The following is a 144179-nucleotide window of genomic DNA, read 5'->3' as shown; positions in this document are numbered from 1 at the left end:
CTTGACAGTTAAGTAAAGAGCACTATATTTTAAAAGTCAGTCAAGGTGGTGATAAGACTGTAATTGTCAGATTCTAAGACCAGAAAATGATGAGATATGGGAAGAATTAATGCATCCATCTGACTTCTGACTGCCCTATCCCCTCCATTATCCAATGCTCTGAAGGCAGAGTTCGAACAACTGTATGAAAAGCCACTGAGCTTTCTATTTAATCCTATATTTCTGGCATCACAACAAAACAGAGACTTTTAAAATTACTGATTCATATTAAAATGATAAGTTCTATTTCCATTCCCCAAAAGACTAAAATATGCTTAAATTCCAGGGTGAGGAACAAGGAGAAAACTGAATCTATAGTGATAATATATAGATGCTGTGATAGTACAGTGGGTAGGGCGTTTGCCTTGACCTGGGCTTGATTCCTCCATCCCTCTAGGAGAGACCGGCAAGCTACCGAGAGTATCCCGCCTGTAAGGCAGAGCCTGACAATCTACCCATGGTGTATTCGATATGCCAAAAATAGTAACAACAAGTCTCACAACTGAGATGTTACTGGTGCCTGCTTGAGCAAAATCAATGAACAATGGGATGGCAGTGCTACAGTGCTACAATATATAGATGCTAATATGTGACTGCAACAACAGTTGAAATCATCTAGTCTAGTTCTTTTACACCCTCTCTTAGTGAAAAAGTATTTCCAATACTGAAAAATAACAAAACCATGTCAGTACATAAAATGTACTGTGTGTAAGCTATAAGGTGCTGAAAATAGTTTTTCTTCAGGTTGTCTTTCTGAGGCAATAAAATGAAGGGACAGAAGACAGAGAATCAAAAGATGTACTTTTTTTCAGGAGCATTTAGGAAAAGTTCCCACTGTGAAACTGATGTTGGGGGGAGGTAGGGGCTCGATGAAAACATTTATGCAAGGAAATGTTCAGGGGGAATTTCATTATGCTGAGGTCATTTAAAATAATAAGTTGCTAGAAGAGAAAACTCAGCATTTTAAACTCTATTTCAGTGTGAGTGAGATGAAGGAGCAACAATACTCAGATGGAGAATACATACACGCACATATGACAAGCCTGTACAAGTACATATGTATAAAGATGAAGAGATAATAGGAAGATAAGAAATCATACAATATTTCTTTTCATGCAAATAATTTTTAGCAATATTATAAATCAGACATGAACTGAATGTTGAGTTTTAGAGAATTTCAATAACAACTGAGTTCGTTCTTTTGAGTGATCACAAGATTAAAATGCCATTTGCTATCAATTTTTATTGTCTTTTCAATACAGTTTTCAGCCAGTATTTGTGTTAATGGTGGAAATTTTAAAAGTTTTGCTCTTAAATTGCCAAGTTGAATGTTTATATTTCCACAAGGTTTTTAACTTTTATTTCAACAGATTGACCTTTAATCCATTTAAATATTCTCAAAGGAAAAATCTAAGATAGCATAAAAAAACTACACTGCTAAAAATCTACATTTTGTCTGGTTTTGTTTTGGTTTTGTTTTGAAGCCACACCCAGTATTGCTTAGTATTTATTCTTGGTGCTGTACTTAGAATTCACTCCTAGTGGGCTGAGGGGTTTATCATATACCGACTTCGGCCTAAAGACTTTGATTCCAGAGATCTAACACATTCGGGCATCCAGCGCAGCATCCGATAGCAATGCACTGGGACTGCGAACTGGGCTACAACTCTGTGCTGCCGGGGGTGGATTTTTTTCCTCCCCACCCTGTCTTCCTGCACGGAAAGCAGAGGGCTGGCGGCACCCATGTGGCAGGCGCCATCTTCTAGACTCCAAACCCAGAGGTATTCGGTTTTTACTTTTGGGGCTCCCAGGAACTCATGGGAAGGGGGTGTAACCGGCACGCCCTCGGCCCAGATAAATCCGGAGCCGCTGAGTGCGAATCGGACCCTCTGCGCCTAAAGACTTTGAATTCAGAGACTTCTTACAGCAATGCACTGGGACTGTGAGCTGGGGTATGTAATTTCTGGCAGAATTTTCCCTGGACTTTATACAGAAGTCCAAAACCGCGCGGACGCGGTAGCGTCCACGCGACTTAATATTTATAATTGTCAGCAATGTGAAAGGGTTCCTTTTAAACAGGTCTGACTTGGGGGGGAAACTCCAAATAATAACAGTAAGTTTTTGTTGAAATATTGAAGGTTTAATGTAGCAGCCACCTCTCTGGACTGTGAACTAAGCAAAAGCCCCACGCTGGCCGACGCGGCGTGGCGTACACCATACTATGAGGCACTGGAAGGGGGATGAGGGGGAAAAAGAAAAAAAAAAGGGAAAAGGAAAAAGGAAAAAAAAAGAGAGAGAGAGAGTTATGTACTTGTAGCAGTGGGGCTACATATCTCTTCATTTCCAGCAATGAAAAACTAATTATCAAATGTAGTAGGTCTGTCTCTCTTGGGTGGAAACTCCAACAACTATAGTGAGTTTTGTGTTGAATTATGGAATGTAATCAAGGTAAAGAAAAAATGAAGTAAAATTCATTAGTTATACAGTAGGGGGTAGGGGGTGGGGGCGGGGGGTATACTGGGGGTTTTGGTGGTGGAATATGGGCACTGGTGAAGGGATGGGTGTTTGAATATTGTATAACTGACATATAAACCTGAGAACTTTGTAACTTTCCACATGGTGATTTAATAAAAAGTTAAAAAAAATATATCATATACCGACTTCATGTATTAAAAGAATATTTATCTTTCTCTCTTGTTTTCAAAAAGCCCTCAGTCTTAGTTTCCTAAAATTTTAAGTGGATTTATAATAGCTAAAGAATAAGTTTGCAACCTTAAGACATATTTTCACTCACCCATATTCTCAATTTCTCAATAAATTCAAATCCAACATTTTTTCTGAATGGTGGACATCGAATAGTGGACTGCATTGATTTTCTAAAAAGAAGAGTTTCCCTGTGTTTATCTTTTTAATTAAAGAGTTATTTCTTTGTAATAATGGTAAAGAGGTAGGCAGTTTCCCTCAAGGAATTTTCCTTAGTCTTGCATCTTTAAATAGTACTTAACATTTAAATAGCTATTGTACTATAAATCTAAAGCATGTGTGAATATAGAGCAATTCACCTCGGCTTGTTACATCTGTACTTTAACAGCTTTTGCAGAGCCAAATACCAACATGACTGAGTTATATGTCTGCCCTCTGTGAATATTTGTCTTCTTTCATTTTTATTTGAGTTAGTCCTTTTAATTTTTTTAGGAAAACAGTATGTTTGCATTTGGCCTAGTTCAGCTATAACAAATTCTTGCTCTATCCCATGACACATTTTCTTAGGCTGGCATATAAGTGTCCTGGATTCTGCCAATTTTGATATTTTAATACTGGGAATTTTCTTCTTACTTTCGACTGATTTTTCTTCTTCACTTTGGTGTCAATAGTGACCTAAGCATCAAAGTTACTGATTTGCAAACTCTAGTAACTAATTTATAGTAGCTGCTAAACTAGGCCCACAACAGTGCTTACAGACTTTAAAATAGTTCCCTATAGAAAAACATATCCATAGACATTTTTAAGCAGGCTAAGTCAAAATATTTAAAGATCCTGGTTTAGAAAGAGCCTGTATCATTTATAGAGTAGAATATAAATACTGCTACCTGATGCATCTGCTTGGGCTGGAGCGATAGCACAGCGGTTGGGCGTTCACCTTTCATATGGCCCAACCCGAGTTCGATTCCTCTGCCCCTCTTGAAGATCCCGGCAAGCTACCAAGAGTATTGAGCCCGCATGGCAGAGCCTGGCAAGCTACCCGTGCATATTGCATATGCCAAAAACAGTAACAATATGTCTCTTAATGAGAGACGTCACTGGTGCCCGCTTGAACAAATCGATGAGCAACAGGATGACAGTGACAGTGACAGTGATGCATTTGCTCATCCCTCTGAAACTATCCTGTGACTTCAATTTCAGTGACTTGGCTTTGTCGGGGAAGAAATCCAGCAAGAGTAAATAAATTTTTAGGTATTCTTCTGGAACTATAATCTATTTCTTTTCTAACATTACATGAGTACGGGCTGGAGAGATAGCATAGCGGGTAGGGCACATGGCCGAACTGGGTTTGATTCCTCTGTTCCTCTCAGAGAGCTCGACAAGCTACCGAGAGTATCTCGCCTGCTCCCTGTGGCATATTCGATATACTAAAAACAGTATCAATAAGTCTCACTATGGAGACGTCACTGGTGCCCGCTCAAACAAATCGATGAACAGCGGGATGACACTGCTACAGTGCTACACTGCTATATTAGTAAGTTATCTCTGTGTCTGACAGTGTTCATATAAAAAATAAAGATCAGGATAGCTACTTCCTCCATGAAGCTGTTGGGACAATTTAATACACTTACATGTGAAAATTGTTGAGAATAGTTCTAGTTCTTGGTAGAGACTCCGTGTTATAATTTTTGTTGTTGTTGAGGGCCACACTGAATGATTCTCAGGGCTTACTCCTGTCTGTAAGCTCAGGGATCAGTCTGTTGGTACTAGAAGACCAGAGTTGGTACCAGGGATTGCATCTAGGTTGATCTCATGGAAGGTAAATACCTTACACACTATTATTTCTTCAGCTCCAACTGCTATAATTTTTACTCCTACATCTTTGGTGCCTTCCTCATGACCTCCCCAACCCAAATGTGGCAAATAAGACTGAGACCATAGTCAAGGATGGGAGGTCAGTCCTATTCTGGGCTCATTCATTTCAGATCTAGTGTCATGGATCTTGGATTCCAGTCCAATGTTTTCCACACATTGTTGCTCATTTCTTCCTTCCTGTCCCCTGCCTGCTACCTCATTGGCATCTCACATTTCCTCACCATTTATTTAGTGAAAAAAAACCACAAATGAGACATTCTCGTTTCACTTCAATTTGCTGTCTCTGGCGCAAAGAACAAGCAACAAATTAGGAGGAATAAGAACCAAAAGTAAGTAAGCTGTGAACATGTAGGGAAAATAAGCAGCTTCTGGTACCAAACATTTCTCAACCTTCCAACGTCCACTGTCCTGTTGTCGTTCTGTTGGATACAACCATGAGAAATACTAAGAAGCCTAGTAGAAAGCCAAAAGGACATTGTGATTCCATAGAAGAGTTTATTTTCTTTTCATTATAACAGCATGCTATTTCCGTTGTTACTAATATAAGTTGTAAAAAAAAATTCCTTACATAAAACCATGCAATAAACATATATGAATATATATTGAATATCTACTATGTGCACTGAGGTACAAAATGATAAACAAAATACAGTAATTTTCTTCAAGTAGCTCATGATTTAGAAGTGGAAATAAACTTAGTATTGAAAAACTTTAAAATGAGGCAGAAAATATAAGCTACTATAGGCAACACATAAATAATGATCTCTCAGGCAAAAATTGCAAAGTGTCATCCATTCCTGTGAAGTTGCCATAAAATTTATTTTTCTTGCATCAGAATGTCTACTGAAATAGCCATTTTCATTCAAATAAAAGTTGACTAAGTGCCTGGTTAGAGAAAGGCCCTAAAATAATTTTATAGTTGATGCAAAGGTTAACAGGGAAACCTATAATCTTGTCAGTGATGCAAGACATAGAGAAGCACATAAAAGGTTGAATGTGAAAAGAAATAGGGGACACAAAGCAGAAAGTATGTTTAATTGGATGCAGATGGGAGACATGGGCAGAGATACCTCCCGAGTCCGGGGCTCACATATGACCCTACTGAACTCACTTTGCTACAGTTCCTCTGCTCTTTCCCGTGATAGCCTCTCCCACCTCATACAGTGGCCAGGATGATTTTATAATGTCAAAATAAGGCTCTCCTACTCTGTGGCCTTTCAAAAGCCTCACACATCCCTGGAGTCAAACCTGAAACAGTTTGTCATGTTTACAAAACTCTGGGGGTCTGAGCTCTGCCTAGTTCAATATGCTCGACTCACATCACTTGTTTACTACACCATATTGACTCCATGCAATTCTTTGATCTTTGTGTACCCTTCTCAACATCTTTTTACCAGTTCTTTCCACTCTCAAGAGCTCTCATTTCTATAGTCTCATCATTGGGCATACGTGACTTTAGTTTTTTAGATCTTGGCCTCTCCTCCCTAAGTGACAATGCTATTTCCTATAGCTGAGTCATTGGCTTGATAATCTGCCTGTTTCTTAGGAGAAGTGGGACTGACAACTTTTACTATTTCTAAAATATATATTAGAGCAAGCTTCTTAAACATCTCATGGAGGAGGGATAGGGGTGAAGGAGCAGTAAGGGGTTAAGAGGAACAGTGTCAAAGTAGCCCCAAATGCCACGACTAGTACAGAAAACTATTTATCTTGTTCAAACTGTAGAGGCATAAACACAACGTATGAAATTCATGCTCAATTTTTTATTACCTTTGTAGCCTCAACAAAGTTATGTCTTCTCTGTGTTTTGTTTCACCATATGGAAAGCTCTCTAATGTTTCTTATAGGTCAACCTTCTTTCCTTTATTAACGTCTTTATCTCACATATACTTTATAAACGCCTAGTTTATGAATGGTACTGTGCTAATTCTAAAGGTTAGGCTGTGATGAGACAGAAACCATTTATGCCTTTAGGAGTTTAAATTTGAGAATAGGATATAAACATTAAGCATTTTTATCCCATGTGATGATGGAGCAACAGCCTGTCTCCAAGACCCCTGATTGGGGGTATGTTCCAGATGTAGAAGAAGATAAGTACTTGGATTTCCCCAAATCCTATTACAGACACTAGTGGAAATAAGCATCTCCTCAGGAATTTAAATTGGCTCAAATTACAGAGAAAACTGTCATTTCAAAATTCCCTTTAGTTAGTCATTTTGTTTGTTTTCCCTAAAGAGCACATGGGTTTTAGGTATAAAGGTATAATAACAGTTCTTACTTCTTAGGGATTGTTAATCTTCTTAGCTTGGCCTAAAAGCAGGAAAGTAAACAAAAAAAAGGTGTCATTTTCATTTGCATGAACTATCAACTCCATTAAAGAGTGGGTAAACTATACAGATTAAGTTAGATTTAGGAAAAAAGATTTTTACTTATTAATATGGATCTAAGTTAATACTGAAAAAATTACTGTTTTCCCTGGCGGCTATGTGTGCTTATATATGTATGCAAGCATATATGTGTTTCAGGAGTTCTATTGAGATATTTAAAAAAGAAACGTCCTAATTTCATAGGAGTAGAAAGCATGCCTGAATTTGCTACTTTGAAATTTAAAAAATAAATAAATCATTTCAGGTAGTCTCACAGAATGATTCATGGTTTTATTTTATGCACAACTCAGATTTTAAGATACATTTCACTGTGGTTAAAACTGTACGCCTTAACTAAACTTGGATAGAGAGAGTCAAGAATTATTAAAAAAAAAAAAAAAAAAAAGAATGGCATGTCTGACTAGGGAGCAGAACAAGTTAATCAAAATGTACCCAAGAATTGTCTGAAGAGAAGATTTAATTCTCCAGGGTGTGAATTCAAACTCAGGAGAGCATAGCCCCAAGGCTAGGGAGAGGGTTTAGGTATTAAGATATCTCTTAATACCTTAAAGAAAACCTTTGTAAAATTTTTTCCCTTGATTTTTGGAATAGTGATGTTCTGCCTACAGGTTCAAGAAATCTTTTTCTGTACTAGAATTTCCTCTAGGAATCTTTTACTCTTCATTAAAGTAGCTACACATGAACAGCCTTTTGTTAGTAGAATTGCGGGTAATTAGGTTAAAGGACAGTAAAGAGAATTATGGCCTTCACATCACTTCCTGCCAACAGGGGTAACATAAAGTGTTGAAGGAGACACAGATCCCAGCATTTCACAGGAGGAGGCAAAGCAGATAATAAGCAAGACATTGCTGAGAGTATAAGAAATAAACCCTTCTTGCAGCAGTAATGCCAAGTATGCAGATTTCAAATGGCCAGAAGCCAAACACTCCTTTTCCCCAAATATATCAGAGGAAGGCAATTCTCAAAGGGATGAAACTGACATTCTGAATACAGGCACATATCACACTTACAATTGTGGTGGGTATTCCCAAGGAAAACTCGGGATACTAAGAGAGGAGCGAATGGAGACACTAACTTAATTCTCAAAGGTCTGGAGACTGAATAACATTTATCAAGGTGAAATGGAGCACACCAAGAAGAGCATGTTGGCAAAGAAAAAGCAGGGTGAATGCTTTGAGGTGTGCAAACAAATGAGAAAAGGCCCAAGTGACCAACTACTCATGCTGAGACAGAATAATGCAGGTAAAACTGGCCAGGGGGCAGGAATTTGTGTCTACAGGGAGTTATATGCTTGTACAGCAGTTTAAATATATTGAATGTCATCCTAATACAAGAAAGGTGGACATTATCCTCTGTTTGAAATTGCCATTTACTACAGGAAATATAATAGTCCCCCCTCCTCTGTGTGGGTTGTGTTCCAAGAACCCCAGAGGATGACTGAAACCCAGGAGAATTTCAGACCCTGTATAGGCTGTTTTTAACTATACATGCATACTTTTAATAATGGTTAATTTGTAAATTCAACACTGTTAAGAGTTCAGGTAAAAAATAATAAAATATAGAAGAATGATAACAACACATTATAATAAGACTTGTGTGAATGAGTTCTCTCTTGCTCGGTATGTTATTATGCTAAAACCACAGAAATTGAAACAGGATGAAGAGGGGATCTTGCAGTGAACTAATACTCTAGTCTGGAAGAAAAGGAAAGTGTAGTCCTTTGAGTGACCAGAGTATACAAGCCCTAGAGGTGACTGAGAATAACTGATAAAAGTTATTAGCCAGAGAACATAATAGTGTTGCTGGAAAAGAAAAGATTAATCACTCAAAGTCCAGAATATGAGACTGAGAGTTATTTTTTTAACAGGGAGTAGCCAAATTTATCCAGGAGGGAATCTTAATCTTTTTCTCTCCCATAGACATAACACTTTTTATTTGCAAAATACCTCAATTCTGATTTGTTCTCTTGTCAATGAAATATGCAATTACATAGTTTCAAGATAAAATGAGTTTTGATGTTCTTTGACAAACACACTGCAAGATATCTATTGTTATCATTTAACTACTGAATTCCTTCAGAGTAAAGATTTATTCACCAGTATAATTTTGTAAGAAACTAGGATTACTTCTTGACTATGCCATCTGAATGAAACAAAATTAAAGACCAAACTATAATAATTTCCAGCGCAACCCTTCTATATTAATTACCTATAACTTTTTCAGAATGATTTAAAAGTGATATTTGTCAAATCAAACTTTTGTCTTGGTCACAAAAAATAATTATCTTTATAATTGTAAAATTCAGTTACAAAAATAATTATCTTAAAAGAGATGCCCTGAATAGTAAGTGACAAATATTAACTCTAAGTCATTCAATCGAAACAATGCACAACTATGCATAACAAACATGTGAGTTAGATTTAGAACAGAAAGTGTACAGTTATAATGATATTAACAAGGTCCTGTGTGATCTATTTTATCCTGCTAGGTCAAATACTATCTGTTTCTATTGTAAATCTAGAGATTTCCCTGGAGCTTAGTAGATGGTAATAACAGTTCTCAGTATCACACACAAACACATCAACATCCATTCTAGAAGAATTTTGTAAAGTTCCTTTTATTACTGATATGGAAGAGTCTGCTTAAAATTCTTCAGTGGAAGTCTTTCCCTCAGCCTCATTAGCCACATCTAGATAACAGAAACCAATATAAAGCAATCTCTGGGACGATGAGTTGAATTAAGTGGTTCCAAGGTTAGTGTCCACAGCAACAGGAGAGACTGGGATAATACGAGAGAATACCTAGGGAAAATGAAAAGGAAGGAGATTGGGTTCAAGGAAGCAGTTCAGAGAATAATTTTGAAATTATAGAAACTATTAAAAGGCATAGTGAGGCGTATGGGATACAGCTCAAGGGGATAAGCACAAACCTTGTTTTTAAGAGGCCCTGGCTTCTATCCTGGGCACCATTGGGTACCTAACCCAAGCTCTACTGGATTTGGCCTTGCACTGCCAGCTCTGAGCACCAAGTGTATGCCCATCCCCTAAAAGAACTTTTAAAAATAAAGATACCGAGAAAATAAATCATTTTTAAAAAACTTTTATTAAGGACTGGAGTGATAGCACAGCAGGTAGGGCATTTACCTTGCACGCAGCTGAACCAGGTTTGATTCCTCCATCCCTCTCGGAGAGCCCGGAAAACTACCAAGAGTATCTCAGCTGCATGGCAGAGCCTGGCAAGCTACATGTGGTATATTCGATATGCCAAAAAATGTAACAAGTGTCACAATGGAGACATTACTGGTGCTCACTCGAACAAATCAATGAGCAACAAGATGACAGTGATACAGTGACAGTGATAAACTTTCATTATATATATAATGTATTATTATTATTATTATTTGCTCGAGCAGGCACCAATAACATCTCCATTTTGAGACTTGTTGTTACTGTTTTGGGCATATCAAATTCGCCAGGGGTAGCTTGCCAGGCTCTACCATGCGGGCAAGATACTCTCGGTAGCTTGCTGGGCTCTCTGAGAGGGGCAGAGGCCCAACCCAGGTTGGCCGCGTGCAAGGCAAATGCCCTGCCGCTGTGCTACTGCTTCAGCCCATGTAATGTATAATGTACAATATAATGTATAATGTATAATAAATATTTTTAATTTTCATATAACAAATTTAATACTTTAAAAACTAAAGAGATCTTGGAAAAACAAAAATAGATGCTTTATATAGAATGAAAGAACTAGCACAGTGATTACCCAAACTTTTATAAGACTAGCCTAAGGCAGCCAAAATGGAATCAGAAGACTCTCCCGTTGAGGTTCCGGGTTGGCCAAACCCACTTCAATGCACAGGGTAAATAGTTCACATAGAACTATTCTCCCATGTCAGGGCAGGATGGACATGTAGGAAGAAGTTATTTGTAGGAGTGAATGTAGCATAATCAATATAAGCAGTTATTAAAGTGACTCCAGCTGTTGCTGCAAATAAAAATCACAATGCACATTCATCTTCAAGTGAAAAGTCTAAAATTACCTAAATCACCTGAAAAGTTATTTTCTTTCCCTTACTCTTCTTCATCTGAATGAATAACTACAACATTGGTTGTTTCCTTTAGTTAGTAATTTTTTTTTAATCCTGATAACTAACAATTTATTAGCAACCTTTGAAAGGATTTACGCACACAGGTACTACTAAGAAAGGAGGCCCAGCAATTCTACTGCACATGCTGAAAGAGAGCATTCATAGAGTGTAAAAAACCTTATGAGATAAGCCACGTGAGAGACAGTTTCATTAAGTTGTTGCAGAGTTTACATTTTGAAATGACTTGCAAAGTCTTTTTTTTAAAAAGTCAAATAATTTCAATTTATACAGAACTGTGCTAGTTTAACATCTGGATTTCTCCCAGAAGTCTTTGCAATATCCTCTAGTTTTCTGAACGTTAGTTCACATTTTTCAGTACTCTAATTTCTAAGAACCAGGAAAAAAACAGGAAGGTATATGAAAACAATAGATATGAAGAATAACAACAATAAGGAATGTTTTAAGTTCCATATTTTCAGTTCCTTACCTTAATCTATATCAGATGAGGACAGTTGAGGACCTCCAGAACCCAGCCAGGCCATGCTCAGGGCCACTAGGACGAGCCTCACAAATGGGGGAGCCAGCAGAGGAACCCAGGTGTGCGGGACCAGGGGCCGAGACCTCGAAGGCTGTTCAGATCAGGACTGGGCCTCTTCCACCCAGATTCCCCATTTCCCGTTTCCAGTAGTTAGGCAGTCACACCCAGAGACTGCCCCCTGGCGCTGTGTAATCCCATCAACAGCCAACATCCAGAGACTATAAAACCAAGCTCTCGGAAGTACAACATCTAATAGCCTAGTTTTCCCTCTTGGAGTATCTGACAAGCTATCGAGAGTCTATTGCCCACTTAGAGAGCCTGGCAAGCTCTCCGTGGTGTATTCATATCCAAAATACAGTAACAGATGTATACAAACCTCTCAGAGACCCCGGCAAGCTACTGAGAGTATCCTGTCCACACGGCAGAGCCTGGCAAGCTACCCATGGTATATTCGATATGCCAAAAACAGTAACAATAGTTATCATTCCCCTGACCCTGAAAGACCTCCAATCATTGGGAAAGATGAGTAAGGAGAGGCTGATAAAATCTCAGGGCTGAGTGTAATAGAGACATTATGGTAACATAAACAAGAAAATTGATGAACAATGGGATGACAGTGATACAGTGATATCCATAAACTTTCCCTTCTGCCCTCTGCTGCTTTGATGATAGAACAATAAACTCCAAATAAATGTCACAGGTTCTCTATCTGAGGTCTATCAACTATGCACTTAACTTTCAAGCACAGAATTTTGTCTTATTTCTGGTTTAACACATTCCAATGTGCTGCTAATATTAAGGTGCATGTACCATGCTTAATCAATTGACTCCATACTTTAAAACATGGTGGTTTCAAATGAAAGATTCAGAAAATGAATAAAATAGTTATGCAGGCCCCATTATATGGTACTAATTGATTTTTAGTACCTCTTCAAAGCTAAAGAAATTTAAACAGGTTAATTTGGAATAGCTGTTAGCAACACTAAATCTTTTCATGCTTTAAATGTGTACTTTATCTGTGGTAAAAATTAGGAAATCTCTTTTAAATGCTTGATATCAAGAAAAACGGAAAAGATAATCTGGGTTTTGTTTTAAATAGCTAATTATCAAATAGAGATTTGAATCTTTTTGCCAATAGAAAGGCAAGATAATTAGTCCACAAGTGAGAGATTCACAAGAATAGATATTTTTATCTGCTGTGTTCACTAATGTGCTTTCAGTTCTGAAAACTGTCCAATCATTGGTACTGATTAAAGTGTTGAATAATGAAGAGTTAAAGCACAAAGTAAGACTCAAATAATTTAAGTATCAAAATAGAGTTAAGATATTCCAGGTCATAAATGCTAAAATAAAATCACTGGTAATACCATTAACCTTTTAAATAGTATTTACTGGCCTAGTTTAGTGTTTGACTTATAATTCCTCATTGAATTCTTACAAAGGATTCAGTTATACCATAAAATAGCTATTAAAAATCCCATTTGAGACTCAGGAGACTGCTTAGAGGGCTAAAATGCATGCCTGGCATGCAGAGGCCCTGAGTTCAACGCTCAGCATTGCATGGCCTCTCTAGACTCTCTTGGAGTGATTAGGGGAGTCCCAGCATCACATGCCTGAGTATTTAGCAATACTATATAGCCGAGTATCATAGGAGTAGCCCCCAAGAAGGCTGCATATGGGGAGACTTCCCCAGAAAGATCAATCAGGCAGAGAAAGAGAAAGAAGAGAAAATGCATCTCAGTCTTTACTTGAAAATGCTGAGAATTTCTAAAAGCTATTATTTAATTAGGCCAAATAGCCAAATTCACATACATTCATCTGTCTATCACCAAAGTCCAACCTCTTAAGCACAAAGTTTGTATCACAAAGTATAACAATCCTAATCTGAAGTCAAGATTTACACTGGAATCAGAAAATCAACTCTTTCAGCTTTCCTCAGGCCATTGTATATTTGAATGCTGAGGAACTCATTTTCTTCTGTGTCTGTATAAATTATTCCATTTCCCTGAGCCTTAATTTACACCAAAGATATGTTTGATTTACTAAATTCATGAATAGAATGGAATATTCCTTACATATATGCATATATAATATATATATACTCAATGCTTATTTCAGAAGGAAAAGGACAGATACAGAACAATATTTTTTATATACAGGATAAACATATACACAGTAAGGAAGTAACAAATGGTGAAAGGCAATAAAACTGAAGAGTTGATCCACAAGACTTAGAGAGAGGGAGGGAGGCTGGATGGCAGGGGCCTTTGTGATACTTGTTGAGGGAGCCACCACTCTGGTGGGGATGTGGTTGTTTACATGAAATGATCATTCACAGTAGTGTAAATCACAGTAATTCAGTAGAGATGGAGGGAATAAAGCCAACAACAAACCAAACTTTTTAAATGGCTGATGTTCACAGAATGAACTTCTGTCAAGCCAGACTCACTGAGAAAAACATGTTTACTACCTCAGAGTCGTTTTGAAAATGACACAGCAAAGAGCAGGTTTTGAACCAAGAAACTGTCCACTGGTTTAGAAGAAGTAGGTGGGCAACAAAAATACGTAAGTAACTAACGATGATATGGCAAGAAGAGTAAATGCTTGAGACAAGAAAGCATAAACTGAGGTGATTAGCAAAAAAAAAAAAAAGACAAATGGTCAATTAAAAAGTTGTAGAAACCTCAGAAAAAGAAGGTATTTTCCACTCAGGTTTTATATACAAATGGGCTTCACTGAGACCATCTCTCTCAGTCCAGAGCAGGGTTTAGCACTCCTTCTAACAGTCAGCAATCCTGCCCGTCCGTGCCACTGCTGACTGAGATAACAAGATACAGGTCCACTATTTACCAGAGTTGTCACTGTGGCCGGTGCCTTCAAAAGGACACCTCTTCTGTGCTGACTTCAGGCTGATAACTCAACAGCTTTGCTCACGCACCTGCTTGACATTCACCTGGCTAAGTACTTTAAAAAGACATTATAATTTTTTTACTGTTTCTTATTGAATGTCATTTTATTTATGAAAGGAATGATGATTTTGTGTGCACTACCACATAAGAATCGTCAGTTTACCTATGAGTGAAACACTGACTCTGTGTGAAGGATTTCACCGCCTCCTGGAATAACAAGTCTGCATCTTACCTAACTAGCTTGCATAAAAGTGGCTCTGTCTTTGAGAAGTAGGGGCTCGATGCTTAGTTGAAAGGTTTCTTTTTAAAATTTTTTAATAAAAAGCTAACATTGTTTGGAGGAACTTTCCTCAAGATAGTCGAAGCCATCTATCACAAGCCTACGGCAAGCATTATCCTCAACGGGGAAAAACTAAGGGCCTTTCCTCTGAGATCGGGCACAAGACAAGGATGCCCACTCTCACCACTCCTCTTCAATATAGTACTGGAAGTACTTGCAATAGCTATTAGACAAGAAAAAGAGATTAAGGGCATCCAGATAGGAAGGGAAGAAATCAAACTCTCACTATTTGCAGACGACATGATACTATATCTAGAGAAGCCTAAAACCTCTACTAAGAAACTCTTAGAAACAATAGACTTATACAGTAAAGTTGCAGGCTACAAAATCAATACCCAAAAATCCATGGCCTTCATATATGCAAACAATGAGGCAGAAGAAAGGGACATGAAAAAAGCAATTCCATTCACAATCGTGCCCCAGAAAATCAAGTACCTCGGAATCAGCTTAACCAAGGAAGTAAAAGACCTTTAAAGAAAACTACAAAACGCTACTCCATGAAATCAAAGAGGACATGAGGAAATGGAAACATATACCCTGCTCGTGGATAGGGAGAATCAATGTTTTCAAAATGGCAATACTCCCTAAAGCATTATACAGATTCAATGCGATCCCTATAAGTATACCCATGACATTCTTCAAAGAAATGGATCAAGCAATCCTAAAATTCATATGGAATAACAAATGTCCAAGGATAGCTAAAACAATTCTTGGGAAAAAGATGATGGGAGGCATCACCCTCCCCAACCTCAATCTTTACTACAAAGCAGTAACAATTAAAACAGCATGGTACTGGAACAAAGGCAGAGCCGTAGACCAATGGAACAGGGTGGAATATCCCTACACACAACCCCAAATGTATGATCATCTAATCTTTGATAAGGGAGCAAGAGATGTGAAGTGGAGCAAGGAAAGCCTCTTTAACAAATGGTGCTGGCACAACTGGACAACCACATGCAAAAAAATGGGTTTAGACCTTGATCTGACACCATTCACAAAAGTCAGATCAAAATGGATTAAAGACCTCAACATTAGACCACAAACCATAAGGTACATTGAAGACAAGGTCGGCGAAACCCTCCACGATATTGAAGATAAAGGTATCTTCAAAGGTGACACGGAACTAAGCAATCTAGTAAAAACAGAGATCAACAAATGGGACTACATTAAACTAAAAAGCTTCTGCACCGCAAGAGATACAGTGACCAGAATCCAAAGACTATCCACAGAATGGGAAAGGATATTTACACAATACCCATCAGATAAGGGGTTGATATCAATGGTATATAAAGCACTGGTTGAACTCTACAAGAAGAAAACATCCAACCCCATCAAAAAATGGGGCGAAGAAATGAACAGAAACTTTACCAAGGAAGAAATACGAATGGCCAAAAGGCACATGAAAAAGTGCTCTGCATCACTAATCATCAGAGAGATGCAGATCAAAACAACCATGAGATACCACCTCACACCACAGAGACTGGCACACATCCAAAAGAACAAAAGCAACCGCTGTTGGAGAGGATGTGGGGAGAAAGGGACCCTTCTACACTGCTGGTGGGAATGCCGGCTAGTTCAGCCCTTTTGGAAAACAGTATGGACGATTCTCAGAAAACTAGAGGTTGAGCTCCCATTTGACCCAGCAATACCACTGCTGAGAATATATCCCAGAGAGGCAAAAAAGTACAATCGAAACAACATCTGCACATGTATGTTCATCGCAGCACTGTTTACAATAGCCAGAATCTGGAAAAAACCCGAATGCCCTAGAACGGATGACTGGTTGAGGAAACTTTGGTACATCTATACAATGGAATACTATGCAGCTGTTAGAAAAAAGGAAGTCAAGAATTTTGTAGTTAAGTGGATGGGCATGAAAAGTTTCATGCTGAGTGAAATGAGTCAGAAAGAGAGAGACAGACATAGAAAGACTGCACTCATCTATGGTATATAGAATATCAGAGTGGGAGACTAATACGCAAGAACCGTAGAAATAAGTACCAGGAGGTTGACCCCATGGCTTCGCGGCTGGCCTCACGTTCCGGGGAAAGGGCAACTCAGAGAAGCGATCACCAACTACATTGTAGTCGAAGGCCATGTGGGGGAAGGGAGTTGCGGGCTGAATGAGGGCTAGAGACTGAGCACAGCGGCCACTCAACACCTTTATTGCAAACCACAACAGCTAATTAGAGAGAGAGAACAGAAGGGAATGCCCTGCCACAGTGGCAGGGCGGGGTGGGGGGAGATGGGATCGGGGAGGGTGGGAGGGATGCTGGGTTTACTGGTGGTGGAGAATGGGCACTGGTGAAGGGATGGGTTCCCGAACTTTGTATGAGGGAAGTATAAGCACAAAAGTGTATAAATCTGTAACTGTACCCTCACGGTGATTCTCTAATTAAAAATAAATAAATTATAAAAAAAATAAAATAAATAAAAATAAAAACAAAAAATAAAAAGCTAACATTGTCTGGCCAGAGCAATAATACAGCAGGTAGGGCAATTGCCTTACATGCAGCTATCCTGGGTTTGATCTCAGAAACCACATCGGTCCCCTGAGCCCATTGGGAGTGATTCCTGAGTATAGTGGCAGGAGTAAGCCCTGCACGCCACTGGATATGACCACAAAACAAAACAACAAAAAAGCTGGCATTGTGGAAAGACACAATATTAAGTATGTTTCATAATGACCATGACATTAAGAATATCACCTAACACAACTCTCGAAATCAGTATGTTTCTAATTACTCTTTTTATTCCTCTCCCCCCTCACCCCCCCCCCGCCGCCTTTGGGCCACACTCAGCAGTACTGAGGGCTTTCTCCTGGCTCTGCATTCAGGGATCTTTCCTGGAAGGTTTGGAGGGTCCATATGGGACACCAAGAATCAAACCTGTTAACTGCATGCAAGGCAAGCAACTTACATACTTTACTATTACTCTGGCCCCTGAGTTCCTCCTTTTCTTAAAGTCTTCCATAGAAAGGAGGGTCAGACAGGATGGGGGAAGGAAAGAGAAGATGAAGAGAAAGAAGAAAAAGGCTCATAGTTGTAAAGCACTTTTCTTGCATATATGAGATCCTAGATCACCAGGACCACACATTTTTAAAAAAGCAAGAAAGAAAAATACTAAATTAGTGTACCCTCTTATTTGCCAATTTTATGAACTATTAGGTTCTTTAAAATACCTTGCAGTTGATGAGAAACAGATGATGTTTAGAAAACAAGGTACTAATGGGAAGAAGGGATAACATGGTAATAACTGCTAGTCAACCACTTTTTAAAGTGTTTAAGTACAAATAAAACAGATACAAAGTAATTCAGGTAAAACAAGGATGCTCTGGATGAAATGATAACAGCATTTTTACTTTTTTGAGAACAGTGTCAAGTCGATCATCTGAGAAACTATGGAATATCCTAATGCCTTAGCTTCCTGGAAGACCATTGGAATAAGAATTTTGAGACTAGAATCTGGACATCCACACTTTAAAAAATATATATATCTTGGTGATTCCCATGAAAAGCCAAGGCTAAAATCCAGTATGCCAAGCAGAGAGCTTTAGTATATGAGTCTTCCCACCACATTGAATTACACAGAAATCTTAGTAGGCAAAGTCGTTGTTTTTCAAAGAGACAGTAATAGGCAAAACACTTTTCCCTATGTGAATTCACTGACTGAGTTTCTTGACAACTTCTGTCCATTGTCAGTAGAACTGGTGACAAAGAACTGAGTTGCAGCTCTGATTGAGTCTCCTGAGTGGTCTTGGCTCAGTTGCTGACGATCTAGATCTCTGCAGCAGCTGTAGGTAAAGTCTGTCCCCAGGCATGGCAGGAAACACTTGCCACTCCCAGTCAGCAGCTGTCCCAAGATCTAACCTCTGTAAGGGACCAGAAACAACTGCTGAAATCAGCTGCTCATGCATGTTAAAGGACAAAATAAGGTGGGAAAAACTTCCTTAACCATTGTCAGTTTCTGTGGGGGAAACCCCTGTATTACTCCCACTGTTAATGTGGGTGGATAAAATATAAAAGGATGGAAACTTGTAAAACAATAGCTAAAAGATATATGCGAATAAAGTAACTAATCAAGGAGCACACACTGGTAAGAAGCTATTAATAACTATTTCAGAACCTTAAACATACAGCATTTTAAAGATTATTTTTAGATTATTATTTCTTGAGATACTAAAATATATTTCAAAATCACAAGACTAACTTAATTTTGGTCAGTTTTTTTCATTTTAAATCTAAGTATTAACAAATTTTCTTCCTTTTACATGTCAGGTTTTATAAGCATAAACTAAAGTCTTTTTTAAAGCTACTTTTAATGAATGAAATTATCCTTCATGCCAAACTGTAGCAGGTTGCATATTTTTAGAATGCATTTTTAGTGACTTGCAAAGTACATTTAAAAGTGTTAACAAATTCTGGAGCTAAGGACATATATTTACATTTCTCTGGCACCTGGCAAATGTTGCTAAGCAGTGGGAGTAAATTAAAACTCACAGTCCAGAGTGCATCAAGGTCCCCAGCCTCTGTTAACACTTAATTTTTACCTGTTATCCCAGAATAATGTTCTTCTTTTACTCTCCTGTTCTCTTAGTCTCTAGATCTCAAACATATAATCACCTGAGTTTTTCACATTTTTAGTTTATAATCTTTCAAGTTCAAGGTTAAGCACAAAAACTGTAGTAAAGTGTATTAACAAAGAATATGTTTGAAGCAATTCCATATAATATCATGTACTCTTAAGGCTAGGGTCAAGGTCTGTAGATTTAAAATGACACTGATTGAATCTTTTCTGTCTTAAAGCTTCAGATGTATCAGCAAGGTTGCAAATATGTATTTTACCTCTATTACTGAGTCTTTGTAAGGCCATTTCTTTCTTCTGGGTAAAACATTTTCGATATACTTTTATAAGAGTGTTTCAGGGAAGAATATATACATAAAATGTAACTGGAGCAAATTTCACAAGATTATGGAAAATTAGAGTTCAGAGAAGCATTGTAGAGATAGTCAAAGATGGTTATTGAAACATATCTGGAACAAGTGAGGGATAAGAAATATGATAAAACAGTATCTGCTATAAATTTTAGACCTCCATTCAAAAATGGTTTATGCAAAATAAATATTACTTAATGTAACCATTTTCAGTTGAATCTGTGATTTTAAAAGATATCATTAAGAAACGATTTTTGCATTTTTATCTCCATTTTCCTTCTCAGAATTTCATTGCTGGGCAAGATCTCTAAAGTGATGATAAAGATTATGGGCAGATCCATGCTTCCATGATACCCACTCAGCAATCACAAAGGAAAGAGAACCCCTCTTTTCAATATATTTAGGTTAAGATTTGCACCAAACTAATTTCACTGAACCAAATGAGAACAAGTATCCTTCTCTCAGCTGAACTGTGACCACAGAATATATTAACATAAAAGTTAATTTGCCCATACCTGGATCTGGAACAGGATATTCGTATCTACCTGAATCACATATCACATGCACTGTAATCCTAAGGATGGTTATAACCCAAAAGTAAATGGACACACACACACACACATACACACACACCTTGTATCATTCAGCATCTCAAGTGGTATCCTTAAAATAGGATATTGAAGGAAGGTTTGATAAATAATCATTTACTTCAGAGAGTATTAGAAACACACACACACTTGAATAGGAACAAAAGAGGACAAGAGTCACCATAATCTAAAAGAATAGTTTTTGGAAACAGTCAATCAAAATGTAAACAGTCAGTCAAAACAGTCAATAAAAATCATGAAATAAACAATGACCAGAATAAAAAGATACGCCACAGGAGAGAATATTTTCCCACCACTTATGTGACAAAGGGGTAATATCTGAGATACATAAAGCACTGGTAGAACTTTATGAGAAGGGAAAAAGAAATCCTATCTAAAATTTGGAATATAGATGAACAGAAACTTCTCCCCAAAACACATACATATGGCCAAAAGGTATATGAAGCACTAGGTATCCCTTATCATCAGAGAAATGAAAATCAAACAGTGATTCTGGTACATGTCACAGAAAACAAAATCAACTATTATTGGGGAAAATGTGGGGAGAAAAGGATTCTCAAACATTGCTTGTGAGAATGTCAAACGTCTAGCCATTTTAGAGAAAAATATGAACACTTCTCACTTCTCAAAATCTAGGAATTAAGTTTCTACGTGACTCAGCAATTCTACTTCTTGGTATCTGTCTCCAAAGACCCAGAAACCAAATTCAGACAAGATATTTGCATTTTTTGTTCATTGCAGCCCTATTCACAATAGCTAAAATCTAGAAACTCAGTGATTAAGAATAGATTATTGGGCAAAGAACTAATGGTTCACATGCTCAATGGAATTCCACTTGGCTACAAGAAAAGATGAAATACTGCAATTTACTGCACTCTGGATAGATTTGGACACTAACATGATAAATGAAGTTAGGAGTTGAAGGGCATATATAGAATGATTGCTATCATGTGTGGCATATAAAGAATCAGAGTAGGGAAATAACAAATGCCAAAGGCAACAGAAACTGAGAACTGGTCTTCAGTAGGAAGCTTAACATGGAAAGGGTGAGAAAGAGAAAGGAAAATGGGAGTATAAGATTTGGACAAAGCGGGGATACTTCTCCATGGTGGAGGAAAGTGACATTGGTGGGGTGTGACACCGGTGGAGTGTGTAGTGCAGAATGATTTATGTAAGAAACCCTACTACTAATAGTACTGCAAACTACAATGCCTAAAATAAATTAAGACTTTTTCAAAAAAATTGAATGGTAGGGCCGGAGCGATAGCACAATGGGTAGGGCGTTTGCCTTGCATGCGGCCAACCTGGGTTCGATCCCCGGCATCCCATATGGTCCCCTAAGCACCGCCAGGAGTAATTCCTGAGTGCAAAGCCGGGAGTAACCCCTGAGCATCGCTGGGTGTGACCCAAAAAGCAAAAAAAAAAAAAAAAAAAAAAATTAAATGGCCACTTTGAGTCTACCAGAAATCTAGATCATCTGGGAACGTCCAGAGCATGGTAAAAATTGGAGAGAATGGATCTAGTGGAGCAAACAGAAGATAATGAGCACATGCAATCTCTCTGAAAAGAGTTTAGGGTATTATTCACTTGTAAGTGTGTGCCAGACCAGCTCCATGAATCCTTTTCTGTTCTTATTATTCTTAGTCTTGACTTGATTATTTGTAGCATCTCTTTGGCAGAGAAAATTAGCCCCTCTGTCCTCCAAACATTTTGTTTCAGGTCACAAAAGAATATTTGAGACCTTGACTAAAAGATGTATTTGCAAAAGTAAAGAGGAAAAAGAGACTCAGAAATAATAAGATATAAATCTACAGCAACAATGATTGATCAGATGTCTGAGACTGGAGGAAAATTGATGTCTGTATTTTTTGTAAAATTAGTGGTATGCTTTTTTAAGAGAGAATATAAGGAACAACAATTTTTTTAAGAATTAATGAGTGGAAGTTTTGTAAATGACCACAAACCAATATGAATATCAAATTACAAACTAATGTGAATTCTTTGTTTCATTTATTTAAAATCATTTGCTCCATCCATTTGAAATCATAAATATCATTTTATGATTTAAAGTAGATATGCTTATACTGACTACTTATATTTGATACTGAATCTTTATTTTTTATACCCATTCCAACTGCTTCGAGTGTCATTTCCCCTCTTTTGACAGATTTTCATTCTTAGAAACTCATTTTAACCATTCTTTATTGTAATTAGATTTTCCCTTGTTTTTCCTCTAAATCCATAGTATATGTATATCCATTAACTTGTCTACCTATGTATCTATTTATTTATTCAATGTCAGTTAAGTACTCAAAAATATGCTAAATAATATTAATTACTTACCAAGTGACATACACCATCATTGCTCTGTGTTTCCTAATTTAAAGATAATATTTAATGTAATTGATCATGGCATTTGATTAGATATGTATTTTACATACACAATAAATTCTTTAAATATAGGTATACTACACTATCTGACTTAATTTTTCTAACATCCAATTTTACTTTCATGGTGGTTGCTTACAAAAAATTGTAAAGGAATTAAGGAAAGAAAATAATGCTAGTGACAGATGTTAAATATGGGAAATATTGCCTTGAAAATATGATTCCTGAAGAGTCGACCCAGAGAAATACAAGAAAACATATATATTATGATGTCAATTGACAGAAATCAAATTTTGTGGCAAGTAGAATGAAGTAGCATTAGTGGAACTGCTACATTATCAAGGCTAGAAATAAACAAAGGAAAAGCGTTAGCAGCAAGGTTTCTTTCAACCAAATTCATAAATGCTAGATAATTGCCTAGAGTGCCTTTTATAAGTCAAGATCAACTGTGTGTGTCTATGTTGGATTCATAATGTAATAGAACTCAATGAAATATTGCTAGTATTATCATTAGTAGGTCTTTAATGGATAGTGAATGAATTTTCCATTATCTTAAGATATATCACAACTTTATTATAACTACAATATCATCACTTTATCTGACTCTTGAATATTACAATGTCTGAAAAATTCACATAGAGCTGCTATTTCAAAATCAAGTTATAATTTTGCTCATATTCTCCAAATATAAATAAATAAGAATCATAGAAGTTGCCATTTGATTTTATTGCTATACTTAATAAGTTGTCTGAAAATGGTCAACAAGATTAATATAATTTCATTTTATTAGTTACATGTGCTTAAACTTTTAATATTTTCTCTTAATAGATAAGCAATCATTTGTTATCATTTTTTATTGTAAGTATTATTAAAATCTGTCTTGGGGCTGGAGCAATAATATAACAGATAGGATGCTTGCCTTACATGCCACTGAATTGGGTTTAATGCATTGTAACATTGCCACAGGAAGTTTAGGTTTATTTGGGTTATTCCCATCACATCACAGTGAGCATCACAGTGCTCCCATTCCTCTGTGTTTATTTGTAACTTCTTTCTTTGTGCTCTGTTGACTTGTAAATATTGTTTGTCTCTTTTCCTTTGCATAGTTTATTCAGAGCCATGCCCTTTTGTATGGAAAGACAGTAGTAAATGCTATGCTTTTATAACCTGGGAGTCATTTGACTCTAAATGATATTTTCCTCCTGGGCATCTGTACTCTCAACCTAAGCCTCAGCTGCCCTTACTTCCTAGCACCCCCAAGGCAGGGTCCCAACAAGGGACCGGATGGACCCAGTGTAAGTGGTGAGGTATGTGTTACCCTAGATCTAGATAGGCCTGGCCAAAGTGCCTAATGCTTAACTATAAGTTAAGAGCTTGGTTGTGGAAATATGCTGTCATGATCCAAAAAGTAATAACTATATTTGGACCCTGCTAGGGTTAGGAATGATTAATCTGGCCTGAGCAGTGCTATAATCTGAGTCTGTGGCAAAATGTTGCCAGGAGAGCTGCCTTCCAAGCATCATTGTATCTCTTACTGTGCCCATACAAATATAACTAATATTAAGATGTTAATTAAGATGCAAGGAGGAGAGGAATGCCCCTAGGTAGTGTTTGTGCCCCTGAGCCTGATGGGCAGTCAGGAAAGGCTTTGGAATACCCCTAGGTGGTGCTTCTTCCCTGGAGCCTGATGGGCAGTCAGGAAGAACTTTCTTATGTTGATTTTGCAGTCTCTTGGCCCCCCACCCCTCTCCTGGCTGTCTTCACAGGGGGCCCCTTGGACTGGGTGAGTTGAGTTTACCTCCCTGCCCGGAGCAGAGCCCCAGTAGCCAAAGATCTCTGGAACCCAGCAACAGCCATGCTCAAGGCCCCTCTCCAGTCATTCAGATGAGCCTCACGCATGAAGGAACTGGCAGAGGAACCCAGGTGTGCAGGACCCCAGGCTGAGTTCTCCAAGCCTGCTCAGATTGGGACTGGGCCTCTTCCACCCAGATCCCCCATTTTGAGTAGCTTAGACAGTCACACCCAAAAACTGTCTCTGGCACCATATAATCCAATCAACGGCCAATATCCAGAGACCATAAAACCAAGCTCCCGGAAGCAACATCTTATAGCCTAGTTTTCCCTCTCAGAGAACCTGGCAAGCTACCAAGAGTTTCCTGCCCGAATAGGAGAGCCTGGCAAGTTCCCCGTGGCGTGTTCATATGCCAAAACCAGTAACAATGATGGGTCTCGTTCCCCTGACCCTGAAAGAGCCTCCAATGTGGCATTGTTGGGAAGGACGAGTAAAGAGAGGCTTCTAAAATCTCAGGGCTAGGACGAATGGAGACACTACTGAGACCACTCGAGAAAATAGATGATCAACAGGATGATGATGATGATGATGATGATGATGATGATGATGATGATGATGATGATGATGATGCTTGGGCCCAGAGGGCAAGGGGTGGAAAGACAATTAGAAGAGTGAGGGAGTCCTTGAGGAGAAGCAGTCAGAGTCAGAATCCAGAGAGAAAGAGGGAGCCCAGGCTGCAAGATGGAGCATGGAGAAATAAACTGGAGAGACAGGAGGAGACCTGAATGAGGGGCAGTGTGAGACTAGAATGGGGAGCAGTGTGTGGAGAGATTGGAATAAACAGCAACTGATCAACCAACCGTCAGGCCCTCATTTCCTCTTCTGACTGCCCCATGGCCTTGGCTATCCCTGGTGGGGAAGCAACCTGAGACTACCCCCGAACCCAGGTGCCAATGGGGAGAGCCTCCACTTTGGGAGTGTTTTACAATCCATGGAACCACATATGGTCCTCCAAGCCTTCCAGAAAGTATCCCTCAGTACAGAGCCAGGATAGGCCCTGAACACTACTTGGTTAAAACTGAAATAATAAAATACAAAATAAATAAATAAAATTGGTCTTGTTGAAGCACGCAAGACAGTATAGGAATTTAGACATATGCTTCGTTTGTGCCTTACCATAGTTTGGTCCCTCACACCACATGATCCTCATGCATCACTGGTACAACCCTAGATGCCCCAGAACACTATTGGGTTTGGTGACCCAGTAGAACTTGGCAATACTTAGGTAATGCCCAATACTGCAGGGTGAAAGCAGCAACACATCCTTGAGCCCTTGCATTGAACCTCTGGTCCAGTGAATAGCAGAAAAAAATTTCCTAGTTTCATGAGCACTGCTTGGGAACACTTTTCCCCACTTCCACCCTTTAAAAAAGGTTGTTTTATTTCCATATATTTAGAAATTAAACATACTGAGGAAAGATGCCAAACAGATAAAATTCCAGTACAAAAGTAGTAAAATTTAGCTTTAAACATAAATTTAATCTTGATTAATATCACATTAAAACTGTGCAGATTTATAGATCAAAAAATTAATTGATAATTTTTCTCTTAGTGGTCAGATGGATATCATAAGGTAAAGGCACTGGTGGAGGGATGGGTACTTGATCATTGTATGACTGAAAGGTAAGCATGAAAGTTTGTAAGTCTATAACTGTACCTCATGGTGATTCATTAAAAAATAAAAATTAAATTAAAAAATAATAAATAAAAGACATTTTATAGAATGTAACTGGCTAGGAGAAATCAAGAAAGGCTTCTAGCACCATTAAGTAATCAATAAAATTATTGACAAGAAAATCAAAATTTTGAATAAGTAAAATATGATGAGTTTGGGCCAGAACAATAACACAGTGGGTTAGGAGCTTGCCTTGCATGTGGCTGATCCAGGTTCAATCCCTAGCACTCCATATGGTCTTCTATGCTCCACAAGGAGTAATCCCTGAGCACAGATGCAGTAGTAAGCCTTGTGAAATAATTAATTAAATCAATAAGTTTGATGTTAAAGCTATTGAATAGAATAGTGTGGTTAAACATAAGAATGATAATAATATTTTAAAATACTTAATGAAAATAGAATTTTTAAAAAAGATGACTGATATTAAAAGCATATTAGTGTCTCTTGCATGGGATAAGATATATAACATGGTTAAGAACAAAGAGTATAAATTTAGTACAAAACAGCACAATCAATCAATATACCAAGTGAATAAGAAATAAACAGAAGAAACATGAAGTAATGGAATATTGCTAACACAGCACTAAAGAGTGCCAGGTTTACTCAACTGAGGTTAGAAGTCATCCTAAACTTGGATAGCACTGGAATTTCTCATCTGGGGCATGGCTGTTCTAGACCACTTCCCTCTCTAGAGTAAAAATGGCAATAAATAAGTGATACCTTTACTTGATGATCAAAGAAGTGCTAAAGTACTACCCACTGCCTAATACATTGTACTCCTATTCCATTGACTACAGGGAAACCATTTCTTCCAGAGAGTCTTTCTAGTTAAGGGCCATATTGAAAACGTAGGGGCTCTTAACATTGCTAAAGAGAAGCCTTCATTAACCTCTTAGTATGACCTTGCTAAACTGTGCTAGCTTAAAGAAAGAGGACATTCGGGGCTGGAGCGATAGCACAGCGGGTAGGGCATTTGCCTTGCACACGGCCAACATAGGTTCAATTCCCAGCATCCCGTATGGTCCCCTGAGCACCGCCAGGAGTAATTCTTGAGTGCAAAGCCAGGAGTAACCCCTGAGCATCACTGGGTGTGATGCAAAAAGAAAGGAAGGAAGGAAGGAAGGAAGGAAGGAAGGAAGGAAGGAAGGAAGGAAGGAAGGAAGGAAGGAAGGAAGGAAGGAAGGAAGGAAGGAAGGAAGGAAGGAAGGAAGGAAGGAAGGAAGGAGGGAAGGAAGGAAGGAAGGAAGGAGGGAAGGAAGGAAGGAAGGGAGGGAGGGAGGGAGGGAGGGAGGGAGGGAGGGAGGGAGGGAGGGAGAAAGAAAGAGAAAGAAAGAAAGAAAGAAAGAAAGAAAGAAAGAAAGAAAGAAAGAAAGAAAGAAAGAAAGAAAGAAAGAAAGAAAGAGAGAGAGAGAGAGAGAGAGAGAGAGAAAGAAGAAAGAAAGAAAGAAAGAAAGAAAGAAAGAAAGAAAGAAAGAAAGAAAGAAAGAAAGAAAGAAAGAAAGAAAGAAAGAAAGAAAGAAAGAAAGAAAGAAAGAAAGAAAGAGAGAAAGAAAGAAAGAAAGAAAGAAAGAAAGGAAGGAAGGAAGGAAGGAAGGAAGGAAGGAAGGAAGGAAGGAAGGAAGGAAGGAAGGAAGGAAGGAAGGAAGAAAGAGAGAAAGAGGGAAAGAAAGAAAGAAAATTTTAAAAAGAAAGTCTTTTTATCAGATTTGACCAGGTGACTTTAATAACCTCAAAACCTAAACAGATTAACAAATTTTTATTTTCCTTCTCCCACAAGAAAGTTTGGGTAATTCTCTATAGAAAATTACTGAGGGGCTGAGTCTTATATCCTTATAATAAAAAAATAGCACTGTAGCACTGTTGTCCTGGTTGTTCATCAATTTGTTCAAGTGGGCACCAGTAACATCTCCATTGTGAGATTTATTGCTACTGTTTTCGGTATATCAAATACACCACGGGTAGATTACCAGGCTTCAAAGAACCATAACTACCAATGACACAATATAGTCAGAACCTGAGGACTGGTTCCACTTACCAGTCAAGAGACTTTTGTTCAGTCAAGGGCTTCTTGAAGACAAAGGAAACATGGAGTAGATCCTAAAGCAAGTTATAGCACCAATTCATTTTTCTTCAAATTTATTTTTCTTTGAACTCAATCTATTTGTGCATCCGTATATATAAGTAGATAATACCTGTTAGATTAATAGTTTTATTCATTTTCTTCTCTCCATAACCCATTTAAGACATCTTAAACATAATGAATAGTAATTAAACAATTATATAAATTTTTCACTCAGAAGAATCAAAAAACAGTTATAAAAGGAAATAAACATTCATTTATTTTATTGGATCACCAAAAGACAAAGGAAATAATTGTGGGATTTTATCGCTTCTTTGGGAAAAGGATAAACTACTATACATTTTATTTACATAAGATAAATGTATCATTTTTAGGTGTGATCACAATTTGTGGCTAGGTATGTAGTTTCAAATAGTCTAAATGGATACCAGTAGGCCAAGAGCTGCCAGTCTGGCTAATCCGGAACCGTGTCTTTTTATTTTGGAATCTTCTTCCTGGGTTGATCTTCAGTTAAAAAAAAAAAAAAGTAGCTCTAGGAGAAATCAATGTGATTTGGAAAGTAGAAGTGAAGCATCAGGCTCACTCTTTGAAGGCCACCATGGTCAAAGATGACGAAAAACACAGACCTTTGGATGTCTTTAATATTAATGTGAGAGACATCTACTGGCAGATAGCAGTAGATATTATAGATTACTTTCTCTTTTTTAAACCCTGCATTCATTTTCACTTTCATGCTGATTACTCTGCTGCTAGAAGCCCACATCATCATCAGAAATAGCACCACTAACATTTCACAGGCCTCCCAGCCATACATCTTCTCTATGTTTCTACTCTAGCAATTGGCATGTGTCTTCGAAAATTCCCTGGTTCATACAAGCCAGTACCTGGAAGGGACAGGTGGACCTTTTTTTCTCCGGCTTTTCCCACAGTTATGCAAGATCTTTGTCCTATAATAAAAGCATCTTCCATACTGCCTGCTCCCTGGATTACACTGATTGATATCAGAGGCTTCTTATCCTTAAACACAAAGGAAAAATCAGAGAACCACAGTAAAACTACAGTTGCCTGCAAAGAGACTGATAAACAGTGGAGAACCAACAAGAAATCATGGTGCAAACAATTTCTCATCTATACATTTAATTTGTTATTTGAAAACAAATCCTTGTGTTATTTCAAAACAACTGGAAAAATAAAAGCTATATCTTACGAAATTTAAGATAGTCCCGGGGCTGGAGAGATAGCACAGCGGGTAGGGCGTTTGCCTTGCACGCGGCCGACCCGGGTTCAAATCCCAGCATCCCATATGGTCCCCTGAGCATGGCCAGGGGTAATTCCTGAGTGCAGAGCCAGGAGTAACCCCTGTGCATCGCCAGGTGTGACCCAAAAAAAGAAAAAAAAAAGATAGTCCCTCCATCACCCTCTCCAACCATCCTACTGCAAAGGAGCCCTTTCTTTTATGCAATGTGCAGGACAAAAGGTTAAGCTTGAAGTTATATTCTATTTCTCTGCAGAAATCATTTTCTTTCTACTCTAACTCCTGGTAAGAGGAGAACTCAAATGGAAAAGGTGTGAATGGACCATCAAACACCTTTTAAAAGAATAAGCTCAGCATCCATTTAAGAAAATAAAAAGGTATAAATCAGAACCAGGTGGTGATGAAACATCAAAAAGTATTCTCTTGAAAACTCAACACTAGATGCAAGGAAGCTAGAGAATATCCACCTGAGGGAGTAATAAAGTCCTCCAAGGATATTTCTGAGATTAAAAAGATTTGGAAATGTTAACAGAGTGAAAAAGAAAGCATGATGGTAAGAATTCTGGCAAAACTCAACTAAAAGAACTAAAGAACTGAAATTTTAACAGTCAGAAAAATATAGAAAACCTAGAGTAAAGAGTATAAATCAGAGAGTACCTTAAAGTACATTCCTCTGGCACCTGGGAAAAAGAATAAGAACAAAAGCAGGGATTCCCTAAATGCTCACCCAAACTTTCTGACTATTCTTCACCTTCTTTCCCAGACTTGCATGCAAGTATGTTCTGACTATATCTAAATTAACATAAGAACTGTGGCGTACAAAGATAATCTCTGCCATTATTGTTCCTTTAGAGAGAGAGAGAGAGAGAGAGAGAGAGAGAGAGAGAGAGAGAGAGCACGAAAGAGAGAAGGTGAGAGAAGAGAGAGAGAGGGAGGGAGAGAGAAAGGGAGAGAAAAAGAGACCTCTACACCTGGATAATTTTCTTGAAAAGAAAACTATAGAGGAATTTGGGAAACAAAGAAAATATATGGCATAAAAGCTTGAGCAGGCACCACTAACGTCTCCATTGTGAGACTTGTTACTGTTTTTGGCAGACCACTGGTAGCTTGCCAGGCTCTGCCGTGTGGGTGGGATACTCTTGGCAGCTTGCCAGGTTCTCCCAGAGGGACGGAGGAATGGACCCGAATTGGCTGAGTACAAGGCAAACGCCCTACCCATCTTGCTATCGCTCCAGTCCTAAAAGCACAGTATCTTAATAAATTATTAGAAATTAAAGCACTGTATCTTAATAAATTATTAGGAAATTATCTAAACCTATAGTTACTTTCATCTGATGTAATGAAATCCATGAAAGTATGATTTTTTTCATGTGAGAAAACATAATTAGAGGAAAATAATGCATAATCCTTAGCAGTCATGCTAGAACAGGATTCAACCTTTTTCACTTGCCATCCCTTTTCGTTTAATAATACAGCACTGGTGAGAACTGTCAGAAATGCCTCAAATTTATTGCATGTTTAATTTTGAATTAATTTTGTCCTTCTTTGTTAAAAATTCTTTTGCTAGTGCCATCATTTTTTGGGAGGGGTACACCATTCTGTTATGCAACCTCACAGTTTAAGAGCTAGGCTCCAGAGGGCCTATAGATGGACCACTGACAAGCTTCTAGCTTTGAAGAAAATGATAAAGCTCAGGTTACATCTAATGCTGTATGAAAACTGAATTATGAAACACAGAAAATTAATTTAACTTTTGTTTTTAACATATTATTTCCTAGAAATGATAACAATAACAATAATGATAATACTAGTAATTGTGATATGACTGAGAGCTTACAGTATGTTGACACTTTTCTAATGTTACACTCATCTCCTTTAATCTTCATATCTCAGAAGAATCACTAAATCACTGTCATCCCGTTGCTCATCGATTTGTTCGAGCAGGCACCAGTAACGTCTTTCATTGAGAGATTTATTGTTACTGTTTTTGACATATCCAATACGCACGGGTAGCTTATTGGATAAGGCTCTGCCACTCAGGCTCCATATTCTCGGTAGCTTGCCGGGCTCTCTGAGAGGGCCGGAGGAATCGAGCTCAGGTCGGCCGCATGAAAGGCTAACGCCCAACCGCTGTGCTATCACTCCAGCCCATCTCAGAAGAGAAGTGCTATTATTTCCATTTAGCATATATAAAAATTAGATCTGATACAAAATTATTTACATAAGGCCACACAATAAGAAAGAAATCTTTGTACTTAAACGCATGGTTCTCTGATAGGCAATCCAGTATTCTCCACAACAAATCTTAGTCATATACTCAGAGTACTCCAGAAAAGCTCACCTAACTATAAAGACTGGATTTACCAGCCAAAATCAAATTATTTCCTCAACTTTTATTTTTATACATGCAATTTTTGTGAATCTCTACATTTAAGAAATTATTGAATGATTACTTCTACAGCTATGTTGTCTTTTAATAAGATAGTCTATATGACACATAGGTTTAATTTAAACTCCACCCAAACTGGAAAAAGTTTGCCACTCTCCTGAGTACTACCATTTCTGATGTGGAATTGCTGAACTAGTTCTAAATGCAGCCTTTAGGGAAAAAGTTGAGTTATTGTTCATGTCCCATTTATACAGAATGCTGACCTTTCAAAATGAGCCATTTCTTTTGTAAAAGTTTAAAGAGTAAAAATAATCATGCTCATACTTTAGCAAAATGATCTATACTACTCAGCCTTGGTTTCTTTTATTTTATAGTCAGAATATTCCACTTGGGTTCAATTTTAGAAATTATGTGAATATTTTATACTCAGTAAAGTAAAATATCACATATTTAAATGGACATACCTTTAACTTAAAAGGTAAAATGGATTGGTATAAAATAGCTGTCTATATTAAATTTAATTTTGAGAATGGAAAAGGCATTAATTAACTATGTGAAGAGAATCAACAGATTTTACTATTTATTGATAGTATATGCATATTGTTTTTGGATCATGCTATGAAGTTTCAGTAATACTAAAAATAATTGTTGATTAGTGGTATCAAAATTGTAATTTGTGACACTAACAGGATTTAGAATCAGAAAATACCTCCATGGCTTCATATCACTTTATAGTATTTATTTTTTTAATTAAAGGAATGCTATAAAATTTAGATGTTGTTATGAAACATGGAGTAAAACTCTAAAAGATAAGTAACAAATATAGAATGTGATCAGAGGTTATTTGTATACAAATTTAAGGTAAATTAAATTAAAATAATGACACCCAATGTAATTAGAGATCTAAGTTAAATGAAAGAATAGATTGTGCTGGGATGTGGTTCAAGGTACATGCCTCATATATCTGATGCTTTGGGTTCGATCCCCAGCACTGCAAATAAGTTACATTAAATCAAATTAAGGCAGAAAAAAATAAAACTGCCAAAATGGTGACATTATTGATTTTTTAATCTTTATTGGGTGCTATGATTTACAATACTATTAATTATGGTTTTGTCAATGCACAGAACTCGAGCAATAGCACAGCGGGTAGGGCATTTGCCTTGCATGTGGCAGACCAGGGTTCGATTCCTCCATCCCTCTTGGAGATCCAGCAAGCTACTGAGAGTATCCCGTCTGCAAGGCAGAGCTTGGCAAACTACCTGTGGTGCATTCAATATTCCAAAAACAGTAACAACAAGTCTCACAATGGAGATGTTACTGGTGCCCGCTCAAGCAAATCGATGAACAACAGGATGACAGTGCTATGACAATGCACAACATGAATACACATTTTCAACACCACTCCCTCTCACCAGTATACCCAAACGCCTCCAACAAAAGTCACCAAAGGCCCTGTAACTCAGTTCTGTAACTAAGCTCTAGTCTGTTGTCTTTGACCATTGTTGCACCCTTTTTGTGTATCTTTAATTTTCACATATGACCAAGAATATTGTGCTTCTATCCCTTTCCTTATGATTCACTGCACTTAGCATGATACCCTCGAAATCATTCATATATTCATAAATTGCATGATTTTTATGAGTAAGTTTTATCAATTTTATAAACTTCATAATATTCCATTGAATATATGTATATGTATATACCCACATATATTTACATATACATATAGGTACTACAACTTCTAGATCCATTCATCAATATTTGGGCACTTTAGTTGTTTCCATATTTTGGCTATAATAATAAGTGCTGTGATGAACATAGATGTGCATGTATCCTTTAGAATTAATTTTTGGTTTTTCATGGGGTAGTTACCAAGAAGTGGTATCCTGGATCATATGGGAGCTCTATTCTTACTTTTCTCAGAAATATCCATATTGCTTTCCATGGGGGCCAAAACAGAAAATATTCCCACAAACAGTGATTGAGTTTCTTTTCCCCTACATCTCTACCAACACTGGCTATTTTGTAATATACCATTCTCACTCATGTAAAACGATATTTCATTGTTATTTTGATTTGCATTTCCTTAGTCATAAATGACACTGAGCACTTTTTCATGAGGTATTATTATTTTTCATCCATGATAGAAACACTTTAAAAAATAGGTGGTTGGGGGCCGGAGCGATAGCACAGCGGATAGGGTGTTTGCCTTGCACACGGCCGACCCGGGGTTCAATCCCTGGCATCCCATATGGTCCACCAAGCATGCCAGGAGTAATTCCTGACTGCAAAGCCAGGAGTAACTCCTGAGCATCTCTGGGTGTGACCCAAAAAAAGCAAAACAAAAAAAAAAAATAGGTGGTTGGTGCGCATATGCTGCCTGAGCCCATGTGCTACTTGTGCCCACGTGGCCGAGCACATGTGGTGCCCGAGCATGTGTCGCCCGCATCTCCCCCCCCTTGAGATGTGTACTTTCATGCTTTGGTGTCCAGTGCTAGCATGTGTGTAGAGCTTCCTCCACCCTTGGAGAAGCCCGCGTTCTCTCTTGAGCGTGTTACTCCTACTGCTTTTTCTTTTCCACTTATCCCTTCCTCCTTCCCTCAGAAACCTCTAAACAAAATCCTTTTACTTCAAAGAAACAACAACAAAAAATAGGTAGTTGGGGCTGGAGCAATAGCACAGCGGGTAGGGTGTTTTTCTTGCACACGCCCAACCCGGGTTCAAATCCCAGCATCCTGAGCACCGCCAGGGGTAATTAACCTCATGTTAGAAAAATAGGTTGTTGGGTTCATTTTGCCTAAAATCTATAAGTTGCTATTTTCTGTAAAATTCTTAGATACATACTTTCCAAAAAAGAAGTCACTTTAAATTCACTGATTTTAACTAGCTTTGCTTTGTCTTTTCTTTATCTATAATTTCTTAAGTGTTATTAACTGCCCACTTTAAAAAATACTGTGCCTCTTGATGCAATTAGGTTTTCGATAGGCATTAATCAATGATTTAACTTACTTTTTACTTTCCTTTTCTAGGATTCCAAACAGATGAAAAAACACTTTTCCAAACTGGTATATACTTAGATAATTGAGGATTGATTGCATTTCATAATAATTTACCTGCTCTAATTGGTTCTTCTTTTCTTCTATGTTCATTTCATTGCACAATTCTTCCTGCAGCAACCTCTTTGCACAACTTGAGTGACAAGCTAACATTAGTCAAGAGGAAAAAACTGACATTTTTTGCATGTAATTAATCACGAGAGTAATTTTAAATTAATAATCTTTCTTTAAATGGTGTTAGTTATAGAAATTTGGATTTTCTATTTTCAATTTTTTTGAAGCTGAATATACTGCTAATTTTGTTAAGATTGTTTCTGTGAGTATGGAGAGAGTACACGCAATGAGGCACTTATCTTGTATGTGGCAGTTCCACTGTAGCTATTGTTGGATCTTCCACACTGAATGTAGTTTCCTGAGCACTGCTAAGGGTCACTTCTGAGCACAGAACCAATAGCCTCTAACCTCCATTTGTTATGCCCCAAAGAAACAAAACAGCAATAACAAAAAAATACTTCTGTGAATGGAAAAATAGCAAACAATATTAAGCAATATAATGAGCAATTTGTGTTTCTTTAATTGTGTACATGATAATTCTATGTATATTATAAAAGGTTTTACAAGAGCTACCAAAAAAAAAAAAAGCTACCTCTCTGGAATTTGTGCCTCAGATTTTTTCCAAGTCGTTATTTGTGCTTGTAATACCTCCATTTTTCCTTTTAAAATATTAAAAGGTAATGTTCACTAACCACATCTTGAATTGTCACAATAATAATTATGAAAAGAAGGCCAACTATAGGACACTAATTAAAAGAACACAGTCAACCTTGAGATGGAAGAGCAAAACGATGAGGAGTGGTGAGTTACAAGCAAGGAATATGCCCAACCAGGAAGTCTATGGACTAAAACTCTAGATTAATCTGACTCAGGGATGGTAGAAGATAAACCAGTTGGTAGGGCCAAATTGACAGCCAAGCATTTCAGTTGAGGTGTGAGAAATTTGAGACAAGTTTTCACTTATAAATCAAAAAGGCAAGGCTCAGGGTCAGATGTTAATTCTTGGCAAAGTTTGACCACAATTCTTCAAAATTGAGGTTGATGGCACAACCAGAAACAAAAATGAAAAAAAATAGGACAAGTATTCAAGGCCAAATAAGCAATAATATTAGAAATACTGCACACCACTCCCCTGCCCCCCCCTTTAATAAAAACCGCAATAATCTAGAAAATAAAGAGAATAGGAAGTCACGGGAATATGCTATATCAGAAGTATTCAGATTACGGATCTGATGATCTTGCTCTTTGCAGGTATGAGGGATTTACTTTGAACCTAAGAGTAGGAGCAAATGTCTGAACTCGAAGTAAGAGTGATAGCACACTGTAGGTTGAGTAAAGAGGGAGTATAAGCTTGCCTGCATAAAACATTTATATTTAATATGACACTGAATTCAAATACTATGAAGATTGCAGGGAATATTAGGTGTAATAACTAGCCTGAATCTTCTAAAACAGCACATAAAACATAGCTTACATTCAATAAGTACGAGTTTAATGTCAAACCATGGCTGATCAGTCTGGAATGGACTTGTTCTAAAAATATCAGTATGAAATATCTATCTGCTATGTATTTCTGAGTCTTCTCTAAAGAATAAAAAATGTTAGATAATACATCACAGTTTAGCTATCAAAAGTAACCATCAGAAGCACATACTTCTGCTTCCAAAAACTTGAAACAAATTTTTTTCCTATTCTGCATTGACCTGAGAACAGAGATCCTCTGCCTGCTTCCCCCAATCTCCAGCGACCACCCTGCCAGCACCAGATAAATTCCTTATCAGCCGACCTCCACTATCCAATTGCCGCCACACTCCAGGCCGCTTTCTGGACATATCATAAACGCTTCCTACAAATTTTCCATAACTACCACACCATATTTGATGGGGTTAAAATATGGTGTGACACATAGAAACACCTATAATGGCGATTAGAGGCTGCCCTAAAAGCCTCCATCCCTCTCCGAGAGCCCGGTAAGCTACCAAGAGTATCCCGCCTGCATGGCAGAGCCTGGCAAGCTACCCGTGGCATATTCAATATGCCCCAAAACAGTAACAACAATGGGCCTCATTCCCCTGACCCTGAAATAGCCCCCACTACAGAAGTGTTAAGAAGGATGAACAAGGAGAGGCTGATAAACTCTCAGGGCCAAACTATGCTGCCAAAACGAAGAAGGGCTAAAGTAACTGTTTGCACTTTTAAAACGCATGTGCTGGCATCGAAAGCATCCATCAAGGACCTGATGTTGCAAGCCCAGAAGATCAAGTGCAACCTCATTGGATTGACCGAGATGAGAAGGCATTGAACACATCACACCATTTTCGACACTGGAGAACTGTTTCTCAGAAAATGTGACAGTAGAGGCGTCAGTGATGTCAATGTGCTTGTCAATACAAGCTTGGCCATGAGCATTGATTTGTTCAAATGCCTAACAACCCAAATTGGATGCTTACGTTTGAATAGATGTGGCTCATTGCCGGCAGTTTCTATCTTGTTGTCTATGCACCAACATCCAACTACGACGAAGAGGAAATTAAGAAGTTCTACATGGAGCTGAAAAAGTTCTATAAAGAAGACCATACCTTCTACAAGGTCATTGTCAGTGATTTTAACACCAAGATAGGACCTAGAAGGTCACTCAAAGAACTCAGGACCCATGGTCTAGAATGCAACAAGCCGGGTGAGAGACTGTCTGAGTTCATCATGTTGACCAAGACCATACATGGTAAATCACAGTTCCAGAAGGCCAAATCTAAACATTGGACATAGGAGTCTCCCGGTGGACAGTTCCACAACGAAATTATTCAATAGACAATTTTGCCTGACCGATGTCACTATTCTCCCAAAATTCCAAATGGGATCTGGCCACCATCTCCTTCATGCAAAATTCTACTTCGTGGAGCAGGGAGAAAGGGCTGCAAAGTTTAAGAAGGGAACTCCCAGAACGATCACCAACTGGGAGCACTTTGGCACTATTGCAGCAATATGGAAAGATGCCATCGTTGACAACATCAATGAGGAATACGATCGACTGGTTCAGCACCTCCATGATTATGCGAGGAATGCAGAGAGAGAGAAAGTCACAAAAAGTCTCCTGTCTTCGGAAACTCTTGAGCTCATTCACCAATGTGGTCTGGCGCAAGCCTCCGGCAATCACAAGCTAATGTCTAATGTCCAAGCTCACAAAGCTGTGTAGAGAAGCGATAAAGGAAGACCTCAAAGAGAGAAGAGCAGCAGTATTCCCAACACCCAGCTGTCCTTCACCAACTATAAGACCAAGATGACTGCCCTCTGATGTCCTGATGGATCTATCACATCTTCCAGAAGGGCAATGGAAAAGGTTATCCACAACTTCTATTCGGAAGTTGATGGAACACAAGCTTTGCATGAGAAAGCCCACGTTCAATTCCCAGCACTACACAGTTCTAAGCACCACCAGGAGTGATTTCAGAACACCTAGTTAATAATAGAATCAATCACTACTAGGTTGCCATCACCCCCAAAAACCAAATTTTAAATAGATGGTCTTATTTCTATATCAAAAGCTAAAAAGTAGGGAATTTAGACTTTGACAAAGGTTGTGACAAGATATGCCCAAGCTCATTCCATAATATTGTCAGAGAATATCAAATAAAGAACATAGGTTTATCATCTCCATTAGCAGGCAATCATCCCATGGTGCAGGAAGCAACAACTAGGGAAGTCACATCTTCCATCTCCACCTGAGAGTAATGAGGCACTTCTCTCCATATCCCTGCAGAGTCATGTTTATGGAGTCCTTGAGGAGAGTTAGGATGTTCACCATTTCCCAGTGGTGCTGAGGTAATGCCTCAACGGGACCAGGACTCCAACCCTCATCTGAGGGTCAATGCAGACAAAATGCAGAAGTCAGAATTTTATATCCATCTAGCAGGAATGAAGCAGTGTCCTTTTTTCCCTTCCTATACCACAGCAATGTAAAAAGCCAGCTAAAATCAACTTAAATAAGATTTCATCTCATAGGATAAAAATACTTAACCACAAGCCAGCATATAGAGAAAAAGATAAAACACAAATTACTAGTATGAGGAACTAAACATGGATATGTCAGTACCTGCTCTGTAAACATCAATATGATAAAAGTATAGATAACACATTATGTAATTTGACCACTTAAATAAATAATACAGACCAATTCCTTGAAAAACCCAAACTACTATAAAGACAACCAATATGAAGTAGATCATTTAAATAGTCTTGTATTATTAAAGGACTTGAATTAAATAAATAAATAAATAAGCAAAAAAAAAAAAAAAAAAAAAACCTCAGACATTCCAAGCGCACTTCACCTTCACAGGGATCTTTGAAAAGTGGTCAGGTCTTGAAGGCATGATGTCTGGTTGAAATGGGTCCCAGCAGAGAGACTAGCTCCTGGAGACTAGCTCCTGCACTGCCTCAGGTACAGCAGAGACTATTGCAACTGCACAATAGTGAGAGTTGCAAGGGGAAGAGAGATAAGGGAGATAAGAGTATGAGGAGTTACTGGGAAACTCGGAAGTTTATCTTTTGGTTTAGTTTTGAAGCTATACATTGCAGTGTTGAGTCTACTTAGACTGGCGTGGGGGGGTGGCAGGGGATGGGGGTGGGGTCAGTGTCACTACCAGAGTTGCTCAGAAGCCCTGCAGTGCTTGGAGCAGAAATGGAGTCTTCTATACACAAAGCTATCTCCCGGATCTCTAAAGCTTGGGTTTTAATCCAGATAGACAGAAGTGTAACCATTTTTGAGTGGAGGTTCACCATTTGATGTGTTTTAGACTCACTCTCGTTTTTTTGGAGAGCAAATGGGAGGAAGTAGAAGAAGGAAGGGCAGAAGTTGGTGACCAGTTAAGAGGCCTGTCCCCTTAATTTAAGTAAACGAAATTTTCTGCCTTCTGGCTGTACATTAAAGGTGGGGTGTGGGGGTGGGGGCGGGGAGAGACGTTAAAAGCCACCCAGGAACACTATTGCTACTGCTTTTACTGAACTTACTGAACTTAGATCTAACACTCAAAGTCAGCAATGGAACTACGCTTTGAAAAAACGTATCTATTGTTTGCTAAACTTTGTTCTTCCTGGACTAAAAGGTGACACAAAATAGCAGAGAGTGAATGTCTTTTTTGTACTATTCTGTGGTTTTTGAGGATATAAGAAGACTGTTTTAATGTTGAGGCTTATGTACCATCGAACCCAGAATTCCAGTCAATTAATTTCAATATGGCTTGTGTCCTCAGAACTGATTTTTTTAAGCTAAAATTCCCAATAGACATGGATTTTTTGTTGTTGTTGTTCTTTAGTTCTTCCTAGGAAAAAACACATTCAGGAAGACAAGTAACAGTTACTAATTAGTGGAGAAGAAAAGAAGGGATATGTCATATTTGAGGCAACAGTGGGTCAAAGGAGTTCACAAAACTGTGAAGTCAGATGGAGGCCAATAAATAACTTCAAAGAAATGAATTCCTAGGAGGAAGGAAGGGCATGGATCAACTCATTCAAGAAACAATGAAATGTGAGCTGCTGTCTTGATAAGTCAGGAACCCTCCCTGGGGAAAGTTCCCAAGCACAAGAGTTTAACACCATTCACTGTTGGTAAACCCATCACATCTGAAAATGAGTTTGACTCTCAGGTTCACAGACTTCCTTTTTCTTTTTGTGGAACAGAAATGTTTCTTTTTGTTTTTGTTTTTGGGTCACACACAGTGATGCTCAGGGCTTATTCCTGGCTTTGCACTTAAGAACTACTTTTGGCAGGGCTCAGAGGACCGTATGGATGGCAGGGATTGAACTCAGGTTGGCCATGTGCAAGGCAAATGCCCTACTCTGTATTATTGCTCAGGCCCCAACTGAAAATCCTTAATAGTAGTTTTTGGAGTTTTGACTGCTTCAGTTATATAGGTAAATCTTAAAACTTGTAGGCTAATTGCTCTAATGTTATTCTCCTTTTACAAATTATTTTAGCATTCTAGTATTTTTGTCTATGTATAGAAATTTTAGAATTATTTTCAACATTATAACATTGAAATTTTTAGAATCATTGTCCAGGGGACAATGGACATCTTTACTACATTGAGTCTTCATGAATTTAGATCATTAAGCACTTTCATACAGCATTCATACTACATACATGTTTTGCAAACCTTAGACTTAAGTGTGTTATTGTTAATAATTATAATTTCAATTTTCTGATTTTCACTGTTAGCATATAAAAATACAATGTATTTTATGTTTATATTATTAAAACACTAATATTTGTATGAAATTTATTATATATTGAATGTACTTAGTTGTAAGAGCTTTTTGTTTTGTAGATCATTTGAAATTTTTCTATGAAATCAATCAAATAATTTACAAAGAGATTTTTATTTCTCCCTTTATATCTATGCTGTTTATTTCTTTCCTTACTTTAATATACTTGTGAGAACTTCCAACAATGTGTTGAATAAGAATTCTAGAAGCAGACATCCCTATTTCAAAATTGGAGAAACAGGATTTGTTCACAGCTGAATCTAATATTAGTTTTAGCATACTTTGAAACAGTTTCTCTCTATCGCTATTTTTCCTAATAGTTTCTAACATAAATGAGGTTGAATTTCAACAAATGCTTTTTCCTTTGTTATGATCATGTGATCTTAAATAATTCTTTAACATCTTAACATGTGGATTATATTAATATTTTTCATTTGAACCATTTTTGCAACCTTGGAAAAATCCTCACTTGTTCATCATGCTTAATTCTTTTAGTATGATGCTGAATTGTGCTTGCAAAAATTTCTGTCTATATTTATTCAAGCTCCAGTTTTTCCTTTCCTCCTTTTCTTTCTTCTGTGTTTTTTGTTCTTTTTAATATTTTGTTGCTCTGGAGCGATAGCACAGAGGGTAGGGCGTTTGCCTTGCACGCGGCCAACCAGAGTTCAATTCCTCTGTCCCTCTCAGAGAGCCAGGCAAGCTACTGAGAGTATCCTGCCCACACTGCAGAGCCTGGCAAGCTACCTGTGGCGTATCTGATATGCCAAAAACAGTAACAACAAGTCTCAGAAGGGAGACATTACTGGTGGCCGCTCGAGCAAATCGATGAACAACGGATGACAGTGCTAAAGTACTTTATATTTTGTATTATCTTTATTCTTCAAATTTGTCCACAAAATGAGTTTACTAACCTGAAAATGGATCAAAATCTTTTTTCTTCAATTTCTAATACACCTTCCAATTTATTAATTAAAATAGACCATTCACCTGTATTATTTATTATGCCATTTTAGGTACTGGTTGTTTATAATGAAGGTCAACAAACACAATGCACTCACCCATTGAACTTCATCATCTACACTGTTCTATCTTAAATATGTACTTCACAGACTTGCATTTAAGCCCATTTTCTCTCTTAAACATCTATTCCTCTATTTCTCAACCATAACCTCTGTCTCATTTCTTCAGTTACAGTACACAATTAAATTTAGTAAATAAGTTGATGGTTAATTTTTTAATATAATGTATTACACAGAAAGAAGAAGAAACATATATTGTAAATATAGGTAATATAATCTATTATACAGAAGAAGAAAATAGTTAATGTAATTATAATTGCTGAGTAATCATAAACTCTTTTCTGAATTCAAAATCATATGCTTTGGTTATTTTTCTAAAAAAAATATCAAATAAGACACCCAACAACAAGAGTAAAAAGAAAGCTGTAAAGTACAAGGGGGATTTAAGATTGGAAATAAATTGAGAATTTGGAGAGTATTCTTAAAACTGTTCCAATCTATGACAACATCACCACAGTTGTTCCCAGTTTCACTGTCTACCCTCTGCTGCAAAAACAAGGGAAGCAGGAATTTAGTGTGGTGTTAAAATGCTTTCCCAAAGAAAGGGCTGAAGTGGGTACAGAGGTAGGGTGCTTGTTTTGTACACAGCTGACCTGGGTTCAACCTCCAGAATGCTATATGGTCCCAGAGCATGGCGAGGAATGACTCCTTAGTTCAAAACCAGGAGTAACCTAGTTCGGAACCTTGAGCATTGCCAAATATGGCACAAAAACAATCCAGAAAAATGCTTTCCTGAAGCTTTGGCTGGATCTGGATAGTTCCCTTGTGTGACACTCCAGTCTGAGACCTGTAATGTATTACTGAATCAGACTTTCTGGCTTTCTAGTAATTTCTTGTTTCTTGGTGAGTCTTTTCCTAACAAAAACTCAACTGTTCAGACTCATGCCTTTAGCTTGTTCCACAAATTTTAACTGATTTTCCAAATGCTTATCTATGTTGAGAGATAGGGTCATATATCACCCATATTCCCAGTCTCAGAAAAGCTTGGCCAATCATGTATGGCAGTTGCTCAGCACACAGTCTATGACTGCCAGCCCATTAAGACATTTTCAGCTCCAAAACACTCCATAGACTCCCCCTTATCTTCTCCCTTGATGCACCATGGCGTAAGATAAATTCTTACTTTAGATGTTCCTTCAGGTTGATCAAGGCTTTATCTAACAAGTATCACTATGCAACTTCTTCCTCTGCCCAATAAGCTTCCTCATCTTTTATTGATATAACAGTAGATCTCAAAACACATCTCAATATCTGATTTTGGACAATCCACTTGGCAATAGCCTCCAATACTCCTAATTGAAATGTCAAATTGAGTGACTTGAAGAGTTAGAAAGGGAAGCAAAATATATGTGAGCAATACTCAGGGAACAACATATAATACATTTAAAACAATATCTTATCTAATACTAAAGCAATGGTACTAACAATATTGTTTTCTTGTTATTTTATGGATTCTTAACATCAGCTAATAATAAGAGAGTTTCTTTCCTCATTTGTCTTATTTGAGCCAAAATTGTCTTCCAGAGTCAGAGCAACAACAGTGGGTGGGGCACTTGCCTTGCACACAGTCAACCTGAGTTTGCTTTCCTGTGCTGCCTATGGTCACATGAACCTGCCAGGAGTGGTCCTTGAGCCAGAGGTAAGCACTAAGCACTACTGGGTGTAGCCCAAAAGCATTACCAAAAAATATAGTCTTACTCACCTTCTGGAAAATTCTCCTTTTTAAGTTGTTAATTCTTTTTTTTTATTTTTATTTTATTTATTTATTTTTTTAATTTAAATTTTATTGAATCACCATGTGGAGGGTTACATAGTTCTCAGGATTATGTCAGTTATACAATACTCAAACACCCTTCCCTTCACCTGTGCCCATATTCCATCACCAACCACCCCATTATACTTCCCGCCCCCTCCCGCCCCTCCCAGTCCCCGCCCTTGTAAGTGATAAATTTCACTTCGTTTATGCTTTATCTTGGTTACATTCCATGTTTCAACACATAACTCACTATTGTTGCTAGGGTTTCCCCCCAAAATAGAAAAGACAGTACCACTGTCAAGGAAGCCTTTGATGGCTCTCTATTGCTGAGAATGCAGAGATATTAAGTCCCGCTGTTTGTTACATAACTTTTCTATTTTTTCCCCCCTCGTTCCGCGCCACCAAGTTCACGCCTGTTTAGTAATCACCACGCTGCCTGACAAAGGGAAAACAAACCAAAAAAGATGGTTATTTCCCGTCATCAGCCGGCGTGGGGCTCTGGCTTAGTTGATAGTCTGGTAGAATGTCTGCAAGCAGTTTCTGGAACCAAAAGTAATACGCTGGTATCGGCCCCAGCTCGAGATTCCACCAGCGTCCCGCTGTTCCAAGTACATAATAATTTATTCCCTTGTATCCCATTCCCACGCCACCAGGTCCGTGTCAGCTTAATGGACATCATACTATGGTTAACACCACGCTGCGTTTCTTCCCGAGAAAGAAGGATATTTCTTCTCAGCCGGCGTGGGGATATGGCTTAGTTCAGTCTATAGAGATGGCTACCACTTTGGTAGCCTTCAATATTTCAGCAAAAGACTTACTATTCTTAGGATTTCCCACCAAAGTCCGACTTGTTAAAAAGGAACGGACTTTGGTGATGATTTCATATTGGTGATGATTGAATGACAATAGGTTGCGCGGCCATGGCAGCGGCCTCTCGGCTTTGAATTTCTGTATAAAGTCCAGGGAAAGTACAGCCAGAAATTACACGTCGCTACAAACTTTAACCCTATTATGGTCCAACCCATTACAACGGAACCATTTCATATTGCTGATGATTAGATGACATTAGGCTGCCGCAGCTGCGCGGTTTTGGGTTTCTATATAAAGTCCAGGGAAAATTCTGCCTAAAATTCTATCGCTACAATCTTTTACCCTTCAACAAAGAACTCAGTACTATTGTTTGGAGTTTCCCCTCACGGTAAGCCCTGGCAAAAAGGAACATTTACACGTTGCTGACAATCAAGAGATATTAAGTTGCGCGGCTGCAATAGCAGCCGCGCGGTTTTGGATTTCTATATGAAGTCCAGGGAAAATTCTTTTGGTAATTGCATCACTCGGTGGCAGTGCCTGGGCCAGAATCTTCGAGCACACAGTTTGGAGGCATTTTGGGGGCGCCGCTCGTGTCCAAAGTGGTTCAGTTGCCTCTGGGGTCGATCTCGCGCGGGGCCGCAAAGGAGGCTTAAGTTGTTAATTCTTTTATAAAAAAAAAAGTAAAAACATCATCAGTTCTGGAGATAATCAGAATGTGGTACAGGCTCTGAAAGAACTTAGGGTCTAGGAGAAATGGGCTTTCAATATTTTATAAGAATTTCAATCTGAAATTGATATATTAACATATTAACACACCTTTGTCTGAAAGTCACTTGTAATTGTTATCTGTCCATTTTTAAATGATTTTTATATAGTACATCATATTTACTTCCAAGAATTTATAGTCAGATTCTGCTGCTGATTGGTTCCACTTTACACTGGTTGAAACCATTTATCCCTACTTTATTATCACATTTCTCTACGATATTTAAAGTATAATTTCTTTTCATCGAATGCACTATGATCTAGGAAACACCTTAGCCAGGCAGGTGTTTCCAACAGCCAGGATAGGTACTGCCTTCCCTTTGCATGAGAGTGGATATAGTTCGCATTTTCCAACTTTCTAGTTACCATGTGATCATTTTGAGTGACTAATTTCTGTGCTAAGCCCATTCCACTTGGCTCTGTATGAGTGGTTCTGAATTCCAAAGGCTGCTTGTTTGAAAATTTATGAGTTTCTCAATGATGAAGTTCCCTTTTTTGGATGCCCCACTGCTCAGTTAATTCAGACAACAAGCTGCTTAGGGATGGATAATTTTTCCTTTTAACTGCCAAAGCCCACAGGGGTGTTGGTATTTTACTGCTATTGTAGAGTTTCAGAAGTTTGGAAAACAGGGAATTTTATTTTTTGTTTTGTTTTGATATAGGACACTTTGACAATGGCTTTGGCAATGATACAAAAATCTCCATGCTTGTAAACCAGAATAACATTTTCAGCCATCTGGCCTGCATGCAGTACCCTCTAAGTGGGGGAGATAGAGAAACATTTAGCAATTAAGAGGTTTAAAATGACTTTTTCCATTACTTTCTGAATTGAACTATTCCATGATAAGGCTATATAATATGTAATGGAGAAATTCCATCAATTATTTTACCACATACTTCTCATCATGATAAAAATTGTCTAATATCTCCACTATTAATTTCTCAATCTTCTTCTACACTCACCATCATAATTCCCTCAGATTTCTGCACTAATTTTCCCCTAAATATAGCATCCCCAGTGATGTAAAACTACAAAATATATTAAAAGACCTATCTTTTAATGGATTTAACAGATTTAATCCTAATTGTTTGTCTAGGATGAAGGTTTCATACCAAGGAATAAAGTATTTTAAAACATAATAAAGCCCTTGTCTGTCAGTTTAAATTGCAAAATTTAATTTTTATATGGGAAACATTAGGATGTTTTTAAATGACAAAGTATAGAAGAATGTTTTGATTCTTGAAATGGAAAAGACATCATTCCTAAATATCTGGAGCTATGGCTTTTAGTGGCTTCAAATTTTTTAAGGTATTTATTAATAACAGTTTACATTTATCATGATAATAAATAGTTCTATCTACCTGTAACAGTGGTAAATTTCCAGTACAATAACAGCAGACCAAGGCAAACCAATGCTACAGAAACAAAGTTTCAGAAGTTGTGCTGAATTAGAGGAGTTAAGTGACAGAGTTTAGAAAAAAGTTTCTATTTTCTACCACCCAGCTTGCTCCTTAAAATCTTACTCTATATAGGAAATGTGATCTGCTAATAATCTACATAAAAGGCTTTGCAGTGTAATGTATTTTGTACTTTTTACAGAGAGCAATGTTCTAATATTCAAGAATATTAGAAATTTTTACTTAGTTGTAAAATTTAGATCATAACTTAGAGAGATCAGACCGAAATTTCCCTAGCAAATGAGTATGTTGAAGGAGAAGAAAGTAAATGGTGGTATGAATTTCCCTATGTTGAGTGCTTTTGCAGCATAGCTAAGACATTAACAAGTGATGCGTTTTTGCACTTGGACTAGTAATTTACGAAGTTGCTTTCTGATTTAATAGAGTGCTAGAAAGGCTTGTTGTTATACCAACTAAAAGAATCATAAAATTGTAATGAATGTTATGAAACTTCATGAATATTTCATTTGAAGACAGGCTGTCAGATTTATCTTTAGGTTAAAGAGCACATAGTCCATAAATCAGACCTAAGATGGAGTTAATAGAAGATCATAGTTGGTGAGAACTATTTACATGTTAGGCAAGAATATCTGTGTGTGTATGTTATTTCAATCATATGTCAGAATCCAGTTAACTTCAGCTAGAGAAAAAAAAATTAGTTTCAAAACTGATGTTTTAAAATGGGTCCTGTTTGAGGAAGCATTAAAGGCATTTATTTAAACAAAGTTGGCTTTATTGAAATTTTCTTACTGAATTTATTAAGCATTCAATACTATAATCAATATTCAATAAAAAAGGTATTACAGTAGAAATAGGCTATAAAATGGAATAATGAATAAGTTTGAGCTCATTCTTTAGCTATGAACTGAACATATAACCATCATTTATATTTAATCTTTATTATTATACCATCAGTTTCAGTGAAATTTCCCATTTATAATATTTATAGTCAGTTTAAAACTCACAACTTACTTTGTTACATAGATATGCCTTATTTCTTACAATATAAATCCTAAAATCCTACTGTCGTGCTTCTCCCATTTACACTGTCATGCAGTAAAATTCAATTCAATTATCATGGGACTTCCCTTCAATATCTACAACTAGGTAAGAAAAAGATCTTTACATTTTCCCCCTTTACATATCTTTTAAAATGTAACAAATGTTATTAACAATTAAGAGATAATATGACTGAAAAAAATGTATTTGTCTGTATACTGTGAAATTTAAGACCTTATTTATTCATCTGATTGGCCACTAGCATACTTTTATTATTTTTAAACCATTTTTAAGGTACATGGATTTACAATATTGTTAACCATACTTTCCATGGATACATCATTCCACTTTGGTAATTTTAAATTTTAAATGCTTTCTATGTGCCACATACTTTGTTAAGTCATAGGAATGATACCACAAATGACTACAATATTGACTCTATTTTTTAAAAGATTTTTACTTTAAGAGGGGAACAAATAAAGTGCTAAGCAATTACAAAAAGTGTGAGATTTGACATAATAGGAGTTATGAGATCACCTGGGAAAAGCATGTGCCCTTGAGTTGAGGGGCCAACAGTGGCATGTTGTATTAAAAAAAAAAAGTCTAAGATAAGATCAACCTGAATGATGAGTGAAGTCAAGGTAAAGTGTAGATCAGAAGGAAAGAAAATCTATAAGCTATCAGAGGATCTGAGGAGAGATTGTAATAGCTAGGGAGTATTGAGTGTGTACTTTCACAGGAAGAAGATGGGAAGATGGAAAGGGAAGCAAAAGGAGATAGAATCTATGCCTATCAATCCTCTGAAGAGTTTGAACTCAGTCTCAAGGTAACAGATTTCCCTTAAGAGGTTACAGTAGTATATTGATATAATTTAAATCCATTTCATCTTGTCCAAAGTTACATTTCTTGTCTGATAGATACATGTTTTATAATCCTCCTTTTTATAATAAAATAAGAGATGAAGAATCTGAAAATATTGTCAGCCTCATTGTGCCTATTTCCTCTGCCTCCAATCACTTCCTTAAATCTACAACTAATATATCAATTAAAGATAAACAAGCAGCTATCTGCTCATCACCCCAGGATTCTGGAGAGACTCAAACATCTAAGTGATAAAAGGTGGGAAAAGCATGCAATGAACGTAGAAACATTTCAATAAATATACCCCATCCACTGATCTATGTGTTCAACTTCCCATCTCTCTCACCCCGATATGCTTAAAGGTCACCCTTTCCTATCTCTGCCCCTTTTGAAATGTTTCTAGGCTTTGTTCAGGGAGCCATCCTGTCCTGTCTCCAATAAACACTGCCTCCCTCTCTTCCTCACTTCATGTCTATTTCTATCTTCACGGACATCCAAAGAACTCTGGAGTTTAAAGGAATTAAAAATAAAATCTATGGTGGGTAATGACCCTCTCCTCCACCTCTCAGACATTACTGCAAAGTGTAGCCACAAGCACTGCTGTGTATGTATATACTGCAGTCAGCCCTGCATGGAAGGAACAAGCCACACTGCATCCTCGGCACCAGCATTGAACTATCTGGCAAATTAGCCCTGAGTGACAGTCCTCCACCCCCTCCCAAAAAACAGGCAAACAACACTATCACTGTATCACTGTCATCCCATTGTTCGTCGATTTACTTGAGCGGGCACCAGTAACGTTTCTATTCCTCCCAGCCCAGAGATTTTAGCAGCCTCTCCTTACTCATCTTTTCCAACGATTGGAGGCTTTTTCAGGGTCAGGGGAATGAGACCTATTGTTACTATTTTTGGCATATCGAATACACACGGATAGCTTGCCAGGCTCTGCCCATGCGGGTGGGATACTCTCAGTAGCTTGCCAGGCTCTCCAGAGGTACACACAAACACACACACACACACACACACACACACGTATTACTCTCTTTGATTTGTTGCCTACTGTCTGAACTCCATCAAATATGGTGTAGTAATTATAAAATATGGGTAGGAAGTGTCTTATAATGTGTCACACAGCTGTGGTGGCAGGTAGTGGAGATCAGCTGCTAGGACTGGGACCCTTGGGGCGGGAAGGGTTCTCACCCACCTCCCTCTGGGGCGCCTAGAGTGAAAACAGCCTGGCACTGGCTATAGGGGCCTTGTTTTATACTCCCATCTGGGAGGAGCAGCCGTTGAGATCTCAAACAACACTATAAACAATTTTTTTTCTTGCTTTTTTTCAGGTCACACCCGGCGATGCAAAGGGTTTACTCCTGGCTAATGCACTCAGGAATTATTCTTGGTGGTGCTTGGGGGGCCATATGGGATGCTGGGAATAGAACCCTGGTTGGCTGCATACAAGGCAAATGCCCTACCCGTTGTGCTATCGCTCCAGCCCCTATAAACAATTTTAAAATAAGCATTATTCTCTCTTTTAGGACTGGAATTTAATGAGTTAATCTTAACTATATTTTGGGTATGGGGACTGCAGGAATATTATTGTTTATGGTTCTGAAGTTCAAAGTTACTGCACATCACATATCTGTTAGGACTTGGCTTTGATATCCAGCACCCATTCCCACCCACCCCCTAAAAAAATGTGAGAGGAGGAAAAGAAGAAGAAAGGGTTTAAATAAAAACAAAACTGGGGTAGAATAAAAGTACAGCCAATAAGATGCTTGCCTTGCACAGAGCTGACCTGGGTTCAATTGCTGGCACTGAATATGTCCACTGAGCACTGTCAAGAGGGATCCCTGATCACAGACCCAGAAGTAAGCCCTGAGCACTGCCCAATGTCATCGGAAACCAAAATAAGTGAATAAAAACTTATTCTCCATTTTAAAGAAGGAAAAAAGTGGTTTATATTCTTTAATAAGTTATTCCCCGAAGAAAGTGTATTTATTTCTGCTTCTCCTCATTCTTATTTGTAGCTCAAGATCTACAAATCATGATATTAAAATAATAACTAATATTGGGGAAAAATATAGTGTCTATGCCAAAGTGTTTTACACATATTAGCTTATTTAATGCTCATTTAAAAAAATCTCTATAGCAAAAGCATGTTTTGTCTCCATTTCAGAGAGGTAATAAAGCACAGAGAATCAAGTAGAATGGCCAAGGAACTGAGAACTGGGATTTAAACCTACACAGTCACCCTCTAAACTAAAGCTGTGAACCCCGTGTTCTAAGTCATGATCTACTGCACAGTTACAAAGATTACACAGCTTTCATTTAATGATCAGTAGGAATATAAGTGAAGAGTTCTACCCCAAGTAAACCTGTTATTACTCACATGTGATATTATTATATGTCTAAGAAGAATTTTATGTAAAGAGGAAAATTCCTATCTGATATTTGTATGGCAAACATACTTCTACAGATTTGATATCTTTTGCTATATGCCTGTCCTGATTGTTGATGCATGAACTTTAATTTTCTTTTTTGGTACTGATATACAGCAAATACATTAAATACATGGCATTGCTTATAAGGGAATAAATAATTTATAAATTTTTTCTTCAGAGAATATATGATGTTGGACTGCCACACACAACCATAAACTTAGTTACAATATACTTATCTAGTAGAGATAACCCCACTCACTAAAATGAAAATCATATTTTTGATTTCTAAAAGAAAACACCCTAATACTTAAAACCATATATATGCCATATAATACCAAAGCCAGAATCATTTGTTCAATTTTCTGACCCCCTCTAACCCAAAACATAAGGAAAACATAGAATGACAAAAGATTCCAGCAGAAACAGATTTATAGCCAGAATCACTTTTGTATGTTTTCATTCATTTTGAATGAATACAAAGAATAATCTTGCTGCTAATACAAACGCTGCAAACTGAGCCATTAATTTGACAGTGTGATCTATCCCACTTCACACTGCTTTATAAGCCAAATGTATCATTCCAGGGAGCTTTCTCTCAGTTAAATAATTGTAAGAAATAGATCTCTTCCCATTACTTTTATTGATAAAACACAGCATGTCATCTTAATTCATCCTTTCACTGCTCTATTTTATCATCTTCTACCGAGTGATTGGGATTCTGATCATCCTGCATTCTGCTCTGATTGAAAGCCTCTCTATACTCATTTATTATTCTTCACGAAGCAAAGTTGTGCTACAACATCTGTTTCATCACGAATCTTCACCAGAGCCAGGTGCTAGCAAGCAATAACCTTGGGGTTCCTTTAGAAAATCCTCAAGGGGCCCTGCCATGCCAAGGTTTGAAGTTAACAGAATTAATGGACAAAGAACAACTATTCAATTTTCATTTCTGAATTTGACTTGGGGAACCTGAGTGTGGTAGAGTAATGATAAGGTTTTACTGATCTTGGACACTAGTCGGCACTTGATTAATGTTTAGAATGCCAACACTTTAGATGCATAGCTTAAGAATTATTCACCCCCCTTTCCCCCACTGACAGTGAACTGAGCTTACATGTTACTTTTATTTCAGAACACAGAGAAAATTTGTTTTATTTCAACCAGTTATTTTTATAAAATTTCCCATTTCCTTTATCTATTTTTATGTCACATCCACCATGCTTACTACTATTCTAGGCTCAGTGCTCCAGGGTTGCTCCTGGCAGCACGTAGTGAATCATGGGGTGCTGGGGATTGAACATGGGGTTCTAGCATACAAAACATAAGCTCTGGTTATTTAGGATATATCCCTGGCACCTAACTTTATCACTAATAACAAAAGATAATTTACATTTTTACTAAAATTGGTGGGCTGAAGCGATAGCATAGCGGGTAAGGTGTTTGACTTGCACACTGGCCAACCCAGGTTCAATTCCTCCACCCCTCTCAGAGAGCCCAGCAAGCCATCGAGAGTATCTCACCCGCACGGCAGACCCTGACAAGCTACCCATGGTATGCCAAAAACAGTAACAACAAGTCTCACAATAGAGATGTTACTGGTGCCCGCTTGAGCAAATCAATGAGCAATGGGATGACAGTAATGCAGTGATACTAAAATTGGCATCACTTTTTTCATTTCTTGGTGGAAATTGCTGATTATTCATTTATCTACTTAGTAGAAATTACTGGGAAAATTATATTGAATTTAAATCAAACAGAATTTGGTAAATTATCATTTAAAAGAATTGCATAATCTAGAACATTTGTAGATATTGATTACTCTTATGATTAGTCACAACTAATGATAAAGTCAAACCCTATACTTTACTTTTTCATAGGAACTATATCCAGTAGTACTCAGAGGACCATGGATTTCCCTCAATGATACCTAGTCTAACAGAGAGACCAGATGATTCAGTACTTAGCTAGAAACTAAATTATTAGGGAACCCAGTTTCTTAGCCCCTGATGGGGCTTGGAGGGCCATATGGTGATCAATGTGAGTAAATGTACTCATAATAGGCATGCACTCCATGCTGTGTAGCCATATTCCTAACCTCAAACTTTTATTTATTTATTTATTTATTTTTAATTTATTTATTTTTAATTAGAGAATCACCGTGAGGGTACAGTTACAGATTTATACACTTTTGTGCTTATACTTCCCTCATACAAAGTTTGGAACCCATCCCTTCACCAGTGCCCATTCTCCACCACCCGTAAACCCAGTGTCCCTCCCACCCTCCCCAATCCCATCTCCCCCCCACCCCACCCTGCCACTGTGGCAAGGCATTCCCTTCTGTTTTCTCTCTCTAATTAGCTGTTGTGGTTTGCAATAAAGGTGTTGAGTGGCCGCTGTGCTCAGTCTCTAGCCCTCATTCAGCCCGCAACTCCCTTCCCCCACATGGCCTTCGACTACAATGTAGTTGGTGATCGCTTCTCTGAGTTGACCTTTCCCCGGAACGTGAGGCCAGCCTCGAAGCCATGGAGTCAACCTCCTGGTACTTATTTCTACAGTTCTTGGGTGTTAGTCTCCCACTCTGTTATTCTATATACCATAGATGAGTGCAATCTTTCTATGTCTGTCTCTCTCTTTCTGACTCATTTCACTCAGCATGAAACTTTTCATGCCCATCCACTTGACTACAAAATTCTTGACCTCCTTTTTTCTAACAGCTGCATAGTATTCCATTGTATAGATGTACCAAAGTTTCCTCAACCAGTCATCCGTTCTGGGGCATTCGGGTTTTTTCCAGATTCTGGCTATTGTAAACAGTGCTGCGATGAACATACATGTGCAGATGTTGTTTCGATTGTACTTTTTTGCCTCTCTGGGATATATTCCCAGCAGTGGTATTGCTGGGTCAAATGGGAATTCAATATCTAATTTTTTGAGAGTCGTCCATATTGTTTTCCAGAAGGGCTGAACCAGTCGGCATTCCCACCAGCAGTGAAGAAGGGTCCCTTTCTCCCCACATCCTCTCCAACAGCGGTTGCTTTTGTTCTTTTGGATGTGTGCTAGTCTCTGTGGTGTGAGGTTAACCTCAAACTTTTAAATTTTTGTAAGTACAAACATACAAAAACCCAAAAGTTAAATTTATATTTATGTATTTTTATAAAATAGAATTTTAGTCTAGTTGAAGTGAAATTTATAAATAATTATAAGGTATTTGATGTATCGTAACTACTTAAAATATACTCGAAAAGGATTTCACCCATTTTCTTTATCAACCTCCATCACCTCACCTATTAATCTTTCAAGTTTATTTGAAAAACATTTAAATTCTACTCTCTCCACAAATTTCAGTGAAACAAAATAGATATTAAATCATTATTAAGTCATCTGTTTTTCATCATCTATTACTGCAAAAAAAATCCAAAAATTTAGCAGCATAAGACAACAAATCATTATTTTTCATAAGTCTTTCAATTGACTCGACTCATTTGGGAGTTGTTGTGTTCCATACGCATTGGCAAGGATCTCTCACTCAACAGTATTCAGCTCAAGAGTTTGTCTAGAAGCTCCAAGAAAACCTTATTGATAAGTTGGGCACTTTCTTGGTCTTCCACAAGTTACTCCAAGTGGCTAGTTTTCACAGCACAGTGATCTCAAAGAGCCTGACTTTTACTTAGCAGCAGGTTATAAGAGAAATGGTGTAGAAGCTGCCATCCCCCAAGCTGAAGGGCCAAGCCAGAAATTGTCATATAATAACAGGTGCATGTTATTGAGCAAATTAAGTCATATCACTCAAATTCAAACATGAATAACTCCATTTTCTAGAAAAAAGAGAAAGATGGATGTAGAGAAAAGAAAGAAGTTGGTGATCATATGCTGAGATCAGCATATGTACCTAAATTTAAAATTCAAAGCCTTCTATTTTAAAATTAGAATACATAATTTATTATTCAAAGAGATAGCATGTGGGTTAAGGCAATTACCTTGCATCTGGGTTAGCCTTGGTTCAGTACCCAAACCAACATATGCTCCTGCAAAAACTGCTAGGAGGTGTCCACTGAGCCCAAAGATGGGAGTAAGCCTTAAGGACAGCTAGGTGCGCCCTTTAAAAAAATAACAGATATAGTAAACAGGATGGAGATATCTCAGAAAACCAAAAGTAGATCTGCCCTATGACCCACCCACAAGACACAAAAGCATTCATTCAAAGGGACATATATGCACATCATTATTCATTGAAGCATATAGCACAATAGCTAGGATATGAAATCAGGCCAGATGTCCAATGAAAGATGCAAGGATAATGAAGGTGTGGTATAGATACACAAAGGAATACTATGCACCTTCAAGGAATCATGAAATCATAAGATTCATTGCATCTTGGACGAAGCTTGAAGATATCATGGTAAGTGAAGTCAGAAAAAAGAAGATACAGGATCTCACTTATCTGTGCAAAGAGAATAACAGGACAAAGGAATCAAAGGGTGAGGTGAAGGAAATACCTAGACTAACCTTGATCCTGTAGCACTATAGCACTACTATCCAGTTGTTCATCGATTTGCTCGAGCAGGCACCAGTAACGTCTGCTACTGACATCATTGTGAGACTTGTTAGTGTTTTTGGCATATCAAATATGCCACGGGTAGCTTGCCAGGCTCTGCCGTGCAGGCAGGATACTCTTGGTAGCTTACCAGGCTCTCCCAGAGGGATGGAGGAATCGAACCCAGGTCAGTCGAGTGCAAGGCAAATGCCCTACCCGCTGTGCTCTCGCTCCAGCCCAAACTTGACCCTAGATTATAAAAATTATAAGGACATGAAAGGAAAAAAACTAATGGCGGAGGAAAAGGGAGATGGATGGGAGGTAACAGGGGCAAGGCCTCAGGCACATCAGTGTATAGAGCTGTGGTATATGTGTGTGTATATATATATAATTGTTATATATAGTATATATATATAATTATAATATATATAATCAACAGAGCCAACAACATCATAGGCTTGAGACCAAAATTACAATAATGAAACAACAATATGCCCACTGAGGAAGGCTGGAGAGTGGGAGGGAACCTGGGAATATTAGCGGAGGAAAGGTGACACTGGTGGTGGGATTGGTGTTGGAACACCGTATACCTAAAGCTCTCCTATGAATAACTTTATAAATCAAGGTGCATTCATAAAAATAATAGTAATGAAAGAAAAAATCCTGGTGACTTAAAATATAGATACTCTGAGTTTTCTCAAATATGATACACTGGTTTTTCCATGTATTTTCCCATCACATGGACCCATGTGTTTAAAATGTGTAGATTAATCTACTTAAGATAAGATCCTAAACATTTAGTAATCTTAATACTAAAATTTAATCTGATATACGAAGTTATTTTTCTTTCACTATCCTTTCATTACTCCTTTCTTTATTATTTTCCTTTTCTTCGAGATATGATTTGAACCCAAGCAGAAAATAAAGACTGAAGGCAAGATTACAGTGTGTTTACACATATGACCCACTCAGGCTAGTCAAACCCAATGGTCCATTCAGGTCAACAGAGATCACAGAGATTGAGAGAAGTTACCAAGTAAGCAATTTCCTCACTTATCTCATTACATACAACAGCTCCAGTTTTCAATTTTCTGCACCAACCATTTCCCTCATTAACAAGAGTTACTAAGAGATACCTGTATATCTAGTATGTGTTTAATAAATGTCAGTCTTTACAAATATATAAGAGTAATAATTCTTTTGAGTGACTTGATCATGACACCAAGGCATGATTGCCTTTGAATAATATGCTAGGCATTGATCAGGATACCAATATTTGATAGGCACTGAAAACTAAGGTAAATTTTCTCCTTTTCAAAGTTTAACAAATCCTAGAAGATGTAAAATACTTCATAAGGTTTTTCATTGTTTATTCATGGTATTTTATTATATGATACAATATGACATTTCATCAAAGTTTTTATTCATGTTTTCAGTATACTCCAGTGAAATTAATTTAACCCCTAAAAAGAAGATCTTGGGACTGGAGCAATAGCATAGCAGGTAGAGCATTTGCCTTGTACGCGGCCGACCCGGGTTCGACTCCCAGCATCCCATATGGTCCCCTGAGCACCGCCAGGAGTAATTTCTGAGTGCAGAGCCAGGAGTAACCCCTGAGCATCGCTGGGTGTGACCCAAAAAGAAAAAAAAAAGATACACTCTCTGCATTCATTAGGACCTTGTCTAGGATAAATAAAGACAGACAGGTGTCTACAACGTATCACTGTATCACTGTCATCCCATTCTTCATAGATTTGCTTGAGTGGGTGTCAGTAACCTGTCCATTCATCCCTGTCGCGTGCTAGTGGAGCCCAATGGTGTACTGGGGGCTCTTTCAGGATCAGGGGAATGAGGACAGTCATTGTTACTGTTTTTGACATATCGAGTACATCATGGGTTAGCTTTCCAGGCTCTGCTGTGCGGGCAGGATACTCTTGGTAGCTTGCCAGGTTTTCCGAGAGGGATGGAAGCTTTTGGGGCGATCTCTAATAGCCTTTAGAGGTGTTCCCAGTGTACTGAATGTAAGCTATTGTTAGACTGGCATGTTGTAACGATCTGTATATTGACAAACACGCACCTGCCTGCAACTCTGGGCAGCACCTGGGACATCTGCGGCCCCAGACTGATCTCCTTGAGGTTGATGGAGTATGCCTGGAGGTTGTTGAGCAGTTGGCAGGGCAGGACCCTATTGCAGAGAGTCTGTGCTAAGTCAGACACCGCGCCGAGTCCCAGGTCACCCGGTGGTTGGCTGACAGCACCCCACAGTGGATGAGCTACTGCGTGCACTGTCGACAGGGCTCTATGTCCCACAGCCCTGCAACTCTGCCACTGTGATTCTTGCTGCAGTGACTCAGGCTGCAGCCGCCACACTTCCTCCATGCCCCACAGACACCATTCTGTCTGAATCTTGCAAAACATCCTGGTATGTCCATCAGGAATCACATGTAGAGTTCCAGCAGGAATCACCAGTAGAGTTCCATCCTGGTGTGCTGAGCCGCGTGTTGTCTAAGGCAAGATGGTGAGCCAGGTTCGGGAGAGCACGGGGGGTTCTGGCAGCGTCAGCACCATATTGCCTCCAATCAAATATAGTGTGGTAATTATGGAAAATGAATAAGGAGTGTCTTATGATGTAGTCTACAATGTAGGGCAAAATATTTTTAAGTATTTTTTAAATTATTTTTTAAATTTTTATTTAGTGTTTATGTTTTACTTTTACAGAATTACCATGAGATCCACAGTTACAAAGTTGTTCATGATTGGGTTTCAGTCGTACAATGTTCCAACACACTGCTCTTCATCAATGTACATTTCCTGCCAAAAATGTCCTCAGTTTCCCTCCAGCCACCATCATCCCCCTATCCTGCCTCTAGGGCAGACACCTTTTCCTTCTTTCTCTCTCTCACTCTTTTCTTCTGGGCTTATGGTTTGCCATACAGATCCTAAAAGGTTATCATGTATATCCCTTTATCTACTTTCAGCACTCAGTTCTTGTCCAGAGTGATCACTTCCAACTATCATTGGCATAGTGGTCACTTCTCTATCCAAAAAGGGCAAACTATGTTAAGACTGAGGAGAATGAGGTACCATGGAAACACATGAATGGGACCTCTGATTTACAATGTGTAATGCAGAGCAACCATAATAGTAGGATTAGCATGACTGGGTTAAATAAAAGTTTAGGGAACAGAAGAGAAAAATCTCCAGGCAGAGGAAAATGAATATGCCTGAACCCAGAGTTAATAGAATGTTGCCTTTGGGAAACTTGAGCTTCACTCTAATTTAGAAGAAAACACTAATGTGAAAGAAAAATGTCAATGAAAGTCCAGTTGTAGCAGAAATATTATTGATTCTTAAAGAGAAGAAAAGCAATGGTTTTTGTTAAGTCCATTAGCATCGCTATTTTTTAAAAAATTTTATTTTATCATAGCACCATGAATTACAAAGTTATTCATAGTTGGGTTTTTGGGTTTTGACATACAATGTTCCCTCATCAATCCCACCACAAGTGTCAATATTTTAAAGAGTCTTATTTGTAGAACACATCATGCATATAAAGAAATCTACCTCTATATTTGAGCATAACATACACACAAAAGAGTAGGACGGAAAAAAATATCAATATGTTAGCCATTTTGCCTGGTAGAATTATAGATGACATTTTATAAATGTTCATTTTTATACTTATTTTCTATTTAAACTACTATAATTTTAAAAGAAATATATGACTATTTAAATGTTTTTTGTTTGCTTTTGGCGTGGCTCACACCTGGTGATCTTGGAACTGACTCCTGGCTCTACACCAAGAATCACTCCTGGCAGTATCAGGAGACCATATGGGATGCCAGGGATCAAACCCAGGTCAGCTACATGCAATACAAGCACCCTACCAAAACTATCACTCTGGCCTCTGTTTAAATGTAATGCAAATTCTAACTATGTATGCAAACATTATTTCTAAACATTTTTGTTAGAGACACATTACATATCAGTTCTATTTTTTTAGTATTAAATGTTGTATATGTAGATGATAAATCAGCAGAATTAATTTATTAACTCAAAAATATATCCTTCTTTAAAATTTTGTTGAATCACTGTGAGATAGTTACAAGGTTTCATGTTTGGGTTACAATCAACCAATGATCAAACACCCATCCCTCTATCAGTGCACATTCCCCACCATCAATATCCACGGTATATTCCCCCCTTCCCACCCTCCCCCTGACTCCATAGCAGACAATATTCCCCATACTCTCTCTCTACTTTTGAGCATTATGATTTGCAATACAGATACTGAGAGGTCATCATGTTTGGTCCATTATCTATTTTCAACATATATCTCCCATCCCGACCAATTCTGCCAGCCATCATTTTCTTAGAGATCCATTATCTATTCCAGCTGTTTTCTCCCATTCACTCATGAGGCAGGCTTCCAGGTATGGAACATGTATATCTGGCCCTTATATCTACTGTCTTTGGGTGTCAGCCTCATGTGATGCTACCCTACACTCCACAAATGAGTGCAGTCTTTCTATGTCTGTCCCTCTCTTTCTGACTCATTTCACTTAGCATGATACTCTCCATTTATAAGCAAATTTCATGACTTTCTCTCCTAACAACTGCATAATATTCCATTGTGTAAATGTACCAATGTTTCTTTAACCAGTCATCTGTTCTAGGGCACTTGGGTTCTTTCCAGATTTTGGCTATTATGAATAGTGCTGCAATGAACATATAGGTACAGATGTCATTTCTTCTGTGCTTTTTTGCATCCTCGGGATTTATTTCCAGAAGTGGTATTGTGGGGTCATATGGAAGCTCAATTTCTAGTTTTTGAAGGACTCTCCATATTGTTTTCCAGAAAGGCTGGACTAGCGGGTATTCCCACCAACAGTGAAGGAATGTCCCTTTTTCCCACATCGACGCCAGCACTGGTTGCTTTTGTTCTTTTGAATGTGTGCCAGTCTTTGTGGTGTGAGATGATATCTCATTGTTGTTTTGATTTGCATCTCCCTGATGATAGCAATGTGGAGCATTTTTTCATGTGTCTTTTGGCCATTTGTATTTCTTTTTTGAGGAAACTTCTGTTAATTTCTTCTCCCCATTTTGTGATGGGGTTGCAAGGTATTTTCTTGTACAATTCTACTAGTATTTTGTATAGCCTGGATATTAATCCCTTATCAGATGGGTACTGGGTAAATATTCTTTCCCATTCTGTGGGCTCTTTCTGTATTTTGGTCACTGTTTCTTTTGAGGTGCAGAAGCTTCTTAGTTTGATGTAGTCCCATTTGTTTATGTTTGCTTCCACTTGCATGGTCAGTGCTGTTTCATCCTTAAAGATGCTTTTAGCTTCAATGTCATAGAGAATTGTGCCTACATTTTCCTCTATGTACCTTATAGATTCATGTTTGATATTGAGGTCCTTAATCCACTTTTATCTGACTTTTGTGCCTAGCATTACACAGAGGTCAGAGTTCTTTTTTTTTTTTTTTGCAGGTAGCTATCCAGTTTTCCCAGCACCACTTGTTGAAGAGGCTTTCCTTGTTTCACTTCACATTTCTTGTTCCTTTGTCAAAGATTAAGTGGTCATATATTTGGGGGTCTGTGACAGAATATTCCACTCTGTTCCATCGGCCTGCAGGTCTGTTTTTAGCCCAATACCATGCTGAGTTTTTTTTGGGGGGGGGTTTGGGTCACACCCGGCAATGCACAGGGGTTACTCCTGGCTCTGAACTCAGGAATTACTCCTGGCAGTGCTCGGGGGACCATTATGGGATGCTGGGATTTGAACCCGGGTCGGCCGTGTGCAAGACAAATGCCCTACCCACTATGCTATCAATCCAGCCCCCAATACCATGCTGTTTTAATTACTACTGCTTTGTAGTACAGTTTAAATTTGGGGAAGACAATGTCACCCATCTTCTTTTCCCCAAGGTTTGCTTTAGCTATCATGGGGATTTATTATTCCATATGAATTTCAGGAGTGTTTTGTCTATTTCTTTGAAAAATGTCATAGGTATCCTGATAGGGACTGCATTAAATTTGTATAGTGCTTTGGGAAGTATTGTCATTTTGATAATGTTAATCCTCCCTATCAATGAGCAGGGGATGTGTCTCCATTTCCCAGTGGCCTCTTTTATTTCTTGAAGTAGTGTTTTATAATTTTCCTTGCATAGGTCCTTCACCTTTTTGGTTAAGTTGATTCTGAGGCATTTGATTTTCTGAGGTACTACTGTAAACAGGATTATTTTTTAATGTCTCTTTCTTCCTTTCGTTATTTATATATAAGAAAGCCATGGACTTTTGGGTGTTGATTTTGTAGCTTGCAACTTTTCTATACCGATCTATTGTTCCTAGGAGCTTTTCTGTAGAGTCTTTAGGTTTTCTAAGTATAGTATCTTATAGTCTGCAAATAGCTTGACCTCTTCCTTTCCTTTCTGTATGCCCTTGATATCTTTTTTCTTGCCTAACTGCTATGGCCAGGACTTCCAGTACTATATTGAATAGCAGTGGCAAAAGAGGGCAACCTTGTCTTTTGCCCGATCTTAGAGGGAAGGCTTTTAGATTTTAAATTTTCCCCATTGAGAATGATATTTGCAGTGGGCTTGTGGTAGATGGCTTTGACGATATAAAGGAAAGTTCCTTAGATATCCATTTTGCTGAGGGTTCTCATCATACATGGGTGCTGGATCTTTTCAAATGCTTTCTCTGCATCTATTGATATGATCATATGGTTTTTATTTCTTTTATTGATATGATGAATTATGTTGATTGACTTGCAAATGTTAAACCATCCTTGCATCCCTGGGATGAATCCTAGTTGGTCGTGGTGTATCTTTTTGATGAGTTTTGATCTTTTTGATGAGTGGTTGGATTCTATTTGCTAATATTTTGTTGAGAATCTTTGTGTCTTTGTTCACCAGAGATATAGGCCTGTAATTCTCTTTCTCTGTGGTATTTCTGTCTGCTTTTGGTATCAGAGTGATATTTCATTCATAGAAGCTGTTCGGAAGTGTCTCTGATACTTCAATTTCCTGGAAAAGCTTAAAGAGGATTGGAAGTAAATCCTGTTAAAAGATCTGGAAGAATTCACTAGTGAATCCATCTGGGGCAGGACTTTTGTGCTTAGAGAGACTTTTTATTACTGTTTCAATTTTCTTGACAGTGATAGGTCTGTTCGGGTATTCCAGGTCTTCTTGATTCAGCCTTGGCAGGCTATAGGAATCTAGGAATTTATCCATTTCCTCGAGGTTTTCTTGTTTCATGGCATAAAGCGTCGCAAAGTAAAATCTGAGGATCTTTTGAATTTCTGTATTTCTGTTGTAATGTCCCCCTTTTCATTTCTGATTCAGTTATTAGGGTTTTCTCTCTTCCTTTTTTTGTGAGTCTTGCTAGAGGTTTATTGATCTTGTTTATTTTCTCAAAGAATCAGCTCTTGCTTTTATTGTTCTTTTGGATTGTCTTGGGTTTCCATGTCATGTAATTCTGTTCTGAGTTTTATTATTTCCTTCCTCCTGCTTGGGTTGGGCTCCTTTTGTTGGTCCTTCTCCAAGCTCTTGAGCTGTGAGGTTAGGTTATTTATGTGGGCTCACTCTTCCTTCCTAAAGACTGCTTGTAGAGTTATAAACTTTCCTCTTAACACAGCTTTTGCCATGTCACATAAGTTTTGGTAACTCGTGTCTTCATTTTCATTTGCTTTCAGGAATCTTGATTTCCTCTTTGATTTTCTTTCTAATCCACTCATTGTTCAATAATGAGCTATTTAATTTCCAGGTGTTTGATTTGATTGTATGTTTTTGTGTGTCATTTACTTCTATTTTCAGCGCATTATTGTCTGAGAAGATTGTTGATACGATCTCTGTCTTCTTAATTTTATGGAGGTATGTTTTGTGGCTCAGCATGTGGTCTATCTTCTCAGTATGTGCACTTGAGAAGAATGTGTATTCAGCTTTTTGAAAATAAAGTGGCCTGTATATATCTACTAAGCCCCTTTCTTCCATTTCTTCCCTCAGATAAAGTATGTCCTTGCTAAGTTTGAGCCTGGTTGATCTATAGAGCGGTGATAAAGCAGTGTTGAAGTCTCCCATTAGAATTGTGTTGCTATCGAAGTCTTTCCTCAAGTCTATGAGTGGTTGTTTTAAGTACTTTGCTGGTCCCTCATTAGGTGCGAATACATTTAGGAGTGTAAGTTCTTCCTGCTGTAGAGATCTCTTGCTTAATAAGAAATGAACTTTATTGTCTCTTATGACCTTCTTCAGTCAGAAGTCAATGTGGTCAGATACCAGAATGGCCACCCCAGCTTTTTTATGGGAGTTGTTTACCTGTAGGATTGTTTTCCAGCCTTTGATTTTGAGTCTGTATTTGCTCTAACTGTTGATATGTGTTTCTTGCAGGCAGCAGAATGTTGGGTTTAATTTTCTGATCCATACTGCCACTCTGTGTCTTTTAATTGGTGCGTTTACCCATTGATGTTGAGAGAGATTATTGTTATGGGTTTTTATCCCATCTTTCTGCCGAAGTTTGGTGTATTTGAGGGACCTGTCTTCTTAAGTAGCCCGTTTAGTTGTTCTTTTAGCCATAGTTTTGAGACTATGAAGTTCCTGAGCTGTTGTTTGTCTGTGAAACTGTGTTGTTCCTTCTGTAATGAATGAGAGTCTAGCTCGGTAAAGTATTTTTGGTGAGACGTTAATTTCCTTGAGTTTTTTTCACTATATCCCACCACTGTTTTCTGGCCATGAGGGTTTCATCAGATAAGTCAGCTGAGAATCTTAAGAATTGCCCTTTATTGGAACTGGAGCAATAGTACAGCAGTTAGGGCATTTGCCTTGCACGCGGCCAACCCGGGTTCGATTCCCAGCATCCCATATGGTCCCCTGAGCACCACCAGGAGTAATTCGTGAGGCAGAGCCAGGAGTAACTCCTGTGCATCGCCAAATGTGACCCAAAAAGCAAAAAATAAAAATAAAAATAAAAATAAAATAATGGTCCTTTACAGTCTGTTTGTTTCTTTCTTTAATCTTGCTGCTTTCAGAATTTTGTCTTTGTCTAAGATTTTCGACATTTTGATCAGAATGTGTCTTGGGGTATTTTTATTTGGATTTCTTCTAGCTGGTACCCTTCAGGCTTCCGGAATGTGGTCACATGTGTTCTTCAGCTCTGAGAATGTTGTAGCAATGGTGTCTTTGATGATTTCTTCTTCATCAAGGTTTTCTTCATATCCCTCTGGGACTCCAATAATTCTTATATTATTCCTCTTGGCTTCACCCCAATATTCTTTTGATATCCGTTCACAGATTATGAGTCTCTTTTCCATTTTATTCTGCTGTCTGGAGAGTCTCTGAACTTCATCTTCGAGTTCACTGATTCTGTCCTCAGCAGCTGTTACTCTGCTGCTTAGGCCTTCCATTGAGTATTTCAATCTCCTACCAGGTTTTTCAGATATGATATTTTTGTTTGTAATTTTGTTTGCATTTTCTGCATTTTGGCTTTCAAATCCTTTTGTATTTTATTGGTGATGTGTTCCATTGCTTCTTTTAGCTCCTTATGCTCAGTAGCTCCCTTCTAAATTCCTTGTCAGAGAGGTTGTCTAGTGCTTCACTACTGTTTGGGTCTTCTGGGTTAGATTCTTCACAAAGCAAACTTGGTGGGCTTCTGCCTTGCTGTACCATTGAGAACTGTATAGTTTAGACCTTCACGCACCCTATTACTTTTTTGTTTTTAGTGTACTATTAATTGAGGTGGGGCTAATCACTTATTGGCTTAGTGTGTTCCTGGTGGTTAAGTTGCCCTAGTGAAAGTTCCTCCTAAGAGGATAATTTATGGTTCTAGTGGGATATGGAGGGGGAGAAAAACTCGCGGCTGCATTAGCGACCATGGGATCGGGCCCTGGCTGCCTGAGGGTACCTGGGTGGGATGCAGAAAGAAGTCCCTCAGAACTTGTATCTATAAGTGCGAGTGGTTTGCCTCTGTTCCCATCCCTCGCAGTTCCAGGTGAAAGACCAGCTGGGAGGGGATGCTTGATCCCGAGGCCACTGCTCCAGGAAGAGGCCCAAAGACATATCCTTAATAAAAATAAAAGCAATATTAAGAAAGATTAGAATAAATACATTTTAACCATGCTTTCTACTAACAGAGAACACTAGTTTCAATAAATATGACCTTCTTACTATTCAGTTTAGTTTTAATTAATTTGGGGGTCACATCCAGCAGGGCTGTCGAGATAGCACAGTGGGTAGGGCCTTGCACGCAGCTGACCCAGGTTTGATTCCTCTGTCCTTCTCGGAGAGTCTGGCAAGCTACAAAAAGTATCCTGACTGCACGGCAAAACCTGGCAAGCTAACTGTGGCATATTCAATATGCCAAAAACAGTAACAGCAAGTCTCACAATGGAGACATTACTGGTGCCCACTAGAGCAAATCAATGAGTAACGGATGACAGTGATACAGTGACAGTGATCCAGCAGTGCTCAGGAAAACCATATACTAGGGACTCAACAAAGTCAAACACATGAAGACAGGTATCTTAACTCCCTTACTATATCTCCAGCCTCAATATATATGATTTTGTACATAGTTCATACAGATATATGGTTTGACTCTAACAGCATATTTGTTTTGAGCAGACTACAAATATCTTCAAGTTGGATTAAAGCTCATCTATTAAATAAAGCCCTTATAAACTTCAATAAGCATAAGTGGAAATTTAAGCTTCTTTTAACAGACTTTCCCAAGTTTTCTGTTCATTAGTCATCCCAATGTTTTTTCCAATTTGTGTGTGTGTAAATTCCGCTCAAAAACTAAAATCCATAAGACCATCACATGGTTCAGAATTTATACTCACTACACAGGAAAATAAACGTGTATTTAACCTTGTGTGCATCAGTGACACCAAAGAAGATGCACTGAGAATAAATGCATCTGGTGACAACTACAATATAGAAAGTAAGAATGATGCCCATCTCTGGAAAGCAATAAAAATAAAAAGTGCTTTTCCTCCTAGTTCCATTTCTCAGAGCAGAGTTTATGCCTTTCTCCATAATTTGAGGCATGACTGTCAACAAAGAAAGTGAATAATCTAGTCTTAGCTCATGCACAGACCTTTAGAAGCCCCTGGCATATTCAGAAAATCAAAATTCATAACGTAATTTGTTTACTCTCTGGAAACTCTCACTTGGTTATCAAATGTGAAGTGTCTTAGGCTACAATTTTTTAAAAAGTGAAAGTAAACATAACATCATATCTGAATTATTAATTATCAGTGTGGAGTTTAAGTTTTTACTTGGCAAAACAATTTGCTTTGCAAAGATTGTTGTAACATGTCTTGGACACAGAGAGCAAACATTTGTGTTTGTATTACATCTGGCTATTTCCACATATGCTCACAGTGATGTTCAGGATAGAGACACTGGGGAAAAGAGAGGCCAGCAGTCATTCACATTGTGCTGATAACAGCAATTCAGGCTGGTAAGCTAGATGTGCCCAACAAAATACTAATATTAATATTTATAACTTGCCCTTATCTTGTCCTAATTCTACTGAAGATGTTGCCATATTTATCATTAGGCACTGTGAAACATACAGGTACAGTTTTTTTTAAAAAAAATTATAAAAATTTTCTGTTATCCTGCTCATGAAGTCTGCTTCCCAGCGAGACAAAAATATCACAGATTTAGAAGTTTTCCCAAATTGATATTCCCTGACTAGAGAAGGAAAAAAACACATTCTGGTTACATATTTTCTGTTTGTCTGCCCACCAAATCAAAAGTGTGACTTAATAGATTGAAGACAAGAAAAAAAGGACTAAATCTAAAGGAGATTGATGGGACCTGCCACACTGCTTCCCTGACCTTTTCTCCCACAATAGAATACCTTGCTCTAGTCCTTTAAAGCTTGAGGGGAAAATAGGGCCATAGCTCAAGGACTACATAGCAACAGGAGAAGCTAAAGAGATCTAAGAGTCATCTGCACTATTTCTTGCCTTGAACCATTGTAGCACACATACCATGTGAGTAACAGGACAAGCCAAGAATTATGGAACCATTGATTTTTGGTGATGAATTCTAATAAACTAAATCCTGTGTCAACAAATGATAAATGTTCTATTTTTTGGAACATGTGTTACTAAATTGAATAAAAAGGAAATCCTCTAAGTTTCACTTTCTTTCTATTTCCCTATTCCCCTTTCTGTGTGATTTTCTGAATTAAATAGTTTCATTTTAAAGTCTTTGGAACAACTTCCAAATTATATTTTATGTTCATCAATGAAGTTTGTTCAATTAAATATGCAAAGAAAAGAAAAGGTCTAAGCCCATGGGAAGCAAATTCAGGTACTTTTAGATTAAGTATGGCAAGTTTTATCTAGTCACGAAAACACTGGAAATCAGAGACACACAACTACATTGATAAAATTGCCACTTCCAGGGTGCCTACAACCAGTGGTGAAATCAGGGAATCTGCCTTTTTAGCCATCCCCAAAGACAAAAAAAATTGTTCTATGAACCACACTTTAAGAAACATAGAATAAGAATACATACTCTACTGCTTAAAAAATAGTTATATACTTTGAAATAAATATTTATAAATGTCTGAGCTCAGGATTTAACAGAAGATAACACAGAATGCAAGGCAAACACTATCTCCCCCCATAGAACTTACATTCCTATCTGTTAGTTACAAACAAGAGATTTGATAATTGTACATTATATAAGCAGGTTAAATACTGGCCCTTGTCTGTGAAGTCTTTAACCTCTCTATGTTAAATATTTGAAAGAAAAATGGAATTTATCCTATTGTAGCTGAAAGCATTAAAATGTATCATTTATGCAGGATCTAGAATAGTGTGCAGCTAACTAGTCATTGTACTAGTGGTGACACAGAAATGAGAGTAACATTCCTGTTTGACAGTTTTTGAAACTCTAAAACTAGGTGCTTAGATGTATTGATCTCCTTGGAAGTTTCCTTTAAACTTTTAATTCCTTAACCAGCATAAAATAAGTGTTGCCTATGCTGATATAATCTAACATTTTATCCTGATGGCCAGATTAATACTACACTCTGCTATTAGACACTAATGTCTATTTTGTATCGGAACAGTCATAATTTCTTAATTTCTGCTTGCTTTTTAAAATAATTTCCTCTGTTTTAAATTAAGCACTATGATATACAGTGCTATTGATGGCAGTATTTCAGGCATACAAAGGTCCAGTGCCATGTTTGTCATCAGAGTCAGCATCCCTCCACCACTCTCTGCAATGGCCTCCTCCCAATAGAAAATCCAATTCTAAGCAACTTTCTGGTGGAGGGGTGCTGTAAGAGGGGAGTAAAGGGGTCACCCTCAGCCCATCAGTGATCAGGGACTTTTCCCAGCAGTATACAGGGAGGATCATGTGGTATTCTGAATCAAACCAGGATCAGTCACATGCAAAACAATTACCTAACCTCTGTATAATCTCTTTGGCCCTGCCACCTCAATTCCATAGGTCAGCTCTCAGAGTCCACTACCACCCATCATTTGTTATTCCCCTACTGTTTCTCTATATCTCACAAATAAAAGAGATCACTCTTTATTTGTCTCTAGCCCTCAGCCCAATTTTGCCCAGCATAGTATTCTCTACTTCCATCCATGTATTTTTGTTTATTTAAAGTATTTCTTATAAGAACTTCACTATTTAGACTTAAAATTTTTCTCCATAAAAACAAGAGTAATAACTCAAATGAGGGCAGTTCTTTTACATACTTTTTCTCAATTGCAGAATTTTTAGATAAAATGACATAAACAATTAAAAAAAGAAGCTTGTGTTTTCCTACAGCTCATGTTCACTAAAAACCACATATAGGAAGTATGACTTTAGAGAACTGCTCTTTTTAATTTTAATGGCTATTATCAGGCTGATTTAGTTTTAACTTCATTGACTAACTGGTTTACCAAAGTATGTAATTTGAAGGATTTAGCTTCATACCACTGGAGGATATCCAGTGGTTTTTTCTCAAAACAACCTTTTGAGTTGTAATTACTATAATTCTTTTTATAATTCTGACATCAACTTTGTAATTCCTGTCATTTTTTGACCACCTAGACTCTGATAATATAAACTTGAGTTTATGAAGGAAAAACTATTATGACAGGAAAACTTAATGCATGCAGGCTTGCATGTGTATTTGACTAATAAAATATTTATTTTCTTATATATGTCTGAGAGCTCAGAAGGACATGTTTCTGTTCAAGGTAAGTTAATAGTATTGTCTAAATATTAGGAGTAAATTTTTCTCTTCAAGTGCATCTACTTACACATGATGAAAGATGAAAAACCCAATAAGCACATCCAACCATCTCTGACAGAAGAAATATATAACTATGACATCGGGCATACAAATTCAACTGGGTAATGCCAAGGTACTTGCATTTGAATTTCATGTGTTTGAAGAGATAAGGTCCATGTGTTTATATATTCTTTGTTTGTTTTTAGGAATAGAATGGCTCAGGACTCTCTCTCTATATATATATATCCCTTATTTCTTACAGAAGGGATTACTGGTAAGAGAGAAGGACCTAATCTCAACCAGCAAAGATTTTTATTTGATTGTAAACTATTACAAATGTTTTGGGATCCTTTTAAAATAAATATCAATACACGTCTCTAAGAGATGAGGTCTAAGGTAAGACAATAGGAAAATCATTAACAACCATACATAGAAAAATCCTAAAAATATCTATGGCTGTCACTGTCACTGTCACTGTCATCCCATTGCTCATCGATTTGCTCAAGCGGGCACCAGTAGCAACTCCATTGTGAGACTTGTTGTTACTGTTTTTAGCATATCAAATATGCCATGGGTAGCTTGCCAGGCTCTGCCATGAGAGCAGAATACTCTCGGTAGCTTGCCAGGCTCTCCAAGAGGGATGGAGGAATTGAACCCGGGTCAGCCGCGTGCAAGGCAAACACCCTACCCGATAGCTGTGCTATCATTTCAGTTCTACAAAGGGAATTAAGACACACAGTATAAAGTAAAAGAATATGAAGCAGATTATGTATAAAAATTAAGTTAAATAAAATATATCAATGTTATCTGCTCCCCTCCCAGATGAGACCCTAAGTGGCTGCCCATAAACAGCTCTTCCGCTCCTGAGTGTCCCTGATCCCAGAGGCACATAAATCAATCTCGGAATGCAGCAGCTGCTAGCAGAACTGCTCCTAGACTGTGAACTAAGCTATGGCCCTATACCACCCCGGGAGGGGAAGGGTTTTTGTCCCTCGGCCTTTTCCCCTTTACGGCAGCATGGCGACTGCCACCCTTCAAAGCCAATTGTACAGAGAGGTAGGAGCTTGCACATGGGAAATCTCACAAATGATGGGGGCTCGGAACCAGCCCTGCTCCCTGCCCAGATGAGACCCCTAGCGGCTACCTACAAACAGGTCCTCTGCTCCCTTAATGGCTATGATCCCAGAGACACACAAACCAATCTCGGAACGAAGCAGCTGCTTGCAGAAATACCTCTGGACTTAATTACTAAAATACCAGAATTCTAAAACCACGAGGCCAAGGCTGCTGACACGGCTGTGCGACATCTTATGCTCTTCACTATCAACAATAGAAAACAAATTATCTAATGATGCCTTTTTAGCAGGTCTAATTGTTGGGGGGAAATTCCAAATGATAATAGTGGGTTTTCTGTCAAAAATTGAATATAATCAAAGCAAAGAGAGAGTAAAATGAAAATCATCTGCCACACAGGCAGGATGGAGGGTGGGAGGGGAGGTATACTGGGTTACCTGGTGGTGGAACATGTGCACCGGTGAAGGGATGGGTGTTTGATAATTGTATGACTGAGACTTAAACCTGAAAGTTTTGTAACTGTTCTCACAGTGGTTTAATAAAAAAAATGTTTTAAAAAAGAAAATTTTAGGCGCCCCGCTTCCCGCCGCCTGGACTCCCCGAGACCTTCCAGCCGCCCCAGCCCCTGTCCTCTGCGCCCCGGCCTCTCCCCGGGCCCCCTAACTGCGGCCCGCCCTCGCAGGTACCTTCCCGGACCCTCGGCCACGCCCTCCCGCGCCCAGCTTCCCGCCGCCTGGACTCCCCGAGACCTTCCAGCCGCCCCAGCCCGTGTCCTCTGCGCCCCGGCTCCTCCCCGGGCCCCCTAACTGCGGCCCGCCCTCGCAGGAAGACACTGGGGGCGTGTCCTGAATGTTAGTGGGCGTGGTCTAAAAGTGGGCGTGGCCTCCTCTCAGAGCGGCCAACGCTAACGCGGCCGCAGTTATTCTTTGTTACCTCAGCTCAATCAGTACTTGTATGTTTTTGAAAATTCACTTTTGCGATCTCTAACACACAAAATAGCCATTAGCTTAGTCTGACACTATAAAAGCTCTCAGTTAATAAGGGAAGTTTAGCACGATCAGAAAAACCTCTTTCCACAAGAAGGAAAAAGGAACAAATAACTACAGAGCTCCAACTCTATACTTCCGTAACAATATGAAGAAGCAGCGAAAATCCCCTCCACCAAGAGAGGGAGAAGAAAAAATTCCAGAAACATCAATGGGGGCTACTCACATCTATGACCTCTCAGATAAACAATTTAGAGAGGAGATCTGGAGGAGAGTCGACCTACTCCAAGCAACCATGGAACAGACATCCAATAAACTAAGGGAGGAGATGAATGAAGCGCTGGAACGGTCTACCAAGAAAATTCAGGAAGAAATGAGAGCAGAAATGAGAGCAGAAATTTCAAATCTTCGAACGGAAATCTCACAAATAAAGGAATCGGTAGATGAAATAAAAATCTCACTAGATGCCCTCAACAGCAGAATGACTACAGCTGAAGAAAGAATCAGCGACCTCGAAGATGAGCTGCAGAAAACTTATAGACAACAACAAATCATGGCCAAAGACCTCAAAATGGCTATAGAGCGAATCAGAGCCCTGGGGGATGACTTCAAGAGAAACAACATAAGAATCATTGGAGTGCCAGAACCACAGGGAAGTAACCCCAATGAAAAAAACACAGTCAAAGACATCATTGCTAAGAAATTCCCAGAGCTGGAGAAGGCAGGCATCCAGATACAAGGAGTCCGAAGAGTACCAGCAAAAAGAGACCCGAATAAAAAGACTCCAAGGCATATCATAGTCAGAATGACGGATGCTATGGATAGAGACACAATTCTGCAAGCAGCAAGGTCAAAGAAGGAAATTACATACAAAGGAGCACCCCTCAGATTTACAGCAGACCTGTCAGAGGAAACCCTCCGAGCCCGAAGACAATGGTGGGACATAGTGAAAAGACTCAACGAAATGAATGCCTCACCAAGAATACTTTATCCGGCTAAACTCTCACTCAAACTCGAAGGAACCATACACTACTTCTCGGATAAACAACAGCTCAGGTCCTTCATAGACTCAAAACCAAACTTGAAAGAAGGTCTAAAGGGGCTACTGTAAGACAAGGTGGAGCCACATAAAAACAACAAACACCACAGAAATATGACACAAAATCCTATCACAATAATCTCTATCAACGTCAACGGCCTAAATGCACCCATCAAGAGACACAGAGTGGCAAAATGGATCCAGAAATTAAACCCATCATTCTGCTGCCTGCAAGAAACACACCTGAACATACAGAGTAAACATAGACTCAAAGTCAAAGGATGGAAAACAATCCTGCAAGCAAACAACCCCCGTAAAAAAAGCTGGAGTGGCCATCCTAATATCCGACAACATAGATTTCAGGTTGAAAAAGATTAAAAGGGACATCGAAGGTCATTTTCTGTTTATCAAGGAATATGTTCAACAGGAAGAAATCACACTCTTAAACATATATGCACCTAATGAGCGACCAGCTAAATATTTAAAACAACTCCTAGCAGACTTCAAAGAGGACATCACTAACAGCACAATAGTAGTCGGAGACTTCAATATGGCCTTATCGCCTCTAGATAGATCGACAAGAACAAAACTCAACAAGGAAACACTGACTCTGAAAGAAGAAATTGAAGAGAGAGGCCTAATAGACCTATACAGGGCCTTACACCCCCAAAAGAAAGAATACACATTCTTTTCCAGTGCACACGGAACATTTTCTAAAATAGACCATGTACTGGGCCCCAGAACATACCTCAATAGAATCGGAAAAATAGAAATTGTATCAACCATCTTTTCAGACCACGATGCGCTGAAGATAGAAGCTAACCACTCACTGACACGGAGAATCAAGTCAAACACTTGGAAATTAAACAATTCAATGTTGAACAATGAGTGGGTCAGGAAGGAAATCAAGGAAGAAATAAAAAAATACTTAGAAACAAATGAGAATGAAGACACGAGCTGCCAAAACCTATGGGACGCAGCTAAAGCCGTGTTAAGGGGAAAATTTATAGCTCTCCAAGCATTCCTCAGGAAGGAAGAAAGGGCCCACATAGACAGCTTGACTTCACGACTCAAGACCTTAGAAAAGGACCAGAAAAAGGACTCCAAACCAGACCGAAGGAAAGAAATAATAAAAATTAGAGCAGAAATTAATGACATGGAAACCAAAAAGACAATCCGAAAGATCAATGAAACAAAGAGCTGGTTCTTCGAGAAAATAAACAAGATTGATAAACCGCTACCAAGACTCACAAAGAAAGAAAGAGAAAGAACCCTAATAAATCGAATCAGAAATGAAAAGGGGGACATCATAACAGAAACCAGTGAGATTCAAAAGATCATTAGAGACTACTTCGAAAGTCTATATGCCACAAAGCAGGAGAACCTAAAAGAAATGGATGGATTCCTCGATTCTTACAATCTCCCAAGACTGAACAAAGAAGACTTGGAATACCTGAATAGACCCATCAATGTTAAGGAAATTGAAGCTGTGATTAAAAACCTCCCGAAAAACAAAAGCCCAGGCCCAGATGGCTTCACTGGCGAATTCTTCCAAACATTTAAAGAAGACCTGCTGCCTGTTTTCCTCAAACTTTTCCAGGAAATTGAAAAAACAGGAAATCTCCCAAACAGTTTCTATGAAGCACACATCTCCCTAATACCAAAAGCAAACAAAGACACCACTAAGAAAGAAAATTACAGACCAATATCCCTGATGAACACCGATGCGAAGATCCTCAACAAAATACTGGCAAATAGGATCCAACAACTCATCAAAAAGATCATACATCACGACCAAGTGGGATTCATCCCAGGGATGCAAGGATGGTTTAACATTCGGAAATCAATCAACATAATCCAGCATATCAACAAAAGTAAAGATAAAAACCATATGATCATATCAATAGATGCAGAGAAAGCATTTGACAAGATCCAACATCCTTTCATGATGAAAACCCTCGCCAAAATGGGGTTTGGAGGAACTTTCCTCAAGATAGTCGAAGCCATCTATCACAAGCCTACGGCAAGCATTATCCTCAACGGGGAAAAACTAAGGGCCTTTCCTCTGAGATCAGGCACAAGACAAGGATGCCCACTCTCACCACTCCTCTTCAATATAGTACTGGAAGTACTTGCGATAGCTATTAGACAAGAAAAAGAGATTAAGGGCATCCAGATAGGAAGGGAAGAAATCAAACTCTCACTATTTGCAGACGACATGATACTATATATAGAGAAGCCTAAAACCTCTACTAAGAAACTCTTAGAAACAATAGACTTATACAGTAAAGTTGCAGGCTACAAAATCAATACCCAAAAATCCATGGCCTTCATATATGCAAACAATGAGGCAGAGGAAAGGGACATGAAAAAAGCAATCCCATTCACAATCGTGCCCCAGATAATCAAGTACCTTGGAATCAGCTTAACCAAGGAAGTAAAAGACCTTTACAAAGAAAACTACATAACGCTACTCCATGAAATCAAAGAGGACATGAGGAAATGGAAACATATACCCTGCTCGTGGATAGGGAGAATCAATTTTGTCAAAATGGCAATACTCCCTAAAGCATTATACAGATTCAATGCGATCCCTATAAATATACCCATGACACTCTTCAAAGAAATGGATCAAGCAATCCTAAAATTCATATGGAATAACAAACGTCCAAGGATAGCTAAAACAATTCTTGGGAAAAAGATGATGGGAGGCATCACCATCCCCAACCTCAAACTTTACTACAAAGCAGTAACAATTAAAACAGCATGGTACTGGAACAAAGGCAGAGCCGTAGACCAATGGAACAGGGTGGAATATCCCTACACACAACCCCAAATGTATGACCATCTAATCTTTGATAAGGGAGCAAGAGATGTGAAGTGGAGCAAGGAAAGCCTCTTTAACAAATGGTGCTGGCACAACTGGACAACCACATGCAAAAAAATGGGTTTAGACCTTGACCTGACACCATGCACAAAAGTCAGATCAAAATGGATTAAAGACCTCAACATTAGACCACAAACCATAAGGTACATTGAAGACAATGTCGGCGAAACCCTCCACGATATTGAAGATAAAGGTATCTTCAAAGGTGGCACGGAACTAAGCAATCTAGTAAAAACAGAGATCAACAAATGGGACTACATTAAACTAAAAAGCTTCTGCACCGCAAGAGATACATTGACCAGAATCCAAAGACTATCCACAGAATGGGAAAGGATATTTACACAATACCCATCAGATAAGGGGTTGATATCAATGGTATATAAAGCACTGGTTGAACTCTACAAGAAGAAAACATCCAACCCCATCAAAAAATGGGGCGAAGAAATGAACAGAAACTTTACCAAGGAAGAAATACGAATGGCCAAAAGGCACATGAAAAAGTGCTCTGCATCACTAATCATCAGAGAGATGCAGATCAAAACAACCATGAGATACCACCTCACACCACAGAGACTAGCACACATCCAAAAGAACAAAAGCAACCGCTGTTGGAGAGGATGTGGGGAGAAAGGGACCCTTCTTCACTGCTGGTGGGAATGCCGACTGGTTCAGCCCTTCTGGAAAACAATTTGGACGATTCTCAAAAAATTAGATATTGAATTCCCATTTGACCCAGCAATACCACTGCTGGGAATATATCCCAGAGAGGCAAAAAAGTACAATCAAAACAACATCTGCACATGTATGTTCATCGCAGCACTGTTTACAATAGCCAGAATCTGGAAAAAACCCGAATGCCCCAGAACGGATGACTGGTTGAGGAAACTTTGGTACATCTATACAATGGAATACTATGCAGCTGTTAGAAAAAAGGAGGTCAAGAATTTTGTAGTCAAGTGGATGGGCATGAAAAGTTTCATGCTGAGTGAAATGAGTCAGAAAGAGAGAGACAGACATAGAAAGATTGCACTCATCTATGGTATATAGAATAACAGAGTGGGAGACTATCACCCAAGAACTGTAGAAATAAGTACCAGGAGGTTGACTCCATGGCTTCGAGGCTGGCCTCACGTTCCGGGGAAAGGTCAACTCAGAGAAGCGATCACCAACTACATTGTAGTCGAAGGCCATGTGGGGGAAGGGAGTTGCGGGCTGAATGAGGGCTAGAGACTGAGCACAGCGGCCACTCAACACCTTTATTGCAAACCACAACAGCAAATTAGAGAGAGAGAACAGAAGGGAATGCCCTGCCACAGTGGCAGGGTGGGGTGGGGGGGAGATGGGATTGGGGAGGGTGGGAGGGACGCCGGGTTTACGGGTGGTGGAGAATGGGCACTGGTGAAGGGATGGGTTCCCGAACTTTGTATGAGGGAAGTATAAGCACAAAAGTGTATAAATCTGTAACTGTACCCTCACGGTGATTCTCTAATTAAAAATAAATAAATTAAAAAAAAAAAAAAGAAAATTTTAAGTTAAACAATAATGAAGCAACCTTGACAATGTAACTTTGGACAGGTGACAAATAATTTGATGTAAACTCATTTCTAGCTACAGAATAAGTATAATAGTGTACTAGTTATGAAACTATTATACTGATAAAATAAGGTAATATGAAAATAGGGAAAATCACATAATAGTATCAAGGCTGGAAAAGCTGTTTTATAATTTTGACAATCATCAATATAAGTGAAGAACTAATGAGGTACCACCAAATCTCAGAAAAAGGAGACATAATTTTTTTTGTTACATTTTTTTTGTGTGCTCTTTTTTTGTTTAAATTTATTTATTTTTAATTAGTGAATCACCGTGAGGGTACAGTTACAGATATATACACTTTTGTGCTTATGCTTCCCTCATACAAAGTTCGGGAACCCATCCCTTCACCAGTGCCCATTCTCCACCACCAGTAAACCCAGCATCCCTCCCACCCTCCCCAAACCCATCTCCCCCCACCCCACCCTGCCACTGTGGCAGGGCATTCCCTTCTGTTCTCTCTCTCTCTAATTAGCTGTTGTGTTTTGCAATAAAGGTGTTGAGTGGCCACTGTGCTCAGTCTCTAACCCTCATTCAGCCCGCAATTCCCTTCCCCCACATGGCCTTCGACTGCAATAAAGTTGGTGATCCCTTCTCTGAGTTGCCCTTTCCCCAGAATGTGAGGCCAGCCTCCAAGCCATGGAATCAACCTCCTGGTACTTATTTCTAAAATTCTTGGGTGTTAGTCTCCCACTCTGTTATTCTATATACTATAAATGTGTGCAATCTTTCTATGTCTGTCTCTCTCTTTCTGACTCATTTCACTCAGCATGAAACTTTTCATGTCGGTCCACTTAAATACAAACTTCATGACCTCATTTTTTCTAACAGCTGCATAGTATTCCATTGTATAGATGTACCAAAGTTTCCTCAACCAGTCATCTGTTCTAGGGCATTCCGGTTTTTTCCAGATTCTGGCTATTGTAAACAGTGCTGCGATGAACATACATGTGCAGATGTCGTTTTGATTATACTTTTTTTGCCTCTCTGGAGTGTTATTGATGGGTCAAATGGGAGCTCAATATCTAATTTTTTGAGAATCGTCCATATCGTTTTCCAGAAGGGCCGAACCAGTCGGCATTCCCACCAGCAGTGTAGAAGGGTCCCTTTCTCCCCACATCCTCTCCAACAGAGGTTGCTTTTGTTCTTTTGGATGTGTGCTAGTCTCTGTGGTGTGAGGTGGTATCTCATGGTTGTTTTGATCTGCATCTCCCTGACGATTAGTGATGCAGAGCACTTTTTCATGTGCCTTTTGGCCATTCGTATTTCTTCCTTGGTAAAGTTTCTGTTCATTTCTTCGCCCCATTTTTTGATGGGGTTGGATGTTTTCTTCTTGTAGAGTTCAACCAGTGCTTTATATACCACTTATATTAAGCCCTTATCTGATGGGTATTGTATAAATATCCTTTCTCATTCTGTGGAGAGTCTTTGTATTCTAATCACTGTATCTTTTGCGGTGCAGAAGCTTTTTAGTTTAATGTAGTCCCATTTGTTAATCTCTGTTTCTACTAGATTGCTTAGTTCTGTGTCACCTTTGAAGATACCTTTATCTTCAATATCATGGAGGGTTTTGCCGACCTTGTCTTCATTGTACCTTATGGTTTGTGGTCTAATGTTGAGGTCTTTAATCCATTTTGATCTGACTTTTGTGCATGGTGTCAGGTCAAGGTCTAAGCCCATTTTTTTGCATGTGGTTGTCCAGTTGTGCCAGCACCATTTGTTAAAGAGACTTTCCTTGCTCCACTTCACATCTCTTGCTCCCTTATCAAAGATTAGATGATCATACATTTGGGGTTGTGTGTAGGGATATTCCACCCTGTTCCATTGGTCTACGGCTCTGCCTTTGTTCCAGTACCATGCTATTTTAATTGTTACTGCTTTGTAGTAAAGTTTGAGGTTGGGGAGGGTGATGCCTCCCATTATCTTTTTCCCCAGAATTGTTTTAGCTATCCTTGGACGTTTGTTGTTCCATATGAATTTTAAGATTGCTTGATCCATTTATTTGAAGAATGTCATGGGTATCCATATAGGGATCGCATTTAATCTATATAATGCCTTGGGGAGTATTGCCATTTTGACAACATTGGTTCTCCCTATCCACGAGCAGGGCATATGTTTCCATTTCCTCATGTCTTCTTTGATTTCATGGAGTAGCGTTTTGTAGTTTTCTTTGTAGAGGTCTTTTACTTCCTTGGTTAAGCTGATTCCGAGGTACTTGATTTTCTGGGGCACGATTGTGAATGGGATTGCTTTTTTCATGACCCTTTCTTCTGCCTCATTGTTTGCATATATGAAGGCCATGGATTTTGGGGCATTGATTTTGTAGCCTGCAACTTTACTGTATAAATCTATTGTTTCTAAGAGTTTCTTAGTAGAGGCTTTAGGCTTCTCTAGATATAGTATCATATCATCTGCAAATAGTGAGAGTTTGATTTCTTCCTTTCCTATCTGGATGCCCTTAATCTCTTTTTCTTGTCTAATAGCTATCGCAAGTATTTCCAGTACTATATTGAAGAGGAGTGGTGAGAGTGGGCATCCTTGTCTCGTGCTGATCTGAGAGGAAAGGCCTTTAGTTTTTCCCCTTTGAGGATAATGCTTGCCGTAGGCTTGTGATAGATGGCTTCGACTATCTTGAGGAAAGTTCCTCCAAAACCCATTTTGGTGAGGGTTTTCATCATGAACGGATGCTGGATCTTGTCAAATGCTTTCTCTGTATCTATTGATATGATCATATGGTTTTATCTTTACTTTTGTTGATATGATGGATTATGTTGATTGATTTCCGAATGTTAAACCATCCTTGCATCCCCGGGATGAATCCCACTTGGTCGTGATGTATGATCTTTTTGATGAGTTGTTGGATCCTATTTGCCAGTATTTTGTTGAGGATCTTCGCATCGGTGTTCATCAGGGATATTGGTCTGTAATTTTCTTTCTTAGTGGTTTCTTTGTTTGCATTTGGTATTGGGGAGATGTGTGCTTCATAGAAACTGTTTGGGAGAGTTCCTGTTTTTTCAATTTCCTGGAAAAGTTTGAGGAAAACAGGCAACAGGTCTTCTTTAAATGTTTGGAAGAATTCGCCAGTGAAACCATCTGGGCCTGGGCTTTTGTTTTTGGGGAGGTTTTTGATTACAGTTTCAATTTCCTTAACATTGATGGGTCTATTCAGGTATTCCAAGTCTTCTTTGTTCAGTCTTGGGAGATTGTAGGAATCGAGGAATCCATCCATTTCTTTTAGGTTCTCCTGTTTTGTGGCATATAGACTTTCGAAGTAGTCTCTAATGATCTTTTGAATGTCACTGGTTTCTGTTATGATGTCCCCTTTTCATTTCTGATTCGATTTATTAGGGTTCTCTTTCTTTCTTTGTGAGTCTTGCTAGCGGTTCATCAATCTTATTTATTTTCTCAAAGAACCAGCTCTTTGTTTCATTGATCTTTCGGATTGTCTTTTTGGTTTCCATGTCATTAATTTCTGCTCTAATTTTTATTATTTATTTCCTTCAATCTGGTTTGGGTTCCTTTTTCTGATCCTTTTCTAAGGTCTTGAGTCGTGAAGTCAAGCTGTCTATGTGGGCCCTTTTTTCCTTCCTGAGGAATGCTTGTAGAGCTATAAATTTTCCCCTTATCAAGGCTTTGGCTGCGTCCCATAGGTTTTGGCAGCTCGTGTCTTCATTCTCATTTGTTTCTAAGTATTTTTTTATTTCTTCCTTGATTTCCTTCCTGACCCACTCATTGTTCAACATTGAATTGTTTAATTTCCAAGTGTTTGATTTGATTCTCCGTGTTGGTGAGTGGTTAGCTTCTATCTTCAGTGCATCGTGGTCTGAGAAGATGGTTGATACAATTTCTATTTTTCCGATTCTATTGAGGTATGTTCTGGGGCCCAGTACATGGTCTATTTTAGAAAATGTTCCGTGTGCACTGGAAAAGAATGTGTATTCTTTCTTTTTGGGGTGTAAGGCCCTGTATAGGTCTATTAGGCCTCTCTCTTCAATTTCTTCTTTCAGAGTCAATGTTTCCTTGTTGAGTTTTGTTCTTGTCGATCTATCTAGAGGCGATAAGGCCGTATTGAAGTCTCCGACTACTATTGTGCTGTTAGTGATGTCCTCTTTGAAGTCTGTTAGGAGTTGTTTTAAATACTTAGCTGGTTGCTCATTAGGTGCATATATGTTTAAGAGTGTGATTTCTTCCTGTTGTACATATCCCTTGATGAACAGAAAATGACCTTCGCTATCCCTTTTAATCTTTTTCAACCTGAAATCTATGTTGTCGGATATTAGGATGCTCCAGCTTTTATAAGGGGATTGTTTGCTTGCAGGATTGTTTTCCATCCTTTGACTTTGAGTCTATGTTTACTCTGTTTATTCAGATGAGTTTCTTGCAGGCAACAGAATGCTGGGTTTAATTTCCGGATCCATTTTGCCACTCTGTGTCTCTTGATAGGTGCATTTAGGCTGTTGACATTGAGAGAGATTATTGTGATGGGGTTTTGTGTCATCTTTCTGTGGGATTTGTTGTTCTTATGGGGCTCCTACTTGTCTCACAGTAGCCCCTTTAGACCTTCTTTCAAGTTTGGTTTTGAGTCTATGAAGTTCCTGAGCTGCTGTTTGTCTGAGAAGTAGTGTATGTTTCCTTCGAGTTTGAGTGAGAGTTTAGCTGGATAAAGTATTCTAAGTGAGGCATTCATTTCATTGAGTTTTTTCACTATGTCCCACCACTGTCTTCGGGCTCGGAGGGTTTCCTCTGACAGGTCTGCTGTAAATCTGAGGGGTGCTCCTTTGTATGTGATTTCCTTCTTTGACCTTGCTACTTGCAGAATTGTGTCTCTATCCATAGCATCCGTCATTCTGACTATGATATGCCTTGGAGTCTTTTTGTTTGGGTCTCTTTTTGCTGGTACTCTTCGGACTCCTTGTATCTGGATGCCTGCCTTCTCCAGCTCTGGGAATTTCTTAACAATGATGTCTTTGACTGTGTTTTTTTCATTGGGGTTACTTCCCTGTGCTTCTGGTACTCCAATGATTCTAATGTTGTTCCTCTTGAAGTCATCCCCCAGGGCTCTGATTCGTTCTACAGCCATATTGAGGTCTTTGGCCATGATTTGTTGTTGTCTATAAGCTTTCTGTAGCTCATCTTCTAGGTCACTGATTCTGTCTTCGGCTGTAGTCATTCTACTGTTGAGGCCATCTAATGAGATTTTTAGTTCATCTACCGATTCCTTTATTTGTGTGACTTCCGTTCGTAGGTTTGAAATTTCTGCTCTCATTTCTTCCTGCATTTTCTTGGTAGACCGTTGCAGTGCTTCATTCATCTCCTCCCGTAGCTTATTGGATGTCCGTTCCATGGTTGCTTGTAATAGGTCAACTCTCCTCCAGATTTCCTCTCTGAATTGTTTATCTGAGAGGTTGTAGATGGGAGTAGCCCCTGATGATGTTTCTGGAATCTTTTCATTTCCCTCTCTTGGTGGAGGGGATTTTCGCTGCTTCTTCATCTTGATATGGAAGTGTAGAGTCTGAGCTTTGTGGCTCTTTATTCCTGTTCCCTCTTGTTGTGGGAAGGAGGGTTTCTGTTTGTGCTAAGCTTCCCTTATTCAGTGATAGGTTGTATAAAGTTAGACTAAGCTAGTGGGTATTTTGCATAGGTGATTGGGATGATTAAAGTGATTTTCAAAGAAATAGACAATACCTATTGTGCTAAGGTCAGAGATAATATCTGTGGAGATAATATCTGAGGCCGCGTTAGCGTTGGCCGATCCGACAGAAGGCCACGCCCACTTTGAGACCACGTCCACTGAAATGCAGGCCACGCCCCCAGAATCTTCCTTGGCGGGGTCGCAGTTTCTCGCAGGTCCGCGTTTTCCCTGTCGGTCCTCACCTGTTCAAGACTCGGGAGATGGGGCGGCGCGCCGCCCCATCTCCCTGGATTGGCCGCCCCGGCAAGGTGGAAGAGGATGCAGAGAAGCCCAAGCCGGCAGGAAGCCGCCTTGGGGGACAGTTTCTCAGGTCTGCGCAGCGCAGGGAAGCGTTTCCCGATCGGTCCTCAGCTGTTCAAGACGCGCAAAAGGAGACATAATTTAAAATATATATATATAAAACTTCTAGAGGTAAAGCTATAGAAGTTTTATAAATTTACATTTATAAATCTAGCTCTAGATATAACAGCTAGAGGTAAGGGTTGGTGAAAATTGTGCAGCCATTGGAGGTAAAGGATGGTGGTGTCATTAAAATAAAGATGAGGATGAGTGGGAATGAAAGGAATAACCTTTATTTTGTTCTTTACAGTAGATGATATCATTCTTTTTTAGCCATTCTGCAATTAACCAAGTATTTTCCTGTGTTTAGAAATAGGAAAAATGTGAAAGCTCTTTCCCCTTGGGTCTACTTTAAGCAATTTAAACTCTGTGTTCAGCAAAAGTGCTTGATGGTACAAGATGGCCTTTCATGAAATTTCACCTGCAGAGGCCTCCTTGGACCATGCAGCTGGTTCAGTTGCCTGATTGTGCAAAAAAATGTATATGACAGCTTTTAAAAATCCGACTTGAATCTACCTTAGCAATGGATAAAACTCAAATCAAAAATGAATTCTAAATTTCTCAGCCTTCTATAGTAAAAGAAAAAAGCAACTTTAAATGTAAGATTATGAAGACTTAATTTTAGGAGACACTTTATTTATTTGGGGGAAGTTTTTGTTGCTATTGTTTTGGGGGTCACACTCAACAGTGCTTAGAGTTTACTCCTGGCTCAGCACTCGAGGATCATTCCTAGTCATGCTTGGGGGGATGATGTGGGGTTCTGGGGATTGAATTCTACTTGGCCACATGCAAGGCAAGCATGTACCAACTACACTGTCACTACAGCTCCTAGGAGACTTTTTAAATGATGAAACTCCATATAATAAGAAAAGAAAAAACCTACAGTTAATAGCAACAAGACTCAAAACTCACTTGGAAATTTACAGGAACACTAATAGACCAATGTGGAGATTTGTCCCCCTTTAAAAAAAAATCTAAGAATGGGAGAGGCTCCTTGGTAAGATAGGTTAGGTTAGTTACTGAAATGCAAATAGTTTGCAAAAACTGTACTCAGGAAAGAATAATATACTAGGAAAGAATAGAATAGATAGCAAGTAGCTGCATAAAAGCAAAATAGCTGTAAAACTGTTCCAGGTAAGCATAGAGCAAGTCTGTTTAGGGTCTTTAAGCTGTAGGGACTCCTCAAGCAAAAAACAGAATAGGAAACTGTGAGGACTTAGCATTTCAATTCTGATCTTAACGTACTTATTGAATGTTGATGTGTTTACTAACTGTCCTTATGCCTCTGTCAACAATCACTCATCTGTTAGGAGCCCTGTGGGAATAGGGGAGTGATACTGTAATGAATAAATAGCTGGCTGTGAGACCCCCAGATAGCTGTCCAGAAGACCCTAATGCTTTAATAGCCATGTGCATTTGTCTCCTTATGTGTTTGTCTCATTCAGGGTAACCAACCTTTGATGGGTGGGTGTCTAAGGGGCCAATCCAGTTGACTTTAGAAAGATAAATTAGCTGAATAGAAGGATTTTTCTATCTCCTGTCAGTAGGCACTTAGTTTAGATCCAAACATCTCATATAATTTGCATTTTTTCTTTAAAGATGATTATCACAGTATCTTAAAATTATTCAAAATATAATGCTACTATAAAATTTTCTCCCATTGTGGAGCTGGAGCAATAGCACAGTGGGTAGAGTGTTTGCCTTGCATACGGTCAACCCGGGTTCAATTCCCAGCATCCCATATTGGTCCCCTGAGCACCACCAGGGTTGATTCCTGAGTGAGCGCCAGGAATAACCCCTGTGCACTGCCAGGTGTGACGCCCCCCCCCAAAAAAAATTCCTTTATTGTCATTGTGACAATAAAGAAAATACTCATTGTGTCTCAACAATAATTAATCTATTCATGTATCCAGAAAAAACACAACGGACTATAATTGTTTGAGCAGTTTTCCCTATAGAAAGTTGGTTCACTAGATTGTTTGGTCATAGCAAGTACAGGCAGATATTACAGAAGATTTTTAGCTCCCAGAAAAACAAAAAGCATCTTTCATAAAATCTTCTATTGTTGGGTTCTCAGCAGCCAGCCTAAGACTTTGACCAAACCCCCTTCCCCTGAAATCAAAAGCCGGCCCTGTTTACAGGGGCCCAGGGACTTGCTCCAGCACTCCACACACAGGCACTCTGGTTGAGGAGACAATGGGATGAGGGCCATGACAGTTAACATCTGCCTGAGCTAGTTAACCTGGCCCTGAGATTGGAGAATAAAAATCATTACCTAACATCTGTACTGAGCTCGACAAGATAAGCGTGATACATGCGTGGAATGCCCACCCTCACAGATTGTGTGCATAAAAACCCCTGTGTAAGTGTCTCTATTTGTTTAGTCTTTGGATTTCCCTCTAAAATAAATGCAAACATTATCTTGTTTTCTAGCTTCATAAACTACAGTTTTTTTCCAGTTAGCATTCCAAAGCTATGGACAACTCCTACTCATAGCTTATTGCATAGATAGAAATCAATATCATAGCCATGAGCATACACTCATAACGATGGAACAGCAATCTCCAGCAAATGTTAAACTTGCTCATAAATACATCTCTATAGAAAAATTCTGCCCAACAACAAATAAAAACTCTCATCTAAAGAATGTTGTAAGGAGAATTTGTTTACATCCTTAACTTTCATTAATATTTTAATGCAGATAATACGAAAGCAAAAATTAAATGGTCCATAACCCCAAATCATACATAAATACTAAAGACAAAAACAAGAAAAAAATAAACTAAGATATAAATACTGACGACAAAACAGGAAATATAAGATTGAATATTGAATATCTTACAATGAATCTTACAATGAATATCTTACATTGAATATCTTAAAATGGCATAAAATTAAAAGTCTCCTTCATCTTCAATTACAAGGTGTTTTCACAAGGTTATAAGTGGATAGAGATGGAGAGTATCAGGCTAAATGAAATGAGTCAGAAAGAGAGGGACAGACATAGAAAGACTGCACTCATTTGTGGAGTATAAAATAATATAACATAAGGCTGACACCCAAAGACAGTAGATATAAGGGCCAGAAAGACTGCTCCATAGCTGGAAGCCTGCCTCTTGAGCGGATAGGAGAAGGCAGCTGGAATAGAGAAGGGATTACTAAGAAAATGATGGCTGGAGAAATTGGTCAGGATGGGAGATGTGTGCTGAAAGTAGATAATGGACCAAACATGGTGACCTCTCAGTATCTGTATTGCAAACCATAATGCCCAAATGTAGAGAGAGAATATGGGGAATATTTTCTGCCATGGAGTCGGGGGAGGGTGGGAAAGGGGGGTATAAAGAGACAATGGTGGTGGGGAATGTGAACTGGTGGAGAGATGGGTGTTTGATAATTGTGTGACTGTAACCCAAACATGAAAGCTTATAACTATCTCACGGTGATTTAATAAAATTTTTTAAATAAAGTTGTTAACATTTTCTTGTGTATTCCTCAAGAAAACAACTACCATATGATATATATTTTTTAATCCTTATAATTCTTGTACTAGAAAACAGTTATTCCGTGCTTTTTAATTGAATGCATGTTACAGATCTTTCCTGATGAGTATATCTATCTCACTTCCTACAAAGGAACAAGTAGTACTTTTTTTAGTCCCAGTATAATTAATGAGACTTAATTAATGCAGTCTTCAAGTGGTGTATGCTTAGTCTGTGTCTAATTTTGTTTTATTTTGTTCTTCCTTTACAATGAATGTTACAGTAAAACACACTGCACAGAACTTGAAAAATGTACTTAAGCATGGATCTAGGAAAAAATTCCAAAGAATGTATTGTTTGGACAGATATTATATTCATTTGAGGTTTATATAATTATTAAAGTGTCTTCCAAAAGATAAGATGAATATCTACATGAGTATTCCACCCAGCTCACCACATTCTATTCAAGTCATCAAGACATAACTCCCACTTCTTGTGAATGTGCCTTGTTTGGAAATAGGTTCTTTGCAGAAGTTCAAGTTCAGACTAAGTCCAAAGGATGAGTCCTAATCCATTACAAATGTGTGCTTAGGAATGGGAATAATATTAATGCAAGAAAAGAGTGGCATACAGAAAGATGCCATATGAAGACTTAGCAATTTGGATGCAACATCTATGAACCAAAGATTACCAACAAACCACCAGAAGCCAGGGAGGAGCATGGATGGAACAAATTCTCCCTCAGGGCCTTCAGAAGTGGCTCATTTTGGGATACCCTGGTCTTGATTTCTAACCTCCATAATTATCACGATCACGAAATCCCGTTAATCGTCGATTTCTTGAGCGGGCTCAGTAACCTCTCAATTCAACCTTTCCCTGAGATCTTAGAACTCTCTCGACTCAGCCCTCCCAATTATGTTGCACTGGAGGCTCTTTCAGGGTCAGGGGAATGAGATCCAGCTTGTTACTGGATTTAGCCTATGAATACACCATGGGAAGCTTGCAAGGCTGTCCCATATGGACAGGAAACTCTCAGAAGCTTGCCAGTTTCTACCAGAGGCAGAAGTAGGCTACAAGATATCGTGTGGCCACGAAGCAGCTGCACGCTTCTGGGAGCTTGCTTTTAAGTCTCTGGATGTTGGTCGTTGATGGGATTACACACAACTGGGTTCCTCTGCCAGTACCTTCATGCTTGATGCCCGTCCAAATGTGTGGAGAGGGGCCTTGAGCATAGCTGTAGCTAGGTCCCGGTGGTCTTCGGCCGCCAGGAGCTCTGCTCAGGGTGGGGAGGGAAGCTGGAGCCCATCCCCTCCGAGGGGCCCAGGGAAGACAGCCAGGAGTGTGGGCAAGAGACTCTCTGCCATAATTATAGTCAAACAAATTTATTTTATATTAAGCTTCCCAGCTTGAAGTAGGGTAGAATAAATACCTCACTGCTTTGATTTTTTTCTTTTTCTTTTAGTTTTGGGCCACACTCAGTTGTGCTTAGAGATTACCACTGGTGGGTAATCAGTGATCATTCTTGGTGGGCTCTGGGGACTATCTGGGATGCTGAGGTTTGAACCCAGGTCAGCTGTGTGTAAAGCAAGCACCTTATTCACTGTACTTGATAAGGTGGATACTTCACCCCTTTCATTGTTTGATTTTTCTCTCACTTCATCCCTTCTCTTTTCTTCACTTACCAACTTTCATTTTCGTGTTTTAGCACCATAGTACAATGAATAGTACATGCAGCAGAATTCGATACAAATGTCCTAAGTAAACACCTACTATTAACAGGTGTTCTAGTAATAACCAAAAAACGTATAGATGAAAAAAAGTACATTGACTGCCACTTATATATGAAGCTGAGCCTTTGGTAATAGTATTATTGTCTCTCTGTGTGTGTATATGTATGTGTACATGTGAGTGTGTGTGGAAACAATTTCTTTTTTTAAAAAAACACTTTATGCACCATGGTTTATAAAATTGTTCATAATACAGTTGTTCTGAACATTCAGTGTACCAACACCACCTACCACCAGTCTAACCTTTCTGCCACCATTGTCCAGTTTCCCACCCACTCCCCAAGCATGCCCCATCAGTAGGCACAAAACAGTTTACTTTGTATTATTGTTATAACTAAATAGCTAATGGAATTATTGAAAATACTTCACTAGAAGAAAATTTGTGAAAATTCTTATATCTCACTGAGTTTACTAAGTTGTTGCTAGTTGAGCCGTCTGTGTTATTGCTTTTGTTTATTGAGCTAGTTGACTTCTCTGTGACTTTCCTACCAAATGTGCTGTGATCCTACTGGGCTGTCTGTATTGTAGAATTTGGAGGTGTTCAGCATCTCCAGGACCTGTAGAATTGGGCCAATGAGTTTTCATAACAGTGGCTATGGGATATGGGTGTGGAAGCTGGGGTTTCTGGTGTCACCCCACCACCACTACCTCTGAGAAGGAGGCTGCCTGCCCCCACTTTGAGAAATCTCCAGAGATAAAATAAATTATTAGGGCTAAAGAGATAGCTCACAGGGCTGAATGCATGAGTTAAAAATATTTTTCCATATTTTTATTTGCTTTTCAACTTCATGAACAACTTCTGTACTGTTTTTTTTAGATGATTCTAATGCCATTTTATAGTTAAAGTAGTAAAATTTTTCCTATCAGACTTTCATAGTTTGTTTCTTATTTGGAAGTAAATTTATATTTTAAAATGAAGAAAAAATATAAAACCTTTGTTTAAAAATGAAATAAACTTATTTTATGGTTCTAATTTACTTATGAGTAATATATTAAAATGACACACTGATCAAAAATGTGAAAGTTCATTAATATCAACCTAATGATTTATTTCTCAGTGCAAGTGAGATGGTTGCTTTAGTTTACGTTTTTCTTGGTATCTAGCCAAGTGTCAATACATTATGACATGTGAGCTATTTTTTTCTCTAATGACATTTTTAAAGAGTTCCCCAGTGAAGATTAGGAGGACAGAGGATGCTCCAGCAATACTGGTGGTTCAGACCTGGTTTTAACCTTGAGGCAGCAATGTCAGTGCCTTATACAATGATGTTGGGGGTCTGCCAGGGTGACACCTGGTAGTTCTGGGACAGAGATTGGGAGGTCATGTGATTCCAGGGACAGGGATCAACTTTGAAACTCAAGCAGGTATGACAGGTATTTCATCCCTTTGAGCTACTGTAGGATATCACTGGTTTGTCCTGTTCTCCTTGCCACAGGAGCTTAGGTATATTGGGTCACACCCATCAAAGTGTTCCCGAGTCACTCCCATTCCTTTATCTATCTGTAACCACTTCTATGCTCTCTTTCCCAACCAGTTAATCAGCTTTTTGCCCTAATCAATCAATCACAATCACAATATCCCGTTAATCACCGATTTTCATCCTTTCCCTGAGATCTTAGAAGTCTATTTCGACTTAGCCCTTGTAACGATGTTGCACTGGGGGCTCTTCAGGGTCAGAGGAATGAGATCCAGCTTGTTACTGGACTTTGCATATGAATACACCATGGGGAGATTGCAAGGCTATCCCATGGGGGCAGGAAACTCAGAAGATTTCCAGTTTCTCCCAGAGGGAGAAGTAGGCTAAAGATATCGCTTCTGAGAGCTTGCTTTTAAGTTTCCCTCTGGATGTTGGCCGTTGATGAGATTACACACACCTGGGTTCCTCTGCCAGTACCTTCATGCATGAGGCCTGTCCGAACGTGTAGAGAGGAGCCTCCAGCATGGCTGCAGCTAGGTTCTGGTGGTCTTAGGCCACCGGGAACTCTGCTTGGGGTGGGGAGGGAAGCTGGAGCCCATCCCCTTCAAGGGGCCCCAGGGAAGACTAGGGCCCTGCTAGGGATAGGAAAGACTAGTCTGGCCTGAGTGCTGTAGTCTGAGATCAAGATGACCCCAGGAGAGCAATTCTATACGTTTAATGCATCTCTTGCTGTGTCCATACAAAATGATTAATATTATGAATACTTGTATGTTAGTTGGACAAGGAGAGGAGAAATACACCCATGGGATTCCACTCTTGGGTGGATGTCCTGCTGAAAGAGAATCTGTCCTAGAAGAAGCATCCCCTGAGGGAAAGAACTTTACCCCTACTGATTGTGACCACAACTATGTGTAAGCCCCAATCCCTCATTCTTGGGGATTTAACTAGGTTGTAAGAGTAGGCTGGGGGGCGAGTTCCAGTGCCAGATCTGGAGAAGCCAGATCGAGATCCAGACCCAGAGCAAGAAGGAGAATGAAGTAGCATGGGGGAGGAAGAAGCAGGAGGAGAATCAGAGGAGAATGGAGATGGGAATAGAATAAACTGCAACTGAGGCCAACCAACCTAGCCCTTATTCCTTCTTTCGCCTGCCTCATCATTGCCATCAACCTCATCGGGGTGAGAGAAAGCGGCTGGAGACTACTGAACGTGGGTGGCAGGAGAGATAGAGCGCCGCTGCTCTGTGCCCGGTGTGTTTACACAAGCCATATCTTTCTGGTCGCATACTGAACAAAACCAAATTTGATACTTAGGTTGACTCTTTTTCTTATATGACTATTCTAATACCTTTCTCCTTTTTTGGTGGGGTGAGGCATACCCAGGAGAGTTTATTCCTGGCTCTGTACTCAGGAATCACTCCCTGCAAGGCTCAGGAGACTACATGTGTTGGGAATTAAGCCCATGTACACTATTGTTGAATTTGGAAGTGTGCAGCGTCTTACTAAGTTTACTAAGTAAACTATTTCCCTTGTCCATGCCTATCCTTATTTCTAATCTATTTTAATACTATGGTTATAAAACTCATTAGCCATCATTATAATCATGAAAAAAATTCCTATATATTTTTATATTTTTATTGAAAATTAGTATGAGAATCAGTGGTCAATTTACCCCACCTTTTTGTCCATTAATGGACAAAAGTCATTTGAATTGTGACTGAGTTAGAATTAAAATATATTGTTATGGAGCTGAAGAGATAGTTCAGCAGGTAGGGTGTTTGCCTTGTATGCAGCCAATTTCTAGCATCCATATGGTCTTCTGAGTTCCACCAGGAATAATTACTGAATGAAGACTCAGGAATTACCCATGAGCATTGCCAGGTGTTACCCAAAGGCAAAAGGAAGAATTAAAATATACAAATATATAAAATAAAAATATCTGATATCCTCATAAAACTGAATCTTCTTAACCTTGTCCTTGGGAGGACATACATTTTGGAGATCTGTTTGTGAGTTTTTGGGTTTGGAGGTTTTGGGTTTTGGTTCTGTTTTTGTATTTGTGTTTATTTCTTTTTTCTGGTTTTTGAACCACGTAGAAAGTTTTCCAGGGCTTACTCCTGGCTCTGCACTAAGGGATCACTCCAAGAAGTGCTTGGGGAAATTATGTGGTATGCCAGAGATTGAACATGGCTGCATGCAAGACAGGAGCCCTACCTGTTTTACCATCTCTCTGGCCCCATATTTGGATTTTATTTATTTTGCTTGCATTTGGATTCAGTTTTCTATTTGTATTGTACTTTTTTGTTTGTTTCTATTTGTCCTTGTTTTATTTTGTGATAAGAAATTCTATCTTAAAACCTTCTGAAAGTAACTTAGGGTTTGGAGAGGGTTTTTCCTTGTTGAGTGTGTTGTTATAAAAAGTAAATATGGAAAACCAAAACACTTTAAAAATTTAAAAAAAACTAAGAATGGTCAAAGACATAGTATAACAGGTGTGTGCTTCCCTTGCATACTGCCAGCCCAGGTTGCATCCCCAGAGGTTCCATCCCCTAAGACCACCAGAAGTGATCCCTGAGCGCAGAGAAGGGAATAGGTCCTGAGTATTGCTGAGTGTGACCCAAAACCAAATTGAAACAGTAACAAAAACAAACTGAGTATTTAGTAGTCACAAAGGACTCTAGCATTTCAAACACATGCTAAATTAAAAATTATAAGTCTAAGAAAAAGAAATGGAATAGGCTAGTATCATTAGGGTCTGGGAACATGAGCAATCCAGTCTACCTAACCTATCTTTGCCTTAAGTCCCTCTCATAATGTTTCTGAAGGGAAAAATAATCATATTTGATCAATTTTTTTTCTTGGTTGACAAGAACTGTGTTTGACCTCCTGTTCATAAAAGACTCAAAAGTTGTAGAACAGACCTGGCAGACCAAGAGCCAGATTCAACTAGGAATTAGATTATTTTTGTCTAAAAAAATAAGGATATTTATTCAGAAATATTAAGGAGAAACGTCTTAAAGTAGAACTAAAGAACTTTTGAAAATAAATCAATTTTCTGTGTGTTTTTATAAGTACTGGCAGTTTACATGTTTCTCCTAAACTAGCATAGATGCCTGAAACTTTAATGAAAGCGAAAAGACTTTTTTCATGTCCAAATCTGTTTATATATCGCCCCTATTTTCATTTTTCTTCTAAATAGAATTGTCAGAATATTTGACACAAATACTTATGATCCGAAGTAAAATTGGCAAAATAAGACTGATTTAAAATGTATAGGCTTCATTTGAAACTTACTGACCTCTACAGTCATAAAATAGGAAGCAAAATTATCCTACCTGTGTTAACTAATCAAAATTAGCTTGTGGTATCTAAACAGAGAAATTAACTAACTCAGTCTCACAAGGTTTTGACCACAATAGAGGAAAAAATGGCATTATTTGTGCTAAAGCAAATGGAATTTCTGGGTCTGGTAAACTTGCTTGAAAGGTTATAAAATAAAAAGAATAAATTAAGTAATAAAAATCTCTACTAATCGTGGACTGTGGGATTTATTATGATCAGTTAAATTTAGAGTTACAATTAGATTTAATGAGAGAGTAAAGAAAAGATTTCATTGCAAAATGATGCAAATTCAAAGGTAATCATCAGAGGAAAATACATAAAGACAATGAAAAGTATAATAAAAACATTTATGTCTTCATCGTCGGCCTTTGATAAATTAGGACTAAAATATTTAAATAGGATGATGGTTTAGATGAATCTTCAGATACAGAAATAGATTTATCAAAGTATATAGTAGAAAAAGCTTCTTTTTACCCTGACCCTGACCCAAATAAGTCATGGTCTTTATCTTTGGTCATGTAATAAATGTTTGGCCATGTAAAAAACTCCAAGGTGCCCCCAAACAGCAATTGTTTTAGGATACTTGGACCACAATGTAACAAAATTAGAATCTCTCACATTCATAGAAACAGCTTTTAAGTACTTGGGAGAAAAATTAATTAAAACTACAGTAGTATTCAGAAATTAATGATTATCAAATATACAATAGAAAAAAATGTAAGGGGTGAAGCAGAACTTAAAACAAATTGCAACCCATTGTTTGAGATGATTTCATTATTAAGATAACAAATTCTAGGGCTGGAATGATAGTACAGTGGGTAGGGCATTTGGTTGCACTCGGCCGACTCAGGTTCTATTCCCAGCATCCCATATGATTCCCCTGAGCACTGCCAGAGTAATTCCTGAGTGCAGAGCCAGGAGTAACCCCTGTGCGTCACCAGGTGTGACCCAAAAGAGCAAAAAAAAAAAAAGATAACAAATACTACAAGTTAATATCCAAAGAATTCAATTCCCAATAGAAAGATAAAACATAAATAAGTAAAAATAATTCTGGTTAGGATGTAGAGATCCATCCTCTCATCCTAATGACCAAAGCATACCAAATAAGATGACCAGAACCCACGCGAAGCTGTCTTCACTGGGGCAACTTGGAGTGAGAGTGGAGGTGCAAGTATTACTCTGTGCCCCAACAGAGCACTGAGAGCCTAAAACCTTCAGAATTCAATCGATGCCATGCTCATGGCTGCTCTCCACAGGCTCAGATGAGCATCACCCATGAGTGAATCTGAAGAAAATCCCAAGTATGTGGGCCCAGTGACTGAAGTTTCCAAGCCCGCTCAGAGCAGGAATGGACCTCCTCTCCCCATGTCTCAAGTTTACCAGCAGATTGGCAGTCACACTCACTGCCCCTGTGACCATATAATCTCAACGGTCATGATTCAGAGACTCAGAAATAAAGCTCCCAGAAGAAAGCAACAATGACCTCACCCATGAGTGAATGTGCTGTACAATGGTATTCTAATTTTTAGAATTCCTGGAGTGACCTCTCATACTCTACATCACTGATGCACCAAGAGTAACACACAACATTTGATGGGGTTTAACAAACATGTTAGTAATCTCTTATACAAGAGCTTAATGGCTACAGGATGAAATATAACAATCTTCACACACTTACCTCTAAGGAAACTTTATTGGGTCATTTTTAGAGGATTATTAACAACAAGCAACACAAATTAATTATTTCGGTTCTGCTTTGGGGGCACAGTTTGGGATTTGGGATAGAAAAATTCAAAATATTGTGTTGGGAAGGGGCAATGGTGGTGGAATTGGTGTTTGAATATTAAATGTAATGAATTACTGTGCACTTTATAAAAATAAAGTTAAGTTTTAAAAAAGTATGCCAAATAAACTATAAAACCATACTTTTTAAATAAAAAATCTGAGGATGCAAAGAAACATAAATGAAACACCTGTCACTGTCACTGTCACTGTCATCCCATTGCTCATCGATTTGCTTAAGCGGGCACCAGTAACATCTTCATTGTGAGACTGGTTGTTACTGTTTTGGGCATATCAAATACACCAACGGTAGCTTGCTAGGCTCTGCTGAAACATAAATTCAAGAAATAAAAAAGAATTATAGAAAAGAAACTACAGCTGCTTATATTGCAGGTATAGTGACAATAATGAGGACAAATGTACCACATATGGGTTTACAAAGGAAACCACAGAACTTTCAACAAACTTTTAACCACCATATGGAATTGCACACTAGAATTCAAATGAGCTCTAGACACAAAGTATATCAGTGCCCACAGGCCAACCTTTTCCCAACATTTTTAAAATTGGTACAGACAATTTTCCAGCAAATGAAAGAGCTGGGCCAGAATACAGAGAGAGCACCCATAATTAGAAAAACTGGTCACCTATAAATCACTACAATTTCTGGAGTCTTATCCTTGCTTGTATTCCACACATTATTGCACAGAAAGCTCTGATTATGTCCTGATATATTGAAGCCAGTAGTGAACTAATCAAAAGAAAGCTTAATTAATTGGCAAATGTACCAGCTGAAGAGCACTGATGACCACACTATCTAAAATTCTACACGCTTTTCAAGTGGAATGCCTATTTTTTAAATATTAATATCAGTGCCTAATACTCTTTTATTCTAAATGCTCTCTCTGTAATCAAACTCGATGAGAAACACAAAGTATGAAAACGGGGGGCAATGGTCGACAGAAAAGAGCAATAAAAGATCACAAAGTGATGTTTCAAAAGTTGGATTTTTTACATAAGGGTTTTGAAATGTCTCATTAAAATGCTAAGTATCTGCTCCTTAAAAACTCTGCTCCTTAAAAACTATGACCTGGGAGCTCTACTAACCCATTTTGGCATCCCAAGACTTCTGATAGGAATGCATCTAGACTGTGAACTGAGGTACAACCCCATGCCACCCAGGGAAGGGGAAGGATTTTCTCTCTCAACGTTTTCTTTCTAGCGGGGGAGATAGCAGTGGCAGCAGCAACTCCCACATGGCATCCGCCATTTTCTAGAACTCACTAACCAGAGGTATGAGCTTGCAGTAACCGGCACGCAAGAGATCATGAGATGGGGGTGTTACCGGCATGCTCTCCACCCAGATGAGATCCAGATCAGCCGCGCATGAACGTCCCCTCTGCTCCTTAAAGACTATGATCCAGGAGGTCCACTAACCCATTTTGGCACCCCACGGCTTCCTATAGAAATGCATCTAGACTGTGAACTGAGCTAAAATACCAGAAATCCAAAACTGAGCGGCCGTGACAGTGGTAGCATGAGCTCCTATAATCTTCATTCTCAGCAATGGAAAACAAATTATCAAATGATGCCTTTACAGCTGGTTTGATTGTTGGGGGGAAATTCCAATTAATAATATTGAGTTTTCTGTTGAAATATTGAATGTATTTAAGGTATAGAGAGAATAAAGTGAGGATCATTAGCCATTCAGGTTGGGGGGTGAGTGTGGGAAGGGTGTATATTGGGGATTTAAACCTGAAAGCTTTGTAACTTTTATCACAGTGATTCAATAAAATAAAAATTTTAAATAATAATAATAAAAAAGCTAAGTATCAACAAAAGAAGTATCCATAAAGAAGATACAGAAATATTTTAAAATGTAAAACATGTGATAAAAATGCTAACATCTCGAGGAGCCTGCACCTCCATCTTCCCTTTGGACCCCGAGCACCCACCCACCCCAAGAGCCACTCGATAGGCTCCTTTGCCACCCTCCAGCACCACACCTGATTTGCTTCCTCTGGCAGGTCAGTGAACTGGCCCCGGGAGACCGTTTTCCTCTCACTTGCATCCCTGTCTTCCCTTTGGAACCGAGCACCCACCCAACCTGAGTGCCACCCAATCAGCCCCTTCACCACCCTCCAGCGCCGTGCCTTGTTTGCACCCAGTTTGCTCCCTCTGGCAGGTCAATGAACTAGCCCCCAGCCTCCATTTCCACCCCCCTCCTTGCCAGGCACCCCACCCAAGCCCAGTAGTGGGCATGGCCTCTGCAGAAGTGGGCGTGGCCTATTTTGGGTCAGGCAGCCACTCACGAGGCCACAGTTATTTTACCCTTTCCTGGCACTCTGGATTCCCATATTTATTTCCGTCACCTAATTCTGTGGATAATATCCTGGCCATCTCAAACATGTTAGGCCAATAGCCCAGTAGCCTGCCCCTATTGCACCATAATACTGTTGTCACAAGAAGCTCTACAAGTCCAATATAAAAGGACACATCATCTGAAGCTTCACTAGAGACCTCACATATGTCACCGAGGAACACCTGAGAGGAAGGAATAGGTGAGCACCATAGACCAAGCTCATCCAGAATTCTTTCTCGCAATTAGAGGGGAATACTGATAGTGAATTCAAAGGCCCCACTACCATACTACTATAAAAACATGAAGAAACAGCAAAAATCACCACCGCTAGGAGATGAGTAAAAAGGCCCAGATGCCTCAACAAGCATCACCCACAAATATGATCTCTCCAGTGAAGAATTCAGAGATGAAATGTTGAAAGTGCTCAATAAAATCAAACGTTTCAACAGACATCCAGTAAATTAAAGAAGGACATGAAAAAACCATGGAACAGACAATCGAGAAAATACAAGAAAAAATGAGAGCAGAAATTAAAAAAAACTACAAAAAGAAGTGTCACAAATAAAGGATTCTGTAGATGAAATTAAAAACTCAGTGGTTGCCCTCAATAGTAGAATGGCTACAGCCAAAGACAGAATGAGTGAGCTTGAAGATGAGCTGCAGGAAGCATACAAGTGACAGCAAACAATGGGAAAAGATCTCATAACAGATCTTAGGCATATCAGAGATCTAGGGGATGATTTCAAGAGGAATAATGTTAGAATCATCGGAGTACCTGAAGGACAGGGAGATAACACCAATGAAAAAGCCCCAGTTAAAAATATCATTGCTGAAAAGTACCCAGAGCTGGAGAATGCAGGCATCCAGATCCAAGGAGCCCAAAGAGTGCCAACTAAAAGAGACCCTAATAAAAACACTCCAAGATATAGCATAGTCAGAATGATGGATGCTGTCGATAGAGACAGAATACTGAAAGCAGCAAGGTCAAAGAAGGAAATCACATACAAAGGAATACCCTTAGATTTACAGCAGACCTATCAGAGGAAACCCTCCAAGCTCAAAGACAATGGGCAGATATAGTGAAAAAACTCAATGAAATGAATGCCTCACCAAGAATGTTTCATCTGGCTAAACTCTCACTCAAACTCGAAGGAAGCATACACTATTTCATAGATAAACAATAGCTCAGGAACTTCATAGACTCAAAACCAAATTTAAAAGAAGGACTAAAGGGCCTACTGTAAGACAAGGAAATACCCTACAGGCACAACAAACCCCTACAGTAATATGGCAGAAAACCCCATGACAATAATCTTCCTCAATGTTAATGGTCTAAATGCACCATTTAAGAAACACAGAGTGGCAAAATGGATTCAGAAACTAAACCCAACATTCTGCTGCCTACAAGAAACACACCTGGACAATCAGAGCAAACACAGACTTAAAGTTAAAGGAAGGAACACAATCCTGTAAGCAAACAACTCCCTCAAAAAAGTCGGGGTGGCCATACTAGTATCTGACAACATAGATTTCAGGTTGAAAAAGATTAGAAGAGACAGCAAAGGCCATTAATTACTAATCAAGGGATATGTACAGCAGGAAGAAATCACGCTCCTAAACGTGTACGCATTTAATGAGGGACCAGCTAAATACTTAAAACAACTGCTAACAGATTTTAACAAGGACATTGCTAGTAACACAATAGTAGCTGGGGACTTCAATACTTCCCTATCACCACTAGATAGATCAACAAGACTGAAATTCAGCAAGGAAACACTGGAGTTGAAGGAGGAGATAGAAGAGAGAAAGTTAATAGATCTATACAGGGCTTTGCATCCCCAAAAGAAAGAATACACATTGTTTTTCAGTGCACATGGAACATTTTCCAAAATAGACCACGTGCTGGGTCACAAAACGTACCTCAATAGAATCAGAAAGATAGAAATTGCATCAAGTATCTTTTCAGACCATGACGCACTGAAGATAAAAGTTAATCACACACAGACATGGAGAACCAATCAAACACCTGGAAATTAAACAATTCAATGTTGAACAATGAGTGAATCAGGAAGGAAATCAAGGAAGAAATCAAAAGATACCTTGAAACAAATGAGAATAAAGACACAAGTTACCAGAACCTATGGGACACAGCTAAAGGTGTGTTAAAGGGAAAATTTATACCTCTGCAAGCATTACTCAGGAAGGAAGAAAGAGCTTGCATAGATAACTTGACTTCACAGCTCAAGATCTTAAAAAAGGACCAACAAAAGGAGCCCAAACCAGGCAAAAGGAAGGAAGTAACAAAACTTAGAGAGAAATTAACAACATGGAAACCCAAAACACAATCCAAAAAATCAATGAAACCAAGAGCTGGTTCTTTGATAAAATAAACAAGATTGATAAACCACTAGCAAGGCTCACAAAGAAACAGAGAACCCTAATAAACTGAATCAGAAATGAAAAGGAAGACTTCACAACAGAAACCAGAGAAAATCAAAAGATCATCAGAGACTATTTTGAAAGGTTATATGCCATGAATCAAGAGAACCTAGAAGAAATGGATAGATTCCTGGATTCCTATAATCTCCGAAAGTTGAACCAAGATGATCTGGAATACCTGAATAGACCTATTAATATCAAATAAATTGAAGCTGTAATCAAAAGTCTTCCAAAAAACAAAAGCCCAGGTCAAGATGAATTCACCAGCAAATTCTTCCAAACATTTAAAAGAGGACCTATTTCCAGTTCTTCTCAAGCTTTTCCAGGAAATTGAAGAAACAGAAACCCTTCCAAATAGTTTCTATGAGGCATATATCTCCCTAATACCAAAAGCAAACATTGACACCAAAAGACAAAAAGAAATAAAATTGCAGGCTGATATCCCTGACGAATACGGATGCAAAGATCCTCGACAAACTATTAGCAAATAGAATCCACAACTCATCAAAAATATCATACACCACGACCAAGTGGGATTCATCTTGGGCATGCAAGGATGATTTAGCATTTGGAAAGAAGTCAATATAATCCATCATATCAACAAAAGAAAAGATAAAACCATATGATCATATCGATAGATGCAGAGAAAGCATTTGACAAGATTCAGCACCCATTTACAATGAAAACTCTCACCAAAATGGGTATTGAAGGAACTTTCCTCAATATAGTCAAAGCCATCTACCAAAAGCCTATGGCAAGCATCATCCTCAATGAGGGAAACCTAAGAGCCTTCCCTCTAAAGTCAGGGATGAGACAAGGATGCCCACTCTCTCCACTTCTGCTCAATATAATACTGGAATTACTTGAGATAGCAGTTAAGCAAGAAAAATATATTAAGGGCATTCAGATAGGAAAGGAAGAGATTAAGCTCTCACTATTCGCAGATGATGTGATACTATACTTAAAGAACCCTAAAATTTCTACCTAATCTCCTAAAAACAATAGACTCATATAGTAAAGTTGCAGGCTATAAAATCAATACCCAAAAGTTCCTGGCTTTCTTATATGCAAATAATGAGACGTGCTTCAAAGAAATAAAGCAAATTTTTATTTTCTTTACTTCTTGAAATTCATATGGAACAATAAACCCTCATGATAAAGCAATTCTTGGGAAAAAGAAAATGGGAGGTATCAACCTCCCCAACTTCAAACTCTACTATAAAGCAGTAATAATGAAAACAGTATGGTACTGGAACAAAAGCAGAACTGCAGAGCAATGGAACAGGGCTGAATATTCTGACACCACCCCACCAAATAAATGATTATCTAATCTTTGATAAGGGAGCAAGAATTGTGAAGTGGAGCAAGGAAAGCCTTTTTAACAATTTGTGCTGGCAAAATTGGACAGCTACATGCAAAAAGATGGGCTCAGATCTCTACCTAATGCCATGTACAAATGACAGATGAAAATGAGTTAAAGACCTCAATATCAAACCAGAATCCTTAAGGTACATTGAAGACAAAGTTGGCAAAACCCTTGACGATGTTGAAGCTAATGGTATCTTCATGATGACACACCACTGGCCAAGCAAGTGAAAACAAAGATAAACATATGGGACTATCTTAAACTAAGAAGCTTCTGCACCTCAAAAGAAACAGTGACCAAAATACAAAGACAGACTACAGAATGAGAAAGGATATTCACCCAATACCCATCTGATAAGGGGTTGATATCTAGGATGTACAAGGCACTGGTTGAACTACACAAGAAAAAACATCCAACCCCATCAAAAAATGGGGTGATGAAATGAACAGAAACTTTCTCAAGAAAGAAATACGAATGGCTAAAAGGCACATGAGAAAATGCTCTACATCACTAATCATCAGGGAGATGCAAATCAAAACAACAATGAGATATCATCCCACAGCACAGAGACTGGCCCACATCCAAAAGAACAAAAGCAACCGGTGTTAGTGTGGATGTGGGGAGAAACGGACTCTCTTTCACTGCTGGTGAGAATGCCTACTGGTTCAGCCCTTTTGGAAAACAATATGGACGATTCTCAAAAAATTAGAAATTGAGTTTCCATTTGACCCAGCAATACCACTCCTGGGAATATATCCCAGAGAGGCAAAGAAGTATAGTCGAAATGACATCTGCACTTATATGTTCATCAAAGCACTGTTTACAATAGCCAGAATCTGAAAAAAAAAACCCAGAGTGCCCCAAAACAGATGACTGGTTAAAGAAACTTTGGTACAGGTACATCTACACAATGGAATACTATGCAGCTGTTAGGAGAGATGAAGTCATGAAATTTGCATATAAGTGGATCAACATGGAAAGTATCATGTTGAGTGAAATGAGTCAGAAAGAGAGAGACAGACATAGAAAGATCTCACTCATCTGGGGAATATAAAGTAACAGAGTGGGAGACTAACACCCAAGAGTAGTAGAGATAAGGACCAGCAGTCCTGCTCCACAGCTTGGAAACTGGCCTCACATGCTGGGGGAAAAGGCAGCTGAGATAGAGAAGGGAACACCAAGCAGAGAATGTTGGGGAGGACCCATTCGGGTTGAAAGATGCATGCCGAAAGTAGAGTATAGACCGAACATGAAGGCCACTCAATACCTCTATTTCAAACTACAACACCCATAATGAGAGAGAACAAAGGGAATGCCCTGCCGCAGAGGCAGGGTGTGGTGGGGGATGGGGTGGAGGTGGTGGGAGGGATATTGATGGAGGAGAATGGGCAATGGTGGAGGGATGTAAATGATCACTGTATGACTAAAATGCAAACATGAACATTCATAAGTTTGCAAAAAAAAATTGTTCTAAAATTCACTAGAAAGGCAAAAATAGTATAATTAAGACAAGTTTTAAAAGGTAAAAAAAATGCTAACATCTCCAGGAGAAAAAATAAGACAGTATCAATGGAGAATTTCAGCATGAGTTGGAGCTTTACATGCACAAACATGCACACACACACACACACACACACACACACATACCATGTAGCTCAATAGATGAGCACACATGCTTTATCTGTATGATGCTCTGGGTGTGTCCCAGCATGTGTGTGCCTGTACTATCATGCATGTATAATCACGCAAACACATAAATCCATTTAAAAATAATCAAAAAATAAAGGAAATCTAGAAATGGAAAATATGGTACCATAAATGTTGAATGGAGGTGCCAGAATAAACTTTCTCACAAGCTAATGTTAATTTTAGGGCAAATAATTCAGATTTGGATCTTTAAATATCAGGCTAATTGCATAATTCAAAGATTAATTTTTTAAAGATCCTTAAAGAAATTTCCATTTTGGTTTACAGTGTGTTTATTCTACAAAGAATGGAGTTTGAATCTTATCCCATGCTTTTCTGAACCAATTTAGATAATACAGTTGAATCAGAAGTGTATTTCTCTAAAATGACCTTGACTCACTCAAGCATAGTGAAAGCATTTTATAGGGAAGGGAGGACAAAGAATGACAAGCCTTTGATAACTAAACAGTTACTAATTCACATGTGGTATGACACAACAGCTATTCAGTTATTAAATATAAATGTGACCAGTGGAATTTAAGAATTCGAGACCCAATTTCCAAGGAGCTGACATGCTAGATAAAGAAATGAAACCATGTAATAGCTAAAATTAAGCCAAAGTGCTGAGATTGAGTCTGATGTTGCATGAAACTCTGATTTTGTGCCTGATCTGAGTGCAGCCTCTAATTCTCTAGGTTTAGCCTCTCCTGCTATCAAAGAAGAAATGAATGCTGAATAAACATGTAGCTTGCCTGTAAAGCCCTGGCTGCCACAAAGGTAGCCAAGGTTGAAAATGGATAAGAACTACTAAAACTGAGGAATCTAACGTGAAGGACTTATCTTAGTTTGTAAACTGACATCATCAGCTGCCTGGAAAATTTTTACTTAATTGGGAGATTTTTTTTGCTGTCTATGTTTCAGAATGGAAAAGAATGTTTGGTTTGATGCAAGGTTCATCACTCATCACTGATCAATCACAATGGCTGCACAGTTTTCCTAGGGAAAGCTCCTGCATGCATTTGACAAATGGATAACTTTATGCCAATCCTGGTAGCTTTGGGATACTATAATTGGGTTCTGACTGTTCAGAAACAGTTGCTTTGGACAGGGCTCTGTACAACTTCTAGTAGACGAAAATTCTCAAACTATAAGGACAATTTAATGATAATCTGTAAAATGTATCTGTAGCTCCTAAGTCTATACTTTCAATGCTTTGGACTTGTAATGAACTTTTATATAAGTATGATAAAGGAAAAATATATTATTGTTATCAAACTGAACACCTATTTCTTTCTTTTCTTTTTGAAAGTAGAAAAGTTTGTTTGGAAGTGGAAGAAAGACAAAAAGTAACTTCCTATGTGGGGAGGAACTTAGTATAGGACTAAGTTCACCAGTTTCATTTTATATACTCTGCCATTTGATTGCTTTTTATACTGCTTCAATTCTCATAAATTGCATCTTCTCTATAAACTACTTGGTGTCTATAAAGTAGCACATAGCAAATACACACAAAAGATAATGAACTAAATAATCTTGATGACAATGACTGATTTGTGATTTTAAAAGTATATGTAGCAAATTAAAAACTTTCATTTTGGTATTTAAAAAACTATTAACAACGAGAACAAAAGAAGAATAGTTAACAAAGAGAAATTAATTATAGGACTATTTAAGAGCAGGATTAAAAGGGAAGGTAGAAGAAGAGAAGAGAGGCAAGAAAGAAATCACTTAACAAAACCATCCAATAAAACATGTAATAGGAAACAGGATATGCTTAAAGCACTGATATAGCAGCAATTATATCTGTATCTCCCATTAACTTTCTACTTGATGCCTGAGGAAGTCTCAAGTCACATTCCCAGGAGACATCATTATTAAAGACTGGCTTACATATTGTCTTGCCCCTTTTTCTTTTAGAATTATTAAACTCTCATCAGTGGTATTAAGATAAAATGTGTAAGATGTACAAGAAATTGCTTGTAGTAGGAATTTGTTTTGTTAATGGATTACTTGATTATTTTGAGTTTCATCGAGCCTGGGGTGAAATAAATAGGCCTTGCCATTTTATATTAATTTATTAGTGATACTCATCCTTTCATATTCAACTAATGTCTCATTATTTACAGTTTCCCCATAATTCTTAATCCACTGTAATGATGGTAAAAATATAAGAGAAAATGTAAACTTCTAGAAGGTCAAGAGCATTCAGGAAGGTGGCCATTTACATTAAAGCAGGAAAGGATATAAACATTAATTTTGGGACCAGAGAAATAGTACAGGGCTATGGCACTTGTCTTGCATATGGCTGAACCAGGTTCAGTACCCTGCTCTGCAAGTGGTCTCTGAACACAGGAGCCATGAGTAAGCTCTGAACACCACCAGATGTGACTTAAAAAGTAAACAAATATAATAAAAAGTCTATCTGACTGAATCTCTTTATTTTATTATAAGGGAACTTTCAAGACCACTAAGAAAAGCCAGAATCACACATGTAATTAGTTGCAGATTTACATATAGCTCCTTATTAAATTTGCAAATCTGTCCTACATATTTCTGATCTTGTGCATCCTACATCAAGCTAGGAATCATTTTAAATTAGTGTTGGTTCTACAGAGAAATATATATACATATATATAAATATATCACTGTCACTGTAATCCCATTGCTCATCGATTTGCTTCAGCAGCCACCAGTAACATCTCCATTGTGAGATGTGTGACTGTTTATGGCATATATAGCACTCCATGGGTAGTTTACCAGGCTCTGCCTTGCAGGAGAGTTACTCTCGGTAGCTTACCTGGCTCTCCAAGAGGGGTGGAGGAATCAAACCCGGGTTGGACGCATGTAAGGCAAATGCCCTACCGCTGTGCTATCACTCCAACTTATTCTATTTATGGACTTATTAGATAGATAGATAGATAGATAGATAGATAGATAGATAGATAGATAGATAGATGATAGAGAGAGAGAGAGGAGAGAGAGGAGAGAGAGAGACTAATTACAAAAACTGACACAATTTTGGAGACTGGTGAATCTAAAATCTGTAATACAGATTCATAGCCTTAAAAGTCTATGATTCATGCAAGTGGAAGCAAACAAGAACAAATGGGACTACATCAAACTAAGAAACTTCTGCACTTCAAAACAAACAACGACCACAATACAGAAGGAGCCCACAGAATGGGAAAGAATATTTACCCAATACCCATCTGATAAGGGATTAATATCCAGGATATACAAGATACTTGTAGAATTGTATAAGAAAAAACCTCCAACCCCATCAAAAAATGGGGAGAAGAAATGAACAGAAGTTTCCTCAAAAAAGAAATACAAATGGCCCAAAGGCACATGAAAAAATGTTCCACATTGGGGCTGGAGCGATAGCACAGCGGGTAGGGCGTTTGCCTTGCACAGGGCTGACCCGGGTTCGATTCCCAGCATCCCGTATGGTCCCCGGAGCACTGCCTGGGGTAATTCCTGAGTGCAGAGCCAGGAGTAACCCCTAAGCATTGCTGGGTGTGACCCAAAAAGCAAAAAAAAAAAAAAAGAATTAAAAAAAATGCTCCACATCACTAGTCATCAGGGAGATGCAAATCAAAACAATGAGATATCATCTCACACCACAGAGACTGGCACACATTCAAAGGAATGAAAGCAACCAGTGCTGGCATGGATGTGGGGAAAAAAGGGACGCTCCTTCACTGTTGGTGGGAATGCCGACTGGTCCAGCCTTTTTGGAAAACAATATGAACAGTCCTTCAAAATTTAGAAATTGAGCTTCCATAGGACCCCACAATACCACTTCTGGGAATATATCCCGAGGATGCAAAAGAGCACAGTAGAAATGACATCTGTACCTAGGAAAGGAAGAAATCAAACCCTCACTATTTGCAGACGATATGATACTATATCTAGAGAAGCCTAAAACCTCTACTAAGAAACTCTTAGAAACAATACACTTACACAGTAAAGTTGCAGGCTACAAAATCAATACCCAAAAATCCATGGCCTTCATATATGCAAACAATGAGGCAGAGGAAAGGGACATGAAAAAAGCAATCCCATTCACAATCGTGCCCCAGAAAATCAAGTACCTCAGAATCAGCTTAACCAAGGAAGTAAAAGACCTCTACAAAGAAAACTACAAAACGCTACTCCATGAAATCAAAGAGGACATGAGGAAATGGAAACATATACCCTGCTCGTGGATAGGGAGAATCAATGTTGTCAAAATGGCAATACTCCCCAAAGCATTATACAGATTCAACGCGATCCCTATAAGGATACCCATGACATTCTTCAAAGAAATGGATCAAGCAATCTTAAAATTCATATGGAACAACAAACGTCCAAGGATAGCTAAAACAATTCTTGGGAAAAAGACGATGGGAGGCATCACCCTCCCCAACCTCAAACTTTACTACAAAGCAGTAACAATTAAAACAGCATGGTACTGGAACAAAGGCAGAGTCGTAGACCAATGGAACAGGGTGGAATATCCTTACACACAACCCCAAATGTATGATCATCTAATCTTTGATAAGGGAGCAAGAGATGTGAAGTGGAGCAAGGAAAGTCTCTTTAACAAATGGTGCTGGCACAACTGGACAACCACATGCAAAAAAATGGGCGTAGACCTTGACCTGACATCATGCACAAAAGTCAGATCAAAATGGATTAAAGACCTCAACATTAGACCACAAACCATAAGGTACATTGAAGACAAGGTCGGCGAAACCCTCCACGATATTGAAGATAAAGGTATCTTCAAAGGTGACACGGAACTAAGTAATCTAGTAAAAACAGAGATCAACAAATGGGACTACATTAAACTAAAAAGCTTCTGCACCGCAAAAGATACAGTGACCAGAATACAAACACTATCCACAGAATGGGAAAGGATATTTACACAATACCCATCAGATAAGGGGTTGATATCAATGGTATATAAAGCACTGGTTGAACTCTACAAGAAGAAAACATCCAACCCCATCAAAAAATGGGGCAAAGAAATGAACAGAAACTTTCCCAAGGAAGAAATACGAATGGCCAAAAGGCACATGAAAAAGTGCTCTACATCACTAATCATCAGAGAGATGCAGATCAAAACAACCACAAGATACCACCTCACACCACAGAGACTAGCGCACATCCAAAAGAACAAAAGCAACCGCTGCTGGAGAGGATGTGGGGAGAAAGGGACCCTTCTACACTGCTGGTGGGAATGCCGACTGGTTCAGCCCTTCTGGAAAACAATATGGACGATTCTCAAAAAATTAGAAATTGAGCTCGCATTTGACCCAGCAATACCACTGCTGGGAATATATCCCAGAGAGGCAAAAAAGTATAATCAAAATGGCATCTGCACATGTATGTTCATCGCAGCACTGTTTACAATAGCCAGAATCTGGAAAAAACCCGAATGCCCTAGAACGGATGACTGGTTGAGGAAACTTTGGTACATCTATACAATGGAATACTATGCAGCTGTTAGAAAAAAGGAGGTCACAAATTTTTTATTTAAGTGGATCGGCATGAAAAGTTTCATGCTAAGTGAAATGAGTCAGAAAGAGAGAGACAGACATAGAAAGATTGCACTCATCTATGGCATATAGAATAACAGAGTGGGAGACTAACACCCAAGAATTTTAGAAACAACTACCAGGAGGTTGACTCCATGGCTTGGAGGCTGGCCTCACATTCTGGGTAAAGGGCAACTCAGAGAAGGGATCACCAACTATAATGTAGTCGAAGGCCATGTGGGAGAAGGGAGTTGCGGGCTGAATGAGGGCTAGAGACTGAGCACAGTGGCCACTCAACACCTTTATTGCAAACCACAACAGCTAATTAGAGGGAGAGAACAGAAGGGAATGCCCTGCCACAGTGACAGGGTGGGGTGGGGGGAGATGGGATTGGGGAGGATGGGAGGGATGCTGGGTTTACGGGTGGTGGAGTATGGGCACTGGTGAAGGGATGGGTTCTCGAACTTTGTATGAGGGAAGCATAAGCACAAATGTGTATAAATCCGTAACTGTACCCTCATGGTGATTCATTAATTAAAAATAAATAAATTTATTATAAAAAAAGAATACTTCAACAAAAAGTAACATTGCTTAGTTTTAATAATTTTCACTAAACAACATTTTATTATTGTGATTTTGTTGCAAGAATTGAAGACAACTGCTAAACTATGTCAAAATTCTACTGCTTTGGTACAATAATATTTAGAAAGCAGAATCTCTTGATAAAAAAGTGAAGGAATAAAGCAAGAAACTGTCAAAAAAAAAGAAATGACATCTGTACCTGTATATTCATTGCAGCACTGTTCACAATAGCCAAAATATGGAAACAACCCGAGTGCCTTAAAACAGATGACACAATGGAATACTATGCAGCTGTTAGGAGAGATGAAGTCATGAAATTTGCTTATAAATGGATAAGCATGGAGAGTATCGTGCTAAGTGAAATGAGTCAGAAAGAGAGGGACAGACATAGAGGGACTGCACTCATTTGTGGAGTGTAGGGTAGGATCACATGAGGCTGACACCCAAGGACAGTAGATACAAGGGCCAGGGGGATTGCCCCATAGCTGGAAGCCTGCTTCATGAGCAGAGCGGAGAAGGCAGATGGAATAGAGAAGGGATCACTAAGAAAATGATGGCTGGAGGAACCAATTGGGATGGGAGATGCACGCCGAAAGTAGATAATGACCAAACATGATGACCTCTCAGTGTCTGTGTTGCAAGCTATAATGCCCAAAAGTAGAGAGAGAGTATGGGGAATATTGTCTGCCATGGAGGCAGGGGGAGGGTGGGAAAGGGGGGTATACCCGGGATATTGGTGGTGGGGAATGTGCACTGGTGGAGGGATGGATGTGTGATCATTGTGAGATTGTAACCCAAACATGAAAGCTTGTAACTATCTCATGGTGATTCAATACAATTTTAAAAATTTTTTTAAAAAAAGAAAGTCTATGGTTCAGGGGAAGTTTGCTTTCTGTGGCCCATCATTTTACTTTATTTAGTCCTGAAGCTGGTTATATGAGGCCTACCCACTTTTTGTAGGGCAACCTGTTTTACTCAAAGTTCACTAATCTAAATCTTAATCTTCTGCAAAAACACTGCTCAAGTTGGCATAAAAGAAATAAACATTATAGAAGCACATTATGAAATATCTTCTAATAATTTTTTTCTGCTAAAATAGGAGATTTAAGCAGCAGGCAAAGATCAGATTATTGCTTTTTCTCCTTCCCTATGGAGTCTGAGGCCTAAAAGGTAGCACAGTGACTGAGCTTTCTAAGAGATTGTCCAGGAAGCACCAAAACAAGCCAGATGTGGGAACTAAAGAAAAAAAAAGGTAAAATTCCATAAACATGAAGGAACTAAATACCCTCATAAAATATCTCATGAAGTATCTCATAAAAGTAACTGCTGAATACTAATTAAAATCCTCATGCAAATAAGTAGTTATCATTCCATTGTTTAGAATTTAGAGTACCTATTAGTGATTTTATAAGCTCCTTGGATGAAGGGCTTTCAAGAACAACTCTAGCAGACTAACATTAAAAAAATGAATGAATGGAGCTGCCATATTTTATGAACTATTCTGATCTATAATAATTAATTAATAATATCAATTAATGACCTAGAGTCAACAAGTACCAAATATGTAAATATTTATATTTCTCACTACTATAATTAACTATATTAAATTCCACTACTATGCCATAATCATAGACCCAATCAGAGACCCAATGAAATTACCAGATTTCAGATTTCCTAGGAAAAAGGGGTGATCAAGTGGCAAGATATATGACTTTATCTTTCAGTCAGAAATAGTTAAGGGTCAGGAATGTGCTCTAGTAAGGAGAATATAATTTGCACGTGAAAGGTCCTAGATTCAATCATTGACACTCCATTTATCACTCACCCCACTCTACTACCAACACAACATACACATACCACACACACACACACACACACACACACACACACAGAGCACTACCAGATTGGGCCTGGTGCCCCTGATCATAGCTGGAAATGAAACCCAAACTGTCAGATGGGTTCTTCCCCTAAAATAGTGTCCCTTATACATGTAAAATTTAAGTTCTCTGATAAAAGGTGATAACAGTTATAAAAAACTAAAAGGTGTGAGCATAAGTGAAGGAAGAATTAAGGAAAGTTCATGCAAGGATCTTTAAAAAATACCTACCCTAGGCAGTCATGAAGAAACTTTAGTTTGAAAAGTCTTAAAGATAGGATGTGGAACACGACATGAAGTTAAAGATAGCAAAATTCCCTCACTGTAACTTGAGCTGAAGTCTGAAATCTGTGACAATAGTAAAGTTGTTCTAAAAGAAAAATTATTTATTTTCTTCTATTTTTATATTCTGGCTTATTTGGCTTTCTTATCTGTACTCACAAGTACTAAGTTTACTTTAAATACAATTCAAGGCTATTGCTTTATTGCAAACTGACTTGAATATGAAACTAGTCTTTTTAGGGGCACCATCTGTTGTTCATGACACTTTAAATGAAGGATATTTCAGTTGCTAAATATTCCACAGAAACATATGAAGAAAATTCAAAGGGTTTTGATTTCTATGAAAAAACAATATCCCCTAAGCATGACATGAAACCCTTTTTTCAAAGCGTTTGCAACATAACAAAGTATTTAATCATATTTGATATACATAGACCTTTTTCAGAAAAACAAAATAACATGTGGATCAGAACAAGCTTTCTGTAAAATAAGAATGATAAAAATCAATGATATTCTTATTTATAATCATAAAAGGAAAGAAACAAATGGAAGTAAAGCATCTTCCCCAAAATCAAATGGCTTGAAAAGGCTTAATGGGTTTGTTCCACCTTACTCATTGCTATAATATGACCCAGTTGTCCAAGGTCATGTATAAAATACCTTCTGTGGAAAACAATATGGAGGCTTTTTAAAATGTTACAAATAGATCTGCCATTTAATCCTGTAATTCTACTCCTAGGTGTCTATCCAAAAACACACAAAAATTCATTTAAAAACGTGTACTTCTATGTTTATTGCACACTAATTCTAATAACTAAGATATGGAAAGCCCAAGTGCCCAATAATAGATGAGTGGATGAAGAATATGTGGCCTATACACACAATGGAATACAACTCAGTCTTCAAAAAAGATGTATGCTCACTGGGTAGTTAGAACCTGGATGAAAGCAGATGTTAAGTCATATAAATAAGTCTTGAGGAGAGATAGATACCAAATGATTTTATTCATATGTGAGAATAACAAATCAAAACAAAGAGAGACAAAGCCAAGGCAAATTTAAACCCTGGAATTCTGATTGCAGTACAGAGATTACCAGAGGGAGGTGGGATTCATCAGATTATAATGGCAGCATATTGATATTTGTGTTGTGGGTATGACACATTTGAAGAGGTGTACTGTATTGCTGTACTGCTAACACACATATAATTTTTAAACTGATGTTACCTCTATAAAAATAAATAAATGTTACCCAATGAGTGAAGAATTGGAGGGCAAATGGGAGTGATTAATCATACTTCTCAGGTTTCAGCCACTCATTTAAAAATGACTTGTAAATGTTGAAATATCTCATAGGAGTAACTGCTGAATACTAATTAAAATCCCCATGCAAATAAGAAGTTATCATACCATTGTTAGATCTTAGAGTATATATTGGTGATTTTATAAGCTCCTTGAATGAAGAGCTATCAAGAACAGCTCTAGCAGACCATTATATAAAAAAAAAGAGCTGCCATATTTTGTGAACTACTCTGATCTATAATAATCTACCCTGTCAATAAACCAGTTAAACTGTGGCTTTGTCAAAGAGCCAGGGTCAGAAAGTATTATCGTAGATTGTCATTTTTGCTCTCAACATGGTGCACTACACATCATTTTAAAATGATATGCCGTGTTCAATATTTTATATGACTGAAGGACAACTGTAGGCTTGAATTTATTGCCACATATACTTGCAGCTAAATCACATGATATTAGTTCAAATGCTATTTTTAAGATAACAAGCATTACTGATGATAAACCATTTTATCTGAAAATATACTTTGCCTCTTTCTTATTTATTGTTTTCTAAAGTATTTTGCACCTGGAAAATTCTTTGATGTATTTACATGCAATGCAATTCTACTGGAGTTGGATAACTTAAAAAGAAAGTTTGTTCCTTTTATGAAAAACCTTTGTGTTGCTTTAATTTTGGTATTGCTATAATTTGAGTAAAAGTTCTCTACAAAAGGAAAGCAAGTGATTATTTTTGATACAGTTGAGGGAAAAATAATGACAAAAGGTTTTTTATGTTTATCTCAGAAATATTGATATACAAATACCAATTTATTCTAAATTGCAGTTAATTTTTATTTATTTGTCACCAGTAACTGTTCCAACACTTAAACTTCAAAATATTCACAATTTAAACCAGCAACTTTACGCAAGAAAACTCAATGGCTTTTCAAGATGTTGTATCATTAAGTTAGAGTATTCAATAAACCAAATGTTTATCTAAAAGATGAGTGAAGATCATACAATAATTACAGAAAGCATTTATTTCTTTAAAACAAAAATATTGACTGACAAGATCCTGAAAACAAATTATTGACAAAATATTTTTTCCTTTCTGAAATATTTGGGAAGAATAAGTAATTAGGTGAATAAAGTATATAAGCTATTCTTTCATTTACCTTCTTACAACTTTATTAGAACCTCATTTCATGTGATATAGGGACCACCAATTAAAACTACCCTACCTTCAATTCTTCTAACAACCACAGATATTGAGATACTGTGATTACTATGTTGAAATAAAACAAATTAGCAATTTTTCACTTGTTGAAATAAAAGCAAATTAGCAAAGCAATCTTTCACAATTATTTTCTATAAAATATGCTCAATCCATAAGGTCTTAATTACATAGCTTTCGGGATCACACGTCAAAAGATTGTGAGTAATAAAGTATCATAATACTCTATAAGAATAATCTACATAGATCAAATACACAATTGCCTAGTGGACATTTATTAATAACCTCTGATGGCATTGTGTGTAATATTATATCTCCAGTGACATAAATCAAGAAGAAATACGATCCAGGAAGCAGAGGAGCCAGGTATGTATGTCTCTCTCAAGTAAAGATAAAGTGAAGATGTACTTAAAGTAAATTGACATCTTGTTCTCATTCCCCTTCCCACCTCCATAAAATAAAAATGATGACACTTGCCCAAGATCAGAGGAATGCCAGAATATGGAACAATTATCTTGTTCATCTACTCTCTAAAACTCTTAAACAAAATACTCCATGTAAAATAATATTATTTTAGTTTCCAGTGTCAGTTTTAAACTTATTTGTTGCTACTCTGAAGGGGGAAAAAAGATGTCTTGAGAGAATTGGCTGAAATGAAGTCTCTATAAACTTGCTGAATTTCACATTAGGGGAATTAATTTAAAAAATCAGATGTGGGGCTGGAGCGCTAGCACAGCGGGCAGGGCATTTGCCTTGCGTGCGGCCAACCCAGCTTCGTTTCCCAGCATTCCATATGGTCGTGTGAGCACCGCCAGGAGTAATTCCTGCGTGCAGAGTAACCCCTGTGCATCGCCGGATGTGACCCAAAAAATTTTAAAAAAAAGAAAAAAAAGAAGAATGCAGATGTGTTTGATGTGTACCCTAAACATGCACATAATAATTGTCAATTATATCTCAGTGAAGCAGGGCAAGGGATAAGATCAGAAGTGAAGAATGCTTAAGCACAGAGAGCAGATAAACCTCCAGGCCAACAAAGTTTTTATAACTGCAATGGATTGTATATAACAAGTAAGGAGGTGGGAAATATATAATACAGAGTAAGTCGATTATTATAATAATTAAAAATTTTCAGGAATATAACATGGTAAAGAATGGTGGCTATTGGGCTGTAGTGATAACACGGCGGATAGGGCATTTGCCTTGCATGTGGCTGACCTGGGTCCGATTCCCAGCATCCCATATAGTCCTCTGAGTACCGCCAGGAGTAATTCCTGCGTGCAGAGCCAGGAGTAACTCCTGTGCATTGCCAGGTGTGACCCAAAAAGAAAAAAAATAAAGAATGGTGGCCATCACATTCATGATTAAAAATGAAGTTAATTAATGAAATAAAATTTAAAAAAATATTCCATCTTCAGCTAGAAGTATAAAATATTTTCAATTACAAGACTATGAACAAGACTTATGAGAGTTTCTGTTCTCATCGGTTTATAATTTCATTATAGAACAGGGTATAGACTAGATTATAACTAACTTAGAGAATATACTTACAGACTTATATAGGCATAGATAACACCCATGTGTAATAAATCATTCACCAAATGAATTTATCTGTTATCCATGAATTTATCTTGATGAGTTTATCAGTGTTTTCAGTGAACAATATCTACTTATATCTGACTCTGATACAAGTTTTATTAGAAATATTAGGAATGCTATTAATACTGTTTACCATATCAAGATTCCAAAGAAGTGCACTGAGATATAGCTCTGTTGTAGAGATGCTTCTTTGTTTGAGGCCGTACATCTGCAGACTGCACACCCCCCCCTAACAGCTTGATTCTGGAGGCACTGCCATGGGGAACGCAGAAAGCACAAGGGAGAAATTACTAATTTAATGTAAATAGAGTCATCCACTTGGTACACAGCAACCCAGTGATCAAGCACCACAACTATGTGTGTGACCTCCAGACACCACAATCATCACAATAATAATATGGGTGAGGAGAGGAGTGAAATTATTTAAAAAGACTACAATGAATAAAATGCTCAGTATCTCTCAGAGATTCTACAAAATCAACACCTATTCTGAGTTTAATCACAAGTTAATTTAATTTGTAAAGAAGCAGACATTAAAATTATTATAAAACTAATGGATAAAAATAAGACATACCTATATACATAGAAAGAGAGAGAAAAAAGAGAGGAAGAAAGAGACTTTGGAAAGAAGGAAACAAATATCTTCCCCTGCAGAGGACATCATTTAAAACTCCAACTATTGGGAGCATGCTTACTCTACAGACATTTTACTGTACCCATGAGGAGACTGAAAAAATATAATGGTCTTATGTGAGTCTAATCCAATGAATATATATTTGAAAATCCCACTAGAACTCTACTGATTATGTGATAATATTTTCTGAAGGAAGGACAATAGAATTAGTAGTAGATTGAGGAAAGAAATGTAAGAAAATTTTTGAAATTGGCATCTAATTGGCTGCTACAAGATTTTAAAGAGACTATCAAAGAAAAACTGCACTGATGCTGATACACATTTTTTAATACATTAACAGAGTTCTTTTCTAATAAAATGGGAACCATTTCTCAGTTTCTAGATGTTTCTACTTTTACCTTGCAAAGAAAAATCTTCAAAAGAGCCTAAAAAAGTAAGCTTCCTCTCTTAATATTTTGCTCGGTCTCCTTCACTCTACCTCCCTCTCTCTCCGTGTCTCCCATCCTCATTGCAAGCTTATTGGGTAAGTTTGGAAAATTACTAAGAATCATTATCCTCTCTCCTTTGCAATAACATGCCTGCAGAAAGAATTAATCTGTTGTTTTCTCAGCTATTCAGCTACTGTGCAGAAAGTTCATAGTCCTTGGTTGATTTGACTATATGACAGTTGATTCCCCAAGGATCTTGACAATGTCTTATTCATGTCTTTTTTAACTATCATGTCTTTTTTAACATATCATGCATAATATGATTGTGGTAACAATTCTATAATATATTGCACCAAGAAAAATCAAACTGTTACCATCACTGTCACTATCGCTGTCATCCCATTGCTCATCTATTTGCTCAAGCGGGCACCAGTAGTGTCTCCATTGTGAGACTTCTTGTTACTGTTTTTGGCATATCAAATATGCCACGGGTAGCTTGCCAGGCTCTGCTGTGCGGGAGAGATACTCTCAGTAGCTTGCCAGGCTCTCTGAAAGGGACAAAGGAATCAAAGTTGTGTCAGCCGCATGCAAGGTAAACTCCCTACCCACTGTGCTATCACTCCAACCCAATTGTTTCCATAAATGTATATAATATATACATATATATTCCATACTCAGAGGAGAAAGATGAGTTAAATCACCATACATTTGATTTATAAGCATCTTTAAAATCACCAGCATTAACCATTATTATTGCTACTTATAAAAGGAACTGCATTAAACAAGAAGAGATTTACAGTGGTTATTTAGTATAATATTAGAATCAGTCAAAGTATTTTGATAAACCATTATTTTGACTAAACTTTGTCTGACAAAACATATACATACACAACAGGGTATAACCAAGGGAGCAGTGCTAGAGCTTATGAAAGAAAACACTAATCTTTAATTTTTGTGATAAAAGATAGCTGATTAATCAGAGGCTTATAAAATTATGTGTGTCTGTGTACATATATATCATACTTTAGGTTATTGCAGCTTCCAATTTGAAAAGAGAAACAAGACTGGGTATATCTTGGCATACAAATAGCACCAAATTGACTGAACTCCCTTGAAAATAAATAAATACACCTCTTTAGAGAGAAAAGCAAACTGAAAATGAAAGGAGTGAAAAGTTAGTGATTGTCAGAAGGAAATCTAGCATGGGAGAAAGTGGTTTTACATCCAAGGGAAAAAACTGTATTAAGAAGAGATAAAAATTAGCATATGAGAATGAGTTAGGAAAATATTATTATGTATAAAGAATTATATATATAAAGGAATTCAAATAAAAAGGTATAAATTGATGTTTCCTAGATTTTAATTAGGCAAACCAGTGTCTCATCTCTCATTTTCATGAAATCTTGAAATTTTCAAAAACAAAATCTCTTGATAGTTTTAATAAAATAGAAGTTTTAATAAGATGTTTTTATATTCTAAAATATAACTATAATATATCTTTTTAAACATTTTTTCTCTTCCATTACATTTTTGGTTTGGGGGAGGAAGTGTATCAAAAACATATGATTTTGATGCTCATTCATTCTTATTTATGTATTTATTTATCACCTTTTGGGGTTAGACCTGGTGATGATCAGGGGTTAATTCTGGCTCTGAGTTCAGGAATTACTCCTTGTGATGCTCAGGGGACTATATGGAATGCCAGAGATCAAACCCTAGTCAGCCGTATGCAAGGCAAAAAAACCTGTTGTACTATCACTTCGACTCCACTATAATATCTCTTATTTTATTATTTCCTATATAATTTCCAGAAATTTCTGTGCTTAAAAGATACTATTATAGAGGATGGAGATATAGTAAAGAAGGCACTTGCCTTGCATGCAGCTGACCCGGGTTTGATCCCTGGCACTACATATAGTCCCCTGAGCACCACCAGGAGTGATTCTGAGCACAGAGCCAGGAGAAAGTTCTGAGCATAATAAGATGTGTAGATAGGGGAGAAAAAAAATATTATAAAAGTTGTCTACTTTAGAAAAAAATCATTGGACTGTAGCAAGAATTCTGAATCTGAAAAAAATTAAAATCAAGTCTTCACTGCCACCAGAATAATCACTGTATCACTGTATCACTGTCATCCCGTTGCTCATCGATTTGCTCGAGCAGGCATCAGTAACGTCTCCAAGTGAGACGTTGTTACTGTTTTTGGCATATCGAATACACCACGGGTAACTTGTCAGGCTCTGCCGTGTTGGTGAGGTACTCTCGGTAGCTTTCCAGGCTCTCCCAGAGGGACGGAGGAATCGAACCCGGGCCAGCTGCATGCAAGGCAAATGCCCTACCCACTGTGCTATCACTCCAGCCCACCAAAATGATAACAAAAAAAAATTAAAAACACTTATTTTACTGTTAAAACTTGAAAATTTAGCATTTCTAAAAAATAAAAATTGATTAGTACTATGTCACTGTTTACCATGGAATTCTGAATTCAAATGCTATGTTACTACTTACCATGGAATTCTGAATTTAATTAGAATATTTTAATACGGCAATCCAGTGACACTAACCTGATATTATATATTGGAAATATATATTGATATATATGATATATTGGAAAAATAGTTTGAATTTGTCAGTAGTATTATCATCTTGTGTAACTTATGAAAAACACAGACACGAATAATTCTTAACAAAGAATAGCCAGAAGTACCCATAAATTCTTTTTGATGAGCTGCCAAAAATGCAAATTATTCTACTGGTGTCATTGGTAAATGAATCCAAGGTAATTCTACAGCTTTTGTTTATGCATATGTATGATAAAAAGAAGTAAGGTGGTGACTGCACTCTTTTTTTTTAATTTGTGTGTGTGTGTGTGTGTGTGTGTGTGTTTGTTTGCTTTGTGGCCTCACTTAGTGGCAGTCAGAAATCACTTCTGGCAGTGCTATCTAGGGTTCCATATGGACATATGGAGTGCCAGGCATGGAACCTGGCTTGGCTGCACGCAAGCTAAGAGCCCTTCTTGTACTATCTCTCGGCCCCTAGACTCTTTTTATGCTTAGTGAAGGAAAGGGGACGTCTAAAATTTTTAATTAGGAAATGCTAACTAAATATCATAATTTTGTTTTGTTTTGATTTTTTGCATATCTAATTGCGCTCAGGGCTTAACTGCTGGCAGGTTCAGGGACAGTATATTGTGCGAGGATCTATGTGTTCAGCTGCATGCAAGACAAGCATCTTAACTGTTGTACTATGTCTCCAGACCCTAAATATAATATTTTTGAATCTGGTTTCAAGAAATATGTGCACTGGGAAATATGGAGGCACATAGTTTATCACCCATAAAGTTGGCAGGTATTAAATAATTGCTTTGAGAGAGGCTATACTGGGGAAAAATAAATATCAACATGAAATTGCACAAAGTGATAGCTGGGCAGAATAAAATAAAATCCATCGGGTTAATACTACATCTGAATCTCCTTTATGCCATACAATGATGAAACTTTCAAATCCCAAGTATCCTGGCACACAGATATGTGGTAGACAATCCACTATTTCTGAATAGTCCATTGAACTCTTCCATGCCTTGTTGTAATTTGAGATAATTAAGGTATAGGTCACTGCAACTTTTGCTTCTCAATTACAAATGAGTGCTGTTCTATCTTCATCAGTTAAGCTTCCCCAAGGACATCAGCTAATGTCAGCAATGTTAGCAGTACTTCAGGCAATCCCTTTTCATCTAGATTTTAGAATTTAGAATTTATAAGTTTTAAAACTCACACACAAAATTCTCTGGTTAGAAAGTAGAAAGCACACAAACATAATAGTTTAGTCAAAATAATATATATGTATATCTGTATGTATATGTACTTATGCAGTGAAACTACTATGTTTGCACTATCTCTCCCCCACCCCCCAAAAAATAACAGAATAGAAAGTAAATTGTCTCTGCTTACTCAGTCTTAAAACATCTGTGGAAAAAAAATAAGGTACCTTTTCCTATGAGATATCACTGCACTATAGCACTGTCGTCCCGTTGTTCATCAGTTTGCCCCAGCGGGCAACAGTAATGTCTCCATTGTGAAACTTCTTGTTACTGTTTTTGGCATATCGAATACACCACAGGTAGCTTGCCAGGCTCTTTGAGAGGGACAGAGGAATAAAACCCGGGTCGACGTCATGCAAGGCAAATGCCCTACTGGCTTTGCTTTTGCTCCATTATTTATGTTCTGGATTGAGAATAAAATTTTCAGCATCCTACATAACTAGAAGTGACAATAGCCCAAATTTGAACCATCATATTCTTTCTGGGTTTTTCATAATGCCAGGCAAATTTTATGCATAATGAAAGTATAAAATAGCAGAGTTATCATCTTATTGAATTAACTAGATTCATTGCCTAAACTCTTCCCTCTATATTAATTATAGCTGCATATCAAATTCAATTTTATTTTACCTTGCCTGATCCACTTGGAATAACAAAAGAATGCAATTAGAATCATTGACAATATGTAATTGATGATACTTATGCCGGGTAGAGTATTCTTGGTGAGGCATTCATTTCATGAAGTTTTTTCACTATATCCCACCATTGTCTTCGGGCTTGGAGGGTTTCTTCTGATAGGTCTGCTGTGAATCTAAGGGGTGCACCTTTGTATATGATCTCCTTCTTTGATCTTGCTGCTTGCAGTATTGTGTCTCTATCCACGGCATCCATCATTCTGACTATGATATGCCTTGGGGATTTTCTATTTGGGTCCCTTTTAGCTGGCACCCTTCGGACTCCTTGTATCTGGATGTCCACATTCTCTAGCTCTGGGAATTTTTTAGCAATGATGTCTTTAATGGTGTTTTTTTCATTGGGATTGGTTCCGTGTGGTTCCGGCACTCCCATGATTCTTATGTTGTTTCTCCTGAGGTCGTCCCCTAGGACTCTAACTCGCTCTAGAGCCATTTTGAGGTCTTTTGCCATTATTTGCTGTTGTCTATATGCTTTGTGCAGCTCATCTTCAAGCTCACTGATTCTGTCTTCGGCTGTAGTCATTCTACTATTGAGGGCTCCTACGGAGTTTTTCATTTCATCTACTGATTCTTTTAGTTGTGTGACTTCTGTTCGTAGCTTTGAAATTTCTGCTCTCATTTCTTCCTGGATTATCTTGGTGGAGCGTTCCAACGCGGCATCCATATCCTCCCTTAATTTATTGGATGTTCGTTCCATAGTTGTGTTGAGTTCATGAATCATCCTCACAATTTCCTCTCTGAATTCTCTATCTGAGAGGAGGGTGTATTTCTGGGAGGTCGCTGCTGAGGTTAGTGAGATATTTTCTTGGCTCTCTCCTAGTGGTGGGGATTTTCTCAGTTTCTTCATGTTGTTATGGGCTTTCCTATCTGGAGCTCTCGTTAACTTGGGAGGAACCTCAACTAAAAATTTTTGGTTATGCTCTTTTGACAAAGTACTTTTCTGTGCAAGTTGATGTGTTCATTGACAGTTTTTCTGAAGTTAGGATAGGCTAGGTTAGTTGAGTATCAACATATAGTAACTAAGATAATGAGGGAGTTCTTCGGAGAAATGGGTTCAATCAATTGTAGCCAAAGGACAATGTGTGGAATGGTAGGAAAAATATCTGCGGCCGCGTTAGCGGCCGCTGCTCCGGAAACAGGCCACGCCCACTTTTAAGGCCACGCCCCCAAATGACAGGACACGCCCCTAACCTGTTCGGACACGGGAGGGAGGGATCAGGCGCGGTGGGCGAATGACTGGGACCTGCCCGGCGGGGAGGGGGTGCTCCGAGCTGTCCCGCTGCCGCGGGCGGGCGCGGGACGCAGGGGGCGCTTTTCCAGGTGGCACAGGGTCTCCAAGGGGAAGAGCCAATATACCTGTCGGACACGGGAGGGAGGGATCAGGCGCGGTGGGCGAATGACTGGGACCTGCCCGGCGGGGAGGGGGTGCTCCGAGCTGTCCCGCTGCCGCGGGCGGGCGCGGGACGCAGGGGGCGCTTTTCCAGGTGGCACAGGGTCTCCAAGGGGAAGAGCCAATATACCTGTCGGACACGGGAGGGAGGGATCAGGCGCGGTGGGCGAATGACTGGGACCTGCCCGGCGGGGAGGGGGTGCTCCGAGCTGTCCCGCTGCCGCGGGCGGGCGCGGGACGCAGGGGGCGCTTTTCCAGGTGGCACAGGGTCTCCAAGGGGAAGAGCCAATATACCTGTCGGACACGGGAGGGAGGGATCAGGCGCGGTGGGCGAATGACTGGGACCTGCCCGGCGGGGAGGGGGTGCTCCGAGCTGTCCCGCTGCCGCGGGCGGGCGCGGGACGCAGGGGCTGATGATACTTATGCAAGTCTTCTGTAAGATTATTTCCCTTAAAGATATAGTATTGAGAAATAAAGACAGTGATTTCTCACTTAAAATTTATATTGCCCTTTGAACTACCTTAGTTTCATAGTAAGCAAAATCCATATGATACAGAAGGTGAAAACTTTACTTAATTGATTGAATCTATGTGTTCAATATTAAATAGTAGAGAATCCATACTCCTGCACATGCTTTCTACATTGATTAACCACAATGTAAAATAGTGGGGAAGGATATAAAATATATCTTCTTAATTTATATTGTTTTCTGGTTAACACTTAGCATATATAGCTGCCATGGTAATATGGAAAAATAGTCCCTAGACAGGCGTTAAAGGGTTTCAGGTTATTAATTCATGTCTGAAAACTATGGGTGCAGAATTTCAAAGATTTCTATTTAAGGACTATGAGAAAATTGCAACCCAGGATTATGCCAGAGTATGCTTTTGTATGAGCACAAATCAGAATGTACAATTATGAAAAGTTAATGAAAGTTTAAATGTGATGTATCTCAAAACAGAGAATTCAATTATTACTATTATTCCCCTAGATAAAAGCACTATAAAAGAAAGAGCCTGTGTTGGTAACTTCCCCCTAGATACCCAACTCTCAAAGACCACACCCTATCCTCTCAAAAAGGCAAAATACGAAGATTCACAGCAGTAAAATAGACAGTATTGGTAGCACAAAAGATGGTTATCTGTTACAAAATAACAGTTTTTAAGAAGCTCTTGGTTTTCAAAGAAAATTTTGGTTTTGACTCAGCAGTGAAGGGTAATATAAAGCTTGGGGTTACCCTGGGCATAAGAGGATACTTCCATGCCACTTCAGCTATAACTTCTTATGCCTTATTGCTGATTTCTCAATTGCCAATAGATTAAGCAAGAATTTAAAAATAAAAATACTAATGTTTTCAGAGCAAGTTTATTTTATCTGAATCTGAGCCATTGTGTGTTTGGGGATAACACCTGCTTTATATCCCAGTCTACCACTGACCTGATCCCTGAGTTGCTATCACATACAGTCAGGAATGCAGAACACAGTCACACAGCCTCGAGAGGTGAAGTTCTAACTTTTAAGTTACTGTCACTTCCATTTCCTAGCAAGAAAAGTGAATACATGAAATTCCGATGGCCTGTGTGTGTTTGCAGGGTAGGATTTTAAAATAGCCAATATAGTCAAACAGAATATAAAAATTAATGTTTACGATGTGAGAAAGTTAGAAAAGATTAAATAATATGACAAATTCCAAAAATATTCTATGAGAATAATATAACAATATAATAATATAAGATAGCCAGGCATGCAGGCAGAGTCTCTTGCCTGCACTCCTGGCTATCTTCCCCGGGGCCCCTCAGAGGGGATGGGCTCTAGCTTCCCTCCCCACCCTGAGCAGAGCTCCTGGCGGCCGAAGACCACCAGAACCTAGCTACAGCCATGCCCGAGGCCCCTCTCCATACGTTTGGTCAGGCCTCACGCATGAAGGTACTGGCAGAGGAACCCAGGTGTAATTCCATCAACAGCCAACATCCAGAGACTTAAAAGCAAGCTCCCAGAAGCAATATCTTGTAGCCTACTTCTCCCTCTGGGAGAAACTGGCAAGCTTCTGAGAGTTTCTTGCCCACATGGGACAGCCTTGCAAGCTTCCCATGGTGTATTCATATGCTAAAGCCAGTAACAATCTGGATCTCATTCCCCTGACCCTGAAAGAGTTTCCTGTGTGACATCGTTGGGAGGGCCACGTTGAGAGAGACTTCTAAGATCTCAGGGAAAGGACGAATGGAGAGGTTACTGAGTCTGCTCAAGAAATCGACAATTAACGGGGATTTCGTGATTCAAATATTACAAATTCCCAAAGTATTTTATTAGTCTAATTCATTGAGTTTTATTAGGTCCCAATTCTAATTGCTTCCTTGTATAGTTTCTAAATTATGAGAGAAATTTGGCTAATGCTAAACTTTTGCCATCTTAAAATTGCTAAAGAGGGATGGGAAGATTTTATTTTTTAGTTCATAGCTGATATGATGATGGATAACTCTCTTATTACTCCAAATATTTTCACAGAAATTCAAATCCTATCTTAAAGAAAAAGAAATGGTTTAAAATGGTTCTGAAATTAGTATTAAGCTGCCAGTATCACTGATGTCAATCAGTGGAGCAAGCAATAAAATAATGAAATGTGAAAAGATCATCTATCTTTGGACAAAAATCAATTTTCAAGGACATCTCTGTTGAATATTTTGTCTATAAAAATAAGAATTGGGTTCTTTTCTAACTTAATTAGTAGATAAGTGACACAGATATCATTACTACTACAAACTATTTAAACCATGGAATTAGCCCTGCTTATATTTTTATTTTTATTATTTTAATTCAACTGATTAAGTTCTAAGAGTAACTTGTTAATTATGAGCACTTCATAAATTTTATTTTCTCTATATTTTCATTGAAAAATTCCTCTGGGAGGCCAGAGCGACAGTACAGCAGTTAGGGCATTTGCCTTGCACATGACCGACCTGGGTTCAAGCCCCGGCATCCCACATGGCCCCCCCAAACACTGTCAGGAATAATTCCTGAGTGCAGAGTCAGGAGTAAGGCAGAGCATCCCAGGATGGGACACCCCCCCCCAAAAAAAAGTAGCCAAAAAATAAAAATAAAAAATCAAAGTTACTGGCAAAAAAATTTTAAAAAGAAAAATTCCTTCCACAAATCTAGACCTATTTTATTTTCAGTCATCTATAATGCCAATTTCCAGATTTTTTACTTAGGATCATTTTTTCAAATTTTCTATCGACAAGAATTTATTTAGTATCCACCTTATTTTCCAATTCATCTTCTGGATACAGATTATTTGTTTACAACCTATACAACATCCACTACCCAACCACCGCCACGCTCCAGGCCACTCTCCGGACACTTGGGCCAAACCTCACCCACAAGTGAAGCACCACAAAATCAGGTTCAACAAGACCTGGAAACAAGATCCTCTGTCTGCCTCCTCCAATCTCCGGCATCTGAGGGAGGGGGTCAAACCCAGACACCCCACCCTATCCAAGCCAGATAAATACATCACTGGCCAACCCCCACTACATCTACTACCCAGCCACCGCCATGCTCCAGGCTGCTCTCCGGACCGCCTGAAGTCATAAGCATTGACACACCGTAAGACACTTAATACCCATTATTCTCACACAATATTTGCTGGGGTTCAAATATAGTGTGAACCATGGTAACACCTCTAAGGGTGATTGGAGGCCACTCTAGAAGCCTTCATCCCTGTCGGAGAGCCTGGCAAGCTACTGAAAGTATCCCGCCCGCACAGCAGAGCCTAGCAAGCTAGCCGTGGCATATTCGATATGCCAACAACAGTAACAACAATTGGCCTCATTCACCTGACACCGAAAGAACCCTCAATACGGCAGCAGCAGCGTTAAGAAAGATGAGCAAGTCCCCTGGAACCCCCCCAACTCCCTGCTCTACATGGACACACCTCTCCGCTCCTCTGTAACGCCAGAACTCCCAATCAGGTACTCACAGAGGATCGGGATTCCACCTACGGACCCGAGGGACACTCTCCCACCTGCATACCCCCGCCCTGTGCCCCAAGAGATTACTGGCGGGATGGCCTGTAGTTCAGAGGGTGTGGCCTCAAAAGGGGCGTGGCCAGTTGCCAGAGCAGCGGCCTTGAACACAGTTGTAATTTTTCTTACATTACATACTCTATAACCTATTTCTTCAAAAATCACCCTGGCCATCAAGATTATTTTTTGCAAAATAGTCCTTTAGCTGACTTGAACTTCACAAAAGCTGCCAGTGAACAATAGAATCTGCACAAACTCCTCGTAAAGACAGCATAGCCTTAAGTCATCACTAAAGGCCCCACATACACCAAGAGGAGAGCCTGAGAATAAAGAAGTATTCTGGAATTGAAAGAAAGCCACCATCATCAACTTAGCACAAACAGAATCCCCCCTGCAGAAAGAGGGAATAGGGATAGACAACTGGAAGGCTACAACTGTAGACTTCCATAACAATATGAAGAAACATCGAAAATCCCCTCCACGAAGAGAAGATAAAGAAAATATTCCAGAAATCTCCACAGGGTCTACCCACATATTGGACCTCTCAGAAGAATTCAGAGAAGAAATATTAAAGAGAGTCGATGTACTCAAAGCAATCATGGAACAGACATCCAATAAATTAAGGGAGGAGATCAATGATGCTTTGGAACAGTCAACCAAGAAAATGCAAGAAGAAATGAGATCAGAAATTTCAAAGCTATGAACAGATGTCACAAAGCTACGAACAGAAGCCAAAGAAATAAAGGAGTCAGTAGATGAATTAAAAATCTCAGTAGGTGCCCTCAACAGTTGAATGACTACAGCCGAAGACAGAATCAGTGAGCTTGAAGATAAGCTGCAGAAAGCTTACGGACAACAATAAATAATGGCAAAAGACCTCAAAATGGCTATAGAGCTAATCAGAGTCCTTGGGGATGACTTCAAGAGGAACAACATAAGAATCATTGGAGTACCAGAAGCACAGGGAAGTAACCCCAGTGAAAAAAACACAGTGAAAGACATCATTGCTAAGAAATTCCCAGAGCTGGAGAAGGCAAGCATCCAGATCCAAGGAGTCCGAAGAGTACCAGCAAAAAGAGACCCGAATAAAAAGACTCCAAGGCATATTATAGCCAGAATGACGGATGCGGTGGATAGAGACACAATTCTGCAAGCAGCAAGGTCAAAGAAGGAAATCACATACAAAAGGAGCGCCCCTCAGATTTACAGCAGACCTATCAGAGGAAACCCTCTGAGCCCGAAGACAATGGTGGGACATAGTAAAAAATGTCAACAAAATGAACACCTCACCAAGAATACTTTATCCGGCTAAACTCTCACTCAAACTCGAAGGAACCATACACTATTTCTCAGATAAACAACAGCTCAGGAACTTCATAGACTCAAAACCAAACTTAAAAGGACTAAAGGGGATATTGTAAGTCAAGGAAGAACCCCACAAGAACAACAAACCCCACAGAAAGATGACACAAAACCCCATGACAATAATCTCTCTCAATGTCAATGGCCTAAGTGCACCAATTAAGAGACATAGAGTGGCAAAGTGGATTCGGAAACTAAACCCAACATTCTGCTGCCTGCAAGAAACACACCTGAACAGTCAGGGCAAACAGACTCAAAGTCAAATGGTGGAAAACAATCCTGCAAGCAAACAACTCCCTCAAAAAAGCTGGAGTGGCAATACTAGTATCTGACAACATAGATTTTAAGTTGAAAAAGATTAGGAGGGACAATGAAGGTCACTTCCTATTTATCAAGGGATATGTGCAACAGGAAGAAATCACACCCTTAAAAGTATATGCACCTAATGAGAGACCGGCTAAATACTTAAAACAACTTCTAGCAGACTTTAAGGAGGACATCGCTAACAGCACAGTAGTAGTTGGAGACTTCAACACTGCCCTGTCACCTCTGGATAGCTCGACAAGAACAAAACTCAGCAAGGAAACACGGACTCTGAAGGAAGAAATAGAAGAAAGAGGCCTAACAGACCAATACAGGGCTTTACACCCCAAAAAGAAAGAATACACATTCTTTTCCAGTGCACATGGAACATTCCCACTTCACATAAATCACTTGGGGAACCCTATTCCTCGACTGGTAAAAGTCAACTCTAGCATCAGCAATACTATTGAACCCATCACAAAGCATGTTACTGACCACACAGGATACAAAGTTGGATTAGGTCTTAAAAGCTGCAGATAGACACAGCCACTACCAGGTAAACAATGAACCAGATTCAAAGCTTGAGGACTAATCTTGGAAGAAACATCAAGTCAAAGAATCACCCCAGTTCTAGAGCTCCTGAGCAGTACCTCCCAATTCTACAATACTGACAGGCCAGTAGGAGTATAGAAAATTACACTGGAAAGTAACATAGAAGCCCACTAAGCTCAGTAAGCAAAAACAGTAACACAGAAGGTTCCAACTAGCACCAAAGAGCTCAGTAAACCTCAATGACTTTAATAACCCCATTATGAGATATAAACATGTTCACAAATTTTCTTTTAGTAAGTACTAGCAGGGGCGCTAAACAACATGGACAGAACAACCACCATGCTGATGACGTCTAGTGGGTAGCACTGTAGCACTGTTGTCCCCTGATTCATCGCTTTGCTTTGCTCGAGCGGGCACCAGTAACATCTCCATTGTGAGAATTGTTACTGTTTTTGGCATATCAAATACACCACGAGCAGCTTGCCAGGCTCTGCCGGGCAGGTGGGATACTCTCCATAGCTTGCCGGGCTCTCCGAGAGGGATGGAGGAATCAAACCCGGGTTTGCCACGTGCAAGGCAAACTCCCTACCCGCTGTGCTATCGCTTCAGCCCCAATTTTCTTTTAGTGAACTATTTTTTGATAATTCCACTTACCATTTTGTTATAACATGCAAAATAAAATAAATAACTTTGTGCCTGCCAAGGGGCAGGGTTGGAAGTAGATGAGAAATGGAAAACTGGTGGAGGGAAGGCCACACTAGTGGAAGGACTGCTGTTGGAATATTGTATGCCCGAAACAACTGTGCCAAGAACAACTTTGTAAGTCACAGTGTTTAAATAAAGTTTTTAAACGTTATGTATCTAAAGTATTTGTTTAGTGTCATTCTGCCCTTCTCAGAAATTGGCATACAAAAATTTTATCCCACAGAATTATCCCAAGTCTAATTTTAATCATGTAAGGAGCTTTGTTCTGGATTTTGTTTTGCTGGTTTTTCTTTATTGACTAAAGATAATACTCTTATTTCTGAAGCCCTTAATTCTTATCTCAATTTTGCCTATTAATGATACAAGATATACATTCATTTATTTGAGTCTCAGTTTTCTCACATATATGACAGATTGGGTTACATAACACTTACATTACTTTCCAACTGTAAAATTCTGTAATTCCAGGTACACTGAACTATTGATAAGTATTTTGTAAACAAATCATAATAACAGATGATTTCATAAGTGAGTCCTTAATTAGGATCTAACAACAAAGTCAATATCACAGTTTCATTCCACTTTTATCTATTGATCAGCAATGGAAACCTTCAGAACAGAAAGAAAAAGCACTTCAAGAATCCTTGAACAATTCAGTGTCCAGTAATCAGCTACAAGTGGTTTCTCCCAGGCTTACTATTATATAACAACCTAGGAGAGCTTCAGCTCAACTTTAATACTTTTTCAGTGTTTATACTAAATTACATCTTAATATAAAAAGTGTGTGCCAGTATCTCCCTAAGATGAAACCCTTTGATAACTGCCTGTCTTACCCTCCCCTCTGCAAGAATATTTTTGACAAAAGAAATATGTTTGAACTAGTCATCCCAACCTCCATAGAGTATAAAGCATAAAATAAACTCATACTCAGTTGAGAAAATTCATTCATGCAGTTACTTTATTGTTTCACCCTCAGTGTCCATTAAAAATAAAATAAACCAAAGATCAGGTAGAAAACATCACATGTCTTTTAAAAACATTTTAAGGAGATCTCTACAAGCATATTAAGCAAAGACAAAATACACTTTTTAGTTTAATATATGATTTATTTTATGAATATTTAATGAAGTTGAATTAAGTTAATGAATTGAAATTAATGTATATTTTATTTCCATTTAACAAATTGGTAGGTGTCCCTTTTTATTTAAAAAATCTTGAAATTTTATTCATATTTTAAAGGAATTTGTTCAATAAACTTACTAAATAAATAATATCTCTAGAACTAAAAAAATAAAAATAAAAACATTTTAAAATAGAGTATCTAAAAATTATTCAGGGCCTACTGCAAAAATGAGTCCATGCAGATTCAGTATGGAGGGGAAATACAGCCTTATGAGAACTCAGAACTAAGAAGGTGTCTATTTCTCCTAGAGAATTTATAAATTTATATTTATGAATAGTGATGACCTTAGCCAGTGCTGCACAAAATCTCACATCTTAATTTAAAGCACAGAGTTAGGACTTTTACCTTAATGGCATTAAACAGTTCTTGGTATACATACAGAATATTTCAAAAATCATATTAGAGATTTCTTCATTTACCCCAAGAGGCACATACTTATTGAGCAGATCTGAAGTAAAGGCAAATCTATTTTTTTGTCTATTTTTCATACCTATCACACTGTTTGTCACACCTGGAGGTGCTCAGGGCTTACTCTGGCTTTGCACTCAGGAATGATTCCTGGCACACTCAGGGGATCACATTTGGAGCCAAGAATCAAATCCGGGTTGGCCAGATACAAAGCAAGTACCATAGCTACTGTATTATTGCTCCATCTTCCAAATATGTTATTTTAATAAATAAAAATACAAAATAATTATAATGCAAGTAGCCCACCAATCTTATGCTGAGTAATACAAATGTATATAATATTGTTTTCCCATTTTGACAGTGCAAATGTATCTATTTTTGTGAAGTATCCTTGTTATGTAATTATTTTATTGTAGACCATATTTTTAAATAAGCAGAATAAAGTAATTTTAGCATCTCTGGATAAATTTAACATATATAGAAGCAATTAACTTGCAGCCAATGGATAAAACATGGTTAAACATTGTTGTATTGTTGTAGTCTAAGCAAAATAGGATTTCTTAGACTGTATCACTGTATCACTGTCATCCCATTGCTCATTGATTTGCTCGAGCAGGCACCAGCAACGTCTCCATTGTGAGACTTGTTTTTACTGTTTTTGGCATATTGAATATGCCACGGGTAGCTTGCCAGGCTCTGATGTGCGGGCGAGATACTCTCCGTATCTTGCCAGGCTCTCCAAGAGGGACAGAGGAATCGAACCCGGCCGGCCATGTGCAAGGCAAATGCCCTACTCGCTGTGCTATTGCTCCAGCCCTTCTTCGACTAATTTTCAAAATAAAAAACCAAAATGGATTAAATGTATTATACCAAAATAAAGGATTTCTCTTCAATGAAGGGATACTATAACATTGTGCATAGAAAATTGGCAGAATGGGAGAACATACTTTCAATTTCTGAAAACAACAAAGATTACACAGGAACATACTATACATAAAAACAAACACTAGAATCTACCCAGACTTATGCAAATCAATGAAGGGAAAAGGAAACCCCACAGCTCAATGGACTAAGAATCTAAATAAGTCATGTAAAGGAAAAACAATCAGTATATAATGAGCACTTAATGACATGGTTAGATTCACAGTTTATCATTAAAACTCAAAACATAACAATACCACTTTATACCTAATAAGCTAATAAACATTAGGAAGTAAGTTCCCAAGAATATAAGAACATAGATGTTCTGAGAGCAGTCTGGCTGTCCAAAAAGCTTACCAGCCCTTCTCTTGCTTGAGACTTTCCAGGTAGGAATTACATATGCCAACATTATGTTTTCCCAAACTTCCAGAAGCAAAGTTCAGCTTTTGCTTTCCCTTAAATCACCTCTCCTGAGTTGAGGGAAAGCAGAAAGTCATTATTCTCTGGTGGAAGGGCACAGAGACTCACAGCACACCAGTATTTCTATGTGAAAGCCCTTCAGAATGCAACCGGGGACCCTTTTGAAGCTTAGTGTCAGAGAAGGTTTACTCAAAGTCAGTCATTTACAAGGTGTCTCCTGACATCTCTGAAAACTCCACAACATGGGTTGATACCCCTTGGCATTATGACAGCCACCGACTCAAGTGATTATATTTAACTTACCATTTTATTAAGTATTCCAAGTGCTTGTGTGGGCCCAAATGAACAAACAAAAAGAAAAATACCTATGTTGAGTCCTATATTAGAGGAGGAAATACAAATTCATACTACCTAAAATGTGGGTTAATTTTTACATCACTCCCTGGCACCTGAATTCTTTCTAATGTGAAAAATACAAGATATTAGTAAACTAGATTATCTAAATAAATTTTACACAGAATCAACATTTAACTTCAAAGGAGAGATAAAATATATGATAATTGATTAGATCATTTTTCAGGATAGTTTAATAATGTTTGCTTACAATGTTGTTGAGTTTTAAATAAAATGTATGAATAGGGCATAATATTGCACTTATGAATTTATCCTTCAAAACTTAAAAAGTGTTTTAAGTTTTATTGTTATTTTTATTAAAACACCTTATTTGCAAAGTTGTTCATAATATAGTTGTTTCAGGCATTTAGTTTTCCAATACCACTAGTGTCCCCAGTTTCTCTCCCATCTACAACCTGCCCCCTTAGTTACATCACTGTCACTGTCTCTGTCATCCATTGCTCATCAATTTGCTCGAGTGGGCAGCAGTAATGTCTCCATTGTGAGACTTGTTACTGTTTTTAGCATATCAAATATGCCACGGGTAGCTTGCCAGGCTCTGCTGTGCAGGCAAGATACTCTCGGTAGCTTGCCGGGCTCTCCGAGAGGAGCGGAGGAGGAATCGAACCCAGGTCGGTCGTGTGCAAGGTGAATGCCCTACCCACTGTGCTATTGTTCCAGCCCTATTTAGTTACATTACAAATTTAATTTATATTGCTCGCTCCAACAAAACATTAAAAAATAGCAAATAGACTAAATCAATAAAGGCAAATTTGTGATTGCCATATGATTTTCACCTATGAAAATGAGAAAATTAAAACCATTTTATACAATATAATAAAATTTATATTCCCATTTACATAAATAAGCTTTCAACTCTGGAATCTAAAATATATTGCATTATATTTCATTTTATATTTGATCTCATTATGGTAATAATCATGTCTCACCTGTCATTAATAAACTTTAAAAAAAAGTTGCACTCCTTGAGCTGTGCTGCTACCCTGGCCCCTGCAGGGAGCAGCACCTACTTGGCTGCAGGGGTGAGGGGGCAGCCCCATCAGCTGGATTGGAGGGGCCTTGCACCTCTGCCCGCCGGCACTCTGCAACCTGTCTCCTTCCCTTGAGTTGGGCAGGGGGAGGGGCTGGGAGGAATCAGTGTTTTATTCAGAGCTAACGAGACTTTTTAATTCTTTGTACAATTACCACCCTATGTAAAGACAAACTTTGTGTTGAGTTTAAGACTTTCATGGAATAAAGATCACACAGTACTTGAGGCCAAAAAAAAAAAAAGTTGCGCTGATATATTTTGGAGTTTACATGAAATAGGTAAGGCCTACATATGTAATTTGTTCTCCCCCTACACTTAATTTAAACACTGTGGTTTACAAAATTTCTCATGATGATTTGTTATAGGCATTTAATAATCTAACACCAATTCTACCACCACTATCATCTCCAGTTTTTCAACCAATCCTCAAGCTCCCACAGCAGTCCCATAATAATTTATTTTATATTGCTTGTTACCAATAAATTGCTAACATAATCATCAAAAAATATTTCCTTAGAAGAAAATTTGTGTAAAGTGTTGTATCTCAACATGAAGACATTGAATACTTGTATAAGGAATTACTAAAATAGTATTACAAGTTAAGATTTCTTTGTTTTTTTTTATTGGTTGAAATTAAACCAGTTGGCTTCTATGTTACATCCCATCAAATCTGCTATGCTACTACTGGATTATCAGTGTTAAAGAGTTTGAAAATGTTGAGTAGCTGCAAGTACGACCACGCACTCCACAAAGTCTAGAATATTTCATATAGTGCATATAATTATATATAGTTCATATAATTATGCACTGTAGCTGGAGTTAAATTTTTAACCAAGAAGAGGCTTTTGGGTGTGGACATGACTGCCAGGGCTTCAAGAAGTACAGATTGCTGGGGAAGGTAGCCCATCCAACTCTGAAAAAGCCTAGAAATTTCACTCACAGGCTAAGTACCTATGAGTGAAATGTGTACCTGTATTCTTAGCAGGTTAATTTCTCTGTGATGCTTGGTCTGGAATCAATGGGGTACAGCCAGAGACAAAGTGGTGACTTTGGAATATGAGAGCAGCAGCTGCTCGGTCTCCGTTTGGGTGAGCACTGGCCGCCCTGCTCCCCCTGCCTCCATGGGGCGCCCTGAGTGTCTCATCCAGGAACAGGTGTCCAAGAGATTTTGCAGCTAGTTGATCTCTTTTGAGATTTATTTTTGAATCTCTGGAGCAAGGCTGGTTGGGGCACATACATGGCACTGGAGGTGGTCATATCAGTATGTCAAAGTGTGGGCAACTTTTGGAAAACAATATGGACGATTCTCAAAAAACTAGAGGTTGAGCTTCCATTTGATCCAGCAATACCACTGCTGGGAATATATCCCAGAGAAGCAAAAAAGTATAGTCGAAATGACATCTGCACTTATATGTTCATTGCAGCACTGTTTACAATAGCCAGAATTTGAAAAAAACCTGAGTGCCCTAGAACAGATGACTGGCTGAAGAAACTTTGGTACATCCATACATTGGAATACTATGCAGCTGTTAGAAAAAATGAGGTCATGACGTTTGCATATAAGTGGATCAGCATGGAAAGTATCATGCTAAGTGAAATGAGTCAGAAAGAGAGAGACAGACATAGAAAGATTGCACTCATCTGTGGAATATAGGATGTTAGTATAGGAGTCTAACACCCAAGAATAGTAGAAATAAGTACCAGGAGGCTGTCTCCATGGCTTGGACACTGGTCCCTCATTCTGGGTAACTCAGAGAAGGGAACACCAAGTAAAATGTGGTTGGAGGTCATACGGGGGAAGGGTGACGAGTGCCGAATTTAGAGACTGAACACAATGGCCACTCAACACCTTTATTGCAAACCACAACACCTAATCAGAGAGAGAGAACAAAAGGGAATACCCTGCCATAGTGGCAGTGTGGGGTGGGGGGAGATAGGACTTGGGAGGGTGGGAGGGAAGCTGGGTTTACTGGTGGTGGAGAATGGGCACTGGTGAACGGATGGGTTCTCGAAACATGAGAAACATGAGCACAAAAATGTATAAATCTGCAACTGTACCCCCACGGTGATTCACTAATAAAAAATTAAAAAAAAAAACAAAGTGTGGGCAAGACCAGGACTCTCAAAATCGCTGATACACTTGAAATATGAAAATTCATAAGCCCCATCCCAGAGCTATGAAAGTAGAGTACCTGAGGACAGATTTCACATTTTAAAAATTACCAGTATTTTTAAGCAGCAAGATCACAATCCACGTTTTATGTGCCCAAATTAGAAGGGGAAAGACACTGCTTTGAAATTACATTTTTTGAAATTTACAAAAGTCCTTTTAAAATATGAACTAAATAGCCTCTCCTCTCTAAATGTGCAAACATAATCTCCGACTGAAAATGAGCTTGGTTTCCTGATTAGGCCTAAGCACTAGAATTCAACAAATATTTTATTCCCCATGTCACTATTTCTTCCTATGAATGATATCAGTAAATTATTTAAACTCACTGTGATAAATAGGATATACAGTAATTCTTTTCTTCTGCCTCAGAGGCATAGTGTGAGGTTAATTAAATAACAGCTGCGAAATTCTTTGGCTCCTTCGAGAAAGACTTTATATAAGACATCATGTTATATATGCAGCATTTCTTTCCTATGAAAATGGGGCTAATTGTTCTTGAGAACTCAGCCCTTGGCAGAGAAAACAACCATGACATGGGCTCTCACAAGCATTAAATTCACAAGGGCAAAATTTTGTTACAGTTGGTATCAGACCCAGTGAATGCTGTGGTTCTATTCTCTGCACAAAGACCACTGCCATCTTGTGGAAAACAATCATCGTCCTTATCTTGGACTTCTATTTAATTTATGTGCAATGGTGACAAGATAATTTGGGTTTTCTTCTCAAGGGGACTGTGACTTATATAGACCTAATTGTCATGAGGCATGTTATCTGTCGCACAGAGTCTATGAGAGACTTCCCTGAATAACAGGTAATAATAATGAAAGAAGGATCTTTATAAACAAGACCTCTTACCTCCCTGGGGCTTGGAACTCTACTTATTGCTTAAATGAAGCTTGCCACATAACTCTATTTATTTTGAAATTAGGACTAAAGAACTGGAAAAATCTGTCACTGGTGACCATTAAATCCAGTGATGACTAATTACTTGTATACATTTGTCAAAAGAAGAAGACTGCTTACAAAATCAAAGAAGAAAGAAAACCAACAGATAGCCTTAGAGTCTGTTTGATAATTGTCATATTTTGATAAATGTAATGAAGTTTTTAGGTTTTCATGGAAGGAGACCTTTCTAGTCATTCCCATATATGTTTCAAGAGTTAGTGAGTGTATCAAGAGAAAATTTCTTTCATTTATTCTAGGAAAACGTGGTTTTAAGAATGCAACATAAAAAAAAAGGACTACAACATGGAAAATAGCAGTCTTTCTTGTCAGAAATACTGCCTTTTATTTCTATAGAACAAGAATACATATGGGATTTTTTTGATTTGCATGTTTTTAATTTTTGTGACTGACTTAGCCTTAGGCAAAAAGTAAACAGATAAAAGTTAACTTTGATACTCTCATCTCCCACTTCTACATCTTTACTCCAGCCCACTTCAAAAAACTTCTCTCAGTTGGGAGCTTTCTCATTTCTGTCCCATGGCCCTGCCTTCTCCAACATCAGATAACCGAAATTTATATGAATATATACTAAGATATTAGATATAAATAAGTCACTACTGAGGAACAGGCATACTTTAAGAGAATTGACAATCATTTCTTTTTTTTTTTTGCTTTTTTTTTGGGGGGGGGGTCACACCTGGCAATGCACAGGGGTTACTCCTGGCTCTGCACTCAGGAATTACCCCTGGCCATGCTCAGGGGACCATATGGGATGCTGGGATTTGAACCCAGGTCGGCCGCGTGCAAGGCAAACGCCCTACCCGCTGTGCTATCTCTCCAGCCCCAAGAATTGACAATCATTTCTTAATTCAAAAGTTACACTATCGAAAGATAAACTCTAAGAAATTGCACAGAGAAAGAAATTAGTAATTATTTTTTCCAGACCAAGATTTCATTACATGAATGGCCATCTATTCAATTTATTGGTCTTTAAAAGCTCAAAAATGCTCAGAGTAATATCCTAAATCTTTGAAATAAAATAGTGTCTTCTTGTGTTAGCCTCAAATTTTATCTCAGCAGAGTATTGTATCCAAGAAGAAAAAAAATCAGATAATCCAAAGTATCAAACAAAATAATATAGGAGTTTACTAAAATGTCTTGAAGAGACATCAAAATGAAGAACCAGGAATACAATATATAATAAAATAAAGTGTTCTCTAATCTTTTTTAAAATGGATTTTTCTCTTAACTCCCATTATTCGAAGCACTCAGTTCTCTAAATTTTTTATCTTTGTGTTTCCAAAAGCATCCAAAAACATTCCAAAAACTAAATCCTTTTGTTTTATGAATTCAGGACAAGTATTTTCTTAAGTAAGCAGAACTTTTTGTACTGCATTTTTGCCTATATCCTAGTCTATACATGAGGAGAAACAAGCTTCTTGACTCCATTATATAACATCACCCTACCCAATAACGGGTGGGGATAAATAGTTTCCCTCTGAATACTATTTTATCTCAGTCAGGGATGGTTTCTATTCAGTCTTCAAAAGTGTAACAAGTATTTAAAAAAATGATAAACGGGAATTTGTTCAGGTCTAGGTTCATATTAACTTAATGAATATACTTTACATTGAACACCATTGCCCACACTGTAGGCATATAAATTCTAACTCATTTTTTAAAAGTCTCCTGTTGATGGATACTAAAATGAATTCTCAACAGAAATTATTAATCACCTACTACATGGTCTATTATCTCTTTATTCTCCAAGCAATAAAACTGAAAATTTTTCCTGAAGGCAAAGACTTCCATAAGAAAATATCATCAGCTTTCAACCTTGTCCCCGCGTCGCGGCGGCCTCTCGCGCGGCTGCAGCGGCCCCGGTTCCTGCCGCAGCGCTCCTCTCTCTCTCTCTCTGTCTCTCTCTGTCTCTCTCTCTCTCCCCTTCCTCCCACCCCAGCGCACCCCAGAGCTCGCCCGCCTTGGCTCTAGTCACTGCGGCCGCCAGGCTCTTCGGAACCAAGAATGCTTCCTGTCTTGTTGTTGCTGCCCGGCATGCCAGTGCTTCCTCTGTGAATTTAAAAGATGTATTGTCTGACCTGATACCTAAGGAACAGGCCAGAATTAAAAACTTCAGACAGCAACATGGCAAGACAGTGGTGGGCCAAATCACTGTTGATATGATGTATGGTGGCATGAGAGGCATGAAGGGATTGGTATGTGAAACATCAGTTCTTGATCCTGATTGAGGGTATCCGCTTCAGAGGCTACAGTATCCCTGAATGCCCAAAGCTGCTGCCCAAGGCTAAGGGTGGGGAAGAGCCCTTGCCTGAGGGCTTATTTTGGCTGCTTGTAACAGGAAAAATCCCAACAGAAGAACAGGTATCTTGGCTCTCAAAAGAGTGGGCGAAAAGGGCAGCTCTGCCTTCCCATGTTGTGACCATGCTGGACAACTTTCCCAACAATCTACATCCCATGTCTCAACTCAGTGCAGCCATTACAGCCCTCAACAGTGAAAGTAATTTTGCTCGGGCATACGCAGAGGGTGACCACCGAACCAAGTACTGGGAGTTGGTTTACAAAGACTGTATGGATCTGATCGCAAAGCTACCTTGTGTTGCAGCAAAGATTTACCGGAACCTCTACCGGGAGGGCAGCAGCATTGGGGCCATTGACTCTAAGCTGGACTGGTCCCACAATTTCACCAACATGTTAGGCTATACCGATGCCAAGTTCACTGAGCTCATGCGCTTGTACCTCACCATCCACAGTGACCACGAGGGTGGCAATGTAAGTGCCCATACCAGACCCTTACCTGTCCTTTGCGGCATCTATGAATGGGCTGGTGGGGCCTCTCCACGGACTGGCAAACCAGGAAGTGCTTGTTTGGCTGACACAACTACAGAAGGAAGTAGGCAAAGATGTGTCAGATGAGAAGTTACGAGACTACATATGGAATACACTCAACTCAGGACGGGTTGTCCCAGGCTATGGCCATGCTGTCCTAAGAAAGACAGACCCGCGCTATACCTGTCAGTGGGAGTTCGCGCTGAAACATCTGCCTCAAGACCCCATGTTTAAGCTCGTTGCTCAGCTGTACAAGATTGTGCCCAATGTTCTCTTAGAACAGGGCAAGGCCAAGAACCCTTGGCCCAATGTCGACGCTCACAGTGTTGTGCTGCTCCAGTACTACGGCATGACGGAGATGAAATACTACACGGTCCTGTTTGGGGTGTCTCGGGCACTGGGTGTGCTGGCACAGCTCATCTGGAGCCGAGCCCTGGGCTTCCCTCTGGAGAGGCCCAAGTCCATGAGCACGGAGGGTTGGATGAAGTTTGTGGACTCTAAGTCAGGGTAAAACTGGAGACTGGGGTAAACAACTAGAAAGTGAGGGCGCTTAAAAAAAGTATACTTTTGTTTCAGGGGGCCTTTAAAGACTTAAGATTAAATTGTATCTGAGGCACTGATACTAAGTTTGAGGTTAATATAAATTAAGACTTTAAGAGATAAAAAGTGACCCCTTCCCTAAACAGCTCCTTTCCCCTGCCTGGTAAGAGTTGCCCATCAACTGTAGGATGAACAGGACTAATGCATGTGGTACAGGTTAGCTTTGCCATGCCCCGCCACCACCATCTCTAGAGAGAATCTTGTTCCTTTTCCCTGGGACAAAACAGGTTGCAGACAATCTGCAGTCATGTCAAGAGCTGTGGGTTCTCCCCTTAATGGGCCAGCAAACCAGGATTCTGCCGTTTTCACAGGAATCATGTTGGATTGTAAGCTATACCAAGCCCCGTTTCCTCTCTGTGCACAGACGCTGCTTCTGATCAAAGTTTGTTGGTTAGTTGGGTGTGCTTTGGCCCTTATTATTTTCTCCCAAATGCCATCAGGTGACCATAAAGGCCAAGGCATTCAAATGGCACCTTGTGCTTGATTTGATTTTTTTCAATTCTTGCATGGACATTAAGGTGTGGGAGTGTTCTGTTTCCTGCTACTTTAATACTCATGCCATTCCCAACTCTCTCTACCTGTTACACCTCAAGCTGAGGATGTTCTGCATCTTCGCGTCTTGGTCCCTGCCGGACTCTTGTTTAGCCAGTCACATAGTCCACTGTCTGACCTGTGGGCTCGCCCAGCCACTGGGCTTTGAGCACTTGATGTGAATTAAGCTCTTTTCTTCCACAGAGTACACACCACTAACCTGTGACTGGCTTCCTCTTCTTTTCCTATATATACTGTGGGCTCTAGAACGGGGACTTGGAAGTACCCTGCATGGTCTAGTCCCGGGGAGCACCGATGCCCCTTTGGGATCAGAGAAATGACTGAAGATTGAACATGGTCTCAGAATCATGGCCTGGGCCGAGGGCATTAAGAATAAGAAGCCTGCCTTCCCATCCCCTGCCACAAGAAAGTGCCCCTGTATTTATGGAGATCCTAGTCCTGCCCTCTCCACAAGCTCACAGTACAGTGTCTGTTTTAGAAGCCCCGTTTGCACAGGTTGTCAGCGACTCAGACCGCTCTACTACCTTTTCTTCAAGAAAGGATTGAAATACACTCCTGCTGTGCCCCTTTCTCCCTCACAACTCCTACCTATGTTTGTGTGGACCCCAAGTCCCCAGAACCATGCTGTTGAGATGAACACACTGTCTGTAAACCCCCGGGTAACTGTCAAGTCACAATGCAGACTTCAGGTTGTTCTGTATAAAAATGCAAAATAAATGTTTTTATTAACAAAAAAAAGAAGAAAAAAGAAAATATCATCATTCCTCACACATCTTTCAGCTGGTTATATTCATAAAATGAATTTCTGAACAATGATATGTGGGCTTAAGAAATGCAGTCACCTTCCAAAGTTGTGCTCACCTGATAATTGTCAAGGGCTTCAATGTTGATGCTTTTTCCCTTTTTGCTGGCTGGAGTGAGGATGCAGATGAGAACATTGTGCACTATGCAGTGATGGACCAACAAAGAAAAGAGATAGAAAATAGATCCTTGATACTAAGGACCCACTTGTGACAGCAAAGCAAAGAGATAGGGCATAGACACTTGATACTATGGCTTCCTCTCCATACTAACCCTGCAACTTGATGTCCAGAAAATCAACTACAAGAAAAACTGATTTATTTTCTCTTTCAGAATAATAATTCAGGAAGCCATTATCATTCCCAATGAAGGTTTTTCTTGGATCACTGACCTCTGTATCTGGTCACCAGAAAAATAGGTGGATGGATGGGGATAAATGAATGGAAGAATTAGCCAGGTGATGATTTGTATTGTCAGAATCATATGTTTTTACCATATAACTTAATGGACATTTTCAACTTAAAATTGGGTGTGTAATTTATTAATATATTAATTTGTATATCTATATATAAATTATATAAATCACTATATAAAGTTATATTGTAATTAATAATAATCATATATAAGTGCTTGTAAATAATATTATATTAATGTTTCCCAAAGTGGGTACTACTGCCCTCCTGGAATGATTCAGGGGAGTGCTAGAACATTTGGATACATTTGGTAGGCATCTTCTGTTTATTTAAAGAAAGTACACTTCTGATAGAAAAAACACTTCAAGATATGCACCTCAAAATTGCCTCCAATTATCTGTTACTACTGCAAAGTAAACATAATCAAAAGTGAACCTAATGGACCACATAAAATTAATTAAGCTTCTGCATGCCAAAAGAAACATGGGCTAAAAACTAAAAGACTAGTAGTAACTGAATGGAGAAAACAAATTGTATTCAATATAGCAGATAAGGTTTGACATCCAGGTATATAAAGCACTTACAAAGACCAACAACAAAAAATTTCAAAACCCTATCAAAAAATTGGGAGAGAAAATGAATCGACACTTTTTAGAGAAAGACGCAGATGCCAACAGGAACATGCAAAATTGCTCAGCATCATTTATTGTCATAGAAATCTAAATCAAGACAATGAGATTCCATCTCACACCAATGAGAATGGCATATACCAAAAACAGTAGGAACAATCTGTATTGGTGGGGATGTAGTGGAAAAGGAACTCTTGTCCACGGCTGGTGGCAATGGAGTCTGGTACAACCTTTCTGGAAAACAGCATGGAGAGTTCTCAATAAACTTAGAATTAAACTGCTATAAAACCCAGCAACTCCACTTTGGATCATCTAAGCCCAGGGCATAAAAACACTCTCAAAAGGACATATGCACACCATTATTCATTGCTGCACTCAGTATAATAGCCAAGATCTAATGGAATTAACCTAGATCCAATGGCAGATGAATGGATTATGAAGATGTGGTATACATACATAATGAAGTACTATACAACTGCAAGGAATGATGGAATCATGCAATTTGTTGCAATGTGGTTGGAACTGAAAGATTGTAGGGTAACATTAGTATGTCCTTTCTCCCTGGGCGCACGGAGCTTAGGTTTATTGGGTTACACCCATCACAGTGCTTCAGAGGCACTCCCATTCCTCTGTGTTTATCTTTAATTTCTCTGTGCTCTCTTCCTCAACTGGTTAATCACCTATTTCCCCTAAGCAGTACCTGTGACTTGTAATGTCAAAATTCCTCAGAAATCTCTGGATTTGTATTTGTAAGTGAGTTATTGGTTTTCTCTTTTCCTTATATCTTTTGCATAGTTTACTTCAGAGCAATGTCCTTCTTGTATAGACAGGGGAGGACAGTTAATGCTATGCTTCGTGGCTTTTGAGTTAATTGACTCTGAATAATATTTACTCCTGAGCATCTGTTT

At 38.5% G+C, this 144179-nt stretch overlaps 1 protein-coding gene across 1 annotated transcript; it reads left to right on the top strand.

Annotated features, from left to right (window-relative positions):
* The first annotated feature begins 83860 nt into the window (after window positions 1-83860).
* Window positions 83861-142158, top strand: LOC101550120 (citrate synthase, mitochondrial-like). The gene is given in 4 exon segments (XM_055121252.1): window positions 83861-84024; window positions 139390-139675; window positions 139677-140233; window positions 140235-142158. Coding segments are annotated over 4 exon segments (1560 nt in total). The 3' UTR covers window positions 140788-142158.
* The last annotated feature ends 2021 nt before the right edge of the window (window positions 142159-144179 follow it).

This window comes from Sorex araneus, chromosome X (genome assembly GCF_027595985.1).
Source record: "Sorex araneus isolate mSorAra2 chromosome X, mSorAra2.pri, whole genome shotgun sequence".
Taxonomy (NCBI): Eukaryota; Metazoa; Chordata; class Mammalia; order Eulipotyphla; family Soricidae; genus Sorex; species Sorex araneus.
Note: the sequence above shows the minus strand (reverse complement) of the source record. Positions and strands in the feature narration are given on the sequence as shown.